Raw genomic sequence first — 144,179 nt, 5'->3', positions numbered from 1 at the left:
TTGAAAAGTATAAAATATAAAACCATTATTTTAAATTGTAATATTTTTTTTTTTTTTTTTATCAAATAGCCTAAATGCAAGCTTGAAGCGCATGAGACTTAATTAAAAATAAAATAAAAAAAATTATGTGTGTGCAGAAATTTAAAATTAATAGTCACCATTTCGGGTGTTGTTGTCAGCCTACACTTCACATAATAGGCCTGTTAGCCTGGGCTTCATTTAACAAACTATGATAGTTTCATAATGGTAAACGGTGTATCAATATAGACTAAATACATTACAAGTGACTTGAATACTTACCATTAATGCTACTTTTGGTGCTGGTTTTGAGCAGTGCTTTAGTCAATTAACATCCATTAGTTCAACGACGGAGATTGAGATTGCTTCAATGTAAATTCGTCTGTCCATGACATTTTCAGACGATTTATAAATGACCGGAAAAAAATACGCTCCACTTCACATTGTCCAATAAAGACGTTGTGCCAGATGACGATTGGTCGGTGTATTATACATGACAAACAGGCTTCAGTGAATTAAGTAATATTTTAAAATATGTGTTATGTGGATTTGAATCGACACACAACCTTTTATTATAAAAAAAAATAACAATTGTTTGGTTTATTTTTTTCCTGCCGTCGAGCCATAACGTTACTCACTAAAAAGAGGTTCGAGAGCATCGGTTCCCGAGCAGACTGTGGGATACGTTTACACTAGTGCATTTTCATTTTAAAACGTCTAACTTTTGCTACGGTTATGCTTGCCGTCCACACACTACTCCGGAGTTTCGCGGTCCTGGGCAATTTTTTCCAGCTCTTTCCAGGTGTGTCCTGTCTCTTTGGTGTCTGCCTCTAAGTCTCTTCTCCATGTGTTTTTAGGTCTCCCCCTTTTCCTTTTACCTTGTGTGCGCTTGTTCCATGGCGGATTGCTATTATAACGGCAGATTAACCGCCAGGAGCGGTTCACAGCTGAGGAGACCGACGTTCTCGTCAGGGCCGTAAAAGACAGAGAAGTGACATTGCATTAGCTTCGATTAAACAGGCGTATAATAATTTGGGTAAATGTGTAATCTAGATTTATGCCTATTTTTTCACATTTTCATGGACACAACAATGATTTCCCTCGTGTGTTAATATTTTTCCTTGTAATAATGTATGATTTGCAAAAATGAAAACTTCTGCTGTTTAGATTAGATCTATCAAAATATATGTGCGTTATTCAAACATAATGGTCAAGCACGCGCCCTTAAAATAGCATATGACTACCGCGCAACGCACCACTGTCTTTAGACTAAGTTTTTCCTGGTCAGTGGCGGAATTGTTTTCTAAAACTGCAAAATAGCACCAGTCTCACGTGTTGATCTAAACAATACTGTTGCCATGCATACTTGACCTGTAGTGCTGAACCGGAAATAAAGTGAATCAGTTCCTTCCCAGTGCAATGACTGTCGTGTATGTGATATGGTGTCAGATCAGAAGTAAGTCTGTCGTTAATTTAAAGGGGTCATGACATGAGAAACCAAATTTGACTTGATCTTTTGGTATATAAGAGGTCTTTGTACCATTAAAACGTCCTGCAAGTTTCATAGCTTGAGACTTCCTCCCCATTATAAACGAATCATTTATTTAATCAAGCTCTAAATACAGCTCGTTCTGGATCCATGGTCAGAAGTAACGTCACGGTACGAAGTGACGTACCAGCGTTTGCATATGACCGCCTCCAGCACAAGACAACTACGCTTTAAGCGCAAGACAACTACGCTCATTTCGAATCATTGTCGCGCCCCGCGCTGCGCGCCTCACAAGTGTTCAGTCGACGGACAGCGAGTGGGTCTGTGTCATAGACAGTATGGTCTGTGTACAGGGAAATTACGATGCCACGCAGATGTGCTGTTCCTGGCTGTGGACAAACAACATCTTTGAATACGCTGCGAAAGATCCAGTCGTCAGGGAAAAATGGATGCACTTTATTTTTTGCGGACGTCTCAGTCACGGCAGTGTTAGTTTAAGCGTTGACTGTTTTGAGACCAAATCCCAAAATGATGCTGGCTTTGCCAGAAAACTGTTGCTCAAAGATAAGTCCGTGCCGACTATTCTGGGTTCGACAACGATGACGCAAACTGTAAGTAATGTATTTAAAACTTTAAACTACTTTTTAAATACGCTGAATCCGCAAATGTTCTGGCTGGGGGCGTTAATAATTGATGCATAGGCACTGACGTTAGCCAATCATAACAGTGGGCGTTAACACTGAACTCTTAAAGGGGAAACACCCCCAAAACAGACTGTTTGAATCAGAGGATGAGAAACAGGGTGGGAAAAGGTCATAAATCACTACATTTTAAAAGTTTTTTGTAAAAAAAAACTATAGTAATACTATAATTGCACCTAAGGGAACATAATAATAAAATGAAAAAAAAACATATCATGACCCCTTTAATACACAAGGATTAGAACATTGAACAGCGGCTGGATATTTTACAATGGATATTCTACTAATGAGAGCAGTCTCCGTACTATGGTGCGGTCTATATCCTTACTGGAAATCCTTGCAGATATAATTTTCTTCTAAAAAGGAACATAGTTGTGAGGACACTGCTTTTTCTAATATTTTGACAAAAAGGGTAGATTTGAGATCAGCCTGTAATTGACTAATTCTCTAGGATCAAGTTGCGTTTTTTTAAGAGGTTTAATAATAGCCAGCTTATAGGTTTTTGGTACATATCCTAGTGACAAACAACAAGGACTTCCGTAACCCCCCCCTCTACGGAGCGTTACCAGACGCTCCAAGACGTAAAAACAACAAAACAAGAGTCCAGGTGGGGGGTGGAATGGTAGAGGATCAGGGGGTGGGATGGGGGGCCAGGTCGATGGAGGTGAACAGGAACAGGGGGAAACAGCTTAGCCGGCAGCCAGGGCAAAATAGACAGTCCATCGGGCGGCCAAGGCGTTGACCTCCCCTCGGGCGGCCAAGGCGTTGACCTCCCCTCGGGCGGCCAAGGCGTTGACCTCCCCTCGGGCGGCCAGGGCGAAGACAACAATCCATCGGGCGGCCAGGGCGGAGCAGGCTGTGCAGAGGAGTGGAGACGACAGTCCATCTGGCGGCCAGGGCAGAGACAACAGTCCATCTGGCGGCCAGGGCGGAGACGACAGTCCCTCAGGCGGCCAGGGCAGAGACGACAGTCCCTCTGGCGGCCAGGGCGGAGACGACAGTCCATCTGGCGGCCAGGGCGGAGACGACAGTCCATCTGGCGGCCAGGGCAGAGACGACAGTCCCTCGGGCGGCCAGGGCGGAGACTCCCCCTCGGGCGGCCAGGGAACAGACACGGGCACCGGCTCATGAACAGACACAGGCACCGGCTCAGGAACAGACACGGGCACCGGCTCAGGAACAGACACGGACACCGGCTTGGTGGCGGCCATCTTGTCCAGAGACACAGGCTCAGTGGACGTGATGTGAATAGTCTCTAGATCTGCAGATGTGCCCGGTCGCTGGGGTGGAGCGAGCTGCTCGAGGACGGCCTCCTGGACGACAGCGGACTGCTCCGGGACGGCCTCCAGGACGACAGCGGGCGGTTCGGAGAATGGGGGTCTTCCTTCTCCTCCGCCATTTCTGATGGTGAAGTGCAGGCTCTGGGCCGGACGGAAACCGTGGCGAACAGAGCTCTGGGCTGGGTGGAATCAGCGGCGGATGGAGCTGTGGACTGGACATCACCAGCCCAGGGTCGAAGAGGGGCCAGAGAGGAGAGCAAGAGCTCAGCAAGCAATGAAGTAGGCCCCGTCCGTAGCTTGCAATCCTAGGGTTCGGACTCTGCATATCCTGCCTGCAGACGAAGGCAGGGGCGCAGCCGACCCCCTGCAAAGTAAGGGAAGGGGCCATCTGGTGGTGGTGGGGTGGATGGAGGAGAGACATCTTGGTGTTATGTGGAGGATGGAGGGAACGACCCGTCTTGGTGGTGTTAGGGAAGATGAAGGGAAGGTCCCATCTTGGATGTGGTGGGGAGGGTGGAGGTGAATGGAGCGACAGCATTTGCGAACTCAGACGTGTGTAAGTACCAACCTTTTATACCAAAAGTATTAGGATATGATTGGATAGATAAGTTACGTAACAATTAGGTAATAAGTTACGTAACAATTGAGTCTTCCCGGCAGAACCAGTGGCGCCTCCAGAAATTTTTCATAGGGGTGGCCAGATGGGGCCACTTAAAATCTTGTTCACAAGCAGGTTAATACATACACACACTCCATTTCATCATCGCAAATAACACATATGACTCGACTGACAGAACTAGGAACTAACAGACACATGAAGTAAACTTGTGTGTAGTTTATAAAGTCCAACCTTGCACTTGAAAACAATCTAAACTCTGTTTTTATGACGCACCTCTTATTGATGCGACTTACCAGCAGCGAGAGATGTGAGACTCTGCTGGTGGTGACATAGCTCCGCCCGCAATATCACGCACACAAATGCGAGTGATGCAACAGCCAATGTCGAGTTTTCCCAATTAATGCATGAATTTAACAGCATTATTTAAACTCCGTTACACATATACATGCACCAGCTAACGACGTTAGCTAGGTAACTCTTGTCAAAACGTGTCAAAGACGCATCAAAAAGCTGTCTGCAGTCTGAGCGCGCAACAGCGGCATGTACGGAGGGGCGGGGGAGGGGCGGGCTACTGTGTGCGATCGAAGGTCTAGAGCGGCTTGCCTGCCTGGCTGTGCATTAGGGATGAAATGCATAACTGATGCTACTAAAATTTATACTGGCCAGTGGGGTGGCCAGTGGGGTGGCCAGTGGGGTGGCCAGGAGTCGGCCAAGGGTGGCCACGGCCACCCCTGGCCACCCCCTGGTGGCGCCACTGGGCAGAACTTGCGCTAGAGCTTCATTTCACAGAGTCCTTCTGTCACGATCCACACTCAAGGAGACAGGGAAGATCCAAGCGCAGTACTGCGCACAACAAAAAGGACTCCATAACAAACAAATTTCACGACATTTTAAGATGAAGATGAACTCTTTGACTCTCAACCACAAAAACCAACAGAATCAGACACTGCTGCTTTTTTTTATATGGCATGTTGATATGGTCTGTTGATTTGACAGTGAAGAACTGTCTGGCCAAAAGGACATGCTTGATCATCAGTTACTCTAACAAAAGTGACAAACATTTCCCATTTATCAGATTCCAATATCACTCTGTCACCTGATGCCCTTTTACATCCAGACTATCTGCACCTGCAGCTTTATGTCTCCTAAAGTAATTAAAAGTCAAGAAATCCTTTTCAATGGCACCCTAAGGCCCTGGGAATTTGCAGCCATATAATTGATTCCCATCTGAACGGCCACTTTCACTGACAGAGTGTTTTTGACTGAGAGCCAAATAAAACTCAAATAAATCTAGTAGCTGCAGAGTTCCCTTTCAAGCAGACCACCGTAAGCATGAGAGCAGAGTCTTAGAGTTTCTTAAATGACCGTCCAGCAGGAATACATTTATAATGAAGGACTAAAGAGGACTAGAGTCTCTCAGATGTTCTATTAACTACTTGATGTGCTTGTGTATATGTATGCCTAGACAGGGTTCTGTGTGTTTACATTATTATATCTGGGTAAATATTAGGTTTAATGTTTCATTTTAATAGTTAATTTATTTAGAAATAAATACATAAGCTACAAACGATAAGAAATTATTATTCTGTGTATTTTCTCTGCACTAGGACCTACTTTAGTGTCAAGTGAGCTGTAAGCTCTCAAGACAGAAATACTTTTAGAAAAAGAGAGAGGAGTGACTGACACAAAAGCTATGTTTACACCTGGTATTAGGATTCGCCCCTGTTAATCTAATCAGAAGTGGACACATCGCCGATTAAAGAAAGCATGACATTTTTTTTTATATGTTCCTTGAGGTTAACTTATAATGAACAAATTTACAGTGCTGGTCAGAATGATTTGCCCCCTTGGTAAATATAGCCTATAACCGCATACTTCCATATCTCCATCCTTCTATGTCACAGGAGGTTCCTGAGGTTGGCTTTCGGGGGTGAAGTGTACCATTATCAGGTTCTTCTGTTCGGCCTAGCTCTCTCTCCTTGCACATTCACCAAGTGCATGGATGCAGCTCTGGCCCCACTGAGGCTCCAGGGCATCCGTGTACTGAATTATATTGACGACTGGCTCATATTGGCTCAGTCTCGAAAAATGGCGGTTCGGCATAGAGATGTCGTCCTTGGTCATATTCAGAGCTTGGGGTTGAGACTCAACACGAAGCAAAGCGTGTTGGTGCCCGCTCAGAGAACTACGTTCCTGGGCGTGGTATGGGACTCGACTACGATGCGGGCACAAACGTCTCCTGCTCGGATCTAGTCATAATAAATTGCCTAGAGATGTTGGCTGTGTTCAGAGCTATGAGGAGCTTTCTCCCAGACATCAAAGGTTACCACGTCCTGATACGGTCAGACAATAGTGGTCGCTTATCTGAATCGACAGGGGGGATTCAGTTCGCGCATTCTTTCCAGACTGGCGATCCTCCAGTGGTCCCAGGGGAAACTGTTGTCTCTCAGAGCAATGTATGTCCCGGGGGTATAGAATCAGGGAGCAGACATCCTGTCGAGGCAGGGGCTGAGGTCCGGGAAATGGAGACTTCACCCAGAGGTGGTGAAGTCGATATGGGAGAGATTTGGCCCAGTGGAAGTGGACTTGTTCGCGTCTCGAGTGACGTCCCACTGTCCACTGTGGTTTTCTCTCACACATTCACCCCCACTGGGGTTGGATGCAATGGTACAGGTGTGCCCGAGGCTGTGCTTGTATGCATTTCCCCCGATCGCTCTGCTCCCAGGAGTTCTGGAGAGGGTCCATCGAGACAGAGTCAGTCTACTTCTAGTAGCCCCATTCTGGCCGGCCCGAGTATGGTTCTTAGACATAATAGCACTCCTGGCAGGTCCGCCATGGAAGATCCCTCTGAGGAGGAACCTACTGTCTCAGGCGGGAGGCACAATATTCCACTCTCGCCCGGAGCTATGGAAGCTATAGGTCCGCGGCCATAGTGGCCAAGCCGGGCTCTCACGGAGTGGCCACGAAGGCCGATCCGCCCTGGTCTCCTGAACTGCAAACTCTGCCCTGGCCTCCCGAACTGCAGTCTCAGCCCTGGCCACCCGATCTGCAGTCTCCGCCCTGGCCACCCGAACTGCAGTCTCCGCCCTGTCCGCCTGCACAGCCCTGGTCTCCCGAACTACGGTGCGAGGATGCACCTATCGGGAGGGGGGAGTACTGTCACGGTCACCAGCTAGTCACCACCTCCTCACTAAATTTCCCATCATACTCCCTGGCCCTCACCTGCATGCACTTCCCAATTACAGAGATCACCGTCACCTGTCACCAATCTTCACTGATCATCATCCAGCACTATATAACTCTTCTCTGTGCAGTTCACCATTGTCTGGTCCCGTCGTTCCCTCAAAGAACACTAACCTGACTACTTACCTGCACAACACCTACACGATACATACTACGATTTGTCTTCAGTCATCTGCCTCGATCTCCTTTTCTGAATCTGCAACAGATAAGACCTTTACTAATCCAGATATCCATCCTGAACACTTATTCATCAGTTACTCACCAGTCCTGCTTCCATAGTTGTGATCATATACTTCAGCAAATAAACCTGTTGATGACTTATTCTGTGTCAGAATCCTTCTGTTTCATGACATATATGGAGTGAGATGAAATTTATTTTCTGTGCTTTCTCTGTTGTGTCTCTCTGTTGGTCCTTTTGGCCTAAAGGGGTTTAGATATCATCTAAACCAGTCCACCGCCACTGTGGTCCCTGACATCCAGACTCCAGATAGTTCTCTGTTTGTTTTTATTTAATGTTGCTCTTGTCACAGATGTTGGTGGGTTTTTTCACATGGGGAAATAATCCCTGTGATGTTGCATCACATTTGAAGATGATTATGTAATGACATGCAATGTGATTTAGATATCTGATAACAAAAGTGATTGCCATTCCACTTTGTTCAAATCTGCTAAGAAAACACCATAATTTTCCATTGATTGTTCCTCTGATGCTAGTGGTGGACTTGGTGAAATGCATACCCACCATCTTTCAAGTGATTATTTGGCGGAAATCTTTAAAAACGGATTCTAAGAAAGATATTGTAAGGCTGAAGTTCGTGATAAGACAGAATACAATAATTTTACAAGAACAGACAGCATGCAATAACACGGTAAACTAACTAATTTGGAAAGAAAAAGCACAAGACAAAAGCCATGCCCAAAGCCAAGCCACTACTCTCCTCGCCCATCTATGATTGTTTATTTTATTTATTTCAACAGGGACAATGTGCAAAAAAAACCTTAATTAAAGATGCTTTGCACCAGATTTAGCTTGAGCTAGTTTCCATCTGTAGTCCCCGAGCAGGTGATTTACAATACAAAATATACAATATAAAATGTAATTAATCACTCAAATACAACTATTAATTCATTCATTCAACCGTTCCCCATTACAACCATCAGTCCAAGTAAATCATACCAAAATTACAACAATAAAACATCACTAAAAGTCATATTTACATACACTGTTATCTATGCTGACACAACTGGTTTTCCAATAGCACATTCCTTATATTGCGAGAAAAATCCTTCAGGTCTGAGGAAAGTTTCAGACTCTGTGGGAGTTTGTTCCATGAGACCCATCTCCCTATTCCCTCCCATTGTCTTAAACTCTTCACTGAAAGTTCACTAAGAATACATAAATGCCACAGATGATGTATCTTGTGAATTCATTGTTTGGTATCATTTCAAATGTCTCAGTGGGTTTGGTAAAATCTCAATTGTTTTCTTGGACCAAAAAATGGTAAAGTCTCAATTTCACTATGCACTATTCAAAAATTGTTATATCTAGTAGATTAAGTCGAGTCTGGTGTTACCGCAAATCTGTGTCCTGAATAGATCAAAATGAAGGCCATAAATGAATTGAGCATGTGGCACATCATCTGCACCTTTTCGGTTTCTGTACAGTATATAACTGCCGTAGCAAGTTGTATGAACGTGACTAAGAAAATGTAACTTTTTGTTATGAACAGCCATGTGGTGGTCGACTTAAAGGTATTAGTCAACCTTACATCCTCTGACTAAGATCAGACTGGCGTGTTTGTGACTGAGATCCCGACCGACTGGCCGGCCAACCGGCGTGACACTATGTCTGTCTTTGGGTCCCTAATAGACTAATGATTGAAGAGTAAGGGGATACTAGAATAATAGAATATCCAAATTAAAGCAAAACTTAATTTAAATTTTAAAATAATTTGATATTGGAGTCAGATTAAGGGCTAGAATTAAATTGAAATGACTAAATTAAGTGAACTTTACAGGAGCACAAATAAAATAACTACAGGTAGGCTATTATACCTTCTCCCATACCAGTGCATTTCTTTGTTGGGCCAATGCGTGGTCCTTACAATATACAGTAAAAACACAGAGAAATAAAAGAGATAAGATAGAGAGATAATGAGGAATTAACCATTGAATTGCCTCTTTCTAAAAAGCACTCATTTCCCAGTGCTTAATCTGGAAATCAGTGGATCTACAATTACCAGAGTTTACTCTGTGCTATAATTAGTTTACTTTGAAATTCTCTTTGCTGTTACTACTAAATGCATGACCAAGCTGGACAATCAGAGGAGATATTACACAACCTTTCAAATCAGAGGAAATTGGCATAATATTTTTTTTCACAATTAATATGAATATTAACAGAAACAATTATAAAACATTGTTGATTCTAAGTGTATAAACAAGTTGATGCTTCCCCTTTAAATTGACTTGTCTTTTTTTGAAGGACAATCACACAGGTTTTCTCTGTTATTTGGGCAACACCCTCCACACTGTCAGTCTCTGTGTTTGTTTTGGCTCCTGGGAGCTTCCTGTGTCCAATGTGTCTCAGGTTTGGAACAAGATCAAAAGTCTGTAAGTTCTGCCTTGAAACTGTGTTTGTCTCTTCTTAAAGTATTATAATGGAAAAAGTATCTTTCAAATACAATGGATGTTATGTGTTTAGCTTGAATCACTTCCAGTGAGCTTGACTTATACTGTGATCTTTTGACTTATACCGATACCACACTGCAAGGCCATAATAGTTTTTGTTAATGTTGGAAAGTGTTGTTAATAGATACATTTATATTTCATAAACATTCCTGACCAAGTGGACTTTCACTTATCGTTTTTTCTTGATTGTGTGCACTTACTTGAGACACACGTGTCATGCCTGACAGAAAATGTTTACAAAAACCTTGAGAAAATGCTGTTTATTATTTCTCATTTCCTCTTAAGTTGCACCTCAGTAAATGTTCTAAAAGCCAATGTCATGCACTCCTTGATACCAACTACATTTCAAAGCCATTCTTTTTCCACTTGTTCGATCTGTAATACAACTTGGGATAGTAAAACACGCTAAAACTGTACAGTACTGTGCTTGACAGGAGAGTTAAAACAGTGATGACATGTCCTTGACACTTAAGACATGTCAACAAGCCCTCATAGCAGACAAAACATTAAACATCTGTGCCGGAAGCATGCGTGCTATGTAGTGTTCAACAAACATATGCAGTTTTGTAGCTGCTGTCATGTGCAGCAGCAGCATAGCAGATCTATTCCGCCAAGACCAAATATATCAGCATTGTCATACCCATTACAGTGTTGTCATGGAAGAACTAAAGCAATAAATTCTCGACCTAAAGGTGCTGTATGTAACTTTTTCACTCTACTAAAGCATAAAAATACCATAATATGTTTGCAGATATTTAGGAAACATGCTAAGTTCACATACTCGTTTCTCTGAAAAACACTTCTACAGCCAGTTATTTTACTTTGAAATGTGCGTTTCCAGGCTGGAATGTTTGTTTTTGTTTTGGTCTGTGATACTATACAGGTTGGTAATTTTCATTGTCCATTGCGCTAGTTCCTGTTGCATGTACTCAAACTGGCAACCCGAGTGAGCGCCGTCGAGTCTGAGGAGCAGGTGCCGGGAGAAACGATGATCTCTGATATCTTGAATTCGACTGCAGTACCTATTTCGACCACTACTGTCATTTTTACATACTGCACCTTTCAAAATTTCTCATTCTTTGTGTTTTTAGATTGCGGTTAGCCCAATATCATAGCATACTGCTAAAGTCAGCCTGCTAGCCTATTAAACTCTATGCCATGGCAGTGATGTTCAACCTGGGTGCCTTCCAAAGGGGCCACAGGATGACTTAAAATGATTTAACTATAATTATAAAATATATATGTAAATGATTAATTAAAATACCACAACAAGCAGTGTTGTTGTCATGTTACAGCAGAAATACCAGGGTGAATATCTTAACCAATTTGGTCTACTGCAATTTATCAACGGTCTAAAAAACATATTTTGATTAGATAAAACAACATATTGCCATTACACAACCGATTTTTGTGTAAAAATCTTTTTGATCTTTAGAAAAAGCTACTGCTGGTGGTCCAAGGATCCAAGGAAGTGCAAGATTTTGTTAAAATACATGCAAGTTGTCTTCTAGAAGACATGCAAGTTAGATTCCCTGATATGATTGTAAAAAGATTTGGGTGTACAGTACATATAAAAGCGCTATATAAATGCCTCATTCATTCAATGAAGTTGTGACAGATTATTTAAAAAAAATTTTGGAATCGCATGTCACTGTAGGCATCTTTATTACAGTTTAATTTACAAAGTAAGTTGCAGTTCCTAATAAAGTTACTGGCCAACTGGTGAGTTTGATTTATTTGACAAAGCCATTTTTTCTTGCATTTGGTTCTTGGTAGACCATTCTTTTAAAATATGAAAGGGAAGATTGGAAGGTTGTTGGGGAGATCATTCCCCCATTCCCTTTTATAGCATAACATTCTGCTTAAAAGTTAATTTAATCCACTGTAGTGTACTTACGTATAATTAGGGAAGACTGAACAGACAGAAAGTTTGTTTTTTGTACAAGCTTGAGATATGTCAAAAAGGAGCACTTATGAGTGCCACTGTGTATCTCCTTTGGCTGAAGACACCAAATTCTATTTGGAACCGGATGGATTGAATGTATTAAAGTGATTTATGTCCAGACATTCTCAGGCAGATGTTTGCAATCTCTCAAAAATTATAATAAAGATTAGAACCCAAGGCTTTACTCTGTCAAAATCAGATATACTGATTCACAGTGACAGTGCATTGTTTTCCACAGAATATTATGTCAAACTGCAAGTTAAAAGTTTTTTATTTTTTTGCTACCTACTATCGGTCTTTGATAACTAAAATATGAGAAATGGACTTATGATCTTTTCTCCAAATAACTCTGAATGCTTCATTGTGTCTACAATGCTATTTATAGTCCAATGTTATGAGAGTCCAATTAGTTGTAGATTTTGGTTAAGTCCACAAAGTCTATACTCAGTGCCAGTCTCTCTTCATGTCTCCTTTTTAAGCCTCAGTTGGAGTCTATTTGATGACAAGTGTGCTTCTGTGCTGTTGTGTGTTATTAGGTTAGAAAAACAACTTTGATTGAGTTTGCTTCTCCATTAATGTAACGAAAACCCACCTTAAATGTTCACAACTTAATTTAGGCCTGTGTGTGCATGAACGTGTCTCAATTTTAAACATCAAGATATGACAAATCTATGTGTCTCTCTTTCTGCTGTCTCTTTCTATTATTGCTAAATTTGATCCTTTTTTCTACCAGTTTACAACTGCCAATTACTTACACACCAGGGAGTCCTTGAGATAGGAAAATTCCCACAGCAGTACAGGGTTTTTGATGTTATCAGTCGGAGCTTACATCTTTGTTGTGAAAAATCTGTCTTCTGTCTCTGCTTTTAACTTTCACTATCTCTTCTCTGCCTCTGCTCTGATCCCCTACACTCTCCAGGAACCACGGATTGCATCCTTACACGGAGAGAGTAATATTCTAATATTACTGCAGCTTTCTTTCAGCGGGTATTCAAACTTTGTGAGAGCAATTTTTTAAATATGCAAATGTATTACAACAAAAAAAACTTCTCCAAATGTGTCTACTGATATATAATTATATGTTATTGTTAACTAAAACTAAAATGAAAATCATAAAAAACGTTTTCATTACTTGAAATAAAATAAACGTTAGCTGGAAAAAAAAACCTTAATCTAATTTCAGCTATAAGACAACATTTCTCATTTTTGTTTAAGTTGAAGTACAAAAATGACTAAAATGTCTCAGGTTACATTTTGGGGAATGAGACGCTGTGTCATGGCTTTGATGCTATGGAACTCTTTCTGTCTAAATGAAGTTAATTTACACAAAATATAAATGTGGAATAAATAAAATATGTTTTTCTCCAAATATGTTTGCTAAAATTATTGGGTCCCCACCAAATTCTAATGAGTAAAAATCTAACTGAGGTGTAGTCTCATTCATATAGTATGTTTTTAATTTCACCTTAGTGATTAAGTAGTAAGTCACGACTTCCTGGTTCACTGAACTCTAAATATGATATGACACAAAGGCCACATTCATCTTTCCATCACTGAAAGAATACAGAATACAGTGACATGTGACAAAAGGTTGTTGAGCTGCACAAATCATTAAATGGCGATAAGAGAATTGTTTGGAATACTCATTTCCAATATCTGGGCAATAATTAATAAGAAGTTTAAATCCATTAGAGATGGTAACAATCTGCCTGAAAGAGGATGTGTGTCTATATAGGACCCACACACACTGAGGAGGATGGTTTGAGTTGTCTAACAAACTGTAAGGATCAACTAGAATTGCAGATGCTAGTTGGGTCTTGTTGGTCAGAAAGTCTCCAAAACTATTATCAAACCTCACCTAACCACAATTTTTTGGCAAGGTTGCATTAAAAAAAAGCCTTTGGTGACATTAAATAAAAACATCATGCACCTACAAAAAACATCAGAGGTAGACAGAAACATGGCAATGTAGAAAAGTACCTCATCCCTGCTGTTAATTATGTTGGTGGGTATTTAATGGTGTGGGGCTAATTGTCTTCCAAAGACCCCGGACAATGTGTTGGGGATGTATCATAAACTCAATCAAGTACCAGTAGATATTAAATGAACACCTGACTGACCCTATAAGCTTAAACTGGGCCATAGCTGGATCTTCTAGAAAGACATTAAACACTGAAAGAAAAGTTGTTCACTGGCCACAGAATGAAGGTTTTGCCATGGACATGGCAGACCACTGACCCTAACCCCATACGAAAACTCTGGGATTAGCTGAAGAAAAGAGTCCACAAGCATGGCCCTCTGAATCTGAAGGATCTGGAGAGAATCCTTCAGATTGGGTCCTGAATATTACTATCTATAAATATCTGGTAGCTATATATCTGGAACCTGCTCTGCCGAAGCACCTGTCTGCTTATCTGGATCCAACCCCTCTATCTGGCCCAAAAAAAAAGCGACTTACAAATGAGAACAATAGAAGCAGTTAAACTAACAGTAGGACAACAATATGCAAGTGCTATGACCCTTCTCAGTTTAATCTAACAGTACATGTAATAAAAAAATGTTTTGATATAGAATAAGAGAAAGTGTTAGTATTAATGGATCAAGTGCTGCCGAAAAAGATGCGTCTTCAGCCGTTTCTTGAAAATGGCTACGGACTCAGCAGCTCGGGTTGAGTTAGGCAGATCATTCCACCAGCAGGGAACAGTCATGGTAAAGGTCCGATAAAGAGATGTTGTGCCTCTTTGAGATGGCACCACAAGACGACGTTCACTAGCAGAGCTCTAGTTTCTGGATGGCACATAAGTCTGAAGTAATGAGTTTAGGTAAAAGGGAGCAGAGCCAGTGGTTGTTCTGTAGGCAAACATCAGTGACTTGAATTTGATGCGAGCAGCAACTGGTAACCAGTGCAAGTGTGTGAGGAGAGGAGTGACGTGTGCTCTCGTTAAAGACCACTATATGCAGCATTCTGGATCATTTGCAGAGGTTTGACAGAGCATGCTGGAAGACCTTGCCAGGAGAGCATCACAATAGTCCAGTCTGGATAGAACAAGCGCTTGGACAAGGAGTGTGTAGCATGCTCCAATAGGAAGAGTCTGATCCTCCTAATGTTGTACAAGGCAAATCTGCAGGACCGGGTAGTTCTAGCAATGTGGTCTGTGAAGTTCAATTGATCATCAATTACAACTCCTGACCTTGATGGAGTTATGGATGACAAACCTAGCTGAATGGTGAAGTTGTGATGAAGTGTTGGGTTGGGAGAGACCACAAGCAGCTCTGTCTTCGCAAGGTTTAGTTGAAGGTGGTGGTCCTTCATCCAGCCAGAAATGTCTGTCAGGCAGACTGAGATGCGAGCAGCTTCCGTCAGATCATCAGGCCTCCACCAATTCAACCTGTGAGCCAAAGTCGTGACCAAAGTCGTCATGCTGCCTCAGTAGCTATGGGACTTAAACCCGAGAAGAGGACCAAGCGGGATTGGAGCTGATGAATATTAAATATTGTACAATTCTGACAGCCAGCCCAATCGAGGACTGACCTAGCATGTTCCTCTACATTGCACACATCAGGGAGAGTCATATAGCGGGGACAAGGTGACACACAACTTAAATCTTGACCCTGACATGTTGACAAAAACTCCTTACTTATTTTTCACAAACAAACAAGACAAACGTACTATCTCCTTTATAGAACATTCTTAAACAATAAAAAAAAAACAATTCTTTAATATTATTATTATTTTATGATGTGCAAAATGCATATAAGGAAAATATAAAACCATACTGATGCACTTCCAGGGATGGCTGTCTGAAGTCACAAAAGTTATGGTGTTTGAGGGAGTAAACAGGAAACACAGTTGAACATCACCACCAATCTTTGTTCAAGAGAGCGGAACAGAATCATGGCAGAAAGGAATGGTTGGTAATTAAAAGCACCCTCAGTGGCCACACTCGCTATTACTGTAAATTCCTCAGTGCGCAGCGGCCACAGCATGTGCTGATCCAGTCAGAATGTTTTCTTCTAGCCAGCTGAAGACCCATCAGCCCTGCATTAGCTGCTCATTTTCAACAATCAGATATAATGCGAAGCCTCTCAAGCATATCTGAATCACTGAAATGAACCATACAATATTTATTAAAGTCTGAGCAGCATTTTATGTATCCTAAATAAATCGATTTTAAAGTGAATTTTTTAAATTTTATTTTTAGGATTTTTATTTAGGATTTTATTTAGGATTATTTAGAATTGTATTATTTTATTTATGCAGATTTTAATCCGAATAATATTAGTAGCCTAATTCTATTTAATAATACTAATTATAATAATTTAAAATCATCTTTATCATTTGTGTTAATGAAAATCAACCCCTGGCACATAGAAGTTAGTAATCTTTATTACTGAAAGCTGAAGTGATTCATACATATTTAGCTTTTTTCTTTCTTTCTTTTTTTAAATGCAGGCTTCATGGAAAAAGTAATAGTGCATCCATTGTTTTGAATTTCTACAGACAACAACATGGCTTATCTGGGAGCTGCAGTACTGCTACACATGCAACATGTTTGGCCCACCTTACTGGAAACTAAATGGAATATTAGCTTCTACCGGAAAACAAAATTCCATATCCCTCATGTTCGCCAAAATCAGTTATCTGCACTCAACCTTGCAAAGGTAACTGACTGATCCACCCCAGGACTTTGGGTCCATACTTTTACTTTCTGGCACAGCCTAACAAAAATAACCACTGGAATTATTTACTCTACTGAAGAAGACCATTGATTCCTGGCTTCCTCTGTTACACCCAAATAGTTCCCTTTAAGGGAGGAAATGCCCTACAGTGACCCTGTTTTCTAACTTTTAGAGATGCAGCTCTCTTACGCATTGGCAGATGTCATTCCATATAGGGAAAACCAAATGGTAATGTAAGTGGACACAGAACGTCTCGGTTACGGATGTAACCCTCGTTCCCTGAGTAGGGAACGGAGACGTTACGTCGAATGACGACGAAATTGGGTTCGCTTAGAAGCCTATCCTCTTTAAATGCCATGGGTCTGCTGAATTTGCATAGCGTAACTCCGCCCCACCTTGTGGGTATAAAGGAAGTGCAACATGCAGATATGTTTCTTCGCTGAAGGAGCCAAGGCTGAACTCAGGCTGTTCCAGCGGTACAGCGGAAGTGGCAGGAAGACTTAAAGTCTCCGTTCTCTACTCAGGGAACGAGGGTTACATCCGTAACCGAGACGTTCCCTTTCGTTGTCACTTCGAGTTACGCCGAATAACAACGAAATGGGGTTCCCAGTCCAATCACGCCACCTCGGCTGTCTTCCAGTGCCCTGCGTAAGTCTGACCTCCCTGTCGTGAGACTAGCATGGACGAAAAACTCCTACTTAACACAGGAATACCAAGGTACACTGGGAAGCACATCTCAGTGGAAATATGCAAAGGGGGGGGGGGGCTTAAGAATACACATATGACCCGGAGGGGGGTGCATACGGAGAACATTGGGGTGTACTGCCCGCAGGGTGGAATATTTCAACCCCAGGGGTGGCAGACTGACTTGCCAAGGGAAAGACACATGCTCGAGAGAGGCTTACAGTGGAAATACACACGTGGGGGTTGCCCAGAGGGGGGAACCATGCACATGGCGGCACCTAGCCAACGCGAAAGCTGCCAGAGGTTATAATTCTGGCGTTGACGTCAACAGCGCTGGAGGAACTCAGGGCTTATCAGGCTCACCTGAGGAGAATATCGCACGTATCCAGTCCGTGGAGTGGAATGGCGAGCAAGCGAAGACACCTGAGCGGGTCCTAGTACGGGCTTGTTGAAGCGAATACACGGGAGGACACTGGCTCCACTCGGAGATTATAGAATCTGGCGAATGTGTTGGGTGTCGCCCAGCCTGCAGCTCTGCAGATGTCTGTTAGCGAGGCGCCATGCGCTAGAGCCCAAGAGGAGGCCACACTCCGGGTGGAGTGGGCTGTCACACCAAGGGGGCACGGTCGACCTTGCTGCTGGTAAGCCAAAGCAATGGCGTCCACTATCCAGTGAGCGAACCTTTGCAAAGGGCTCAAAGGGAACACTCTGAAGGGCAGTTAGAACCACTGAGAGGTCCCAAGAGGGAATGAGAGGAACCTGATGACCAGGTCGTGCTTTCCCACGGACTTATCTTCGACAGCGTCGTGATGTGCGGCGAATGCGGCAACATACACTTTCAGGGTGGAGGGAGACAGCCTTCGCTCCAACCCATCTTGCAGTAAGGAAAGCACGACACTGATCGGGCATGATCTGGGGTCTTCTGAGTGAGAAGAGCACCAAGAGACGAAGAGGCTCCACTTCAACGCATAGGCATGTCGAGTGGACGATGCTCTAGCGGAAGTGATGGTAGCCACCACCGCTAGTGGTAGGGTACTCAAACCTGGGTGCCAAAGGGTGCCCCGTCCCTGAGAAAGGAGGTCCTTCCTCAGAGGAATTGACCAGGGAGGTGCTGTCGCGAGGAGTACAAGTTCGAAGAACCAGGTTCGGGTGGTCCAGTGCGGCGCAACCAATATGACCTGCTCCTCGTCCTCCCTGATCTTGCACAGGGTCTGTGCAAGAAGGCTCACCGGGAAACGCATACTTGCGGAGGCACCGCGGCCAGCTGTGCGCCAGAACGTCCGTGCCGAGCGTGCCCTTGGTCAGGGAGTAAAACTGGGCGCAGTGGGACGAGTCGTGGGAGGCAAACAGGTCTACCTGTGCGTCCCCGAACTGATCCCAAATCAGCTGAACCGCCTGGGGATGGAGTCTCTATTCTCCAGGAAGAGGCTGAAGCCGTGAGAGCTCGTCGGCTGCACAGTTCAGGTCTCCTGATGGTTCGCGCGAGCCAGCGGGACAGGTTGGGAAGCTCTAACCAGGCTCCCAAGGACTGTGCCAGCGGGGTCATGCGAACGACAGACGTCCCCCGGGGGTGCAGCGAAGCGGAATGACCGGCCCGGACGTGGGTGGCATAGTGGTGGGTGGCATAGCGGCCCATTAGCCGCGTCCTGGCAGAGGAGGCCAGGGAAGGACCAGCGTTCCACGGGGTTGTGCACTGGCAGGGGTCTGGCGACAGAGGGGGATGAGAGCGGCGAGGCCCGTGGGCGGCGCGCGCTGTCATCCCCTTCTGGGGGCTCAGAGATGGGGATGTCAGTTCTTTCTTTAACCACATTAGGGTGCTGCCCACCCATGGGTGAGCAGCGGGGAGTGGAGAACAAAAGATTCTCCCCCGGCCCTCTACCGGAGGAAGGAGTGGTCCTGCTACCATCTCCTGACAAGAACTGGTCGCCATCTCTGAGCAGCCCGTCTCAGGAGCGCTGCTTGGCCTGGCGTTTAGCGGGGCTGGAGAAGGCTGGGGCGCCTTCCTACGACTTCCTCCACGACGCGGCCCGGGTGAAGGCTGCTGCTGGGGCCGTGCGGAAGGGGCGGGAGTTTTGGGAGGGCGCCCTTGGCGGCGAGCAGGCTGAGGTGTCTGTGCCAACGGCTGGGTGGAGGCAGCAGTGGGCCGTCGGGGCAGAATGTGTTTGATGGCCTCAGTCTGCTTCTGGGCGGTTGAGAACTGTTGGGCGAAGTCCTCCGAAGAGGCCAGCCTGGGATATGGGGGCGTCGAGCAAACGAGTTCGCTCGGCGTCTCTCATATCGGCCAGGTTGAGCCATAGATGTCTCTCCTGGACCACATTAGTGGACATCACCTGGCCCAGAGAGCGTGCGGTCACTTTCGTCGCCCGGAGAGCGAGGTCAGTGGCGGCACGCAGCTCATTGAAGAGCCCTGGGTCAGTCCTGGGGCATGTCCCTGAGCATCTGGGCCTGGTAGACCTGCAGAGTGGCCATGGCATGCAAAGAGGCGGCCGCCTGCCCCGCAGCTCTATAGGTCTTCACCACCAGAGTAGACGAAAACCTACAGGCCTTGGAGGGGTGCTTAGGGTCACCACGGGAGGAAGCACTCTGAGGACCCAGTTGCATCGCACCCTCAGGTCACCCTGGCCACCAGCCGAAGTACCAGCTCTATTTTCACTAGAGGGGGTAGATCGGGGTGTGGATGAGGGGACTCTCACTCTTTCGAGATCTAAGATCACTCTTTCTAAGTGAACCCCATTTCGTCGTCAATCGACGTAACTCGAAGTGATAACGAAAGGGAACCTTATTTCACCAAGTGTAACATGTTCCTGGATCAACATTTTGGTTGATCCTAGAGCAACAATCCAATCAACCAATCAGATTTGAGGGACATGTTTACAGATTATGTCAAGTTTAGGCTTACAACCAGTGTTAGGTGCTTCCACATCGGTGTTATTCCGCTATCAGTTCCATTTGAAAGGGTTAGGGTTAAGTTTAGGGGTTCCCTCTGATATGGTTAGGATTACACTTTCAGACAGGAATGTTGTTTCAGAATATTATGTTGTTCCACCACTATATGATGGTAGAAATTAAGGAAAAAACTCACTTATCAGTAAAGTGAACCTAGAATATCATGCAGCATCTTATTTTTTAATTTTATTATTCAATTTAATAAACCTCAGTTTCTTGCAGTGTCAGATGCTCATACTCGATGCCATATTGATTACCCAATCAGAGGGTAGAGATTCTGAGTGCTGCATGTTAAGGTGGTCATTTGTTTAGTGGTGCTTAAATCGGAAATTTATTTACAGTCTTTGTGGGAAATTGGAATCTGTGTAATTAAAAATAATGAGAGGAATTATCGGGAGATGATTTACCACTATGGAACATTTCTTGTCAGCAGGGTTTTTCATTTGGGCTTTTGCTAAATGTTGAATTAATCTTCTTCGGACAACAACACACTCTCTGTCTCATTTGGCGGATTTAGGTCTTCTCTAGCTGTTGACAGAAAGTACAGATTTTATCAATGTGGTCACATGGATTAATCTTCAGCAATTGGATTACAAGGAGAGAACAAGGGCCTCAATATGAAGACAACCAAAAAACCTCTTTAATTGCATTACTGCTGCAGAGAGTCTGCAATTAGCTGGATGTCTGTTGAGAGCCGGCTTGACTTTTATTAGCTAAGCAAATCTGATGAAAGTTTGTGGTTTTGACCTTTTTGGTGCATTAAGCAAGAACACAGGGCAGACCACAGCAGATAAGATGAATGAGAGTGGTGCAGAGAAGAGAGAGAAATACATAAGCATAAGGAAAGAGGCAGGAGAAAGTGTTATCAGCACTGAATCTATCTGTATCAGGAGCGCGGAGAACAGAGTGCGGAAATTCAGAACAGAGCTCTCTCTCATCAGTGGAGGATACACAGACTGGAATAACTGAGTTTAGGAGGATGTCCAAAACACAAATAAAATAAAATATAATATATCCTGGAGCTGAATTCATATAATTTATCCTCAGTTTAAATAGTCTTATCCTGGGAAACACGAGACATTCTAAAGATCTGCGATTGGCTATAATCTCCACTATTAAAGTTTCTTTAAACAGCTTTATTCAATTCAAATGAATTATATCAGAAATTCATCAAATACATTTGTTTGCTGATTAGTCTTACCATTCATCTCCTTCAACCATCAGCATAATCTTAAAAAATGTACAGGGAAAGATGGGCTTTGTTTTATTTAGCAGAAATACTGAAAATGCAATTTAAACAATGAATTAAAATGCAAAAAGGCCTGATTGTGCTCATAGCAAACAAATTCAAAGTTTTTGTTAAAGCTGCAGTCCGGCACTTTTTGTATCATCATCATGTAAAATATCAAAAAAGACATTTTTGAAAAAAAACGTAACCAGCCAGTGTTCAAAACGATCTGCTTGCCTTACCTCGATTCAAAACGGTAAGCTTGTAATAATGATTTTAATTCCAGTGGTACTGGTGGATTTCCGCGGGAATTTCGAGCATGTCTTTGCGTCATTACGTCACTTCTGTACACATAGAGAAGGAGTCCCCGGCTAGCGTGTGTGGCTGATGGAGGTGGAGGTTTAGCTTAGCACTTGGTATGGCGGATCCCGAAAGTTTAAAGCGACAATCACCAGTGACAACTGGAGATTCACCAGTTGTAAAACCCAAAGACTTAAAAAATATATATTTTTCACGTTTTGACGTGATATAAGCAATCGTTAGATTTAATCAGCATGATAGCCTACTGCAATGCTTCCCCCCACCCCCCGAATTTGGTCAGAACAAAAGTGAATGTTACTTACTTGTTCAGATGACATTTTCCGATGAAAATTCTAATGTTGACACTTTCAAAAAGTATACTCTGAGATTGCTGATGACAGTAACGTTACAGTATCCACAGCGACGCGGCAGCCTCAATACATTGTGTTCATCCGCGCTGTTTCATGCCGATTTACTACCCACGCACAGTTAATAATTCCGCGAATAACTGCAATTGCAGATTTCTAACAGAGATGGCGACAAAGAGGAAAAACGACGGACTGCAGCTTTAACTAAGAGGATTTCATATAATTATTAAAGACAAATAATAAATAATAATGGGCCTAAATGTATTTAGCCCAAAAGTCAATAACCTTAAATGCGAATACAACTTTTCTCCAGCAATTGTTAACTAGAAATCACTTAAGGAATGTTAATCTTTTCTTTGCAATTACCACACACATTTTCAATTATTGCTCCACTTATGCAATTCTAACTCACACAGTTTAAACGATAAATCAGTGTAAGTCTTGCTACTGTTTGCCTAATGTGTTTTTGAAAATCTGTCTCGAAAAGCATGATACAGTAATCTGACTCCAGCGCCTCATTTATGCACACAGACACTCTGCAGGGGAGAGTTAACGCATTGGTGACCCATTACCTTTGCTTGTTGTGGACACATTTACTGTAGATGGAGAAATCTTCCTTGATTTGTGGCATTTCAGTACAATTTACAGTTCATTTGTATTAGTAATATGCTGGAGTTTCTACTTTAAACACATTCTCTCATGCACCACCGGAATCTCTCATGTTGGTTGTCATTGAGTTATCTTCATGTTTTTCTTTATGCAATGTTCTTCCTGTCTCTTCCATTCTGCATTCATCTCTCAGTTGGCGAAGCTTGTCATTTTCTCTCCTTCATTCATTATTTTCTGTCCCAAGATTAGACAAACTGAAGCAGAATAAAGCCTCTAATCTCCTTTCAGGCACTTAATTCCTGCTGTCTCCTGCTCATGTCTGTTTGTCTTTCAGACTAATTGGTGTCGCTCCCACTTTTTTTTCTTTATAAGCAAATCATTAAAACCTTGTAATTTCTCAATACAAGGTCAAGGGGACATTGTTTCATTTGTCCTGTAAGATTACATACTGTGTGCATGAGTGTCTGAGAAAAGAGAGAAAGAATCAGGACCCTTCAGGCATTCTAGAAACTCTGCTTACTAAAGCTCCCTAACATACATTTTGCACAGTGTATCCCAAATGTCATGGTGAAAATAGAAACCATGAAATGGAATTTTCTTTTAAAAATACTGAAATGACTGTCTGCATGTTTATTTCTGATCTCAAGGTTCAGATACAGTTTGTGGAGATTTTTTTTTTTTTTTTATGATGGAAAACCATGGAACCATGGAAAAAAATGGAACCGTTAATTTAACCTTTAGACAAAATCTAAAATAAATTTTGCAAATATGTTTTTTTAGCATCATACATCAGGCTTTTATGGCTCATATGATATAGGATAATATGGAGCTCATACTCGAGGAAAAAAACACTTTTTTATTTCGAAGCCCAAATGAAGCAAAAATATCCAATTTGGTGCAGTTGCTGATATTTTTATGGCAAAAAATTATGAGGACATTCTGATAGCTTGTAATGTAAATCAATGAGATCTTCAGCAGATTACTTGCAACATATATAAATGAGCAGAAAGCGGACACAGCTGCTAAAGCTGCTGAATTAGCTGATGATTATGTGTTAACAAGAGTTTTGAGTTTCGGAAAAGGGATGAATTTTTCGAAGAAAAAGGAGATCGTATGTCCAGAAATTCGTCTCTTATCTGTAATTACTGCCATGGTAGAGGGCACTGGAAAAGTGAGTGCCCTGTGCTTAAAGCCAAGAGTAAAGGGGGAAAGGCTCCTTGCGTCAAACCAGCTTGTGGCACCCGTGCTAAGTCCTGTTAATTCATTGTGTGAAGGATTTCCTAAACCGGGTAACCTTTTAGAAAATGGTGATTATGCGCGTTTTATCACCTATGGACATGTGTCGATGACTGGTATAGAGATAAAAATTGTCTGTGTGATGTCTTCTGATGAAATTAGAAATGTTGCTCATGGTTATTTTTTGCAGGATGGAATGTTGGTGAGAAAATGGAATCCTCATGGTAGAGATTTTGCTGGGGATCCTATCATGCAGGTGGTAGTTCCAGTGAAGTATCACTCACTGGTATTACAGATTTCCCATGATAAACTTGCAGGTCATTTAGGGGTAAAAAAAGACCTATTCCAGAATCATTCGTAAAAAAAATTGGCCAAAATTGAAGAAGGATGTGTCACAGTATATCAAGACCTGTCATACTTGTCAACTAACAGGCAAACCAAATCAGAAGATCAAACCTGCACCATTGTTTCCTTTTACTGCTGTCAGTCTGCCATTTGAGCACCTGATTGTTGATTGTGTAGGCCCACTGCCTCAAAGTCAGGTAGCATTTATTTGCTCACGGTGATGTGTACATCTACTCGGTACCCTGCAGCATATCCTCTCTGTACGATCACTGCCAAATCAGTGGTGAAAGCCTTGACTCATTTCCAGTTCATTTCCATTTTTGGCATTCCGAAGATTGTGCAAAGTGATCAAGGTTCTAATTTCACTTCTCATTTATTTTCTCAGGTCTTGAAACTGCTGCACATTAAGCACAATACAGCTAGTGCTTCTCATGCTCAAAGCCAGGGGGCTTTGGAGCATTTCCATCAGACGCAAGTCTTTACTGCATTCTTATTGTACAGAGATGGAAGGTGATTGGGAACAAGGATTGCCGTTGTTTATGTTATCAGCACGTGAGGTATGTCAGGAAAGTACTGGATTTAGTCCCAATGATTTGGTGTTTGGGCACACAGTTCGGGGACCACTGGCTGTACTCAGAGACCAGTGGGTTGAAAGTACACCACCAAAAAACTTGATAAATTATGTGAATGACTTTAAGCGTAGATTATATGAAGCAGGTAAGATGACAAAAGAACAATTGCATTCTTCGCAAAAGCGTATAAAGACAATTTTCGATCGACGAAATGAGGAACGGAAATTCATGCCTGGCGATCAGGTGTTGGCTCTATTATTGGAGGGCTCACCATTTCAAGCTCAGTTTACAGGTCCGTATGTGGTAGAAAAACAAGTTACTGACTTAAATTATCTGATTGCCACTCCAGAGAGAAGGAAGACCACCCAGTTGTGTCATGTTAATTTGTTGAAGCCCTATTATTGCCGTTCTCACAAGATGTCAGACGATGAGGTGAAATCTGCATTAGTAGTTGAGAGAATCTCGCTTATTTCTATGGGGGAGGGAATAGATGTGGGAGTTTCTTTTCCAGAGGATACAGTTCTGTTGGGACATCTAAAAAATTCAGAGACTCTTAAAAATTTGTATAAAATGTTGGCCCATTTGCCTGATGATAAATGTGGTGATTTGATTGATATTGTTAATCATCATGTTTCCTTATTTGGTGATGTACCTTCGCGTACACATTGGTTGGAGCACGATATTGATGTCGGGGATTCGGAGCCCATTCGCCAGAATTTTTACCGGGTGTCCCCAAATAAACTCCTGCATCTTAATGCTGAAGTTTGGTATATGCTGGATCATGAAATTGCACGACCTTCATTTTCCAGTTGGGCATCTCCCTGCTTGCTTGTAAATAAATCGGATGGTACTTATCGGTTTTGCACCGACTATCGTAAAATAAATAGAGTAACAAAACCAGACTCATTTCCACTGCCTCGTATTGAGGATTGTGTTGGTCGGGTTGGGTCGGCAAAATTTGTAAGCAAGTTCGATCTGCTTAAAGGCTATTGGCAAGTCCCATTGACCAAAAAAGCTCAAGAGATTTCCACTTTTATTACATCGGAGGGGTTATTCTCTTATAACGTTATTTATATAGTTTTGGCCTCAGAAATGCGCCTGCAACCTTTCAGCAACTTATGAATAGGGTTGTTTCTGGGTTAGAGGGAGTGGCCGTCTATCTAGACGATGTAGTAGTTTTTAGTGAGAGCAGCACTTGAAGCATATCGCAGACCTGTTCTCTCATTTTGAAGATGGTGGCCTGACCGTCAATCTGGCTAAATGCCAGTTTGCCAAGGCCACTGTGACTTACATAGGTAAGGTAGTTGGACAAGGTTCGGGCCAAGGTTGAGGCCATTGATCGATTTCCTTCTCCTAAGAAGGAGTTAATGCGTTTTTTGGGGCTAGTAGGTTACTACCCGGGGATTTTGCAGGAATTTTTCTACCGTGGTAGCCCCACTCACTGATCTGTTGAAAGCAAAAGCAGCTTTTGTTTGGACATCTGCCCGTCAGGACGCTTTTGAGGCAGCTAAATCACTGCTTACTTCCACTCCTGTGTTGGCAGCGCCTCGTTTTGATCGTGCTTTTCAGTTGTGTGTAGATGCTAGCAATGTGGGTGCTGGAGCAGGGTTGTTACAGGCTGATGAGGAAGGAATTTACTGTCCAGTTAGCTACTTCTCAAAAAAGTTTAACTCTTATCAGTTGAATTATGCTGTGGTTGAAAATGAGGCATTAGCTTTGATTTGGGCTTTGCATCACTTTGAAGTGTATGTGGGATCCGTGTCAGACCCATTGGTTGTGTATACGGACCACAACCCGCTTGCCTATTTACATTGTTTGCAGTGCCCAAACCAACGATTGACTCGTTGGTGTCTTTTCTTGCAATCATATGCACTTGACATCCGGCATATCAAGGGGATAGACAATGTGTAGCTCCTTATTCCTTGTAACTGATTGACTAATGGTTTGTTTTGCTCTACTTGTCTTTCTTAAATTGCTTCTACAGGGCCCATGGTTGCTGAGGATATTGGAGAGTAGGCCTATTACAGAGTGGTGGGTCTTTCCAGTTTTGGGAGTTATCGGGTGACGGGTTTCACAAATGTCCACCCTTTTTTCTATTTTACGATCCCAGTATGGGTCATATTGTGTGGGTTTGGTTGTCCTTTTGTCTCTTGTTTTGTAGGTTGGAGTTGGAGTGAGTGACGACATGATGTCTGATGGTTTACACCTGTGCTAGAGCTGATGCCGGCAAATTAAAGCAGCTCCTTTCAGTCGTGATGGCGCCCTCGTGCCATTTTGTCGTCGTCTTAGTTATTGTTTTATTCCCGTTTTGGTCTATTCTCTTACTTGAATAAATGTTATTCCTTTCTGCATGCCACTTAAACGTGCAATCTCCTTCTTTGTCGCGGCTTGCGAGCCGGCCGTGACAACATAAAATGCATAATATCTGAGTAATATGTCTTAGTAAGATTATATTTAAATTCTTAGTGTTATGATCAAAGCTCTGTTTGTAGCCTATTAGTTCATAAAAATACTTGGTTTAGTGTATGCATTGCATACAAACTAATTGTTCAAAACAGTTTAACTGACTGCGTTACACTGTTCAGTGGATATTACCACGGATCAGTCAATCCATCTGGCACTAACCTTCATTGAAGAGGAGAATCTTCCAGGTTATGAATTAGGCTACAGTGAAGGTTCAGGGGTATTGTGTGGCACACGCTCGGTCTCTGTCTAGCTGTGTTCAGCTTAGGCTACATCCGGCAAAAGACGGGTAAACAGAACACACACCAAAAAGCAGAATGCTATTGAGAGACAGAAAACAGCTCTGTAAGCCTCTGCTCAGCAGGACATAACACTGTTGTAGTCTCTCATCAATATAACCAAGGGCCACAAAAAGATGAGCACTGACAAGTGTGTGTGGTAAAAACATAACAACAACAGTTTGCTCCATTAAGAAGACAAGACACTTTTTTGTGTGTACTGGAAAGGACTTTATTGTTATAATGTGCATATTTTGACTTCTTCATATATATTTGTCACTCACAATCAAAAGGACAAGTTTGTAGTTGTAGTACACATTATTCTGTAAGCATCACTCAGAAATGCCAGAGCTGCTCCGTTTACATTCATGTGGCTATGTCACCCCCGGTTACACGGAATAATACATATCTGAATATTTATATCTTTACCGACATCACACAGCATGATATAACAGACACTTTGCTTAAAATGTTTTACATTCACATTTTATAAAGAATTTGATACATACAATATTAGATATATGACAAAAGAATATATTTGTATCTCTTTATATTTCATAATCCACATATGTTGCTTGCTTCCTACCAGAGATCATGTTTTCTGTCTTTTTTTTTTTTGTATGCAAAATTATCCTACAGAAATAAATAAAAAAACACAAACAAACATGACGGGAGTTCATTTTTGGCACTTAAAAATGTTAAAACATTGAAAACCTAAGAATCCTAATCTGGTATATATACTCGCACGCGGACACACACACACAACCCATAAAAGGCTTGACATGTTCAAAGGGACCACTTGATAATGGGACTGTACCACAAGAGCTCAATTAATAGAATTGTCAGTGTTAACAGATTTTCAATTAAACTTTTGTCAAATCAAACAAAATTCGAACTAAATTAGCTAAACCACTGCCAAGCGTATCCAAACACTAGTAAGCTTTACATGGTCAGCTGGACTTCAACAAGTCCTTAAGTTCAAAATATAATGTTCTATGTGTTTTTTGTTATGTTTCAAAAAAGTTATTGACATTCAATACGTTATCTAATTGGTCCTAATGATAATTGTTGCTCTAATCCAAGGCCATAATTAAAGCTTAAAATATAGATCCAAAAAAAGAAAAATCCCTTTTCCATTACATATAAATATAACAAAAAAAAGAGCTCTACTTGAGGCATATCATTGGATCTCAGTTTACTTAAAAACTACAATTATAAATTTCCCTTGGCATGAAGTTAATTGAGACTCTTTCTCAATGAGATGTTTTAGTGATAAAGAACGTCCCTGCACTCTCTTCATGAGGATGAGAGGCTTAATGACATTTAATGAAATTTATGGCTAGATAAGGCACTGACACAGTGGTGTATGTCTGCTTTGTGAGGTGTGTCGAAAAAGGAAAAGATGTGCTTGAGATAATTCTTGGTGGACCCTTGATGTAAGCCAGATGTTGCAAAATCAAACCATTCTTGGGAAACAAGGTAAAATGTGAGAAACTCACAGCTGCATGCTCACATATACTGTACTGTAGCAATGACTCAGAACGATCCAAGCCTGTTATATGGCGTGAAAGATTTCATGGAATATCAAGGAGGTTTCCTTTTCTCAGTGTGTCACTACAGTAAACCTTAAATCTGGGGTGTAAGTTAACCTGTCACCCCCATTTATTCCATATAAACAAACATTCAACTGCCCAGCCAAAGAGGATAATATAGCTTCAGTCTGTTTTACATTTTCACCAACATTGACCTATAACCATCACAGAAATGATTTATAAAAAGAAAAACATCTTAATATGTTCTGAAACGCAAAAATTAACTGTTTTGTAGGTTTTGAGGTCTTTTGAGAGGTGTTCGGAATAAAACATAAGGGTATGTTTAAAAAAAAAAAAAAAAAAAGTACAGGCACAACATTTATTTTGCCCAACAATATAAAAAAGCCAAGTCAACCACTGAACACAAATGGAGCAGACTGGACAGTAACTGTACTGGATGGGAAACGCACAAAGCCATGGCTTCATTCTGTCCTTTTCTCAGGTGACACTTCATTCAGTAAGAGACCTTTGCAGAAACTTTTTTCTCTCACACACACCATTTCTTCTCCAGCATTCAAGTAGCATTTGAGAGGGAACTCCCACCTGACCACTTCATCAGATGGATAACCAATGTCTGAGCTGGAAAAACAAGACATAAGGGACAATAGAAAGAAATTAAGGACGTTTGTTTTGCAAAAGGGCTAGGCTCTCTTTGCTAAATATTGGTAAACTGTTCATTCTAAATGGTACCTTTAGCATTGTGCCCAGGTCTTACCTTGAACTGTCTGACATTACCCTCAGCCACCAGGTGATGTTCATGTTCTGGAGTAATGCAGTACGCTATCCTCTGCAATGGAAGACATTCAAAGCACAAAGTGAACTAGCAGGCATAAACACACAGCGATAATGAACCACAAATCTAAACAAAAACTCAATTATCTGCTTCGAAACATATGGCAATGTGGCATTTTATTCTTCACGTGTTAGATGATCTCTGAAACCATTTAAGGTAGAAAGCCGCTTGTGGAAAATATGAGTGTGAAAGCACTGAGCCAGATGCCAGTAGCATGTTTGTGGCTTTGGGAAGTGACGCATTTACAGATGAAAATATCTCAAGAGTTCTAGGACTGCACAAAGTCATGAAGCAGATGTAAGTCAAGGACAGATTTATCGAGGACATTGAACACATGATGGGAATCAAACAAGGAATCTACTGGAGGCTCTGCTGGAAGTTTGTCTATCCAGGGTTCTTACTAGTGAGTGAAAATAAAGGGGTGTACTAATGTAAAACCTACTGTAATATGATTTGATGAGTTTGATAGCCAAGTTTGATACCCCATTTAGATGGCTAAGAAAACGTCTCGGGTTACGTATGTAACCCTTGTTCCCTGAGAAAGGGAACGAGACACTGCGTCGGTTACGACACTAGGGGAACGCCCTTCAGCGTAGCGCGTCTGAATTTATGAATGAAACCGAATCCAATCCTATTGGCGTTGCGTGATGACGTAGAGTGTGACGGCATAAGCGGATGTACACAAAAGCACGCCGGCACACAGGAATGTCAGCTTTTGCTATGAAGCAAGTGCTCCAGGCGGGGTGAGGTGTGGCGAACCGACGCAGTGTCTCGTTCCCTTTCTCAGGGAACAAGGGTTACATACGTAACCCGAGACGTTCCCTTTCGAGGGAACTCGAACTGCGTCGGTTACGACACTAGGGGAACGAGATACCCACTATACCACAACGAACCCCGCTCATTCTAGTGTGAAGCTGTCTTCAGGCACAACTTAGGACGAAAGCACTCGTGCACCGGGTGTAGAGGGAAGGTCCAGACTGTAAAACCTCATGAATGTGTGCGGAGTGGCCCAGCCAGCCGCCTCACATATGTCATGGATAGAAACCCCTGAAAGGAGGGCTCTAGAGGACGCCATGCCTCTGGTGGAGTGAGCCCTCACAGCCATAGGTGAAGGCAAATTGCGCACCTGATAGGCCAGGGAAATAGTCTGAACGATCCAGTTGCTGATGGTCTGTTTAGAGGCGGGAAGCCCCTTCTTGGGCGACCCAAAACACACCAGCAACTGGTCTGACTTCCGCCATGAGGAGGACCTCCGGATATAACACTGCAGTGCTCTGACAGGGCAGAGCAGATGAAGTCTCTCCTCATCCGCCGTCACGTGAGGTGGTGGATGAAATGCCTGCAGAACCATAGGCCGTGCCACATTAGATGGCACTTTGGGCAAATAGCCGGGCCTGGGATGTAAGATGGCCTTAACGTTGCCTGGAGCAAACTCCAAGCACCCATAGGAAATAGAGAGCGCCTGGAGATCTCCTACCCTCCTCAGAGAAGTAATGGCCAACAAAAAGACCACCTTAAATGAAAGGTTCTTGGCCTCAGCCGACTCCAGTGGTTCGAAGGGGGCCTCGGCCAGCCCTTCGAGAACCACTGCCAGGTCCCAAGAGGGAACCCTGGTGCGAGTCGCAGGTCTCATCCTCCAGGCTCCACGGAGGAAGCGTACGACCAGGTGATGCCTCCCCAGAGGACCATCACTCAGAGGAGCGTGGAAAGCCGCAATGGCAGCCACATAAACCTTGAGTGTGGACGGGGTAAGCCCGGCAGAAAAGCGGTCTTGGAGAAACTCCAGTACTGAAGCCACTGGGCAGTTAACTGGGTCCAAATCACGCTCTCTGCACCAAATGGAAAATACATTCCACTTAAGGCCGTATAACTTCCTCGTGGAGGGAGCTCTGGAAGTTAATATGGTTTCGACCACTCCAGCTGACAGGCCGGCTTCTAGGTACTGTGCCCCCTCAGGGGCCAGACCCACAGTTTCCACAGCTCGGGTCGAGGGTGGAGAACTAAGCCCTCTGCCTGGGACAGCAAGTCCCTCCTCAGAGGGATCTGCCATGGCGGGCCTGCCAGGAGTGAAATGATGTCCGAGAACCATACTCGGGCCGGCCAAAACGGGGCTACTAAGAGTAGACTGACTCCGTCTCGACGGACCCTTTCCAGAACTGCTGGGAGCAGAGCGATCGGGGGAAAAGCATACAGACGTAGCCTCGGCCACGTCTGTACTATGGCATCCAACCCCAGTGGGGCTGGGTGCGTGAGGGAGAACCACAGTGGACAGTGTGTCGTCTCTCGAGACGCAAACAAGTCCACTTCCACCGGGCCGAACCTCTCGCATATCAACTCCACCGTCTCGGGGTGGAGTCTCCATTCCCCGGGCCTCAGCCCCTGCCTCGACAGTACGTCTGCTCCCTGATTCTGGTCCCCCGGGACATACATCGCCCTGAGAGACGATAGTCTCCGCTGGGACCACAGGAGGATCTGATGTGCCAGTCTGCACAGAGGGCGCGACCTCAGACCCCCCTGGTGGTTCAAATAAGACACAACCGACGTGTTGTCGGTTCTCACAAGGACATGGCGACCATGGAGGTCTGGCAGGAAGCTCCTCAGAGCCCGGAACACCGCCAACATTTCTAGGCAATTTGTGTGCCAAGAGGAATGATGGTCCTGCCAGAGGCCTCTCGTAAAACGGCCGTCCATGACCGCGCCCCAGCCCGTGAGGGAGGCGTCTGTCGAAATAGATACTCGGCGACATAACGCTCCCAATTTGGGACCCTGGGACAGGAACCAAGGCTTCTTCCAAATTGACAGGGAACGAAGGCATCTGTGCGTAACCCTTATCAAGCGGAATGGGTTTCCCCTCGGGGAAAACCCCTTGGTTCTCAACCACCACTGTAAGGCTCTCATGTGTAGCAGGCCAGAAGGTATCACGCTGGACGCTGCTGCCATGAGACCCAACACTCTCTGAAAGTGTTTGACAGTGACGGCCTGGCCTAGCTTTATCCTGGACACTGTGGTCAGGATGGACTCGATCCGAGCAGGAGACAACTGAGCCTGCATCGTGACCGAGTCCCACACCACTCCCAGGAACGTTGTTCTCTGGGCTGGTGTCAACACGCTCTTTTTCGTGTTGAGTCTTAACCCCAGGCTCTGGATGCGGGCGAGGACGACATCTCGATGCCGAATCGCCAGCTCTCGCGACTGGGCCAATATCAACCAGTCGTCGATGTAATTTAGCACCCTGATGCCCTCGAGCCTCAGGGGTGCTAGAGCTGCATCCATACACTTGGTAAAAGTGCGAGGGGAGAGTGCTAGGCCGAACGGAAGAACCCGATATTGGTAAGCTTCGCCCCCGAAAGCAAACCTCAGGAACTTCCTGTGAGATGGAAGCATGGAGATGTGGAAGTAGGCGTCCTTTAGATCTATCGTGACAAACCAATCCTCGGATTGAATTTGACTCACGATGATGGGAATAGTGAGCATCTTGAACCTGAATCTCCTCAGAGACCGATTCAGATGCCTCAGATCTAAAATTGGACGCAACCCTCCATCCTTCTTTGGAACTATGAAGTACCGGCTGTAGAACCCGGACTCCCTGTCTGGTGGGGGAACACACTCTATGGCCCCTTTTTCCAGCAGCGAGTGAACTTCCTGTTCCAACACTAGACCCTGCTCTGGGTGCACTGAAGTCCAGACCACCCCGTTGAATTTTGGTGGGCGGACCCGGAACTGCAGTCTGTACCCAGTTCTTACAGTGCGCAGGACCCAAGGAGAAATGTTCGCGAGGTTTTGCCATGCCTCTGCAAAATTCACCAAGGGAACCAGCCCCTCGGGGCTGGTGTCCAGTGTTTTGTGCAGGTCTTTGACGGCCCCCTGAAGCGGAGAACCGGCAGGGGAGAACCGACAATGACCCACAGTGTGCGAACCTGAACACTGACTGACTGCAAGCCCTCGGGGCAGACAGACCAGTGTGTGCTCGCTGGGAGCTAGCGTGTCCCGAAGCGTCAGAGACGGCGGGATACTGACGCCAGCTTCCCGAGGGCCCAGCGAGAGAGGGGACCACAATCGCTCTCTCTCGGGGGGGGCGGCCCTTTGAGGTCTCGTAAGAGCTAGGACCTCTTTCCCTTAGCCTTCCTGGACTGAAGGACGGTCCTCAGATCCGCCCTCTCAGGTGGCTGCGGGTACGAGCGACGTCTAGAGTCCCAAGCTTTTTTAGGGGGAGCTCTAGAGGCGACACTCGCTTTCTGTGCCTGGCGATGAGAGGAACTGGTAGACGGCTGTGGCTGTTCTCTAGCAGCCGCCCTCCTGGACCTTGAACGGCGAGGGAGATATTGTTTAAAAGCTTCGCCCTGCTTTTTAACATCCTGAAACCTGTCAACCACGGCGTTAACGGCTTCTCCAAACAGACCCGAGGTTGAAACAGGCGCATCAAGGAGGAAGGTCCTGTCCTTCTCCTTAATGCCAGACAGGTTGAGCCACAGATGTCTCTCCGTGGTTACCAGAGCTGACATGGAGCGACCGATGGCACGGGCCGTCTCCTTGGTAACCCGGAGGGACAAATCTGTGGCCCTGCGAAGCTCCGCAATATCCTCAACCGAGGGACCTTCGCCTTGGTCCATGTCCCTCAACAGGTCGGCTTGGTACGCCTGCAAAATAGCCATCGTGTGCAGGCTCGCACCAGCCCGACCTGCCGCCATATACGCTCTGCCCACCAAAGCTGATGTGGTGCGGCAAGGCTTAGAAGGCAGCGCCGGTGTCTTCAGGGATGACGCAAGGTCGGGTGAAAGGTAGCTAGCTAGTGCTTCCTCAACCCGAGGCATCATCCCGTATCCCTTATCCCTAGCCCCCACGACATTACTGTAGTTTAAAATCGGGGGGTTAGACAGGCGCGCAGAAAATGGCCTGTTCCAAGATTTACACAACTCATTGTGTAAATCCGGGAAGAAAGGGAGAGACCGGCGTGAAGGTTGCGTGCGGGGCTGCAGGAAGCGCTCATCGAGCTTGCTTTTAGGACGCGCTTCCTGCCTTTCCTGTGGCCAAGAAATATCAAGCTTGGCCACAGCCCGTGTTAAAACCTCCACTAACTCACCATAGCTGGGTGCAGGCTGAACAGTACTGTGTCTTTCACTTAGATCCCCCTCCTCAACATTAATCACATCTAATTCCTCGGAATCAGAGAGGTGTAAAACTGCATCATCCCGAGCGGGAGAAGCCGCGAGGCGGGCTCCCGAGCGGGGAATAGGGGAACCTGAACTCTCAGACGAAGAGTGGGAAAGTGCCTCGGCAGTCCCACTGTCGTCTAAAAGATCTCTCTGCGATCCCCACGATGCGAGGCGCCGCATTGCCTCGGCAGATGCGGGACCCGTACTGCGGGGAGAACGCATTTGGCCATCCTCGGAAAACAAAGCCAACCGAGAACGCAGCACTCTCACTGACATCAACTCACAGTGAGCGCAAGCAGCCCCCTCGAGAGCTGCTTGAGCGTGCTGCCTTCCCAGACAAGACACACACAATTCGTGTGTATCCCCAGCCGTGAGAAAGCGTGGGCATGGGAACACACATTTAGAAAACTGTTCACTTGCCATGATGAGACGAAATATAGGATATATACTTTCTTTTCAAATGATTCGCTAGTTCAACACACACACAGAGCGCTTGCTGAATAGTAAAAAGCTGACATTCCTGTGTGCCGGCGTGCTTTTGTGTACATCCGCTTATGCCGTCACACTCTACGTCATCACGCAACGCCAATAGGATTGGATTCGGTTTCATTCATAAATTCAGACGCGCTACGCTGAAGGGCGTTCCCCTAGTGTCGTAACCGACGCAGTTCGAGTTCCCTCGAAAGGGAACATGAGTGTATGTGTTTGCTTACCTCTTTAAATGTGCCTGGCATACTAAGGAATTTGTAGATGGCGTAGATGGGTACAAACAGCATGGAGGACAAAGCTATGGACCAGCCCACAATATTGGACCAGTAAGGGAAAGTATAATCATCATATTTCAGGTCGCCAGAGGTAACAATGCTGGCGATCACCACAAACTGCACAGAAAATAGAAGTTAGGAAGTACAGAAACATTTAAAAGTAATTCACTATTCTGTACAAAAGAATCAGATTTGTCAGCATAAGAAAATAAATCAAGTAATTTTTTGGTTGAAACTATTTGATTGTATCAGCTGTAATTCAAGTCCAAATGAGGTGCCTGTTTTATCTGAACAATGACCAAAAATGTTCCCATCTAGCCTGTAAGAACTGCTTTGGTAGGTTAGGGTACATCCCAGAATGAACACGTCACCTCTACTCATATCAGAAAATATTACAGACATGCACCTAAGAAACGCCAAGTTTATGTAGTATTATTCGCTTTACTTGTGTAAAACCACATAATTGATGATACCACATAAAGTCCATTTTTAGGTTATCTGACAAAACTGGTTTAAAGTGTAATCTAACAGGGGGCAGAGATAGGAGATTATATCCCTAAAACTCACATCAGGTCTTATGGGTTTTTTTTTCACTCACCAATAAGAATGCTGGACTGACAAACTTCCAGCAGAGCCTCCAGTAGATCCCTGGTTTGAAGCCCATCATGCGTTCAATGTCCTCACTGAATCTGTCCACGCCTAAGAGGCAAAAACACAAAGAAATTAGCAGCATCTGGACATCATTTTAAGATAAAGGAACCCGGGAACTTTCTCTGAATTGTGGCTTCTCTTCTTACAATATCAATGATGATCTGAACTCTCCGTACTGTAATCTTAGACAGAACTGTGTTCAAAAGTTATGTAATGTAATTTAAAGGAGATATGAGAAGCGTTCGATGTCAGGAAGCAATGTTACGGAAGGCAGTGCAGATAATCTTGACATTTTTTAATCCTGAAGCTTTGAACTATTTGTACATGTTTGCTCTGGGGGGAGTTACTGATCTTTATATTTATGAAGTAGCCAAGGATCTTTCATGAGTTATTGTCAAAATAATATTACAGATAATGCATCTGAAAGTAAACAAACCATTTTAAAAATTCAAACATAGTAATACATTTCCTCCCATTCCTTGCATGGGTTGTCTGCCACAACTACTGTAGAACTATATGCTTTGGAATAATAATAATAATATACTGTATATATACACACATTGATGAGATAAATGCTTGTGTTTCTCAATCCTGCTGGAAGATGCAAAAACTACACTCATCTGGGGGCAGACTAGGGGTGGGCGATATGGCAAAAATATAATTTTCAGGAAAATCACGATTCACGATTTTATCACGATTTATGTTTATGTAAACTTCACTTCACTGTTTATGTAAGCCATCTGTGTATTTGACAGTTTAAGCGTAATAAGACGCAAAAGATAACTTAGTTTAGTACTCGCGCTGGTTGTCAGGCTTTTAGTGTGCACTTCGGGTGTGCACATGTCAGTATGCGAATAAAATGTTTAACCGGCAAGGCTTTAAAATACATGTAAATAATCAACTTTTGTGGTTGTGAATAACGGCAAAGAAAAATAATAGTGGATGTTTTTGTCTACATATATACAGCTACTTTTTAATACTCCTGAACAAGCCATCTAGCTAAACTGCCAAAATCTAAAATGGATGATGCTGAGGAATCCCTGGGAGTAAGACTGAGAAATAGATACAGGAAGGCTATAACACACAACACCAGTTTGCTGTAAAACAGACTGCAAACCACAATAATTTTACTAGATGTAAGAAATTATGTTATAAATTTGGGAAAACATAAATGAACATACAGATTACAGATTACATGGAAGGATCATCATTATATGGTTTATGCAACATCCATGTAAATGCGAATTAGTATGGGTCAGTAGTGGAAGATGGTCTATAAACATTAATGTATGTATGTATCTGCTCACCGTAGAACCAAGATACTCCAATGGCCTCAATGAGCACCCCAAATAGAATGGATGTCCCTGCAGCATACTTGTCCAACAAGGTCAACACATAGATCCCTCCCTGTCATGACCGAGATACAAGACAAATGCTGCTGAATAAAGGACTTTTATTGAATAATTCATCATCATATTGTCTGCATGTAATTTTGTAATGCAATTACATCATATACAAATATTTGCCTGCTCATGATGTAATAAAATGTATTCACAAAAACACTATGCTAATTTCTTATTTTGACTGTAAGCCAATGCATGTTGAAATCATCCAAAGTGTGGCTTCAATTGATGCAATCACATGGATGACATCACTGAATCTAAAGACAATGAATAAATAGTATGCAGTAAAAACAGCACACTATTTACACTCAAATGTACAATTTTGAAAATGTTATATTTATAATGCGACAAAAAACAAATATCAACAAGTGTATTTTCATATTGTGATACTGCCTAAACACTTGGCAATTGACTAAAGCAATCGTTAGACTCAAAATGAAATGACACAGACCCAACAGACTTACATTTGTGACGCACACAAGAGCTACTAGGAATGTCCCAAATGCTGTAGCAAACGTAAATATCTTTCTATTCCTCTTGAGGATTTTGAAGTCATCTGAGAGCCCAGTGATTACTGCTTCCATGCCACCCATCTAAACAGTACATTACATCAAATAAAAATAATATATTTTACTCTTAAAGATAGGCAAGATATTTTAAAGCAACATTTTTTAGTTGTATTATTATATGTCAATTCAATTGCATGTGAGATGGCGTGGCAAGTAAAAAGGTATTTAACAAAAATAACTCTTAGCATGCTCTTTACCATACAAATACAAAATCATCTGAACCTAGACAATAACAAGATTCATTTGTACTCACAGAGCTGTCAATTCCAAGAGTCAGAAGCATAATGAAAAAGACTATCGCAAAGAATGTAGATCCAGGTAGAGTTGAAATCGCTTCTGGATAGATAATAAACACCAGTCCAGCTCCTGCACACAGATATAAATAATTGAAACACAGATCAGCAGAAGGACACTGCACTACTCCCCCCAAAAAAGTTTGTTTAGGGTCACACTCTGGTTAACCCCAAAAGAAGAAGGAAAAGTACACAGTGTAAAACATAGAAACATGAAAAGATTGAGCAATGCATAAAAAAGACAGGACAGTGAAGATGTGGGAGTAACATACCATCAGTGGCCACATCCTTTATGTTGACACCATGCTGTTCAGCCATATACCCCAGTACTGAGAAGATGGCAAATCCTGAGAAGAAACTGGTTATGCAGTTTATTGTGCTGGTCAGAAGAGCATCCCTGCAACAAAGCAAAAAATTAAAGTTTACATTACATCTTAAGTCTCAAAACTGCTGAGAAGGATCTATGACAAACACTTAAAACCCACAGTGAGGCGATGCCCATTGTGGATCTCATTGTGAAGAAGCACATAAATCTGAGCAGCCATCTGCTTGCAACATTATGTCCTATTTTGAAATAACTGTAGATTTTGGGTCTTAGTAAAACATCTGTGCCCTGGAGAGCAAAAATCTGTTGGAACAGTGGAGCTCAGCTTTAGACATCGACATATTGGGATGTGAAATCAATACTGCTCACTGTAAGTCATTAACATTCTTCAGATGTATGCATTGACTAGGCATCAAAAGCATGATTTCAAGCAATTTAACACAAGCTAACCAAAGTGGGTACTGACTTTTACATGGACAAATTCATTATTAACTGACAAACTTACTTACAACACCCTTCTTCCATCCTTACCCAGACAATTATCACCTATTGTAATTGTAATTTCCACCTCTGCAATAAAAACTCTAAAATGAATTAGTCTTGTGATGTACTTGAGTATTATGAGGTTAAATCCTCAGTGCATAACCGATTGAGTGGTGAAACATCTTGACCTCTTGATAATCTTAACAGACTGTTATCCACAAAGCCTACAAGGTGATTGCCACCTGCTGGCCCCACCAACAACTTTTCAACAAGTTTTGTCTCTGGAAACAGTATGCTGGTTTTCCGTGAGAACTTCAACCCATAAGCAAGCAAAGCCAGAGCTTCACAGTCTCAGTGGACTACCATTGTTGGGCTGCAGTGTGAAATGGACATGGGCTAACAGATCAAGCAATAAATCAACATAAGCCTTTATGTAAGAATATTTTGCTTACATTGGAACCTTATTTTAGCGGCCACTAAGGAGGAATGTGGAAATTTATTTTTTAGAGAACTTACCACTTGTATCAAAGACTTGTCATACCTGTAGCAGTTATTGTCGAATTTATTGTAGCTAGCGAAGGCAATAAGGACTCCAAACCCAGCTCCTAGAGAATAGAAAATCTGAGTAGCTGCATCAATCCATACCTGCAGCAAACAAAAATGAGTGACAAAATGTCACTATGAGAAGTGTCTAATGTCGTTGTGACTATTTTTGTTTTGAGGTTCATGATATATATCTGTAATTAGTTCATCAAATAAGTTAAGCCCTATTGGCATGAACTTACTTGAGGGTTTTTAAGCTTCTTTAGGTCAATGTGGAGATATGCCCTAATTCCATTCATTGCACCAGGGAGCGTTATGCCTCGAATCAACAACACCAACAACACTATGTAGGGCATAGTAGCTGTAATATACACCACCTAAACACACACAAATAAAGCTTTGTCAATTTTTGCCCATTGATTTGAGATCAGTTTACAATGAAAAGTGCTATATAAATTGAAAATATTATTATTAAATAGAGAGAGAAAAGTATTAGACACATGACTGACAGGAACACACAAAATCAAACAGCTATATACTGCAATTATCATTTGAGAGTTTTTGCACCTTTCCAGAGGATTTGACTCCCTTCCACAGGCTGAAGTAGAGGATAAAGACGACCACAATAAGGCAGAGGCAGAGCTCCCAGCGAGGAAGACCCAGGTCATCGATGCCTTTACTCTCATGAATGTGCAGCACTCCGCGCCTGGAGGACGAGAAATGGTATGGAAAATGGAAAAGTACTGCCCTAATTTGATTTTACATATTTTAAATAAAAATAATATTTTGGAATACTATAACATTCTTTCAAGAGAAATGTAGTGTTGTTGTGTGCCTTGTTCAAATGCTCTCCAGTAGTAAAGGTGTCCTGGCCACAATCCTTTTGATTGTTTTCCTCATCAAATTATGTATAAATCTTATCAATGTATCTCCAACAAATAAAACATCCATTATTGTAACATTCTCTATTTCAAGACATGCTTCAATGGCGTAAAATTATGAATCTTCAAACAAAAATTGGTTTTGAAAATATACTGTACAGGTCCAATTGTGTAAGGAACAGGGGTGTGTGTGTATGTGTATGTGGGGTGTGTGTGTGTGGGGGGGGGGGGGGTGGCTCACTCAGTTACAAACTACTAAAATTCTGGGGTGATGTAGGAGTAGCTTGTTACTTGACATCACTGTTCTTATGATACTTGGAAAAGGGGGTTTTAAGTATCCCTGTTGAATGTATCAAATAAAGGGATGTTCTCCCAAGTCAATGTGTGATAAAACCTTGTCCTGATAACTGAATAACCTATAAAGAATCTACAACTACAAAGAATCTAGTCCACGTCAACTCTGTCTAGGGAACTATATCTTGTTTTTATAGCACATTCTTACACCCTTTTATGTGCTTTATGTTATGCTTAAGTTCACTCATGTTTTATGGCAGTTTCCTCAAGACGTCCTCTCTGTCCTTTCTGAACTTTTATTACTGTAAAGCCGCTTTGAAACAATCTACATTGTTAAAAGCGCTATATAAATGAAGATGACTGATGCTTATTTTATACTAACATCAACCTAATCTGCACAGCAGCTTTTATAGATTTGAAGAAAAACATGATTTAGCCAAATTATGAGACTTTCAATTAAATTCTATTTTAAAAATTGGCTCTCACTTGAGCAACAATGATATCTCTAATATGTAATATGAAAATGTGTAGCACTGGATCCAAATGCAGTGTCTGAAATTATATAATATAGAAGGAACAGAGAAACAGAATTAAGCTCATCAAACAATACACCCATGAGACCTGACAAAGAACACTGGAAACGCAAAGGTTTACAGTATATACTCAAGGGCTAATTGGTAACAAGACACAGTTAAGAACAATCAGGGAATAACAAGAGGAGAAACGAAACCAGGTAGAACTACAAACTAAAAGTCCACACAGCAAAAACACTCATACAACCAACCATTACAATTAATATAACCAGACTAGTACAAACACACGCATTTTCAGTCTGTCACACACTGTGTTGCGTCAATCGTTTCAAAAGTTTTTCCAGATCGTAAATTACCCATAGACCCCTTTTCCCCTCAGGTTCTAGCTCCCCAAGAGGGATGACCTATTTTTCAAAAAATGTTATGGCTGCATACATTTTTTTTTATATAAAAAATGAATATTATTGCTGGTTTCTAGAAAATATATCTGGATACACAACATAAAAAGTGTCTCTGTAGAATGTGATCTGAATGATTCCTTTGCTGCACTTCCCAGTGAGGTTCAAAGAGGAGAAACAGTACAGGCCATTGTTCTTATATTATAAACAAACCCTATAGCACTGCCAGAACATTTCTGTAGCTTTTCCTTCTGAAAAAGGTATCTTGTGGAGGAAAAATAAATTCTGCTCTGTTTGAATACACTTAGTTTATGATTTCCAACTTTAGTAGCCATGATACGAATGGAAGCAGACTTCATCCATCTCTATTTTACCTTTAAAACTAAACTGAAAACTCAGAATATTAGCCTTAGGACAGTTGTCAAGTGGCAAAGTTGTCTTTAAGAGCAACACTTTAAACTTTAAGTTTTAAACATGAGTGTGATGTCTACATAAACACATAATGTATGAAGCCATCAAGGCTGAGTTAATGAGGAAAAAGAAAGCCAGACAAACGCTCAAGGCACAAGAGAAAGGAGAGGGTCCAATCCCTCTCCACTCGTTCAAAAGTGTTTGAAGTTTCCAATTTGCGTCATCATTGCCAATAACATCACACTAGAATTTGTCAATCCGCCTGTCCTGCTACAGCTTGACCTTCAATCCACTCTCTGTGACATTTCATTTGACCCCTGGATCTTTAACATACTTACACCCTATACAAATCTCTTTGATTAGATCAGTTTTCACAAATCAGCTCACTCACATTTTATGCAAGATTATGCTATGCATTCTATGGATGGATTTTTTAACCAACCCTTTAGTAAATAATGTTCTAATGAAATCTATTAGAACATTGGAAAACATTGAAAAAGTTTCCCTTTCTCCAAAGAACCAATTACAGACACGCCAAGACTACAGGTTACTGTAGGTTACATTGCATTAGGGTGTTTCCAAGTCTTCTTTATTTTTTTTGGCTTGCTCACCAGGGGTATTAAGGCACTATTTTATGTAAAGCTGCTTCCTGAAAAAATGTTACACAACTAAAGCAGACAAGACTTGACTAGTGCAGCAGACTCCAGGTACACAGTAAAAAAAATGCCAGGAATTAAAGAGTATTATTTTACAATGAATTATTGCAGTCAAAAAATTAACAGTGAAATGAATGCATGCTGGGTCATTTTCTTACAAATTACTGTTAATCAACAGCAAAATGATGCTGACAATGACATCCCAGTAATTTACTCTTGCTTACTGTCAATTCACATTATAAAGTTGTCTTTAACCATGCCACTGTAAGAAATTATATTGTTTAGTACTGTAATTGTTTTGATGTCACCAAAACAGTGATTCGTGTTTCATTTGCTTGGGACCTTGTATATTCATATTCACATTTCTGATTTAGCCAAGTCAGAAGTGTGACAAATGAAAACATTTGTTAAAACAATGACAAGCTAGAATATAAAATAAGCTAATTGGCTGCTTTTAAGTTAGTCAAACTATACTATTATTATCAGCATAAGGATTTACCTATATCTAATTTCAAATTAATAATTGTTTGTAAATGGATATTTCACAATAGTAAAGCAGGTGCTGATATTTATTTTTGAAATGTGTGACATCATCATTTTTCTTCAAATCACCTAATGATGCACATACATAAATACTCGACATACAAAACACAACAATGTGACACTCAACAAATAGTAATAATAATAAAAAATATAAATTCTGAACATTACAAAATAAACTAACAACACAAACTGCTAAAAGTTAAACAAAAATAAGTTCAGCAGCACCAACAATAATCCAGAAACTACACAGCATAATCTATTCATGCCACACTGCTTGCTGTATACCTTCACAGTATATTCCATGTTGATAATTGCATTTAATAATTTACTTTCACAGTAATTCCACAATAAAAATGTTAAGTGCATAACAAAACATTGCATTTGACATTAGTGTAATTAACTTTTCAACATGCACAAGCAAAAATAAAAAATAAATCTCCATGGTCACCTTTTGTTCATTCTTTGACTTTGGACTTTCGGATGCACTTTTGTGCTGCCTTTTAAAGGATCCCATGATTTGTTATTTATAGCAAATGATAATGACAAATCATTGTGTTAGACTATGACAAAAGGCCACTGTCATAATTTATAGTACAAGAACACACAAACAGAAAAACCATCCTGAATAATCTTCCTAACTTCAAAAACAGACCACTTTTTTCATTTTGTGGCAGCAGATCTGGAGCTTCAAATCAGTCTGTGTGACAGCGGTTTGGTCAGACGCAGGACAGATGTGAACCTCCCCTAATTGAATAATTATATTAGATTGGTGAGTATCTTGGCAAGCGTTCCCTCTAGAGCTCTTCATTCATCTGATGTCCTGTCGTTGCCAAGCTAAATCCAAACACCTATGATTTCAACATATCCTCAGCTAAGCCAGAAAATGGCCACAGAAGAGATTTCTGATGGCATGTGGGGTCTCATCACAGCTTGCTTAACTCTGGAGCAAATTATATTTGTTTTCATAACAGGCAACAGAATGTCCTAAGATGTGCTTGTGCAACTGCACATTCGTTGTGGTTATGGACCCCTCGGGCTGACACGAGTTCAGGGCTGTTTATATATATTTTTAGATTTCCTTCCTTTTCATTTTGTAATTAATTAAATCAAGCATTGCAAATAAATAGCATTTTTGAGACAATAACCTTCATATCATATGTATAAGAGTTTTTACTGAAACACAACCCCATGGCATTTGTTTAAACTTCATGATTAAAAAATCAAACAAGCACATTATAATAAACCTATATTCTAAAAGTTCATTATTATGAGCTTGCTTATTTATATTTTATTGATTCTTATTTAAAGGCACAATAAGTATTTTACAAATCTCTGTCTTGGCTTTCCAAATGATATATGATTATATGTTTTCCTAAAAATCCACTATTTCTGTCTTCATGACATCAGTCGGGTGTTAAATCTGAGACTGTGTGTGATAAGACAGGATTTCAGTAATGACGGAATAATTAGATTTAGGACACCCGCTGTGTAAAACAATACAATGGAGAATAGCGGTTCATTATTCTCAACAAAAAGTGATTGACTCGAACATGTCAAGATCGGCAGAGACAGCATAGTGAAAGGATATGTGGGTGGCGCACAAGATGATGAAATTCGCTTTGTTGAGCTTGTCATATTTTGCTTTTGTCTGGTTGTCGGTTGTTTTAGAAAGATGTGTAGCACGAGGGTTTGTGTAAGACCAATGAATTTGACTGGGTTTTATCTGGGGCGTCCGGATTGATAGCTACTGGTTCAACAGCTTTTTCTGTGATTGGTTTGTAGCTATTCTGAGCAAAACACTGCTTAATCTAATATTTAGTGTATGGCACACCTGCTGAGCATGTGAGTCTGCTGCATGTGTGACGGTAATGAATATTCTCTAGTGCCCTGTGTGCTGTCCCATGATGGCAGGATTACTGGTGGCCGAAAACTATTATAATGGAGCGGCATGAGGGGGAAGAGCGGAGGAAATGACAGCTTTCCACATCCCCTCACATACAGAAGACAGCTGGGGAAATGACACTTCAAAGCTCTGCTGGGTGGGAAACCAGTCCAAAAGAGGGTAAGATCACAGGAGAGGGAGAAAGTGAAAAAAAAAAAAAAAAAAACAGCTAAACAGACTGAGAGGAAAATAAGTAGAAGAAACAAGGAAGAAACAAGTTGAGGGTTGGACGAATTACAATACATTATATACCGGTATTAAATATATATTTAGATTTAGATTTATATATATACATTTTATATAGATGTGAACATCCACACTATGAAGCAGTGTCATATCAGGGCAAATCAAATTTGTTATTCTTATCCAGGATAACTTCTGGAAAACATTATAGAATAGAAAAACGTTTAAAGCTAATTTAAAAGCTTTTTAATAATTTAAAATGAATACATGTTTGCTTTAGCTATAGTTTGTGTCTGTATTTGGAGCTGAAACATCTATATATCGGTTTATTATACTTTGAAAGATAATTGGTAACAATTTATTTTACAGTGTCTTTTACACATATTATATGTAGTTACTAATTACTATAAATTACATACAACTAACCTAAACTACACCCTAACCCTAAAGTATGTAGTTAATCATTATTACTTATTTATATGTATAATTACATCATAAAATAAAGTGTAACCTAGTTTTCACACTTAATGTACATCAGAGACAGTCTACAGTGATGTTAGACTCTTTAAGAATTTCTGAATATACAAACATGCGTCAGATTTAAGCAATAAACTGAAGGAATGAACACACAGTGACCCTCACTAGAATCTGATGACGAGTCTATGATTTTGTGCGAGTGATGTGAGTTCTTCATTGTTCCATGCATTCTTCTGGTTTCCCCTAACACGAGGAGCCAAATTTTCCCTTAGACACGGAAAAGGACTGCTTTTCTTTGAAGTGCAAGTGCCTGCCTTTCTTTCAGTCTACATCAAGAGTGTTATAACCCAGTACACGTCATAGATTGTAGACAGGAATTTCAGAGTTTCGAGAGCTGCATAAAAGTTTCAGTGATACTGACCTAATTTTGAGCACTTTTAGGCAAGAGTTTTCACATCCGATCAGACAATCATTGTGCCTGTGTTCTACTCATGAAATTGAACCCAGCAAAAGGGTTCAATATACAGTACCTGAATGATTTAAAGGGATGATTTACCCAAAAATGAAAATTCAGTCATCATTTGCTCACCCTCATATCGTTTTAAATCTATTTGACTTTTTTTCCTCTGCGGAATAACAAAAGAAGATATTATTGAGAACTTTGGTAACCAAACAGTTTGGGTGAAAATTGACATCCATTCTATAAATTATCAAAATCTCTTCTGTTATAAGAAACAAAGTCATACATGTTTGTAATGAGAGTGAGTACATGATGGCAATTTTCAATAATAGATGAACTTTCCTTTTTTTGAACTTTTTTTTAGATGAAAGATCTCATGAATGCTCAGTTCCCAGATTGTTTTTCCTTAAAGGCTTTCTAAGTTGAAAATAACTCTAAATGTGGCAACTGTCAGGATTCCACCTTCACATCACTCTCCATTACCTCCCAGATCATCACTGACTCCTCCCACTCCTTCAATCACCCGTTCACACTCCCCTGATTACTGATTCCCATCACCTGTGACTCATCACCAGTTCCCTTTATAACCCAGCATTCACCTCACCTCCGTTGTCTGATCTCGTCATTACTTGACCACAGACCCACCGTGAACACTCTCCTATGCTAACCCGCTACTTACCCGAGCTTACCTACATTCCTCCTCGGATCCCATCGTCTCGTCTCAGTCCAGTCATCAAGGCTCCTTCTCTTCAACTCCCTCTCCTGGATCCACACCTGAATACACATCACGGAATCAATCATTCAGCTAAGACTCTCCATATTTGCCATAGACTGTCTCACTTACCATTCCACTGTGTGTCCGCTACTGCATTGTTCAATAAAAGTGTGTTTACAACTTACGTCATCTCTCTCCGTGTTTCAAACCCTGACAGAAGATCAGACCAACAACATGCAATCGGATACACGAGACGCTGTTCCTCACCCAGTGCCCACCGCATCAGCGTCTGCTTCAACCAGTCCATCCCCGGATCCACTTCCGCATTCACCCGCTGCTTCGTTCACTGCCTCTTCCAGTCCCATGGCCAAACCAGCGCCTTACTCCGGCGAGGCGGAGGATTGCAGTGGGTTCCTCCTCCAGGTATCTTTATATTTCACTATGAATGAACAACAATTCCATAATGACGCCGCCCGCGTGGCTTTCATCATCTCGTTACTCACCGGTTCCGCCCTCCAGTGGGCTCAATCTCTTTGGAATTCCAATTCTCCGACCATTCGTGTATGCAAGGATTTTATTCAACACTTTAGGGATGTGTTTGGACAGTCCGTGGCTTCCCTCTCTATCCACGATCAGCTGTTCCATCTAAAACAAGGCCGTTCTTCGGTGACTGAATATTCCCTTCGATTCAGAATCCTCGCTGCTGCTAGTGGATGGAACGAACCCGCTTTAATTACTGCATATCGTCAAGGATTAACTCCGAAGATCCGTCAGCTGGTCGTGGTTTACGATGACGTCATGGGCATAGAAGCGCTCATTCAGAAAACTATCAGAGTCTCTCAACTACTAACTGCTTGTGACGTCAATATACCCACTGCACTTCCTCCGCCCCCGGCGTCCCAACCTGCTCATCTTACTCCTCCAGCACCTATTCCTATGGAAATTGATTCTTCTCGACTAACCCGTTCTGAACGACAACGAAGAATGCAAGCCCATCTCTGTCTATATTGTGCTTCTGACAAACATCTACTCAACAGCTGCCCCATTCGACCTCCGCGCCTTGCGGTAAGCTCAATCTACCATCCTCCTAGCGTCGAACATCTTATCAAGACTCAAGTCCATCTAATAACCCCTAAATTCTGTTTCCCAGTACAAGCCCTCATTGACTCCGGTTCCGCGGGAAACTTCATCTCCTCCCAATGTCTCCAGAAGATGAATCTGAACAAGAAACGACTTGAGTACGATCTCGCTATTCATACCATCCAAGGTAAACCGCTAGGAAGGGGTCGAATCCGTTACAGTTCTCCCATGTTAACTCTGCAGATTGGATGCTTACACACTGAGGAGATCTCTTTTATGGTGCTGGAGGAGTCTACAGCCGAAATCATCCTGGGACGCCCGTGGTTAATACAACATCAACCCCATCTCCACTGGAAGACCGGTGAAATCCTCCAATGGGGTTCGGACTGTCATTCTTCCTGTCTAACCACTATCACCAAGGTTACCCCTTCTCCGTCATCCGCTGAAATAGAGAGTCCTTCCTCAGAAGTTTCTTCGGATATTATCCCTCCATCCTCGTCTGATGTCTCAGAAGTGTCACTGCATTCCACTTCTGTGGAGAGCCCTGAGACTCAACGTCAGTATGAAATTCCAGTGGAGTACCGGGCGTTCCAGGACGTATTTAGTAAGGCGCTGGCCACCAAATTACCACCACATCGACCATGGGACTGCGCAATCGACTTGCTACCCGATCCAACTCTACCTAAGGGCCGTATCTATCCTTTGTCCATCCCGGAACAGAAGGCCATGGAGGAGTACGTAGAAGAGGCATTACAGCAAGAGTTCATCCGACCATCTATCTCCCCTGCCGCTTCGAGCTTCTTCTTCGTGGCCAAGAAGGACGGAGGCTTACGGCCGTGCATCGATTACCGTCAGCTTAACTCTCAGACAGTGAAGTTTCGGTATCCTCTTCCTCTGGTCCCGGCTGCTCTGGAACAGCTCCGAGGCGCCCAAATCTTCTCCAAGTTAGACCTTCGAAGCGCCTATAACCTCATCCGTATCCGCCACGGAGATGAATGGAAGACCGCCTTCGTGACTCCCTCCGGTCACTATGAATATCAGGTGATGCCCTTCGGACTGTCAAATGCTCCAGCAGTATTCCAGGGGTATATGAATGAGATCCTTCGCCCCTTCCTCAATCGCTTCGTGATCGTCTACATCGACGATATACTTATATACTCATCTTCCCAGGCTGAACATCATCATCATGTCGTTCAAGTGCTCCAGAAACTACGCGAGCATCAGCTTTTCCTCAAACTGGAGAAGTGTGAGTTTAACATCACTACTGTTCAATTCCTCGGTTATATCATCAGCCAAGATGGAATCCAGATGGACCAGAGGAAGGTGGAGACCATTCTAAACTGGCCCTTACCATCTACTGTAAAGGAACTCCAGCGCTTCCTAGGATTTGCCAACTTCTATCGACGTTTCATTCAAGATTACAGTCAACTCAGCTCTCCACTTACCACTGCTCTGAAGGGTCGGCCCAAGTCTCTGTCCTTATCACCTGCGGCTCTACAGGCCTTTCAGTCGCTCAAGGAAGCCTTCTCTTCTGCTCCAATACTCACTCACCCTAATCCTGATCTACCATTCATCGTGGAAGTCGATGCTTCATCCTCAGGAGTGGGGGCCGTTTTGTCTCAGCGGCAGGGGGATCTCTCCGTACTTCATCCATGTGCCTTCTTCTCCAAAAAGCTTGCCCCGGCGGAGTTAAACTACGATATCGGGAATCGTGAGCTACTGGCTATTAAGTTAGCCCTGGAGGAATGGAGACACTGGCTGGAGGGAGCTAACCATCCGTTTGAGGTCATCACGGATCATCGAAACCTGGAGTATCTACGAGAAGCTCGTAGACTAAATCCGAGACAAGCCCGTTGGGCCCTCTTCTTCACTCGATTCGACTTCAAGGTGTCATATCGTCCAGGCAGCAAGAATTGTAGAGCTGATGCTCTTTCCAGAATTCATCAAGTCCCTCACGAAGATAGTGAACCTGTGCCTATCCTCCCTCCAGCCTTATTTCTCAGTCCGATTGTGTGGGACATTGACAATCAGATCCACCAAGAAAACCGTCTCCATCCTGCTCCGCCGGGAGGTCCAGAAGGGAGTACCTTTGTACCGGAACATCTAAGAACTCCTCTTCTGGACTCAGCTCACTCCGTACCGGGCTCTGGACATCCGGGTAGCAAGCGTACCCTCTCGCTTCTCCGTCAACGGTACTGGTGGCCAACCATCTCCGAGGATGTAACAAGGTTCGTCAAGGGTTGTTCAGTCTGCGCCATTGTCAACACCCCGAGGAGACTGCCAGAGGGTAAATTGGTGCCCCTTCCGATTCCTCAGCGTCCTTGGTCCCATATCGGTATCGACTTCATGACCGACCTTCCTCCATCTGATGGTTTCACCACGGTACTTGTAGTCGTTGATCGTTTCTCTAAGGGCTGTAAATTAATCCCTCTACCAGGACTGCCGACTGCTCTGGAAACCGCCGAAGCTCTCTTCCAGGGAGTCTTTCGTAACTTCGGAATCCCGGAGGACATCGTCTCTGACAGAGGTCCCCAATTCATCTCCAGAGTTTGGCGTGCCTTCTTTCAGCTCCTCGGGGTCACTGTCAGTCTCTCTTCCGGATACCATCCTCAGACCAATGGCCAGACTGAGCGCAAGATCCAGGAAATCGGTCGCTTCCTAAGGACCTACTGCCACCAGTACCAGGACAGCTGGAACCGTTACCTTCCCTGGGCTGAGTATGCTCAAAACTCTCTCCGACAAAGCACCACTGGTCTTACTCCCTTCCAATGCATTCTCGGTTACCAACCTCCTCTGTTCCCCTGGTCTGGGGAGTTATCTGAGGTTCCAGCTGTCGACTTCTGGTTCCAGCAGAGCGAGGGGGTATGGGACTCAGCTCACGTTCATCTCCAACAGGCAATAAGGAGACACAAGACCCAGGCTGATCGTCGAAGACTACCAACTCCCTCTTATCAGCCTGGGCAGAAGGTGTGGTTGTCCACCAGGGACATTCGTCTCAAGTTGCCATGTCGTAAGCTGAGTCCTCGATTCTTTGGACCTTTCCCCATCGAGAGGCAGTTGAACGAGGTCACCTACAGACTTACACTCCCAAGGCAGTATCGCATCTCACCATCCTTCCATGTGTCATTGTTAAAACCGTACGTTGACCCTGTCCTTCCTCTTCCTTCAGATACACCTGCCATTGACGTACCTCCTCCTCCTCCGGTGCCTGTGGAGGATGAGCCCATCTATAGGATCCGTTCCATCTTGGACTCCAGGCGGCGAGGTCCCCGTCTCGAGTACCTCATTGACTGGGAGGATTACGGGCCGGAGGAACGTTCTTGGGTGCTGCGCGACGACGTAATGGATCCCACTCTCCTTTCCCAGTTTCACGAGGAACATCCCAATCGACCAGCACCCAGAGGTCGGGGTAGACCTCGCCGCCGACAGCATCCTTCACAGGCGTCAAGAGCCGCTTCGGGAGGGGGGGGTACTGTCAGGATTCCACCTTCACATCACTCTCCATTACCTCCCAGATCATCACTGACTCCTCCCACTCCTTCAATCACCCGTTCACACTCCCCTGATTACTGATTCCCATCACCTGTGACTCATCACCAGTTCCCTTTATAACCCAGCATTCACCTCACCTCCGTTGTCTGATCTCGTCATTACTTGACCACAGACCCACCGTGAACACTCTCCTATGCTAACCCGCTACTTACCCGAGCTTACCTACATTCCTCCTCGGATCCCATCGTCTCGTCTCAGTCCAGTCATCAAGGCTCCTTCTCTTCAACTCCCTCTCCTGGATCCACACCTGAATACACATCACGGAATCAATCATTCAGCTAAGACTCTCCATATTTGCCATAGACTGTCTCACTTACCATTCCACTGTGTGTCCGCTACTGCATTGTTCAATAAAAGTGTGTTTACAACTTACGTCATCTCTCTCCGTGTTTCAAACCCTGACAGCAATATTGCTGAATAAATGCAGACTGATTTTTTTCTTCTTTGCATTCCTCCGTGATCACTAAAGCACCAAACTTATCCAAATGGCTGCCCTCTGATGCATATGCATCTCATGTCTGAGAAAAAAAAAAAACAGTAGCTTCACTGTTCTAGAAGAAATTGTAACAACTGCTTTAAAATTTCCCTTCAGCAAGGATAACAATTCTCATCTAGCCACAAAATTAAATGCTAGCTGCTAGAATGGCTGGAAATCAGCCAGTCTTCTAATAGTAAATAGCAATGATACACCTCACTGGTTTAGTCTCTTTCATAGCTGACTCCTCATTCAACTACGTAGTAAAAGGGCCGGATTTATGCATTTTAGGCACATGACTATGTGGAGATATAATATATTTTTTATAATTATTTCACTCTAATGCTAAAACTCTATAAGACAACATCTAGATCATTTTAAATATCGGGCAGAAACCTTGTATCTCCATATTTCGTCATTTTTGTTGTTGCCTAAATCATTACTATTGGTCACATTTTACGTGATATAGTCTCGTAAATATAGTCTGTGTATTATGAAAATATTTAACCAATGAAAAGTATTAAAAAGAGCTTCACACTAAACCTTGTATCCCCTTGGATCCTCAAACTGTCCGTGAAACCTCATAACTCCACCCCGCCTCTATCGTGAATGAAGTGCTGCACGCAGTTTAAACTGTCTCTGCTTGTTTGCAATGCAAGGGTAAATAAAGAACTGATTCTTTGAATAAGTACCGGTACATAGTTTTCTTCACTAAAGAAACACTATATATATATATATTATATAAATGATTAAGTTGTCAGTTGATGAAAACGTAATGCGATGCACTTAATGCCTCAGGTGCTGCAGTTCATTCGCTGGTCAAAAACTTTAAAACTCTTTGAAACTTTGAAACATTTAAGCTTGATTTTGGTAAAAAAAATGTATAATATAATAACACATGCAAGTGTTTGACTAAATATAAAGCCACAACATCAACTTTGAATAGTGGCCAAAATGCATTTTGCCTATGTATGCCACAATATGAGGTAAATCAGGCCCTGACTAGCAGCGATGATTAATTACAGCCCAAAACCCTTCAACACGACCTGACAGAGACAGAGACAGAGGCACAGCACAGGTTTGAAATGTGTTTTTCATCTTTTCCTGTCCGATCTAAAATATATAAGAATGTTTTCATGATCTCACCAGACGGCCGCACACAACTGTGCAATGTGCATATGTGCCAAGCTTGTGCCAGCCCTGCAAAACATTACATGCTTAACGGAATGAAAGAATGGATAGAAAATAAATCCCAAAGATGTAATAGTTGAGTTATAGCTCCATTACAAGCTTTATCAGCAAGACTCCATAGGAAGCGGCAAGCAACTGGTACAACATGACAAATTGGAACAATGTCGGAAAACATCACAGATATTGTGAAGCATAAGGAAACACCTGACTAGTGAAAGAGGTATATCACTCATAACTGATTTTGATAGTGAAGATGTTTCATGTACTTGTTTTAAAGTGTTTGGAACACCTGACAAAATAAAATAAAAGAGTTTGTTTAATAAGCATGGTACTTGTACTTTTGAACAAATCTCAAGTTGACTGCTGTCGTTTAAATAGTGAGCCTATAAACTGTCTGCCTGAATTCTTTTAACTGACATTGCTTCACACCTAAAACTTTGTTTGCTTTCATGCTACTGTAAATAAGCTTGTGCAATAATACACAACTCAAATACAACTGCAAAGCTACAGAGAAAAATATTTTTGGACTCACTCGTAGAACTCTGCGGCCGGTGTGTTCTTGTACTTGGCATATGAGGTTCCATTACCCAAGAAGGTGCCATTGATGTGCTTTGGATCTGTGCAGTTGGGGCTGTTCCACGGGTTATCACAGCTTAGCCAGGGCAGCTCACTCGTCAATGAAGCAAATAAGTAATACAGAGACCAGGCTATGATGACGTTGTAGTAAAAGCCCACATACAATGCAATGACGATCACAGTGTAGCCCACGCCTGAGGAGGAAAGTCACAAATATTTTGTTATATGGGCAAAAGTTTTACTTTATCTGTTTCAGGCCTTCGTTTGCTTTAATACATTAAGTTGAAAGTGTGTGCATTGACTTCAAAGTCACATCAGAGCCACTGCATAACCTAGTTCACTGCCCCAACAAACACAGTTGTTGGCTTTTGTTGGATCAGTGAGTTAACCCGGTTTGTGTTCGCCAGGTCAGTGTGAAAATGAAACACCCAAAAAGCTATTTTAGAACATTTGTTTTGCCGTTGATTTGGTAGTGAACTAGCTATGTGTTGCAGCTCACAGTGTTTTGAGAACATGGTACATTTCATCTCAACATCTTTCGTTTACAAATTTTCAACGTACCTTTAAATACAGGGCATATCTTCCATACAGTGGCTGCTCCCTCTCTGTTATACTGGCCCAGGGCAAGTTCCATGTAAAACAGAGGCATCCCAGCAATAAACAGGAACAGAATGTATGGGATCAAAAAGGCACCTGGGGGACACATAGAAATTTACATTTGATCGCTGACAGAATTATACAGATGGCCAAAGAATAAAATGACAACTGAACATTTATAGAAATTTGTCATTGTAGCTGCTAATGTAGTGAATGGTCTATCTACAGTGGATATAAGAGACAGTTTGATATAATCAGTTCTTAACTCTGACTTTGCGTAGTTGGCATTATAATATATTCAGATGGGGGAAATGATTCATGGTGTAGCCATTACATTAGAGGTGAATTGTATCATATCACATGTTACCTTCCCATGAAACTGTCTGACCCCTGACCCATGATGTTTTCAAAATCAGAGATGTTAGCAATCTACCCTGCTCTATTTGTCTTTGCTGAAGCCAGTTTCAATATTATAGTTTTAATATTATAATTGGTGCTTTGTTTATCACGCACAAGGACATATTTTGTTTATTTTACTAAAAGGCCAGTGATTGTCATGATGCATTTAAATGAATACACTTTTGCAAAAGTCTCAAACCTTACCTGCATGCCTAAAGAGTGAGAAAATATATTTAGTTACTCATAAATTATAAAAGATAACAAAACTGTTAAACAATAGCCCACTAGTAGTTAATGAGTTTGCTGACACTGACATCTTGTTCCAGCAGTTGTTCAGAGAAACAAGTGTTTCATAATCTTGAATGATTTGAGTCATAATGATTGGAATAGATTGGCATCATGAAATTGGCATCATGAAAAAATACTTTTTTCAAGTATCATCGGTCAAAACCTCTTGTGCCTAGCAAGTTTATTTAACGTCAACAAACACTAAAAAGTTTTTTTTTTTTTTACATTCGTTTCACTTAAAAAATCTTACATTTACAGTAAAATGGCAGCTGTAGTTAACTTCACCTTAAAAATTCAGGTACAAGCGATATTTTGGATGTCTGCATATGTAACATTTATTAATGTGTCATTAAATTTTATTATGTTGATATACCAACCTAACAAGTTTAAAAGTATATGTATTGCTTTGTTAAATGTAAATACAGAAACTATATATAAAATATATTCTCCATAAATTATAGAGTAATTCATACTTTTTCTGAAAATGTAAAAACTTTAAAAAGAAAAATGTTAAATTTAAAAAAAAAAAAACATGTTAAGACTACAGTTAACAAATGGACAGATTAGACTAGCATTTTAATAGCATTTTTCATTTATTTTAAGATCCTCTTACTCATTCAGAACAGCAATAAATGTATTTAACTCAAATCTATTTCTGAAACACAGGATGTGTTTTAGAAACAGTTTGAGACACAGTGTGTCTGTTATACAAATATGCAATTCAAATGATTTTCAAAGGCAATGAGCTAAGATTTTGTAAGCTGCTCCACCCAATTGTAGTTTATTACGTATAACACATAGCCAGTATGTAAAAGCAAAGTAAAGGGTGATCCTCAAAATAAATAAATCTTACCTCCTCCATTTTTGTAACACAGGTAGGGGAACCTCCAGACATTGGCCAGGTCCACAGCAAAGCCAATGACAGAGAGTAGAAAGTCCAGTTTCTTGCCCCATGTCTCCCTTTCCACATCCTCACCGGAGCCGGGGGTGCAGACGTGGGAGCTCGGAGAGGCCACGACAGAGGAGTTCGTGTACTGGACCCCGTTCTGCTCCTTCACCAGAATCAGCTCCACTTCCCTTTTCTCCACGTTAAACTGTTTCAACGGGGCCACCGAGGACAGTTTGTGCTCAGGCAGAACTTGGATGTTCATCTTTGCGCCCTGGCGCTCTCGTGGCCCCGAGGATGTGGAGCAAGGGAGATGCGTGCCGCTCGCACTGACGATGATGATGCTGATGATGCTGCTGCTGTTGAGGATGATGATGATGAATAGGAAACGCTACAGCAGTTGTTCTCCAGGTGAGTTAGAGATTCTTGCCCAGCTTTCACCAGCTGAAAGAGAGATTAAAGTTCACTGTTACCGTAAGAAATCAAAGCATTCATGCACCATCAACACTGTTAGCGCGCAAAACGATTTACAATCAATGAATGTTCGAAAGCGTTGTGTCACGGTTAACGAAAAAAAGAAAACTTTACAGTGACAATAACTCGACATTTCCTGTTGGACGCACCACACTTCATGGAATAACTGTATGTCTGCATAATGTGTCGCTTGTGGAGTCTGGAATACTTAAGATGAGTCTGTACTTGTCAACATGAGGGGGTCCCTCCATGATCCGTCCCTCCTGCTTGATCCAGAAAATAAGAGACTGCTGCTTCTCATAGAAGTTTTTACTCTCCCCTCCCTTCCAGTTGAAGGCTATAAATTGCGATCATTTAAACAAACATCCAGTTTTTCCACACGTGATATTTTCTGTATGATCATCATCACCGTCGTCAAATTGTTAGTATTTTTGAAGCTTCCCCTCCACTCCGAATGCCACACTCATCTACAAACATGCGGTGCGCCACCGCTGGACTTAAAAAATAAGCACCTTGCGAGATTTTTTTCGTGTAGTCTTCAATAGGAGTTTGAAAACATATCCTCCAGGAATAGACTTTTGTCCACTGTATTGGACATTGTATTTTAGTGAATTTCTCTGACATCATGTGTCACAGTTGTTTTAAAGATAGCCTACCAAATGTTTGGAGGTCAGATGAATGGAAAATGTAGTCGTTATCGTTTAAATGACACATTTTCGAATTGTTTTTCATAAAGCAACATCTCAGGAAAATGTTATGGGGTTTCTAATCAAAATATGACTTTCTGTTACAAAACAGGGCATTGACAGGCATTGTAATCAGGCATTTTGGGAGACACAACAAGTGAATAGGGAAATAAATGAGGCTATATATCAATATGAAATATTAGATATTATTACGAAAATGTTGCCAATTATTACTCCTATTATTACACATCTTATTTTATTACATGTTGCCTCAAGAACACATCAATATGCAAATACAATGTATAGAGACATTGTATTGAATGGGACTTCCCATTTATGACCATTTTACCCAAATATTGCATATAAAGTGAAATTGTAAATCCATGAATTATGTTATATAACAGTGAAAATCTTTATACAAAGTTTATGGCATATTTAAAATATAATGTCATGAAAAAATACTAAATTCAAAAAACACTTTTTTTCTGGTTTTGCAGGAGGATATATGGCGATTAAAGCTTTGTTTATAATTTAAGAGGTTTTTATTAATGAAACCAAGAGCACAGTATAATATTTTTTAAAAGTTAGTAAAGAAATATAGAATTAGCATGCAAATCATACAATGACACCCCTAGCACCTTTACAGTACAATTAACATTCGACTTAAACTTTTACTAAAACACTTTTTTGTGGTATATAGGCTATAATAAATAATAGCCTAAATGACACAGGACTTAGGGGCCAATGCCATTCACAGAGAAAGCATTTCCATCCAATATTTTCCTAATACAAAAGGCAGGGTCTCGAGACAATTTTTAAGTTTAACCCCTTTTAATTTGGTACGGTTTAAAAACACGACACTCGTGCTCAAGACGCTTAAACAAAACAGTAAGATGCGACACACCGGTCAAAGAGTGAGGGAGTTTGAACATTGAACTTTGTTTGGCACAAGCTTCAAAGTGGAATATCACATTACTTTTGTGCCAACCTGGAAATGCCTCAAAATCAAGCATTATGTACTATACGTTGAGCCCCTGGTGATCTGCTCCATGTAAAATAAAACAGCTGTATGTTCTATGAATCAAATTTATGTGTGCATGCATGCCTTAAAACTATGTTCAGAAAATATTGCTCACTTCCCCCCATAGTTAGGTCAAATCCCTTTCTTAATTCACACCTGAGTAATTTGTCAAGAAGATATATATATAAAAAAAGAATTGCAAACTGTATTTGATCCATCTCCCATCACTACTACAGTTTTAGTCTGTTTTTATTCCACCCTTGAGTTGCCTGTTTCTTCTCTCTTCTTCTACATAGATTCAATTAGTTGTTTTCTAAGAAGCAGTAAAAGCATTGTGTTCCACATGTAATCTAATTCCACACCCGCTTTAGCCAAAGGCGACGATTTCTATTAGATATGGGCAATCAGTTCATCCCATTAAAGTCAATGAATGTCCCCTTAAAGCTCTCCAGCGTTTCTTTTATGAAACCTTTAGAGGCCTGTTTTTCTGCAGTTTTGTACATATTCTGGTTCAGATTAGATAATAAAAGTAAGAAACAGGGTTTTAGAGGCTAATTTATTTTTTCCTTAACACACATTCGTCTTCCAAAGGAGCTGGAACCTCTCATTTCTATTTCAGGATGTTGCCATACATGTGGAAAAAGGGTAATGCTAAAGAAGGTCACCTTTGGAGCAAAGCAACCTTTCCCTGAAGCATGATGGATATTTGCATAACATGCATCAATATTGCAATTAGTCTCCATTTGACAGGAGTAAGCACGGGTATTATCAGATATATGAGCCACTACTCTCAGGGCATCGTATAACAGGTCAATCATGTTATAAACACAATCCTTGACCTTTGACCTATCAGTCTCACATAGACTGTGAAACTTCAAACACAAATTGATACCACTGTTATCTATTGTTTAGAACCACTACATTTCTAGAATGAATTTTGTAAGCTTCCAGTTCTGGGTAAAATGTATGTACTGTAGATAAAACCCAAACCAATGGTTTCCAGTAGACACTCACAGCTCACAGTAAAATCTCACGTATTGCATTAGATAAGGACCTTGATGTCAAGCCATTAGTATTCTTGAATTCTCCTAATTATGCGGTTTCCAGTTCTGTGAGAGATCGATAAATGTGAGCATGTGTGTCATTCAGGTCAAGACTGATGAGATAGGATCAGTTTTGCCCTTTTTGTTTTCTAATGATTGTATTTCCATGTACTTTGGATATAATCTTGCATCAATAGACTTAACCTGCAGTGTTTTGCAAAGCATATTAACCATTAAACATATTAACATTCACATTAACTGAGAGAGAATAGTTTATCAAATGGAAAATATTGATCATGTCTAGAAGGTTTTAGTCATTTTGAAATGTAAAAGGAGTCAGTGGCATTCTAATCCTTACGAATCATGTAGCCAGATTAAAATTAAGGGTTGTTACAGTGTGTTAACAGATACATTAAGTCCATATTTTTAAATCCCATACCTTAGATTGTTATGCACGCCATTAATGCAGCCTTAGAGTTAGACAAATAATTCCTACATCACCAGGAAACCATCACTCCATCACCTAATGTTGGCTAAATCGACCCTGACTCAACATCCCTCTTATGTGTCTTTCAGCATGAGATCAATGTTGATCCTAATGTTGATGTACTGTACATTCCTTCTCATTACAGGTTACACAAGTTTATCAGCATCCAGACTTGCTGACAGTTGTTTGGAAACCAACTTTTCAGCATGACTCTTAAGTTATGAGTAATACTTTTTTCAGTAAGAGTTTCGGGCAGAATGAACAGTGAACCACAAAACCCAGCAGCATGCAGCTTTCGATTTAACTATTGATCTATATATACGTCACAACTGTGATTAATTGTACAAGTAAAGAACTTCCTTCTAACTCTCTCACAAAAATATTAATCAGCATATAAAAAAAAAAAAAAACTATCAACAATACAGTACGACAATATACAATAAAATACCAATATTACTGTTTTTAATCTATTTGTGATGAATGCAGCCATGGTGAAAATAAGAGACGTTTTAAACTTATTAACAAAATAATGACTCAGTGTTAACCAGTCACAAGGCATCTACGGGCACTACATTACATCATCGTTTTCTGAACAACACATGCAAAAAAAATGTTGTTCAACCAGCGGTTTGCGCAAGGATAATGCATGGTTTCTATGTGCACTCACTGAGAGGAACTTTAAGATGCGCCTTGTCAGGCCTGCTTTGTGGGGGTGGGGGGGGGAGAGAGAGAGAGAAAGAGAGAGAGAGAGAGAGAGAGAGAGAGAGAGAGAGAGAGAGAGAGAGAGAGAGAGAGAGAGAGAGAGAGAGAGATTAAAACGATAAAACACAATGATTTAAAGCCATATTCTGAAAAGGAAAATTGAAGTTAAGGTCTAGGGGGAGAGAAGAAAGGGGAAATTGAAGTATGCCTTCTAAGGGAAAATTATTTGCTGTATACATTGTCTACACATGCAATGGGAATGAAGGGATTGTGATTTGCAGCTATTTTTGCAACCCGTCAATGAGCAGTGTTGCCTGTCGGCACTGACCTTTTCAGGCGAGCCCCTGATCAGCCCCCTCATCTGTTCCAGCCAAAGCCCTAACAGCTAACTCTTGTTTGGTAAAACCCGATTACCTGGGTTGATTGTCCACAATTTGACTAGGCAGACTCACCTCAGGCTGAAATAAAAATGAATGCTGCAATATTGTGGGCAAAGCAAAGGAGAAAAGGAGAGCATGAGAGTGAGAGAGAAACAGAGAGAGTGAGAGAAAGAAACAGTAACAAAATTGTGACTTAATTGATTCCATGCAATCTCATCAATTGTGATTAAAATGAAATGCCCCCCTCATGTTTGAAAAGGTTAAAACAAATTGACGGTGGAAATCACAGCTGGTTATCACAGCGTGTGGAACAGCAGGACTTTAATGAAGTGAGTGCAATTCCATCCTTCATCCTGCTGTATCAGACAAGAGAGAGAAAGAGAGAGAACATTAGCTTCTCATAAGACATCATTGTCCCTGATCTTCCCTCTGATGATATTATATTGACAAAAGCACTCTGTAAGTCACTCGCCGAGTACGTTTACTGACTGACTTGGTTTTGATATACTGCAGCTCAGCACAACAGAGGTACATTATAGAAACCACTAAATGCTAAACTTTCTACTTTAACAATCTTCTTCATAATATTAAAAAAGGACTTATAATTCATCCTATGCTGATGAGAGGCATTGCAGATGTTATGTTTGATTTGCTGCATTTTTGCATTAGGGCGAACCAATGTACTCCATAAGACCCTATTCCAAAGGAAGGTCTGACGGACTTGCCACATACATGTGCCTGCAGTTCATGAGGTCACTCCTACATGTGTGTGATCCCTCCCCCCAAATAAAGTCACTTTCGATGAACGGGTCTGCTAAATGCATAAATTTAAATGTGGCTGTGTCCAAAAGCTGAAAAATGCTGCATCCACAGGCAGTTAGTTAGGAAGGATGTACAAATTCTATGATCATGTCACATTCTGTCCACTGAGATACCTTCATCTGTTCAATATTTGAAGGCAGAACAGATGTATTCTTCACTGCCTATGATATCCCACTTTCCAGTGCATTGAACTCCATGAAAGTTGAACTAAAAAATAAAATGGTGCCTGAAAGTTGTGGTTGGTGGTCACTTAGTTATCCGCAAAGCTCTCTGTTTTGTTGTGGATCATTAGACTGTTATTTGCTGCCTCAGAAGCCTGTTTGAAATTAATTTCATGTGGTACCTTCATGCTGAAACACTGCCTGTGAAGTCATTGCCCAATAGGGCAGAGAGGCAACAAGTCAGCAGCCTAAGCTTTCGGTGCAGCCAGGGTGTCTCACTTGTCATTTTGATGAACATTTTAAATGGCAAATAGACCGTTTATGGCAAGGGTGCTCCAGGGGGGCCACAGTCCTGCAGAGTTTAGTTCCAACCCGGCTCCAACACACATACCGGTAGTTCTCTCTGCAGGACTGTGCCTTCAAGGAACTGAGTTTAGTACCCCTGCTTATTGGCCACTATGCTCCCTAAATATGGGTTATGCGCAAAACAAAAGTGGTTGCATCGTTTCTGGTCCAGGTCTTTTGTATGTGCTTTGTTAAATATAGAGCTGTTTTACTCAATGTGTCTTTAAAGTAGCTTCTAAGGATGAACATTATCCGATATCCATAAAATTCTCATACAAATTTGGATATTAAAATGTCAACAATTAAAATAACTTGCTTGTTTAGCTGATTTCTTTAAATGTCCATAAATATTCAGTCAGTTCATAAGGCTGTTAACACTTTCTCCAACGAGTAGATGTGATGAAACCTGTTATCCTGTTTGTTCATGTGATGATGTTCAGCATAAAGCCAATACACACTTTCACTGAGCCTGCACGGATTCTGACTCCACATCGGACTTCCAACTGACAGTCAATGTGGCATTATTACGTCACCAAACCAATGTTTTTTTTATGCTAGTGTCTAAGATGAATTTCTGACCAGTAAATCTGAACAGACAATAAAGTCAAACAAACAAACAACTGTGAACTTAGACTGCAAGGGTGTATGCCGCTATTAGGAACAGGGTAGAGCACAAAAAGTGAAACATGATTTTTGACCTCAATGTAAAATTATATTTTATAAACACTTGTGACCATTTTTTTTTTGCACACATTTATCCCAAAAACTCATATCCACACTCTCATTGGCAAAAAAGCAGGACTACTGCACTATTATGGATGCACATTTACCTTGTTGTTCACTGAAGATTTGGATTGATTTCTTTAGGAACGGTTTGTGCAGACGATCTGCTTATATACTGGGAGTTGCTGTCACCTAGTGGATATTTTCAGTATAAAAAGTATTTGTTAATCAGCAGTTTTTTCTTCCACATCTTCTAATTCACAAGAGTGTACAACTCTTCAAACAAGTGTTCACGCACTCAAACATAAAAGGGACAACAAATGCTAGTTAAAATTCAAAGGATTTTTTTAATGGCAAAAAAGCTGACTTTGCTGTGTTAACAAAATCATAATTGCAACCTGCATTGCTAAATAAATACCACTGCAGTGGGATAATTTGGAACCAAGCCCTCTGGTGCGAGCTAGTGTGGGCGTGTTGTGTTGCCTGTTTGCTCACAAATTGGCCTATATTCAGTGGATGCAACAGAGTATTAGTCTGAACAAGCAGCAGGGACAAAACGCTAACTCAGCAACATTTCCCCTCAATGGGAATGCAAATAAAAACAAGATGCAAAGCAAAACCTTTGATTAAAACTCACTTTCTGTACCAAAGTCCCTGAACACAAAAACAAAACAAAAGAAAGTTTGTATTTGTATAAGAAACTCTTCTAAATATATTCATTCTAAAAATATATATTAATTTTCCATAAAGGGAGACCTGTGTATAAGTACATGATCTCCATGAATTTAATCAGAAAAGCACTTTTTACCTCAATTAGATTTAAGCAAATAATATTTTAGACTGAAAAACTGATGTGGGAGTACAAGTTTCATGTCTAAAAGCTAAGGGGTGTAGAATAAAAAAAATCAACCTTTTCCATCAGCTGCAACAGAATAAGAGTTTTAGCATGCTTATACAGTACATGTTAACATTGTTCTGAAAGCCTTTAAATAAATTATTGAATAGTTGATGAAATACTTGGTCGTGTAAACAGAAAACCAAATTGCTGATAGGGCATTTGCTTGTGTATAAAATCACTCCACCCGAGCTAAAGGCAAGAGCTCAAATGGTATGGCAGAGGAAAAACCTCATGGCTGCATGGTTCATATTATTCAACTGTGTCAATCATCTTTCTTGTCAGACGTACTGTCTTCTAGGTGGTCGTCATGAGAAGCCATACAGAGGTAAGGCAAAGTAGCGTCACAGTCTGGGTCCTCCCCCTGGTGACCCTGGTAACGCTGTAGCTCGATGTAGGTGGTGAAGAGTTTGGCATACTCCGGGTGTGTGAGAGCGAAGGTACGAAACTCGTCTGAGAGAGAAAACGAGATGGGAAAGTTACTACAAATGTGTTACTCATACGGAAAACAAACTAACTGAAGTAACTGATGGGCAGTAATTCAATTATGTAAATATGCCATGGTAAATAGCATATTTACATCAGGCGCTGCGTAAAAACAAGCCTTATTAATATTATTTTGGAAACTCAAGTAGGTTACTATCCAATATATGCAGCTGATGGCCTGAAATCAACTTCCTGCAAGTATTACAAAAATGACTCTAGTAGGCAACTAGTCATCGTTTGGATAAAAACATTCAACCTTGACTGATAGATTACACAAATAACCACAGGCCTTCACTTGAAAGTGTTCATGACTGCACACACAGATATGTTTCAAGGCGTTCACATACACAGCATGGAATCATGTGCTGCTGACTGTGATGCATTCATGTGCAGAAAAAAAGCCTGGGTCTCTGGGCGATGCTCTTTAATTACCTTAAATCACAGTGGGAACTTTTGTTGGACTATTAAACATGTATTGCAATATCACAGCATTTAGTAATTTGCTAGTTCTTGCTTGCTGAATGCATGAAACAAATACAATAAAGTCAAGGTTCACTTTAGACAAGTTGAAGAAAATATCTCTGTACGGAGATAAACCTTGGATTGGTATACTATAGTTAAAAGCAGCTTCATGGGAAAATATTACTCTAATAATGAAGTACTCATTGATCAGTTGTATTTAAAATGTTAACTGGAAGAATTATGCCTCAAATAAATTCAAAAAGTGTAATAAAGATGATGTTAATACAATGCAATTCAGAATTGAGCATTCAGCTTAACGCCCTAAACTGGCATCCAAAGTTAATGTTGCCAGTGTTAGGTCTGCGTGTGAAATTCAGTTCAGACTTACAAGCATAGATGTGGTTTCACAACTTTCAGAAAAACAAAATCAATCTCATCGCCTAATCTAATTCACCAAACAAGACGACCACTGTCAGTTCCTGTGATTTGAGTGTCTATGTACAGAATATGATTATAAAAATACTAAATGGCATGTTGAAAAACATTTCCCCACAGAATATATAACAAAAATTATTTAAAAAAAAGCTTTGACAGCCCACAGAACCCTTGGTTACGAGTGCAATTATAAATGGTGTGTTGCTTTGTTTGCTAAATTTCATAAAATTCATTTTTTTTTAAAAAAAAAAGAAGTATTCTCTGAATGACAGTCTTATCTCACTGTAGTAGTTGCTATACAGTTGGCATACAGACCATAAGTTATGTGTCCTGATCCATCTGCATCAATTTCTGTGAAGAGGCTGCTGACATCAAGATCACACACTCCAAGAGCAGAACGTATCAAACAGCTAAACTCATCTTGTGTGATACAGTTGTCCTCATCAATGTCAAACAGCTGCAAAAAAAGTTCACAGACACAACTAGACAATCTACCTCATTTTAAACATATACATGAACCAATTTTGACAACAAAGCACACAAGAGACACAAGATCCATACTGTATGCTCTAACTACATGACAAAAATATTTTTCAACAGTAGTGATTTTTGAAAGCCAACTTGAGGTGCTAACAACCACTGACATCAGTACTTTTATGGTTTCCCTCCATAACCACATCACAACATCTTCTTTAACACTTCTTTACAAGATTAAATCTTCAGTAGTTTGACAATTTATGGATGGCATTTGTCTTCTCATAATATCATCACTGCAATATGTAATATCATTACCTTAAAAGCAGTCTGAATGACTTCCTCATTATTAGCTGGTCGGCACAGAACTGTGACACCAATGACATACTCCCTGAAATCAATGGTGCCATCCCCATCCTACAAAGAGACAGAAAACATAATGCTTGAAATAGGCCACACTGCGAATAAAATAAAATGCCGTTTGATTCATCCAGTCCCAGAGATTTATATTGATTGTGGGCAGAAAAAAGCTGATTTTTTAAAGCAGATATCTGAGAGTATTTCATACATTCAACTTTTTTTTCTTTATCTTAGTGGGACTCCATATATCCATATCTTATTCCACATGGTTAGTTATAGACACACTCACCCTGTCAAACAGAGCGAAGAGCTCCTGTAGAGCTGGGCTGAGGGGTAGTTTGAGGAAGCTGGCAAACTCCTCAACTGTGATCCTCCCACCTTTGCAAGAACAGGCTATGTTGGCAAAACTCTCCAATTCCTTCTTCACATTGTCCCATTTTAATCTGAATTTAAACAGAAACAGAGATTTCAAGCTTGAAGTTGGCATGAAACAAAAGTTATGATAGTCTTTTCTTCCTCATTGTGATGTATATATCCAAGTGAAACGGCTTGAATGTGACTTGATTGGATGGTTGGATCGTTGTGGTTTGCTATTGCTGTGATCTCATTTGAGTGACAGGTTGTCGCACTCTCGCAGCAGTAAACACGTCGTCAGAGAAGAAAGACATGTCGTTGCAAGCGGGAGGGGGATTTATTATGATAAAAGATACTTGATATTTTGAATTATTTTAAATAAATACTGCAATATTCCTTTTAAAATAAGATCATGATTTCATGGTGACTTTAAACTACTATAATTATTTGTTTTTATTTGGTGCAATCATGTGGGCAATGAGTATCACAATATTTAATGATAACAAGGTTATGCACTTTTTAAAATATTTTTTTATAATAACAGTCATACTCCAATTTCCTGCTGATCTTGGTAAACTCCACGAGACCCGCCTCCATAGGCAGGGTCAGTTCTCCAGCTGCAATCATCAGACGGCAATCTTCATAAGTGTGGTCTGTGACCGGCAGGCCCAGAGATCTAGTAACAGAGTCCAAAATTGTGATACAATTATTAAGACTGAAATATTGTATTGTGCACACATTGTAAATGTCCACCAAATAGAATCTTATAAAGACATGGAAGAATAAATAGCAACATGACATGCTTACAACGCCATGACAGATCTCACTGACTGAGCAAACTTGATAGGACACTTTTTCTCCATCTCAGTGGGAACTTGAGGGGGCAGAAACTAAAACACAGACACAATAAATAGAATCGTACAAATAATTTGCAACTATGTATGATTTCTAAAGATTATCTATATGTGAGATTAAGTTAGTCATTTGTTTTAACATCACAGCTTCTTGATGCCCTTTTGACATGCGTACCGGTATACATCAAGCGTGCAAAAAGCAGATAATATTAGCATGAATTATGCAAATCTTTCTTACAAACCTCAACTTCCACTGTAGTATAGATATGACACAGTGTGAGCAGCAGTAGCCTGGCCCTAAAACAGGAACTGGTGGTGAGATTCAGCATTTCAGGAAGCATTGCTCTCTATATATACATACATGACTGTGTAAAAGGGTCTAAAGACCAAGCTTATCTAAGAAAGTGATCTACAAGACTGCACATGCAGATATGCAGAGGAAGATGACAATTTACTCAGACAGCATGCTCTCGTCCTTTTTATTTGATTATAAAATTTAGCTAGATTTTTCTTATCTTAAATGCCAATAAACCAACCTTTTTGGCTTACCAGTGTTTCTTGCAGCATTACAGTATGTACATTATCCTGGCGGTGATTGGAAAAGGCCCAATTGCAAAAGCATTTTGTCAGTTGTGTAAATGCTTTTTGTTTATGTTTAATATTACTTACGATTTTGGACCCTGCCATGTCCATGTGACTGTGTCCTGTAAGAGTAAAAAAAGACAGAATTTTAACTGTGGCCTTTTAACTGACAGGCCTTTAACCGCAGTGTGTAATTTTGCCAGGTGGCCTAATTCAAATGCATGCTATTTTATGGTCGATTTACGTCAGTCCTCTCTACTTGGCTATCATGGTTATTTATGGATTTGTATTTTACATAATAGTCTATTTATATTTTTTGTGATACTCCATTGTGTTTGTCAGATAAGTTTATCACCAGAAACTGTGGCATCATAAAATAATACAAGACTTCTGTAGAATTTATACTGACCAACTTATTTGGGTATCTGATAAGAACAGGCTGTACAGGGACCCCTGGGACAAAGGCACCTATGGAGGTAAAAAGAGTAGATAAGCACTTTTCATTCATCCTCCGTTCTTTTAGCTACATTCATACCTCCTAAAAACTGCTCAGTACCACTGTCCCACCTGTTTTCCTTATGGAGACATATATTTCTGAATGAAGTTAAATCCCTATCTGGCACTCCATTGATCACACCACACCCTACGTATCAGGTTACAGCTATTTGACTGGTTCTCAATTAGACAATTAATGATTATCAATGACGCAAACACTATCCAAGTGATATGACCTGAATGTAGAAAAAATATATAGGTCTTACATAATACAACAATAACTATCACTCTCTGAATGATCAGCTAAATGAATTAAGCCTAGTGCAAAAATATTTCGTTTTTGAAATATATTTAAATAAATGTCACTCAAAGGGATAAACTCTTAGTGGTGTGTGGATAGTACTCATAGACACAACTCTCACTTTCTTTTATGTGCTGCTGGTTTTGCTGGCCTCAGCAGACCTCATTCTAGTTTCTTTAGAACACCAAAACAAACCATCGCCATTGGAAACCCAGAATTCCATGAAAGTTTATCTTCCCCTTCACTTGTATACATTTGCATTAGGGAAATTAGTTATCTGATAACAGACAACAGAAAAAAATAATAATTTGACTGAGTTATGGACATTTGTTACAGTATAATGTACTGTATCTGTAACATCTTAACTGGATCTTAATATTTAATCTACATTATTATGTTGTCCAATATCATGATTAACATTTCTATATTACAAACAAATAAAAATAAACACAATCTGCTAACCTTGTTTGAAGGTAATGAGACATGATCTGTTTGTACATGTTCCTTCAGGAAAAACGAGCACCTAAAAAGAAAATAACACACGTATTATTTTCAGTGGTACCATAGCTACCATGGTGGCTCAATTTGGATGCAGATACTAAGATATTAAAGGAACACTTCACCCATTTGCATTAGACTTTGTATCTTTAGAAACCCAGTCACATTTTCGAATGGTCATGGTTTATTCCCTTATTTTCCCCTGAGATGGGAGAAATAAGGATTTAAGTGTTCCACTTCCTGCTTTTTATGACGCAAAAATCGTCAATTTGCGTCATAAAAAGCAGGAAGTCAAATTTCTTTGAATAAGGGTAAGACTACAAACACTAGCTCATCATTTATCCAGTAGAAGGCGCTGTTCCGCATGTTTTCAACCCGCCCATAGAGGGATCTCACTCACAGAATGTACATGTAGTGTCAGCCATTCTTTATTTAGAAGCTAAGCTAACAGTTTCTTATTCTGTGGAGAAAGCTGAGTAGTAGTGGTTACCATCCTCTTTTTCCCGGACATGTCCGGCCGTCGAGATCGTCCAAAATGTCCAGGATTCGGCTTTTGCTTTCTGCAGTCGCATTCATAGTTTACATGCACACCTTTGGTTTCAATCTAACTGAATTCATTCCGATTGGTGAATCTGAATGTAGTGTTTACATGAACGCTAAACAAGTGATCGTTTGATGTGCGTTTTAACATTGCTAGGAAAGTTCCCGCTCCTCCGTGAGAGATACGAGACCGGTGCGTCTCACAGGCGCCGGCGCCACTCATCAGTAATCACGCCACCGGGCTCGCATCGTTCTCCGCGGCCGTCAGTCTCGTTCCTGCTCGTCACAGTAAACATGAGGAATGGCGACTGAAGAACGCAAAAGCCGAATCCTGGACATTTTGGGCGACATCAAAATACTGGGCAGACTCACGGAGACTCACTAGTAGCATAGCCTTATTGTTTACTGCGATCTCTTACCGGTAGGCGTGGCCTCCTAGGGCAGCGAAGCAAGTGCATTCTGGGAGTTGTTGTCTTTCATCCCCATAAGCCAAAAATACATTTTCTGGCTTTTCTCAGTCTAGAAGGCTCCAAATTCAAAAATAATTTCACATTTCTTCTACATAAATGACCCATTTTAAATACACATTCATCTTTCCAGAGGTGAAGTATCCCTTTAACTAACATACTGTTTGAAATACACAGTTTGTTAGATAAAAAGAAGAATTCTCAATAATAAAATTGGTAAAACTAATTAAACATCCACAATGTTGAAACTGGACATTGTTTAGGAACGGGATACCCTGTATTCAAGCTGAGGAAGTAGGGGTCTAAGAGTAATTTCCTGATTTCAAAAGCTGGAACACACATTATTTGGCTTCAAGTTGTGAAATTCAAGTTTAAACGTTTTTTAAACTTGGTTTCATTTTTGACCATGTTAAAGTCACATACAATAAAATAGAATAGTGGAGGCACTCACCTGTGGCCAGTGTCCCCCTGACTTTGCTCTCCGCTCAATCTCAAGTATAGTGTTTCTACGAGAGTCTGGATCTTTGCGTGAAACAAGCACTGGCTGCACACAGCGCAAAAACCCTGGGGAACATAAAATAATATTAAAATAATAATACTAGCAATAATAATAACACGTGCAAAACTGACATCAATAATGGATATTTAACAACACGTTGGTGTTTTTTCTTTGGCTGAGAAATTCCACATTGAATAAGATAAGTAGCAGTGGTGATGACACATTTACGTCTGCTTCTATGATTTGTTTCTTTGTGCTGCTGACTGGGGTATTTGCCGTAATTCCAATACCAACACTGAAACTGTTCAACAATGTGAATATATTCAAATGCGAAAACGTTATCAATTATTTTTGGCATTGCATTTGCTTTTTGTGTTCCTTTTTGTATAGACCAATATTGATGTAAATAGCCACACTGCTTACTGCCAAAGATTGGTGCTTCCAGGGACTCAGAGCGGGATACAGTAGAAGGCAAACCAGCTTCAATACAGGCGATGGCATCAAAGAAAGAAGAGTGAGGGGCCACAACTAGAATGGGGGCCTCTGCACTGCTGGCCTTCTTCCCCTTCACCACCACCCTGAAACCCATCCCGAAGAAATACATCTGGCCTAGAAAGGTCATCACTTTTTTGTGCAAGAACCTGCTCACAAACACATATACAAGCACACCAAACATCAGGAATAATAGTGGGTAATGATGACTTTGATTAATCAAACATACTGACACATGCACACACACATAAGTACAAAAAGCTTGCTTAAACAGCTTTGACACGGTGTGCTCATCGGGTGTCAGATCAGCATGTTGTTGCATCATTTAAGGGAATAACCACATCCCTCCAACAGCCGTGCTGCCTCCTACGCTAAGACTTAATTAATCTGATCAGTGTGGTCAGTTCAAAATGAGCAATTTCTCAAGAAACCATGTGGTCTATTTGACAGAGAAGCATGAATTAAACAGAATGGAAGGCATCTGTAATGCACAACATATTTGTAACTCACACTTCTATTATTGATGCAGGGGAAGCAAACACACACAACAAAAGACTCCCATGCACACAAGACCTAGCAAGTCACTATTAGCTTACACATAACAGTTCCTTCTTAGCATGTAGCAAAATATACAAATCAGGAACTAAGACAAAATCAGTAAATTGTAAGAGGTGGTGTTTTCTGTAAGGTTAATGTTTAAGGTGCTGTGCTGTCAGGTTTAGTTAGAAAGCCAGAAGTGTTTTATAATGGTTTAAACAAGCTGTAACATAAAAAAGGTCTATTTTAATCTTGTGCTATAATGTAGGAGGTGGAGTATCTGTGTGTAACGTGGGTGTACAAGGAGTAGTACGTACCTTCTCCAGCCAGTCATGGGCTCCACCGCTCCAGACAGAGACTGTCTGAATGTTATCATGACAGAAACTGGCCACATGACCATTAGAACAAGAAGCAAGAAAATGGCACGGAGCGGCACAAGGATGATTCCTAGAAGAAAACACTACACGCAGACATAAGAGGAAAAATAAACACAATCACACAATAAATGTCAAAGAAATCTACACAATGCAAATTACTTTCAATGTTTCTATTCAAGGCATCGTCTTATGATTCAACCTCACAGATGTTTCTATGGGGACCTTTTAATACGGTGATGTAATCGGCTTGAGGGGGAAAAGGAATTCATGTATGAAACAAACTCTAAAATAACTTAAAATGCTAAATGAAAAAAAAAAAAAAAAAATCAAGACGTAACCTGAAATTATACTATTAGAATTCTACAGTACTACTGTTCTTGAAAAGTCTGGAATCACAAAATGAGCATGGTTAATTTATTTAATGCATAAATAGCCTACTGCTGCTAATTTCTGCTTCTAAACATAGATTGAAAAAAAGCATATTTGTCATAATTACAGCAGAAATACCAAAAATATCTTATCATAAAAGGGGGTGAGGTGCTTTGAATGTAGTGTTGGAAAACAAAGGGTCTTCAGGTCAAAAAGGTTGGGGACAACACTGACATAGCATGTAAACTAGTTGCTTTTAAAAACATCAGTGTCAGAGGTCTTGACCTTCTTGATTGTATTCAACAATTAAACCATACAATACCATACATTTTCACACATATTTTATATTAAAATGCATTGTAGTAAAACCATTTTTTATAAAATAATTTTAATGACTGTAAAACATCCATAAATGTAAATATACTCTCGTTTACAATACCACATTCTGTAGGCCTACTCGACTCTTGTTACTGCACGATATTCTCTCGTTACAAAAACTGTAACTGCTTCAAATTGTAACATTATTGTGACTCTTTCTACAGCACAGGGAATTGGCTATGTGTTATATATTTAACCAAACATTTCCCACACAAATTGTTGACAGCATTTGCCAGCCCTGGCTGTTCCCCAAGTTATTGCCAAATGCCAATGCCAAGACTTAAAAAAAAAGACACTTAAAATAAGAGAGCTCATCCAATACGTAGCTTAGAAGGAAACATATTAAGCAAATCAAGTAAGTTGTTGACACATTAAAAGGATGAAGAGCTGCTGAATAACCTCAGTGAAGAATAATATTGACAGACAATAAATGGAGAGCATAGACTCACTTTGATTGTATCGGCTTTAGTTAACTTAAGGTCGTGCACGAATGGGTTGATGACGGCGGGCAGCAGCAGGGAACGCTGTCTGGGCAGCGCGAACACTCTCTGCGCAGACATCTTCACTCATCAGTCATCACAGCAGATGTGAACCTCTGAACGTACGACGCGCTTCTTCCTCGTTTTCACACGCGCGCGCCACTTTATAACACTCGAGCCCTAGAGGATGTGTTTCACAATCAGATGAGATCATAACTAACGGCAAGTTTGTTCCAGAGTTTGGAGTAAGAGCAGAGTATGTGCGAGCACTAGCTGACTCAAAATATGCATAATATCCACTCCTAAATGCTGTCATCATAGTAGGTTTAGAGACAACCCCCACCTCTTATGGACATAATCCTATTTAGACCTGTAGCCACTAGGGCTAAAGGTGCGTAAGTCCCCTCGCTGTTTTTCTCTACAGGTTAACCGTTTGAACAAGTGAACCGTTAGACTCTTTTTATCGGACAGGACGTCCTAATAAATCATTGTGAGGGAGTGTAAAGAGCTGAGAAACATTTTATCTGACCATATTTCAGCGAATTCGTGTGTCCAGCAGTATTTCTTCCGGCGGTCTAGAATCTGAATCAGTGAAGCTCGACTCGAGAAGGAATCACTCGTTTGAGTCGATTCTTGTCGTTCTGTGTAGTGAACAGTTCGGACATGCACTGAATCGTTTGAAGCGGTTCTTCACTTAGCACAACAGTAACAGGGTAGGCCTATTTGAGAACCAAAATGACGTAAACTGAAGTAGCCTACATAATTACCTACAATCCATTGAAAACAAAACGGCATTCTATTTTTTTTTAGTTCAACCCGTGCAGCTTTAAAATATTTTCCAACCAAAAAAAGTATTAAAACGCTAACAAAAAAAAGCATTTAAGAACTAAAGAATTACAATTACTATGTTTTACGCAAGGATATTACTAAATACATGGCACATAAACATACAGAGATAAAGATGCGCTTATTATACAAAGGAACTGCTAGATGTCGCTGTTTGTCTAGTTATGTGACATCCGAGTAATTTTGTAAAATAGGAGTAGCCTACGGTACTAATGTGTGATGTGATGTGAACCATATTGTTTTCTGGTGTGAATCACTAGCATAATCACTAGGATGCAGTAAAATGCTTTCCAAAAACTAATGTTAAAATCGAAAAGTTGAATGATAAATTCCATTTAAAGGATAATTCATATTTATTTTGAGACAGTGACAAATTTAAGTGCACAAAGCATATATAAAATAATACAAAATAAACCATTACAAATATAAACAGATTGCATACGTCAATTCAAAAACTACAAAAAAATAAAGAGTACAAATGATTATTAATCTGTATTCTCATGATACACGCTTGACATGAGTCCATCATGCAACAAACCCTATACAGTCTTCAGGCAACCCGTGCCGTGAATCTCCCTGTACCATGAGGGGGGGGGGGGGGAATCAAGACTAACAAAAAAATGATGTGCTTTGACAGTTGTTTGGTCTCTGCTTGTACACAATTATCATGTATAAAATGTATCCTTTTATTAAAGCAAGAATTTTTATTGGATAGTATTTACTACAAAATAAAACATGAATTAATTCCTTAATCTTTGCATATCAGTACTAGCAAAATATTACATTTGTGCTTTTTACATACTGCCTGGATGGATTTATTCTGTGCAATGTTTTTTTTTTAAAGGAGGTACATCTAACTGACACAACTGCCACATTTACATGTAAATGGGAAATGTCAGAAGTCCTCTGATGATATACATGTAGGTTATATTAAGGGATAGGAGCTGCATTAAACCCTTTCATGATTAAAAAATAAACAAGAAATATCACACGTTATGACAAAACAGCAAAAATTGCTGTCTTGTTTGCCTATGTCTGGCATGCAGAAATGGTCCAGGCAGTGAAGCTTACCAGGCCTCTCTGGTTAGCTAAGGATGGGTTATAATCAAAGAGGCTCGGACTAACCAAGAGGGGCAGTATGGTAAATTTGAGTGCTGTTGTTTGGCATGATAACGCTGGCCTTGTTTATCTAGTGATGAAGGTCATCCCAGAGTGCCAGGGGCTGGATGTTGTGCATCAGTTCAGCAGCGTAGCCAGTCCTTTTTGACCTCCCCAACTTTGACAATTTTCAGAGAGCTGTCATCCATTTTGAGATAGTGGGAGTCTTTGAAGAAGTAGCTGTGACCTGAAAACATTTAATAAGTGTAAATGCCAAATGAAAAATGAACAGTTAAAAGTTAAATGCAAATTTACTAATTTCTCTACAATAAAAACAAAAAACAAATAAACAAACCGTTCAAAGGTTTGGGGCTTGTCATATTTTTAAAAGATCTATCTTATGCTCGTCAAGGCTGCATTTATTTGATCAAAATACAGTAAAACTGTAATATTGTAAAATATTACCAGTTAAAATAACTGTTTCTATTTTAATATAATCTAAAAAATGTATTAATTCCTGTGGTTGCAAAGCTGAATTTTCAGCAGCATATTATCCAGTCTTCAGTATCACATGATCATTTGGAAATCATTATAATATGCTGATTTACTGCTTCTTAATATTTTTGTGGAATCCATGATACATTATTTGTTCAGGATTTGTTGATGACTAGAAATGTCAGCATTTTTTAAAAATAGATTTAGCCTTAGATTTGTTTTTGTTTTTTTACAACGTATAAGACTTTACTGTCACATTTGACCATGAACTTTAATGTGTCCTTGCTGAACAAAAGTACACATTTCTTAAATAATAGAAATTCTTAGTGACTTAGTGATAAAAAAGCATAAGACATTATAACTGATGTAAATGAAATTGTGTCTATTTAATACAGCTTGGTTAACCAATGGCTCTATCCAAGTGATCCATGTAGCCTAACTGTAAAATTTCGGAGTGTGTGGTCTAATTCACAACCTAGAGAAGTTGTTTTTGCTTAACTCAGCTCCAAACAGCCTAATTACGAACACACACACAGAGGAACCTTTCAGACACCACATACCAGCTTTATGAAGTACATGTGTTTCTGTGTATACCTGTATGAGTGTAAATGTGTGTTAGTAACAGCGGAGGATATAGTTGGGTGGTTGAAAAAGCATAAGTAAATTCCAGTAAATCTAAACGAAACCAGAGCACCTTACGTAAAACCGTTATAAATTCTTTACCCCTCTCTTTTTAAAGATTTTCTCTCATTTAGAGTTTGTATGTGCTTTTCAGACAGTGGCTGTTACTGGAAAAAACTCCTAATCTTGAGCAGGGGGCAACCATATATCTGTTTTTGTTGTTGTTGAAGGCCTAATGCCAGCAGTAATTAGGTTGGAGTTAACTGCCAAGAATTCTCTACCACACACACACACACACACACACACACACACACACACACACACACACACACACACACACACACACACACACACACACACACACACACACACACACACACACACACACACACACACACACACACACACACACACACACAGCAAAAGGCTAACAGAATGTGGGTAAGGGAGAGGAAAGGATTGAGATGAAAGGTTAATTCAGGTTAGAGGTTACATTTTATTCTCTGCAGAGGAATACCACAGACAAAGCTGGGTCTGAAACCAAGCCATTTTTAATCTCTTACCATCACTAACAAGGCTGAAGGCGGCATCTATGTCATCGGGAACAGCACTCCAAGAATCTGCTATAAGTTTAGGGAAACCTGGATCCATCTTTTTCTTGGCTTCATTGTACCTGAGAAGTCATGGAAAAAAAGTGAGCATCTAGACTAGGTGTGGGGGCGATATGGCAAAAATATATCACATTTCTTTACCCAGGAAAATCAAGATTTTATCACAATTATTTTTCATGTTTGTGGCGAGCAGGACGAGATCGAGGGACGTGAGAGAGCGGCGCGAGACCGGTGGTGTGATTACTGATGAGCGACACCTGCGCGACGCACCGGTCTCGTATCTCTCACAGAGGAGTGGAAGCATAAAAGGAGGAGCGACGACAGTGAAGATCGAGAGAGGAACAGGCCTGATTTTATGTTATGTTTTGTTTCTGTAGCCAGCAGTATTCCGCGAGGGGCTGCTGGCTTATACTTTCATTTTGTATTTGTATATTTTATTTATTAAAATACTTGAATGTCCGCCGGTTCCTGCCTCCTTCTTCCCATAACAACATACCTTGTTACAATGTTGGTTTTACTATTTTGCAAGTGACTGAGCATTACAGCCAAACTAATTTCCCTATTTTAAAAACAAAGCCTTACAAGGTAACAAAATATAAAATAAAGAAGAATGGAAGACATTTAGGCCAAAGTGACGAAGATAAAAATCTTTGTCATTATCTTTGTTGTTAAAAAATAAGAACACAGATACACATTACATATATTGCCGGGGCTTGACATTAACTTTTTTTGCTCACCAGCCACTGTGGCTAATGGTTTTCCAAAGTTACTAGCCATTTTCACTGGACACATACTGTAGATACTATGGAGGAAAACTGCCATATAGATATTTTTTATATTATCTAATAATTCTGCTGCCACTTTAATACCTGACGCATGGATCCATTATTCTGTTACACATGCATTTTACGGTTTACGTTCACTTAAAATACTCGCCAAGACTGGTATTTTGATATTATTTTTTTGTGTATTTGACTGTTAAAGCACAATAAGCTCTGAAAAAGAACTCAATTGACCCTTCGCTAAGCCCCGCCCTCCTTAGTTACTGTTGTTACGCCTGACAAGCTTTGGCATCTAGCACGTCTATTGCAGTATGTATGCACCGGTGTCAGTCAATCCCAAGGAGATAATTAGTCATTTTTGGCGAATAGCTGAAATATCTGCGAGAGCAAGACAAAATGGACTGCAGTATGCATTCGAAGGATATATCCACGACATAATATGCAACCGATTAGAGAATAATTTAATCAGATTGGGGTAAATTTACTCAGGGGTAGGCCGTCGATTAACAAAATGCTTAGCGAAGGGTCAATTTAGTACTGAAAGGCGACCCTATGTGTTCACACTTTGGGTGGGAGTGCAAAATCTGCAGGAATTAGTAAAATTATGCGCAGGTGTTAATGTCTAATGGAACTCTACTGGAGCAAGAATGGCACACGTATCCATTCCATAGGAGGGGAATGGCACAGCAGGCTGACACTTCGAACAGGGCTTACAGTGTAACTGGCTTCTATGCGAAGGGAGCACACGGGAAGCAACCGGCTCGACACGTATGCTATAGAATCTAGCGAATGTGTTTGGTGTCGTTCAGCCCACAGCTCTACAAACATCTGTCAGCGAGGCACACTGTGCCAATGCCCAGGAAGCAGCTACACTCCGAGTGGAGTGGGCTCACAACCCAGGGGGCATGGTGCATCTTGGGAATGACACGACAAGATGATGGCATCCACTATCCAGTGGTCCAACCTCTGCTTGAAGACAGCCTTTCCCTTCTGCTTGTCTCCGTAACAGACATTGAGTTGGTCTGAGGTTCAGAGGCTTTGTGTTCTGTCCACAAATAACCCCAAGGAGTGGACGAGACAGAGAAAGCCAGGGCTGGGTCTGCCTCCTCCGTAAAGGCACCTGGTCCCGAAAGGGAGTGGTAAGAACTAGGGCTGGGTATTGACACAAATTTCACAATTCAATTAGATTTTGATTCACAAACTTGCAATTCGATTCGCAGTAAAAAAATTGCTGTTTTACTGATGTCATTCCACGGTTGAAACACTAATTGAGCAATTCCATGTGACATGATACGGATACGACAAGTTGTATCTTTTAACACACTTTCAGATCCTCATTCATGTTTATTTTGCGCTGTAACTGGTATTATTAAGGTAGAAAATAAGATTACGTGCGCTCCGTGCTGCTGTTTCTCTTGAGCTGAGCTACGCCAGAGCGGTCTCACGCCACAGCGCCAAAACGGTAATTACGTTTTTGAATTTCATACGAAAATGGACGTATTTTACAAAGGTTATTGCGATTTATACAAAAAGATTATTGCAATTTATTGGATGGGATGCACGCTACAATGTTCCATTCATTCATCAACTGAAAACAGGATGACTAATCGATTCTGGGAATTTAAGAATCGATATCAGTTCGTAAAAATGAGAATCAATTAAAATCAATTTTACCCAACTAGCCCTAGTAGGAACCTTGGACACATGTCCAGGCGGGGTCTCAGGATAATGTGAGAGTTTAGCCGGCCCGAAACCCAGGCACGATTCGTCGACTGAAAATGCGTGCATGTCCCCTATCCTCTTAGGCCAAGCAAGCAGGAGAACTGTTTTTAAAGACAGGACTTTTAACTCAGCTGCCTGCAGGGCTCAAAGGGAGGTCTCTGCAGTGCGGTCAGCACCAGAGATAAGTCCCAAGAGGGTATAGGGGGCACAAGGCAGATTCAGTCTCCTCGCTCCCCTCAGGAACCTAACGATCAAGTCGTGCTTTCCCACAGATTTCCCATACACTGCATCATGATGTGCGTCAAAAAGAGGCAACATACACTTTGAGGGTGGAGGGAGACAGCCCTCGCTCCAACCCACCTTGCAGGAAAGAAAGCACGGAAGTGACCGAACACCTTCGGGGGTCATGCATGCATGAGCATGCCTCATAGAGGGTGCTCTCGCAGAAGTGATAGTGTCAATAACTTTTTGTTTGTTTGAGGTAGATTACCTAGAACCTCCGCGTCCCGTCCATTTGGGACCAGACATGGAGTTTTCCAGAGGTCTGGACGTGGGTGCCAACGGTGCCCCGTCCCTGAGAGAGGGTGTCCTCCCTCAGAGGAATGGGCCAAGGAGGGGCTGTCGAAAAGAGCATTAATTCGAGGAACTAGGTCCGGTTGGGCCAATAAGGGGCAACTAGCAATACCTGCTCCTCTTCCTCTCTGACTTTGCACAGTGTCTGTGCAAGAAGGCTCATTGGGGGAAACGCATACTTGCAGAGGCCCTGGGGCCAGCTGTGTGCCATTGCCTTCATGCCGAGGGTCTCCTCGAACAGGGAGTAAAACAACAGGCAATGGGACGAGTCCAGAGAGGCAAACAGATCTATCAGTGCGGCCTTGAAGTGGTCCCAGACCAGCTGGACCACCTGGGGATGGAGTCTTCACTCTCCCTGGGCCACAGGCTGTCGCGAGGGCTCATCGGTGGCACGATTGAGCAGGCCGGGAATAAAAGTGGCATGAAGCGACCTCAGAACCTTCTGACTCCATAGGAGGTGGTGGCGGGTTAGTTGCGACATGCGAGGGAAGCGTAGCGCAATGGTCAAAGTGTTGTCCTTAAGGACCAGTAGATGCTTGCCAAGCAGTGGCATTTTGAGGTGTCTCAAAGCAAGGTGTACTGCTAGCAACTCGAGGCAGTTGATGTGCCAAGGAGTTGGGGGCCCGTCCAGATTCCTGTTACTGCATGCCCGTTATATGTGGCCCCCCAGCCGGTGTTGGCCTGGAGGAACGAAGGTCTGATCATGGGCTGAGGGCTTGGCAGCAGGCCAAGGTGATTATCACATGGAGCGTGCCGCTCTGCCACGGCCACCTCGGGACTCGGCCGTGAAGCCAGTGCTGAAGCGATCTCGTATGGAGCAAGCCGAGTGGCGTTACTGCGGCTGCCATATGCCCCAGGAGCCTCTGAAAAATTTTCAGTAGACCACTGTTCTGCTCTTGACAGTATTCAAGCAGTTCAGCACCAACCGTACACTTTGATCTGTGAGGCGTGATCGACTGTTGGACCGAGTCCAGCTTCATACCGAGAAAATAGAGTTTGCTCTTTTCTCAGTTGACCTGAAGACTCAACTGACTGTGGAGCAGTAAGTCTCTGCGTTTACAAAACTGCTCTCGAAACTGTGCTAGTATCAGGCCAGTCGAGATTGTTGAGGACACGAACACCTTGCTCTCTCATGGAAGCAGTGGCCGCTTCCGCGAGCTTCATAAAGACGCAGGGTGACAGGGCCAGCCCGAAGGGTAGGACACTGTACTGATATGCACAACCCTCGAACGCAAGTCACAGGTATGGCCTGTGTTGCGGAGGATGGAGACATGCAAGTACGGGTCCTTCAGGTCGATCGCTGTGAACCAATCTCGGGGACGGATGCGTTTCTGCGTTAGCAACTTGAACAGAAGCTTGTGAAGGGCCCGATTCAAGAATCGCAGGTCCAAGATTGTCTGTAACCCACCTCCTTTCTCTTGTTTACAATAAAGTATGGGCTGTAAAAGCTAGTATGATCGGTTTGGGAAACACTCTCAGGCTTCAACGAACTGGGCCAGAAGGACCAGAGACATACCCTAGGTGGGGCAGCAAGGTGGAGGACAGGGAACCAGCTCGGAAGGCCCGGGGGTGGCCCGAAGCAGGGTCTGAGTGTGCTGTGCAACACTTACCTGTCTCCACGGGTCGGCAGGGGGGTGTGTGAGAAGGCATTTGACCGGGTCCTCGAACCGCTGCCGGCTGGCGATACAAGAGGGGGCTGAGGGGTGCAAGGCTTTTCAGGGTCGCACACTGCCAGTCTAGCCCTCTTGGTACCCATTTGCTCTTTCTTTGAAAATGCAGGTACCGCTGGAAAGCCAGTGGGGGAACACAAAGACAAACAAAACAGAGATTCTCCATCCGCCCTTTCCCCGGGGGTAGGGAGTGGTTTGGTGACTATCTCCCGAAGAGCTCCTTCCTCCATCCCTGGGTGGCCCGTCTTCAGTTACGCTTGCACTGGCGCTTGCCACCTGGCTTGGCAGCGCCTGAAGCGGGCTGGGCGGCCCATCTGCGGCTGGCTCCACGCTGAGGCCTAGGTATAGGCTGCTGCGGTGGGCCAGCGGGAGCGGAGGCGGCGGCAGGCGTACACCCTTGGCGACGAGCAGGGGGAGGATCTGCCACCGGCGGACAGGTGGAGGCAGCAGCAGGCCGCCAGGGCAGGATGTGCCGGATAGCCTCCGTCTGCTTCTGGGCGGCAGAGAACTGTTTAGCAAAGTTCTCCACTGTATCGCCGAATAGCCCAACCTGAGATATGGGGGAGTCCAGGAACCGAACCTTGTCCGCATCCATCATGTCGGCCAGGTTGAGCCAGAGATGGCGCTCCTGGACCACTAAGGTGGACATCGCCAGACCGATCGTGCAAGCTGCAACCTTCGTGCCCCATAGGGCGAGGTCAATTGCGGTGCAGAGCTCACCCATGAGCTCACAATTCGATTTTTTTATTTGTTTTTTCTTTATTTGAAAGGGGACAGTGTACATTAATCAACATAAAAATGTAAATGTACCCGAGTTAGCTCAAAAGTGCTAATTTTCATCGGTAGTCCCCCAGCCAGGTGTAAAAAAGGCAGCCTTAAAAGTAATCACAAGTATAAAATCACAAGATAAAATTACATACAACACATTGTGGTTAATAAATAAATACAATTCATGTAAAATAATTATATAGTGTTTAAATGCACACAGAAAACATTAGTGCCCACAAGTTTGACTCTCTACAAGCCATTTTTTTTGCATTCTTTTTGAATGAAAAGAATGACAAAGACTCTCTAATGGTTTCCGGGACTGTATTCCATTGCTGAACTGCTCTAACGGAGAAGACAGCCTGACCAAAAGCTGTTTTTTTTCCGGGGGATGATGCAGTCTTCCCTCATTGCCCCTCTGGTTACCCTAACCTCACTGGATCTAAAATTTATAAAGTCACATAGAGGAGGAGGTGCTAAACCATGTCTGATTTTATAAATTAAACAGATATTTTTGAATTTAATGAGATTATCCCAGGTAAGTAACTGATATTTCCTCAGAATACTACAGTGGTGGTAGTGGTATGTTTTTTTATCCAGTATTTTTAATGCTTGTTTGTACAAGTTGTTTCTAATGGTTTTATTGTTGTAGAGTGGGTGTTGGACCAGCTTATTAAACAATATGTTATGTGGGATAAAATCATGGAAAAGAAATATAATTTAGCAGCTTCTGTTGAAAGGAAGTCTCTAATTAATCTGAAGTTTGCTAAACTGAACTTAATCCTATTACTAACTTTTTTATGTGAGTTTTGAAGTTGAGGTTTGAGTCTATATGTAATCCTAAATATTTATATTCTGTGACGACCTGTAATCTTTTGGGTTTTATATGTACAGTATATTGTTTTTTGAAAAGAACATGGTAACTGTTTTAGATATGTTCAATTGCAGACAGGATTGCTCAAGCCAGATTGAGATCAATGATATGGCCTCTGTTAGTTTTGAGGCAACTTCCTCTGTGGATTTTACATAGACCAAGACAACTGTGTCATCTGCATACATCAGAGTGTCACAGATCTTACACAAAGATGGTAAATCGTTAATGTATAAACTGAAAAGAATTGGACCTATAATTGAACCCTGTGGAACACCAGTTGATAATAGTAAGGGGGTAGAATTAAATCTGGGCTGTCCTCGTTCATATCCATGAGTGCCTGGGCCAGGTGGACCTGGAAAAGCACCATGTCATGCAAAGAGGAAGCGGCTTGTCCACAGGATTTGCAAGCCTTGCCCGTAAGAATGAACAAGAACTTACAGGCCGTAGAGGGGAGACAAGGATCCTCCTTCCATGAAGTAGCGGTCGTCCGGACACAGTTACATCGCGACAGACTTCTCCACTGGAGGGATAGCCTCATAACCCTTCACCGCTCCCCCGTCAAGGGCAGTGAGGAGTGAGGAACTACTTAGGCGGTTTCTGGCAGAGAAAGGTGCCATCCATTCCCTAGTGAGCTCCTCATGCACTTCAGGGAAGAAAGGCACTGGGGCGGCGGGCTACAAACCTGTCCAGCCCGCCCAGAGAAACCAATCATCCAACCAAGACGGTTTGGGACACGGTGGAGGATTCCACACGAGCTCAACCGCCTCGGCGGCCCTTTCTTGATCTGGATCCATCTCTGGATCTGGCTTGGGCAACGCTGCTCTCCCAGAGGGAGGCAGCACAGCCGAGTCGTCAGCTCACCCTCCGATGCTGCGACAGACATCCTGTCCTCTGGAGAGGCCCCGAATGAAACAGATGGTCGGTCCACTGCAGAGAGACCAGTGTGCTCAGCAGGGAACTCCACCGGCTGCGGTGCGAACGAGGAGTGAGGGAAACTGTTTAGAAAAGTTCTCCACTGTGTCGCCGAATAGCCCAACCTGAGATATGGGGGAGTCCAGGAACCGAACCTTGTCCACATCCATCATGTCGGCCAGGTTGAGCCAGAGATGGCGCTCCTGGACCACTGAGGTGGACATCGCCAGACCGATCGTGCAAGCTGCAACCTTCGTGCCCCAGAGGGCGAGGTCAATTGCGGTGTAGAGCTCACCCATGAGCTCACAATTCGATTTTTTTATTTGATTTTTCTTTATTTGAAAGGGGACAGCGTACATTAATCAACATTAAAACAACGTAAATGTACCCGAGTTAGCTCAAAAGTGCTAATTTTCATCGGTAGTCCCCCAGCCAGGTGTAAAAAAGGCAGCCTTAAAAGTAATTACAAGTATAAAATCACAAGATAAAATTACATACAACACATTGAGGTTAATAAATAAATACAATTCATGTAAAATAATTATATAGTGTTTAAATGCACACAGAAAGCATTAGTGCCCACAAGTTTGACTCTCTACAAGCCATTTTTTGCATTCTTTTTGAATGAAAAGAATGACAAAGACTCTCTAATGGTTTCCGGCACTGTATTCCATTGCTGAACTGCTCTAACGGAGAAGACAGCCTGACCAAAAGCTGTTTTTTTCCGGGGGATGATGCAGTCTTCCCTCATTGCCCCTCTGGTTACCCTAACCTCACTGGATCTAAAATGTATTAAGTCACATAGAGGAGGAGGTGCTAAACCATGTCTGATTTTATAAATTAAACAGATATTTTTTAATTTAATGAGATTATCCCAGGTAAGTAACTGATATTTCCTCAGAATACTACAGTGGTGGTAGTGGTATGGTTTTTTATCCAGTATTTTTAATGCTTGTTTGTACAAGTTGTTTCTAATGGTTTTATTGTTGTAGAGTGGGTATTGGACCAGCTTATTAAACAATATGTTATGTGGGATAAAATCATGGAAAAGAAATATAATTTAGCAGCTTCTGTTGAAAGGAAGTCTCTAATTAATCTGAAGTTTGCTAAACTGAACTTAATCCTATTACTAACTTTTTTTATGTGAGTTTTGAAGTTGAGGTTTGAGTCTATATGTAATCCTAAATATTTATATTCTGTGACGACCTGTAATCTTTCTCCAGATATTAAAATTTCGGGTTTTATATGTACAGTATATTGTTTTTTGAAAAGAACATGGTAACTGTTTTAGATATGTTCAATTGCAGACAGGATTGCTCAAGCCAGATTGAGATCAATGACATGGCCTCTGTTAGTTTTGAGGCAACTTCCTCTTTGGATTTTACATAGACCAAGACAACTGTGTCATCTGCATACATCAGAGTGTCACAGTTCTTACACAAAGATGGTAAATCGTTAATGTATAAACTGAAAAGAATTGGACCTATAATTGAACCCTGTGGAACACCAGTTGATAATAGTAAGGGGGTACAATTAAATCTGGGCTGTCCTCGTCCATATCCATGAGTGCCTGGGCCAGGTGGACCTGGAGAAGCACCATGTCATGCAAAGAGGAAGCGGCTTGCCCACAGGATTTGCAAGCCTTGCCCGTAAGAATGAACGAGAACTTACAGGCCGTAGAGGGGAGACAAGGATCCTCCTTCCATGAAGTAGCGGTCGCCGGACACAGTTACATCGCGACAGACTTCTCCACTGGAGGGATAGCCTCATAACCCTTCACCGCTCCCCCGTCAAGGGCAGTGAGGAGTGAGGAACTACTTAGGCGGTTTCTGGCAGAGAAAGGTGCCATCCATTCCCTAGGGAGCTCCTCATGCACTTCAGGGAAGAAAGGCACTGGGGCGGTGGGCTACGAACCTGTCCAGCCCGCCCAGAGAAACCAATCATCCAACCAAGACGGTTTGGGACACGGTGGAGGATTCCACATGAGCTCAACCGCCTCTGCGGCCCTTTCTTGATCTGGATCCATCTCTGGATCTGGCTTGGGCAACGCTGCTCTCCCAGAGGGAGGCAGCACAGCCGAGTCGTCAGCTCACCCTCCGATGCTGCGACAGACATCCTGTCCTCTGGAGAGGCCCCGAATGAAACAGCTGGTCGGTCCACTGCAGAGGGACCAGTGTGCTCAGCAGGGAACTCCACCGGCTGCGGTGCGAACGAGGAGTGAGGGACCCACAAGATTTATCGGCCGGGGAACCCCTCACTGTAATCCTCAGATCACCCAACCCACACGGCACTTTAGCTTTCTTCTGGGAAGTTGGCCCAGAAGAAACACTAGAGCGGGGCATGGGAACGGGGACTCCTCATTCGCGGACAAAGGTGAGTCTCGATCTCAACACCGCGATGGTCATGTTCCCGCTGTGGGAACATGACTCATCCACAAAAGCTGCTTCAGCGTGCTGTAAGCCCAAACACGTGATGCAACCATTGTGACCGTCAGAGGGGGACAGGGCACGACCGCATCCAGAAACACACGGATGGAGTGGCATCTTGAAAAAGACGCAAACGCACCCGTGTTGCTCTTTCAGGAAATGGGACCCTTCACCAGTGCCGGAGCACACAGGGGAATGATCGCGGCAACACTGACAAGAGATGGTGCAGCCTATAACAATGAAGCACTCACTTCTTTGCCCTCTAACCAACTGTCAACAAACACACAGAAATGGTGCTGTTAAAACAGCAGTTGAGAGCTTAGAAACTCGGAATCACCGCTGCACTCGTGCTGTAGAACCACCAGCACTGGGAGAGTCTTCCAGAAGAACAGCGACACACTTGCTCGTTGAAAACTGCAACCCTATTCAGAGACATCAACACCGATCGGCTCCGAAGCGAAAGACAACTGGTGCGTGTATCCACTTTTGTATTTATACCCACACTGCGTGGCAGAGCGTGAGATCCAAATCTCGCACGCCAATGTGCATTGGCTTGTTTTAACAATACTCAAAGATGACAGGCTCCCTAAGGCTTCGACTACGTCGAACGTGACCGAACTGAAAGGGAACTCCCTGCTTCTACTATAGGTTCTTAAAGAACAAGTGTATTTTGGTCATTAATCACAGTGAACACATACTTTATTAAGCCCACATATTTTGAGAAATATTTAAAAAAGGATTACCTCCAGAACTTGTTGCCAGCAAATAAGTAAGTCTTCTTGCTCTTGTGGAATGAGTAGGCAGCATCAATCCTATGCAAATCTGAAGGAAGACCCATACTGGAGATCTTCTTGGGATAGTCTCTCTCCAGAGTACTGCCAGAATATACCCACATCTCATCATCTAGAGAAACAATTAAAATATTTTAATGAAAAAACAATGACAAATAATGAAAAATTATTCACCAATAAAAAAGAAAAATCGATGTATTTTTTAAATAAAAACATACAGTAAAAAAATTATATTATGAAATATTATTACAATTTGAAATAACTTGTTTTCTATTTTAATATATTTTAAAATATTATTAATTCTTTTGATGTCAAGTCAAACATTTTCAGCATCATTACACCAGTCTTCAATATCACATGATCCTTCAGAAATCATTTTAATATACTGATTTGATGCTCAAGAAACATTTTAAATTATTATCATTGTTGAAAATAGTTGTGATGTATTTTTGTGGTAACCATAATTTTTTTTTAAGGATTCTTTAATGAAGAAAAAGTTCAAAAGAATAGCATTTATTTGAAATAAACTTTTTGGTAACATTATGAATGTCTTCACTGTCACGTTTAATCAATTTAATGCAGCCTTGCTGAATAAATGTTTTAAACCCTTCAAAACCTGTGCCCATTGGAATGGACATCACATGTTGTTTTGGTTTAAACCAATAATGACATGCATGACTAACCGACTAGACAAGAGGAACAGTAAGTTTTTTCTTTTTCTTTCTTAGCTTATAAACTTATTTTTTGGTCACATTAACTTATGTGTTATACTATTAATATTATTATTATAATCTTAATAGTATCAAGTGATAATATTCAAAGTTAATTTTAAACATCTTTCAGAGTTGTATAACACAATAAAATGTATATTGCAATGGACATCAGGTCTTGAAAGATATCACCACGAACCTTAAAACGTAAAAAAAAAAAAAAACAGTTTGGGAAGTTTGTGCAAGCAGTTCAGAGCTAAATTACAGAGCTACAAATTCTAATGTTAACGTAGTAATGATTTACAATTTGGGAGCACTAATATGCATTATTATATATTCTCTGTTAGAGTGTCCTGAACTGGATATGTCAAGTCTGTTTTTAGTTTGGTTTCACATTCATGTTTCCATCCCTGCGTCCCAATGTTCATACTATCCATCCTAAATAGTATGTGAGATTAAAATGAATGTGTCCCAAAGCATAGTATGTTGAAAAGAGTATGTCCCCGGATTGCCTACTGTTTCCGGTAGATTTTCGAAGGGTGGATCCGTGCACACTATTATGGCTAATATTGCCCACAACCCCTTGTGCTTTGGAGGACGATTCTGTTCAGAACTACAAGTACAAGAAAAAATACCATTTTCACCAGAACAAGTTATTTAACCATCCAAATGATAAATGATTTCTAAACAAATAGTTGAAATAGTTGCCAAGTTCCCCTTTAATGTTATCCGTGTTACATTTCATCTGCAACAACAATGTGAACTTTTATAAAGATCTGTTTGGCTAGAGTTCATCTTATCATAAATAATGTTTATTTGTTATCTTACAGTTGAGTATTCATTTGTGATGACTTTTTATTCAGTTATTGATACTTTGTGAGGTAATTTGTGTACAGATATATTGTATTCATACAGTATTCCTTTATTTATATATTCTACAGAGCACAACACAACTGGATAACATCACGTAACTTTCCCTACCATCCTGATATTGTAAATGGATGTCACTTACTGCCTGACAAGTGCTATTAAAGATAAGTTTGAAGAGGATATACTTCTCTCGTGCCTGATTCTCTTCCCAGGATCACAGTCCATAATTTACTTAACTTTAAATTAACAAAGGTTGCTAGAGGTGCTACTCTGCAACATATGTAATTAAACCACAATCCATCTCCAACATATAGTGCCTGCCAATATACAGAGAGTGTGATTATACAGAAATGTGGATTAAATACATATAAATGTCAGTGAATGTTAGATTTGGAAAGTTCTGTGCTAACTTGAATCTGTAAAAATGTTTTCTGTGACCTGTTATGGATCTTCTTGGTATCTCTGTTTGTGTGTTTTTGTATTCGCCACCATTAATTTGCCCTGCTGGTTGTCATAAATATAGCGGACAAGTCTTAAAGTCACATGACTGTAGTTGCGTCCCCTGGTTCTTTTATTCTGCCCTAAGAAAACAAGTGTGCATGTTCTGCATTACCTGCAAAGAAGACAGTCTTCTCCTCCAGAGGATTCTCGTAAGCTGCATCAATCTTCTCTGGAAGTTCACTCCAGAATGTAGCCACCAGCATGGGGCCTGTCGGCTTCCTTCTGACATCAGCCGACCTGAAGAGGAATCTGTAACAGGAGAGTTTAGAGTTAGACAAAGAAGAGAAAGAAAAAGAAAATGGCAACACTATATTTGTGCACATAAAAAAAGGTAAAAGGCAAATGAGGGAGAAAAGGGAGAAGAGATGAGAACGTGATAAGAAAGTAAGATGGAAAGAAGAGCCAGCGCCACACTCTAGCTACAATGAGGTGATTCACTGAGCAGATGTTTCTTATTATGGTTGAAGAGTGAGTTAAGAGGCAGTTGGACATGTCCAAACTTGCCTGCTGCCCCAGAATAAACCACAAAAACAATACCAACCAACCCAGAACTCTTTCCACTGACCTATTTTTCAAAAGGCCAAACATTTCAGCCCCAGAGGAGAAGACAGAGAACTCAGGACTCAGTGACTACAGCTCACTAGAGTGAAGTGAAGCTTCTGTGAGAAGCACACAGACTCGGTCTGGCAGCAATTATTTTACAGTATGTTACACTTATGTAACTTTTGGCCCTCTAGCAGTTAAAAAACAAAATGCATTTTGCGGAAGAACTTTGTTTTGGTTGTGCTTCTGCTCTGTGTGACTGCGAAATAAAATATCTATCCTACAGCTAATAAAACATTCATAATTAGTTTTAAAAGAGTTTAGATGTAAAGGATCTCACGCTGACTAGCTGAATACATTACAGTAGCTATACCCATTAATTGACACGATACTTCCTTGAAAATAAATTACAGCAGAGCTCTATAACAACCATAATGAAATGACCCTTCACAATAGATAATGCTTTACAATGAATTCTGTTAGAGACCTATATATAGCAATTTACTGTATCTGCTCGATTAAATACCTTCCTCACTTGTGCATCGCTTTTATATAACAAATCCCTCAGTTCTCGCCATCTCCGAAAAGCCAATGCCACGCAATTGTTTTTTGCTAGTTTCAGTCCAACGCAGTTATCATTTTCACGTCCTGCGCCATGTTGTTTAAAGGGCACCTATTATGACATTTAAAATGTTCCTAATGTTGTTTAGGGAGTCCCAAACAACAGTTTTACGTGCATGCAATGTCAAAAAACACTTTTGTTGTCGTATAATATGCATTTATTTTTACCTGATTTGCTCACCGACTCCCAAATGATTCGTTCAACGACACGTTTTTCCAAACCCCTCCTCTGCGCGACGCTAATCTGCGTTGATTGGTCAGATGACCCAGCAGTGTTTACATAGATAATACTTATTGTTTAACACGGAGTACAATGATGCTTTTATCAATTAAATTGTGTTATAATAATGATTATAGTCCACTGCTTTGTAGTTTGTAGTAAAAAACTAAAAATAAGATAAAGAATTTAATGTTATGTTAGCGAGGATAGCCCAGAGTATATTGTAAAAGCACAATCAGTCTTTGTTTGCATTAGCCCGATGCATAAACATAACGTTTTTACAAAAAAAAAAAAAATGCAGCTACGTTACTACGAGGTATTATTCTATTATTTAAGACAACTCCGAAAACAACGACAAACACTTCACATATCTCAATACAATTGTCATTGAAGACCTAGAAGCTAAACGGTGCTTACACAACAAACAGAATAATAATTAAGCATGCTACATAAAATATAAAAGCAAAAATTATTAATAACACTTGTTGTGATACGGAGGAGGAAGCTGATGCAAATACACTTGGAACTGAACCTTCCTTCAATATCAGTCGGCTCGCGAATCCAAGTTTGATTGCATTTAAAAAGCAATCGTCTTCAAAATGGCGCGAACAAAGCACAAGGCTCTGACTATTCTGTGGTATAGTTGTATATATGAATTGTAGCCACTTAGTCTTCAAATGCTCCTCCTTGGGCAGATGACTGCACTTCAGAACACAGCGTCTCGTCTGTTTTCCAGTTTTCCCTGGCCTTGGAGCGCAATAAGTGGGCGTATCGTATTCAAATAACTTGACAAGTTGACGTCATCTAGTCAGAGAAAAAGCTTCGGTCTTCTAACGATTCATAAAAATGACTCCGAGTCGACTCTTACTTTTGAAAGACAATACTTTATATACGGTGCACTTTCATATTTCAAACTTTGCAGGATGTTTTTGTTCACTTGGATCTATGTTAAACACTACATGAAAGGTAAATTTAAAAATTCCATAATAGGTCCCCTTTAAATAGCAAATGCATTTGCGCACATTTGTTCACCCATGTGTGCTGGTGAAAACGAGGTGTGTTTAGACGCATTGTTGGCGCGTTGCTATTTTGAGGCAACTGAAATAGACTGCATCACTGACCAACATAAACTTTTAGACCATGCGCGCCGACCATTTTTCCTGTCGTTAAACTACTGTAGCAAAAGTGGATTCAGACTTTAAACCATAGACCATGCTTAGATCGTTAAAACATACCCCATAGTGTAACTTTAAGATCACAGCACTAGGTTAGAGTTAAATTGTAATCAAACATTTTGCCCCAAAGCTTCACTTCTTCAGCTGTGAATCCCTCCCTTCTCTGTCTATGCAGTTAAACATTTTAACAGAACACTCTTGTAGTTAAAACACTAGTTGAGTTCAGCTCTTGTTTAAATCTGTCCTATGAACGAAACAATTCGAGACGAAAAATTCATTTTACCAAATCCCTCAGATGTGGCTCATAAATCTGAGCCAAAGATTAGATAAAATAAAAGACTTTCTGGTGCAGCTGAATAAACAAAACATTAGTGAACTTTTTGGGGGTGCGCTCTCTGGCCATACTCTCTTCTCTCTTTTCCTCCCTCTTTTTCTGTTGAATGGCTTAAACAGCTGTCACATTTATCCAGCTGGGTGAATATCTGAGATCTCAAGTCATCTTGCCCACATAGTAAAGTGAGACTTTCAGCTCCAGGGATCCTCAGATTCACAGAATTACGCTGTAATTTGATCATAACTCTATGATAATGACATTTCCACTGCTGAACAGTTTGAGTCCTAGCTTGCACAGACATATTCATCAGTGAAAATATGAGAGAGGTTCAGATATTTTGGGAAAATTGATTTTTAGGTGATTTTTTACTCCCATAGGCAGGAACCACCAGAAATCCCAAAATACAATATTATATCAATTATTTGGAATTGTGCATTTTACTATGAATGATACTTTTACTTTTTTAATAGCATTTAACATTTTTTAAATATAAATCCAGAAGAATTAAAATTAAAATAATAATTGATATTACAATAAACTCTAACATTTAGATAGGCTACTATTTATTTAAAATAAAAACACAAACAAATAACCAAAATACTTTTGGATAAAATCCTTTGGTAAAAATTAATAAATGTAAACATTGTAAACCCTAATCTCTAATTACTGCCTTAGAAAGAAAAAGGACTGTAAAGATAACGGTTTGTATATAGTGTATTACTGTATATTATACATGTTGTTTTATGTAAAGAAGATACATAAAAGGTTATTTAATGAATTACAATAATCAAATGAAACTGCTTTATTTTGATTTATGGAATGAACATGATGATCTGGATTATTTGGATTAGTTTTTCAGGATCTTGCTTAGAGGCAATAAGAGCCCACTGAGTTCTATACAGACATGCACTCATACCCATACTATGTGTGTGTGGTCCTGTGATCTCTGTGAATGCACAGCAGGCAGCTTTAAAACTGGAGGTGTGCGAAGGATAGTGGGTGGCTCTTTTTCGTTCCAGAGGTCCAGATCCATGAGCATGTTAGTGAAAATCTTTGACAGGACTCTTTATATTCTCCATATATTTGCTTTGGACACCCCTCCAACATGTTATAATGTATGATGCTTACCTCTAAATATCTGAGAAGTACGTGTAGAGAATGAATCTAAAGAAAAACGATTAAAATGAAGTCTGTACATATGTCTGTAGTTGGCAATTTTGAAATGGTCATGATCGTGTAATACATTAAAGCAGTCAGCAATTTTAGGATATGATGATATGGTAGGACCCATGATATGGTTATGTTTGTGCTAAGGTATTTTGATTTTGGGATGTGGGATCAGATCTGTGGACTTTCCCTTTTCTATCCAGTCTCACCACCACCACACTTACTTTTTTTGAATTCTGAACTAACAATGTGGCTAAAGCATCAGCATGATTATTCTCCTGTTTAAATCGTCATCCTGTTATTACAACCACTATAAAGACATTTCTCCTATCCATAATGATTATAAAAAGATATGCTGAAGTATTTTTTAATAGGCAGATAAACTGGGTCATGAAGTTTTCTCCAGATGGACAGGGGGCCATTTCCTGTGCATGCAAGTAAAAAGATTTTGAAACCACTGAAAACAGATGAATTGACCATTCCTTGCCAAATGAAATGCTCAAATGAAATAACTGCTACCCACAGTGTGCCTGGTATTTGCTGCTGTGAATCATGATGTTCTCTTTGACCGGTCAAATTATTACATAGATGTTTTGTGGACAAAAAGCCAAAAGCAAGCAGTATTGTGATCCTGTCTGAATATTCCAAAATGTGCTTTCCTTGTTATTTTCTATTATTAGGTTAATGTGAAAATTCTATTCAAGAGTCTCTTTGAAGTGGGTGGCCTTAATGAATTACCTGTCCTTAAAGAAGAAGATCTCTCCTCTGATCTGGGCTACAGCATCAAATATGATGTTTTCATTACATACATCCATTGGCGTGACCGGTGGGATGTGAGGGGGCAATGGTTTGTCTGTTGGCTCACCTGTACAAAGAGAAGTGTTAAGATGAATAAAGAAGTCAAAGATAAGCTTTCAAATTCGATTATAACTATCACAAAGAAAGAAAATGTATTATGAACATTATGAAAGTAATAAAATACATTAAACAAATTATTAGTTGCAGCTGATCATATGATTATCATCTTGGACAATTGACACTCACCATAGAGCTCCTGGATGCCTTTAACGTCATCATCAGACAAACTTAAGGTTTTGGTGAATGTGTAGATAGGAGCCATGAGAGCTCCAGGGTCCTCAGAGTGCTCCAAACCGAGGGCATGCCCAAACTCATGGGCCGCCACCAGGAATAGACTGTAGCCTGAGAAAAAAAAAAGAGAGATTTATTAATCTGGCCATAAAAAGTATTGCATCACAACATGACTCAGTAAGCCATAGAGTGACTGGGTATGAGAGCAAGTTTTTCTTTGTGCCATCAAAAGAACAGAATATTTGTGGCGAGCTAGACATTATATAAACAATGACACACAAGGATAAAAAATATCTCAATGCCACCTTGGTCAGGACAGAAACCCCACTTGCGGTCGTCATCAAAGCTTTTGGTCACGGCGCACCACATCTTCCCATCACTGCGTCCCGACGTGGTGCAGGAGTCGTATGTGTTGCCCAGAAATTTAAAGGGGAAGACACAGGGTGCACCTTCTGAATTTCCTCCGACTGTTGACATTGCTGTATAATTAAAATAAATACAAAATGGAGGGTTTTAAAAGTCTGATTCACAATTTATTTGAAGCATTCTAAACATTTAAAAAGAGCCAGAGTTTGTCACAGCTCTTGATTAGAACTAACTAACTAACTAACTAACTAACTAACTAACTAACTAAATGAATGAAAATGAAATAACAACAGAGCTGAACAACAACAACTGAGATAATAAGAGAGGCAAAATATGCATAGATAACTGTTTCAGTTAAGTATGTACTGTATCTGTTTTTCAAATATGATGTCACAAGCTATAACACAAGCTGCAACTAGTGGTAAACCCATGTATTAGATCATGGCTTTTGAACCTAAAGAAAAACTACAGGACTGGAGCTTAGAGAAGCATTAGGGAGGAGTCCGTCTCAATTACACAGACTCAACAGTCTGAATCGCACTGACTTAACAGACTCAAAATGAAGGTCACACTAGTTTCATGGCATAAACAGAGCTGTGTTTTGTTAAAGTTCAGCTAAAATATGGGACTGTGGTCCAACGCTCCAATTTAAAGTGATGGTTTGCATCACACTGGACTTGTTTTTCTGACTCTTTTATTCAGCGCACACACTCATACACAAATATTAAGAGAGGGCTGCATTCCCAGGGAATTACAACCAGATGAAGATTTCTGTGCTTCTGGCTTGCTTATGCCAGATCAGTAACACAATGGAAAATATCCCGTAATAAGAAGAGAAACGTTTAGTCTTCTGGAAACTAAAGAGACTGACCTTAAAAACCAAATACATAAACCAATACACCACTGATTTGAAGTCTCTGGAATATCATTGTGTGTCCAGTCGGATAAATGGTGAAACATCCGGAGCAACATCTAAACATCTGTTGTTTTACATCTAGTGCTGGGTATCGATTCAAATTTCAAGAATCGATTCGATTCCGATTCTCAAGATCTTGAATCGATTATCATTATTCGATTCGATCCGATCTGATCCGATCTTATATTTTTAAAATCAATAGTTTTAACTGTTCATGAACAATCAAGTGTTTGTATTAAATAACATTCACAAACATACATTAATGTTGTAAAAATGTATTGTTCACTCAATGTATTGATGTTAGATAAGGCATTAATGTTAATGAATGGTGTCTTAATGTAGTGTTACCAACTAAACAGGAGATAAAACGTGTTTTATTTGATTTAATTGACTGTCCTTTTATTTAATCCAAAACTGCGTTCATATTTAGAAGGCCTTTTAAACTAGATACAACGAACCGCACACGATACCACTTTAGGGGCCGTTCACATATCGCGTTTTATGCGCGTGCAAATTCAGTGAGAAGCACTTCAATGCATCTCAACAGGTCATGTGACAAAAACAAGCCTGTTACGGCCTTTCCGTAACAACATGGAAAGCTCGGCCGAACAGCTGATCATAGCTGTACAGGGCGGCTTTTTATTTCTCATCTCAATGAATATATCTAGTAGTAAAGCTAATGCAAGGGCTAGAAATCAATTAATTATTTGATGATACTTCCTCGTCATCATGGAGAGCGCAGTTTGCACGAGTTTGCACCGCTTTGTCCTCTCAACAAGCGCGTGCTTTCCCTTTGCGTCTGTCGTTGCTATGCAACCATGAACAGAGGCGCGCCTGGAAAACGAATTTGCACGCGCAAAAAACGCGCTGTGAACGATTCATTCCTCCTTTCTTGTCAACAAGTGGATTCAGAGAAACCGCATTAGCAGCGCCGCCGGTCGCCGTGTCTCAGTGTGTTTATGGGGAAAATGTAGGCCTGTTATTAAATCGATCCTCTGAGTTACGGATCGATCTTTAGAAATTAATATGAAAATCGATTTAGAATTGGTGAATCGATTTTTTCAACACAGCACTATTTACATCAGTGTTTTTCCTTGCCACTGTCCCATTTGGCTTGCTTACTGTGAGGTTTGTAAGGCACTATTCTTTGTAAATCTGTTTGGAAGAGTATCCATTACGAAATTGAATTGTACTTTACATATTTAATTGAACAGAAACAAACAACCTGACTAGAACATATGACATGGGCAACTATAAATCTTCACACGTATACAGTGTCAGCTACTTTAATGACATAACATACACTACTGGTCAGTAAGATTTTCTAAATGTTTTTGAACCAAGTTTGCATTTATTTGACCATCCATACAGTAAAAACAGTAACATTTTGAAATATTATTGCAATTTAAAATAACCATTTTATTTTAATGCAATAAAATGTTATTTATTTCTGTGATGAAAAAGTATCTTAGTTAAGTTAATCTCTCTCTCTCTCTCTCTCTCTCTCTCTCACGCTCATATATATATATATAAAAATACATACATACAGACCCTCAAACTTTTGAACGGTAGAGTAAGTTAGATTTATTCTTGTTTTTCAAAGTAAAGAAAATTAAAGGTGCTCTAAGCGAATATTGCTCAGGATTTAGAAGCGTATAGACTGACCTGTTTCAGGACAGAATCCATAAGTCTTGTCAAGGTCATAATTTTCAGTGGTGGCACACCAACGGTACCCATCATCCCTGCCTGAGGTGGTGCAACTATCATATTTATCTCCCTGGAAAGTGAAGGGGAACTTACAAGGTGCTCCATCTGCATTTCCACTCAATGTGAACAAGACTGCAACACAGGAAGGAACACAATACTCAAGGAGTCAGTGATTGAGACATACAGTCATGAATATGTGTCATTTCTGCCCAAAATTATATCTGAGCAGTAACTGCCTGAACTTTGCATCACTTTCGATGGGAACAGTCTCAAATTTTACTGTAACGTAAAACTTAGTACAAAAGGTACTCACGCTCATGAGGACAGAAGCCATACTTTCCATCTTCGTCAAAGTTGTATGTGGTAGAGCACCAAAGGAACCCATCATCTCGACCCTGAGAGGTGCAACTGGTGTACTCTTTTTCCATGAACAAGAATGGAAACTTACAAAACTCCCCCTCAGCATTACCGTATTTCACCTTTACCACTACATCAAGAGGGAGAGAGGAAAGAGCTCATTATCATTATGACATTTGATTAACACATTTAGTAATTTTCTTTCAATTGAGATACCTTGTCCTTCTCCTAATGTCCATAGCTCATCATCATCAAAGTGAGAATCTCCTCCAATACCAGGCCCAGGGGCGAAGGCGTGAGCCAGCAGACCATCCTTCCCATCAAATGGATAACCATCACCATGTTCTACAAAAAATTCAACACATTTAAAAGGTTAGTTCACCTCCCACACACCACACAAAAAGATTTGAATTGAATTTGAATTGAATCTGTTCATCATATACAGTGATCGTGTCTCTTCTGACAATTTGGACTAAACTGCTCAATTCATATGGATTAGTTTTACAATCTATTTATGAACATTTTGAAGTGTCAAAGTGGTAGTTGCCTAAACTGTCAGTGGAGGGACAGACATCTGTTTCGAAGTACGGGTTTGGAACAACATGAGGGTTGATGACAGAGTAAATGATGACAGAATTTCCATTTTGGGTAAACTAACCCTTTAACTCAAATATCGGTTTAAATCCAATAGACCAGGGTTAGTAATAAGGGTCTCAAGTTGTTTAATTTTCTTGAGATTTTGTTCACAATTTGTCATATACAGCCTGCTCAGAAAACATTTACATTGTGACAATTTTCATACTGCTGGTCTTTTTTAGTAATTGCCTTGAGCAGCATTTCCAAAGACCACAATGTAAATCAATCTCTGTTCTAAGAAGCTTTATACTAAAGATTTTCCAGAGTGACTGTGGTTAGTATGTGACTTAGTATTTAAAAAATTTAACAGCTTTCAATCCTGTGTAATTAAGGAGAAAATTCCCACCACAGTAGTTTAGAAACTTTTATACAGAAGCTTTCTGGAATACCATTTCGGCCAAAGTTAATCATGATGTCAGCTTCTCCATCCATGATCCTGGTGAAGTTCAGAGGTGTGACATCACTCCAGACTTTAAATGCACGATAGAAAGCATCATCAATTGTGTCCTCATCCAGATCAGGAGTGTGCCCTAAAATCCTGTAGAAGAAGAAAACAATATTGTCTATTATATATTTTCTAGAAATATATATATATATATATTTAATAATCTATTATGTACATGTATGTAATATTTTAATATCTCCAAGTTATTAATTTACGGAACTAATAATCATATTATTATTATAGTAGGTCTGAAGGTACTGCATTTGCCTTTTGTCCTCAGAGTGGCTCGAGAATGCATCAGGTTATAAGAGCAGATAGAAACTCTCAGAAGTTATGTCATGTTCCACAATGGCATTGTTAAACTCAAGAAAGTATTATATGCAGTAAATTTTGGTTGCACGGAGAGAAATGTTTCCTACGCTTATTTTTTCCCCCATTATAAAATAGACAAAATTGGTCTGCCGCCAACTCTTTCTTCATCACAAAGAAACATGAGGATGCTGAGGAGCCAGCTCAATCCAATAATCATCAAGCTATTACGGATCACTCACACACAGCGATCAGAGGACAGCTGGTTACACTGATCACCCGCTGGTTAGCAGCATGGTCTGGTTTCTCTCTTAAGGAGAAAGCTCCAATTCAAGCCAAAACCAGGACTCTCAAATCCAAACCTGTTCTGGCATGACAAGGCAGCTTGAAATGGTCCCTACAGAAAAATGGAGCAACATCAAACAAATCTGGCAAGTGCAAAAAAACGCTCTGAAAAAGGCTCTACCTACTAAAAATCAGTAGGACAGTCTTCAAAGCTCTCCGATAGTACCAGAACAGCATGGGGCGAAACACAGTTATGCTGACCACCCTGGAAGACACTGGCACTGACAGAAAGCCGTTTAAATTGTACAATGACAACAAGGAATCTTCCACGCAGCCTTCATAAAAAATAAAAAATAAATAAAATAAAAATCAACAAAAGCACAAGGCAGAACTCTTGCCATAGTTTGGCAGCCTAGGTTGAATATTTAAATAAACTTCATGAAACAATTAACGTTCTTTGGAGGTGCACACTTATCAAAGCAACTAGCAAATGCTAACTGTGTTCGTGGCGATTATCTCAAACATATGCAGTACTAAAATTATGTTATTTTCTAGTGCCAAACCACGGCGCAATCTACAAGGACACTACAGCAACTGGAAAAATAGTGCAGCTATGGACCTTGGTCAGAGTAGGCCTTGTTTCATTTTACATGAATGAAAAGGAAGCTGTATGAGATAGAAGTACAGTATGTTCAGCTGATGAAACACTGAAAATATGTTCTTCCAAAAAATTCCAGTGGACTTAAAAAACAACAACAAAAAAAAAAAAAACATGGAAACCATGAGATATGAAATGTAGATGTGACCTTAATACAGCACAACATGTTGAACACTGACATACTTAAGGGAACATCCAGAGTTTTGAAACTGAAAACCAACTGTAACAGAGTCAGAGTTCATTACAGTGTTTACAAGTAGGTTGTAAGTAAGTTGTAACGCTTCACATAGTGTATAGAAACCATTAAGCAATGATGTAATTTCTGTGATGCCATTTTTATTACAATTATTATTTACATTAATTGTGTTGCTTAATATTAATTATTGCTTATAGTAAACCTAGCCTCTAAATAAATGTTTCTAACAGATATTTAGATTTAGTATTTTGAGCCTTAGTCACCATCTTTAAATTAGCAAAGCTGATGCTGGCAGAAAATCTAAATCTGAACCCTTTCTTCTATAAATCTGCATACGGGGCAGGTAAAACAACATAGCTGTGGTCATGACTCATTCGACAGAAACACTGTCAGGACATGTAGGCCAGTAACTATCCTCAAGATCCCAACTCAGTCCTTCTTTTTGTACAATGAACCGTTGACCACTTGTATTATTTCTGATTACTGGCCAATTCCTTCATTGATAGCAAGTGATCAAGCAAAGGCCAAACTTTTCTCGCATTTCCTGTAGTCAGCTCAACTTTATAACCAAATAAATTTAGATTTGTTGTTCCAACCACAAAAGCCCCCGCTGGGAACATTCTTAAAAAAGATATGCTGATTTTGCTCCCTGTATTTTTTACTGGCTTCCTGACTCAAAAAACAAGATTCCTTACTGTACAAAAATGGTTTCTTTTTAAAATATTTTTAGTAAGCACTCTCACGCGGACTTTCAAGCTAATAATAACTGGTCTTGAAAGAATTGTGATAAAACAAATTTAAAAAAGGTTAGAGTGAGAGTGGGGAGCAGTGGGCATTCACTCAGCACTGTTGGAAGTAAACACACCTGTAAGTAACGTTTTTCTGTCCCCACTTGGGCTTCCTGTGAAAGAAATTGTAATTGGCCACATCAGGAACTCCACATCGTGGTTTCTTCATGATCTCTACTGTCTTCTGATCAATATCCCCTGTCTCTGGTAAAGCAAAAAACTTCTGCATCTTCTTCAGTGTGTCCTTCAACACCATCAGATTACACCTGTCTTTTGGGCAGCCATAGAACTTATTTAAGTAGTGCTGTGAAAAGGTTTAAGGAGGGTACAAAGAGAGAGAGAGAGAGAGAGAGAGAGAGAGAGAGAGAGAGAGAGAGAGAGAGAGAGAGAGAGAGAGAATTTAACTTTTACCACATTTCACATTTTCCAACTACCATGTCAACCTATGTTCTTCTTGTGTTTTAAATAATTTTCCACATATTCCAACAGTAAATAATGCTAAAACTTAAATGCTGCACAAATACTTAAAATAATAAAATTGTGTTAATATTAGGAAAGTTCTAAGGGAAAATTACACAGAAAATATTAATATCATCTTTCAATTGTAAATCTCTTACGTTTCTTTTGATAAGGAAAATAATTTTAGGCCTGTCCGTAACAAATAATAAACTTCAGCTACTGCTAACAAAATTCTAACTCATTTAATTCTTGCAGTGAAGCAAAAGTACACTCACCAGGGCCACTTCTTTGTCTGTGTGAGAAGTTTCATCTCCTGGGAACTTTATGATGGGTGAGGGCGCAGCAAAAGTTTGCAGGGAAGCAAGAAACTGCACGAGGAAAACTTTAAGGACAACATGCCTACAGCTGAAAAACTTAAAGCTCGTCATTTTGGTCCGGTTCCTCTGTCCTTTTGTTGAAAATAAGGTGGCGAACAGGACTTTACGACGTGTTCTCCAAGCTCCAAGTTTCTCCGACTGAACTGCAAATTTTCTTTCTTTTCCTCAGCGACACATCCTGCTTTCGTGGTCAGTGGAATAGGTTCTGCTTGCACACGCACTTTTCTGATGCTGGGGCTTGAGCTGGGACTGCGCAGCCTCCAGATCCAAGAATTTGGGAGAGCAGTGAAATAGGAGACGTCAGCGAGAAGGAGCGAGCAGAGAGATGTGTGTGTGTGTGTGTGTGCGCGCACCGTGGAAACACTCACAGAGAGGCTTGTAGTTGAAGATTTAGGTTTAAGTTTGTTTGACCATTTGGTTTTAAACACTTGAAATACACCGTTTACATTTTAACCTTATTTAAAATGTTATTCTCAAGAGACTGTAAACTTACCGTTCTTATTTAGGCTACATATTAGAGGTCACGTTGGACGAATAGTCGCACGCACGCGAATATGGGCACGCGACATGTTTTAATAACAAAAGTTTAGTTTATTTAATAATAATAATAAACTATTTAATGATAATTTTTTTGCAATTTTTACCCTCTGTAAGAGTATTTTATATTTATAGGAATTAAGATAAATATGTGCAATAAACATTATCTGAAAAATAAAACATATATATATATATATATATATATATATATATATATATATATATATATAAATAATAATAATAATAATAAAATTATAAAAAATAAAACATAATAAAATTATTAATAATAATAAAAACACACCACAGATTCACATTTAAAAATGAAAAAGAGACGGACTGGGACAATAACAAGATGGATTTTTTTTCTTTTTTTTTCAGATAATCGTTATTGCACATATATTGTGATAATTGTGTGTTAATTCCTAAATATAAAACAATTAGGCTTGTTCGAGTTGAACCGGCGCTGCACAGACAGATCGCTGAATGACATCAATAAAGTACCGCGAGAGCGAGAGAGCTCCATGCCCTTGAATCGCTCTTTCGCGGTACTTTGATGTCATAAACTCTATGGTCATAAACCGTGACAAAAGAACGAAGGACTCAGAACTAATCATTTCGGTTTCCGGACCGGTACTGCAGTGCATTCAAATGCATATAGCTGTGTCACACGACACGACACAGGTCAGACAGTGCTGACGAGTCGACTGAACGTCTCGAAGTTCGAACCCGAAGACACGAGAGGCGGGGAACAGACGTGATAAATTTGAAGTTGAACGTTTCGGATCAGGAGGTGAGGTGAACTAACAGACTGCAATAGCCTGAACTTAAAGGGCCCCTATTATGATATTTTAGTTTCCTAATGTTGTTTTGGAGTCTCCTACAACAAGTTTACATGTATCAAATGTAAACAAAAACTGTTTAATTTTCTCATAATATAATTGCACATCATATTTTCAATGATCCTCAAACGACTCGCTAAATGAATTTCTCTCTAAATCCCTCCTTTCCGCAAGCTACTCTGCTCTGATTGGCCAGACAGCTCAGTCTGTTGTGATTGGTTTACAGTACAGCACGCGTCGAAAACAAAAACTCCCATTGCCATAACAACGTCAGCTCTGCGCCTACACCGTAAACTAAACACAGTATGAACAATGACGATTTTGACCTATGATTTTGACCATATAAATCAGAGCGCGAGTCCGATGATGAAACACTAGATTAGAAGAACTTATTCAACCCAAACCTCCATCGCAAGGACGACTCGAGCAGGACGTTTCAGTGATTCACTACTCAGTTTGAGGTAACTTACATTATGAGATGTTGCATTCATTGCGATTCAAAATAATCGGTTGATGGACATGCACTTGTTAATGCTGATGGTGACATTTTACTTGCATTAATGTATTTAGTATGTTTCTAATATATTGGGGTGAACATGTGGAAACTGCAATGTATGTTAGCCAAGCTCTAGCGTGAATGACTGATGTAACATAAACATTGGTAAAATGTACTCGGTTACTTGCGCAGTAAAAGTAACCGTTTCAATAAAATGATTTATTACAATTTATAAAGCCTACTTTTAAAGGCTATGTTGCAGGTTAGAGTACCCAGTGAGCCAATGTATAGAAAAATAATGTAGGAACTATATTTAAATATGAACATATACTTATAAAACGCTATTTAGGCTTCTGGAGTCGTTTTTGTGAGAAAATTTTACTTCCGCGTTTGAAAACCGCCAAACCGGAAGTGACGTAACATGAGGCAGAGCGGTCAAAGTAAACAATAGGAAAGCAATGGATCGCAATGACAGATCGGACGCTGAGGAAATTCTAGCCTAAATGTTTACTCGTATGATGGACCTCAGCCATATAATTATGTGCCTAATATGAAGCCAAGAGAGTAGACAGGCCAGGATTAGACTGAACAACGGTCAGAGGAGACACATAGAGAGCCTAAGTCCCTCCCCTTCCGGTCGACCACCATGGGACCTTATTTCGGAAAAATATTGTATGGTAGTCAATGGCGAGAGACAACAAATATTTTGATCTCGTTTGAATTGTGCCCTGAATTACACATATGATGTTTGTCAATTTAAAAGATACATTTTAAAGTCAAGAAAGTCGCAGTTTGATGTAAAACTGTTGAGGTATAAGACTGTGAAAATACGTAATTACAAAGACTACAAACCCAGAAGGCGCACATGCGACGTCATACCTTTTCTCTCAATGAATGAAGCTAACTTTACTGAAGCTAACGTCTGTCATTTTTTCTATAGTCTTACATTATAATCCTAACGTTACGCCGTCATGCCTGACTCGTGTTTTGAGCCAGAATACACACATACGAGCAACGGATCTTGTGACGTAGGCTACATAGTGCGAGACGAGAGATGTAGTTCATCGAGCGATTTTCACATACAACTAAACGTTACTCTTCTGTTTTATGACAAACTGCGACTTTCTTGACTTTCATATTTACCTTTTAAATTGACAAACATCATATGTGTAGTTCAGGGGACAGTTCAGACGGAATAAAAAGATAAGTTATCTCTCGCCATTGACTTCCATACATATTTTTTCCGAAATAAGGTCCCATGAGCCGGAAGCGGAGGGGCGGGACTTAGGCTCTCTATTGAGCTGTGGTGTGAGGAGAACAGGGCAGGGGTCTCGATGAGAGAACAGTGTTACTAGCTTATAGATGTATTCACGTTAGCCGACGATATGTATAACACTATGCTCAGATCACAATACTGTACAGATTATTATCATGTATCAGGCAAAAGTAAAGCTATTATTTAGACCCTTACCTGCATGTGTTGTGTATGTCAGCCATTAGGAGACAGTTTCAAGAGGAAGAGGGACTTTATAAAGGCTTTGAATGGCCCCATTTGGTGACAATGAATACAAAAATAATCACAACTGTCTTACTGTATAAAAACTTTATATGTAGAAACAGCCAACACAAACATTAAAATTCGGAGTACAGATTGGAAATGAACTTAATATATTATATTTAGGCTATAATAAGTGTCGGCTGCAGACTAATAACAAACACATAAATGCATTAGCTACATTACAAGTTTATGTAGGATATGTTAATTAAATTAAGACAAGGCACATTAAGACAGGTAGGCTACATGTAGCCTATGCATTTTGTAAAACAGAAGTACAATAAATGATCTCTGACGGATCCGTGACCGTCATGTTTCCCGCCCGCGGCCGAAACACAATCTGACGGCGGACCGGGCGACCCGATGAAGGAGCCGGGACAGTGTGCACATATCGCCGTCATCATATAACTCCATGTCGCCGAGATTAAACACAAGATTTTGACGCGTATCCGAGAGTGGAGCGGAGTGTGAGCGCGCACTGCATGGCACGGACGCGCGGGCGCGAACACTTATCAACAGTGAAACAATTTAAAATACTCTATCATTTCTGGTCATACAGAAAATAATAATACATTATTCGCAACTACTTTTATTTGTGTAAACTCGCAATAACAAGAAAGCGTTGTGCTTTTGTCAAATAAAATAAAACAATCAAGCGCGCTTTCATGATCTCCGTGAACTGGAGCACGAGAACTGAAACTAAATATGTAGGCTAAAGCTTGAAATGTCCACTTCAAAACGAACAAATTCGAATCGAAAACTAATACCTTCTGATTATGTAATGCGTATGAAAGGTGCATTTCTCTCTAAAAGCGCACCCGCTTAACAGCGGAGATGGAGATATGTTTTTAACCAACACTGATTTAGAAAACAATAGTTTATTAATGAACAATTAAAATGCCTCGTTATTTTTTCAGACACATTTATTATCATTAGCCTATAAATCACCTTTCTGTAGGCTGTGGTTCCAGAGACATATGGCTCTTCTCATTCAGTACTGCGGGAATAATATCATTTCCAGGTTCTAATTTTGTCTCAGAAAAATAAATCAACAACAACAAAATCCATATTAATTTGTGAATATTTTAAATGTTTAATTAAGGGGCAACAAGTAGCCTAATAAACAAAAATTTGTCAATATTATTTTTTTTGCGCAGCATTTGGTGTAGCTAGCCTACAGTTCAAATTAAAATTTTGCCTTTTAAAAATACAACAACCGTTTTTGTTTTGTAATTACGGGTTAAAAATATTTTTGTTCTATCTGTTTTGTAATTTAGTAAACTTTATAGATTTCAACCATATTATTCCTTCTTGAGTCTTTTTAACAAGAATTTAGATTAATGTATGAATTGAATAGTGATTGTGTGACCTATGATGAGGGAACAACCAGTGATACCCTTGGTAGTACCATCAAATGATATAGCCTATAGCGATGTCATCAGGATACACATACAGCGGTAGGCAGTGGCCCACCTTACCGGGTGACCACGTCGTGGTTCACCAGAATTTATAGTTTACCCACCTCTTTTTTTACCACTACACCTCTGACCACGACGATGATTAATTGAAATACAATAACCACCGAAAACACACTGAATCACGACCGCTCCAACTGAATACCAACCTACTCTGCACTGAGCGAACGCACAACGCAGAGCCCGGCGGCAAACTCATGTGACGTAATATGACGCGATGGTGAAAAAAAAACGGTTTTTCAACACGGTCAAGGAAACGGCCACGTTTTCTACTAAATTTGTGCCCTTATGTCTTGGAAAACGATTTTAAATCCTGCATTTACTTTTCATATGGTATTTTCATACAAGGTTATAAATTTATTTTGAAGAAAAAAAACCCCTGCAAGATGGCCTTTAAGCCTACGCCGCTGTTCTAGAATGGTTTTAACCAGCTTGAATCCCAGTGCAGGAGCAGTAACGTTAGGTTACCAGAAACGTAAGTGGTAGCTGATTGCTGTGGTGACTCGTGACTAGCACCAGAGCCCGTCTACGGAGAGCCTGTTCACTCCCTATTAAGTCCTATTGTACCGAATTTTTGGTTGTAGTTCCACCAGAGTTCCACTGGGGGCGATCGCCCGAGTGCAAAATGAATGGGAGTCTATGGAGCTAGACTAGATTTGTCTCTTTCACCTGATTGCCGTTGAGAAATCTCAGATTTGATTGTAGGTTTGGCAAGTTCAACATGGGTTATAGGTCGAAAATTTAATGAACGAGTACTTGTGTCCTTTCGATTTCTCACAGGTTGAGTTGTTGTTGCCCATAACACGCTAGCATTCTGCTAACGAACGCTGATTGGTCAGTGAATGACTGGTTACGACCAGAGATACCGCTTGATGGCATCATGGCATCCGAAGCGGGAACAGAATGTATTCTAGCAGAAACTCTTCTAGCACGTGTGTTTACCTGTGTCGGCTGTGCTGGCGATGCCTCGAGAGAAAAGAAAGTGCAGAGCGCGAAAACACCAAAGTGACTGAAGGATTGCCGTAAAGCAGTATCTCTGGTCGTATGATGTGTATGACGTCATTGACATTTTGAAAGACTTTTTAAAGCAAATAAGTGACTCTAAAAAATCTAACACCCAGCAATAAGCAATTTCTTTGCATCTCCTTTCGAATACAACATTCAAATTACTAGACAAAAAATTATATCTTGAGAAAAGTGGATTTTGAGGGGTAGGCTATAGCTCCATAGACCACCATTCATTCTGCACTCGTCCTGTGAGCGCCCTCATATGGAATCAGAGTGGAACTGCAACCAGTCAGAAGCCGGAAGTGTAGTGAGAGTGAACCTTCTCCCCTTATTAGACATTCTCTGCTAGCACTGAACATGCACTTTTGCCGGTACAACTAAACTTTTTCATTAACTTCAGTAGGCTGTACTAGGCTACAACAAGGGAATTGTAATTGGTTGCTTTTTCTGCATAGAGCCGATCTCTGTTGATGTGTCTTAATTGTTTCATCGATGGTTTGTTGGTAACGTTAAAGGGTGAGAGACCTTGCGAGCCACATGATTTTTGCCAAAGAGCCAGATGTGGCTCGGGAGCCGAATACAGATCTTCTTCTTCTATAACAGAATGTCTTATCAGTATATAGACAACAACAGAACACTTTTTCGGCATGATTTGCCGAAGGATTTGCACTCGTTTGTCTTCCGCTTCGTGTTGCTTAATGGCTGGCGCTTGTTTGTTTTACCCTTCGCCGCATTGCTATGCGCGCGCAGTGCATTATGGGAGTAAAAGTCCCGGATGTCCGACCTTGAGAATGTATTTCGTATGTTTCTATTGGGGTGAACATGTGGAAACTATGCAATGTAACGTTATGTTAGCCAAGCTCTAGCGTGAATGACTGATGTAACATAAACATTGGTAAAACACATATTGCTCCATGCTTAATCTTTCCTCAAAGTAGTGAGAATAGCTAATTGTTATCTCAGTAAAAATTATCCGAACTTTCCACTACACACGGCTTGTTCGACTTTAACCGGCGCTGCACAGACCGATCGGTTTATGACAGATTAGAGAGAAGACGACTCCTTTTGAAACGCTCTCGTGGTACTTTGATGTCATAAACCGATCGGTCTGTTGAACAACCCAGATAGCATACGTACGTCTGCAAGATGTCTGTTAAAGATCACTTCATCTGGAAAGCGTCTGCTGTTTACTAACATCTGATAGTGATAGACATCTTTAAGATGTCAGTTTAACATGCATTCTAAATCATTACATCTTAAAGACATCTTCTAAACTTCTATTTGACATCTGACAGGAAACATCCTATAGACGCATTGCAGATGAGCAAACACTCTCCAGATGTAAACACGCACACACATCAAATAGACGTCTTCGTGATGTACAGACACCGGCACAGATGTGCTATCCGCCGTGTGTTATCTGGGAAGCCTGAGCAAGAGTTAGCTATTTACGATGACATGCAGACACGATCATCGTGCATGTGACAAAATTGAGTGGTGACGACACAGGAGGGACTACCAATGGGAATACAGAAAGTTATTTACCGCTACTATTGGCTATGGGGAGGCTGCAGACCTGGAGCCAGTATACGGCCCAGGCAGTTTTCACTCTTCTTTAGCTGTTTTTTTGATCCTCCTGTCAAAATGCTCCCGCTCACTGATAAAACTATTTTAATTAACACAATTAAAAAGGACATCCATGGTGAATTTGAACTTGTCACTGTGGGTGTGCTGTCCAGAATTGATGTCAGGTGAGTGTGGATTGCATACATTTGCTCCTGATCTTCAATGTGTAACGGCACAGGCACTGGTGGAACACTTGGAAAAAGTGTCAAGCCACTTTGAGTTCTTTTGGCCACTGATGATGGACTGTGCAGAGAAAATTTAAAATGACATTAAAAATATGTCCATGTATGTCTTCGTAAGTCGCTTATTTACTAGACAAGTTATTGGTTTGGAATAGTTTTAAAAAAGAGATCGGTGTGTAGTATACAAGTTTAGAGTAAAGCAAACACACACCTTTATGAGATGCAAGTTAAAGAAAACTTGGTAAAGACAGAGTTAAGTGCACATACATTTTAGTCAAGATCAGTAAGCTAAGAAAAATGTATATTAAAATAGATAATTAGATGATCTCATTTAAACAACTAAAACCAAAATCTACATTCAAACCATATGGGGCCAATGTTTTTAATGTGATTTTTATCATGTATGACATCAGAAATAATAAAAATATTTGAATATGCAGTTCAACTCTTTACTTAGAGAGAGAGAGATTTACTGGCCTGCATGCATACACTACAGGTGAAACGAATTTGAATATCGTGCAAAAGTTCATTTATTTCAGTAATTCAACTTAAAATGTGAAACTAATATGATATAGACTCATTACATGCAAATTGAGATATTTCAAGCCTTTATTTGTTATAATTTTGATGATTATGGCTTACAGCTTATGAAAACCCCAAATTCAAAATTAGAATAGGCTATTGTGAAAAGGTTTTCATAGCAGTAAGCCATAATAATCACAAGTTTCACCTGTGTATGCCTATTATAAATGTGTCCATTGTGTGTTTACACCATAGACTGTAAAAAAACTACAGTAAAATATCTACTGTAATGTTGCCCTAGAAACCATATGGAGTATGTTTTAATGCAAGGAGGAGTAAACAGGGTCTTACCAGAAGAGGCCATCTCACACAAGCTAAAGACAGACAACAAAAGAAAATTAAAAAGAAAATGAATTTTGAAAGTGAGTAGAGAAGACTAGGGGGAGCTAAACCTACACGTGGTTAGCTAAGTTTGAGACAGACAGAAAATTAACCTGTCCTGACCGTCAAGTACTTTTTTTGTCTCTCTAAATAAATTATAGACATGACATATAGAAATTAATTGATATTTACCCAAATCGTTTATAAATAATAAATGTCGCATCATTGCTAAAAAACAACAACTTTACCAACCAGAATATTTAAAGGTATAGCGGAGGATCTTTCCTAATTTTAGAAAAGACCCGCCCTCTCCTATTTTTTAAAAAAATGCACATGCGCAACACATATTTGCTCCCGAGAGGGAACGCCTACTAGCAGTGATTTTAAATGGATTTCTCCAAATAGCATGACAAACTTTACCTGTCTAGTAGAATCTTCGCGACTGCGGCATCAGTGGGAAGCCCAACCTGTGCTTTTAGCGCACGCCAGCGTGTGAACGGCCTTACGTAAACATATCACCAGAATGATTGACACTTAGGTGGACCAATAGTATAGGCTACCCACCCGGAAAAAGAAAATCCTCCGCTATACCTTTAAAATACCTCAATTCGTGTTGCCAACTGTACAGCCTCCCCCTACTGGGCGCATTAGGAACAACAGGGGCGTAAAACTGCCTGGGCCGTTTAAGTGCCTGGGCTGTATATCTACTGGCTCCAGGTCTGCAGCCTCCCCCTACTCACTATTGGAAACAGTAGGAAACCGCGGCAGCTAGGAACAAACAGTACAACGACCTCCAGTGATTAAATTGCTGTAAATCCATTCATACAAAGCAAAATCAAAATGGCTTAGTCTACTAGTTTCAGTTAATGCGTTTGCCATCACTGTTGAATAGTTTATTTTTTCTGTCAGGTGCTAAAACTAAACAGCATGTAAAAGGCTACACTCAGGCTACATTCACACTGTCGGTCCAAATCCGATTATTTGTGTATCCGATTGGAATCTGATCAAACATTATTGGCGTCCACACTGTGTATCACAATTGTTCAGATCCGATTTGTGTGTTCACGCCACTCTTTCATTTTCCAGAATATCTGTGTGACGAAGGCACTACAGTTTGATGTTATGATGATTATGATGTCTTTCTGGCCAAAATCAAACAGTCTTGGTTTAATTCCACAGTAGCTGGGGTCTCTCAAGATCTTGTTACTGTAGTTCACTGGAGAAAGATAAGAAACAAACTACCAGTATCTCCAGTCCAATTCAAGCATAAAAGCATTGTCCATGTCCAATCCCGGTGTGTCCGTGCCCGTGTCCATATCTGTGCTTGTGCCGATGTCCGTGCCGGTGTGTCCGTGCTGGTGTCCATGTCTGTGCCGGTGTGTCCGTGTCCGTGCTGGTGTGTTCGTGCAGGTGTCCATGCCGGTGTGTCCGTATATGTGTCCATCTCCGTGCCAGTGTCCAAGCCCGTGTGTCCGTGTATGTGTCCATGTCTGTGCCGGTGTCCATGCCCGTGTGTCCGTCTATGTGTCCATGTCTGTGCCGGTGTCCATGCCGTGTGTCCGTCTATGTGTCCATGTCTGTGCCAGTGTCCATGCCCGTGTGTCCGTGTATGTGTCCATGTCCGTGCCGGTGTCCATGTTGATGTGTCCGTGCCGGTGTCCGTGGCTGTGTCCGTGCCTGTGTCCATACCGGTATCTGTGCCGGTGTCTTCGTGTCTGTGCTGGTGTCTCCGTGCCGGTGTCCATGTCCGTGCCGGTGTCCATGTCCGTGCCGTGTCGGTGTGTTCGTGCCCGTGTCCATGTCCGGCGTGCTGGTGTGTCCATGCCGGTGTGTCCGTTTCCGTGCCGGTGTTTTGACACCCTGCATTATTAGACTCTCTTATTTAACATGTTCTGCAGCACGTTTGAGCTTCCGCAGTGCTCAAACCAATGAGGTTTGTTCTCGTGCATCAAGAAAGTACGGTTGAGCTTCTGATTTAGTTTGCTGGCATGTTACATTAGCATGTGAATAAAAGCCTAAATTCAATCTGGTCATCATATAAAGTGATTGAGTCTTTTCAGAAAATCTGGACTAAAGTGCTCAATTCATATGGATTAGGTCGGTGTGTCCGTGCCAGTGTCCATGTCCATGCCGGTTTGCCGGTGTGTGCCGGTGTGTCGGTTGAGCTTTTGATTTTGTTTACTGGTCAATGTTTATATGTGAATAAAAGCCTAAATTCAATCTGGTCAAGCGATTGAGTCTCTTCAGAAAATCTGGACTAAACTGCTCATATGGTTTAGTTTTACGATCTCTTTGTGAACTTTTTGAATCGTCAAAATAAATAATAGTTGTGTAGACCTTCAATGGAGGAACAGAAATCTCTGATTTCTTTAAAAATACCTTCATGTGTGTTCTGAAGATGAACAAAAGTCTTAGGGGTTTGGATCTAGGCCTACATAAGAGAGTGAATAAAAGATGACAGAATTTTCATTTTTGTGTGAACTTATCCTTAAATTGACTTCTGTTTTTATGTTCATGTAGGGTAAGATGTGTCAGTGGGTGTGGCCGCCTTAATCCAGCACATCTTTTATATTTTTTTGTAAACTGAAACTTTAATGTAGTAGTCTTGTGTACTTCATATTCTTATTGGTTGATCGTCTTGATTTTTCACAGATGTTTCTTGTTAGTCATTAGTCCTTGTGTATAAATAGCTCTCAGGTTTCCATTGTATCTTGTCTAGTTTTGTTTGTGTAACCGCTGTTGGTGAGTCTCATGTAACCAAGTCAAATTCATGTTTTTTGTCGTTGCCGGCCTTGTCGGTGTCCATGTCCATGTCCGTGCCAGTGTCCGTGTTGGTGCCGGTATCCATGTTTGTGCCGGTATCCATGTTTGTGTTGGTGTCGGTACCGGTATCCATGTCTGTGCCAGTGTCCGTGTTGGTGCCGGTATCCATGTCCGTGCCAGTGTCCATGTCTGTGTCGGGGTGCCGGTGTCTGTGTCCTTGCCGGTGCTGTTGTAACCATGCCGGTGTTGGTGTCCTTGCCGCTGTCTGTGTTGGTGTCCGTTCCAGTGTGTCTGTGCCCGTATGGGTGCCAGATTTTCATGCCGTTAAGGGTTTGCGATATCACGATTTTTGATGGTGGATGAATAAAATGTCTGCACGATCTGCTTTTGAAGAAATATCGTAGTATCATGCTACAGCGTATTCTATCAGTTGCAGTTCTGGCGCCTCCGTCCCAACATACTGTACAATGCGACGTACACATGTTAAAGCAGAGATTGAATTACACTCACGGGATACTGCAATTCACAAAAGTTCATTATTTTCATGTGCTTTAAAGCCTTGCAGGTTAAACGTTTAATTTGCGTGTTGATGCACTTTTCTGAGTGCAGACACCTGTAGTGCACACATGCACTTGAAAGCCTGTAAAACAGCGCCTGGTTACTGGACAAAGTTATCTTCCGAGTCTTATTGGGTTAATATTGTAAAATACACACAAGGTTTACATGAACACATTTGGTTACGTCTAAAGTGAAAGCAAACATTTGTGAGAAAAACAAGTGCGTGTAATGCATATTCGATGCGTTCCGGTCTTAAAGTGACAGTAGCCTAATAGTAAGTAATGCTGCCGCTTGTCCTTAAATGGATGGTTTAACCAAAAATTCTGTCCACATTTACTCACTCTAATGTTGTTCCAAACCTTAATTAATTGCTTTCTTGTGCTGAACACAAAAGATGATATTTTGAAGAATGTGGCTAACCAAACAGTTGCTGGTCCCCATTGACTTCTAGGAAAATATACACAGAAGTCACTGGGGACCAGCAACTGTTTGGTTAGCCACATTCTTCAAAATAACTTTTATTTTCAACAGAAGAAACAAACTTATTTGGGTTTGAAACAACTTGAGAGAGTAAATGATGACAATTTTCATTTTTGGGGGAACAATCCCTTTAATGTTAATAAAACAACAAAAAACAAAGAGAACTTACTGCTCTGTAGCTTTAATAAGTATCAATGTTTAATTTATACAGTAAAGTCTGTGTAATGTTTTATCTTGATATTTGTTCATTTAATTTCTTTCTTGAATGCTTCTGTTAAATAAACCTACTGTAGCTGAAAAAATAAAGCACTGTTTATTTCATTTGTAAATTGTATGTTGTGTATAGGCCTATGTCATATTTGTTCTTTTCTTTTAATAACAAATAAAATAATGACAATTATTTTTTACCTTCACCACTTTAGCCTGAATGTCTGCCATTCTTTTTTTAATTGTGTTACCTTGTAAGGCTTTGTTTTTAAAATAGGGACATTGGTTTCCATGTAATTCTCAGTTACTTGCAAAATAATAAAAACAACATGATCATTTTCAGGAAAAAATCGTGATATGATATTTGTGGCCATATCGCCCACCCCTACTTCAATGTCATGATTTTGCCAGTCTAATGACTCAAAGAAAAGGAAAGGTCTTCCCTCTAGTGGTGTAGTCATAAAAATACATGATGAATTTAAAAGCTTCACACCTTTCTAAAATGGCCTATATTTTGCTACTTCATTTGTTCATATTTTAAGATTTTATTTATTTGTAAGATTGATGTTAAAATATATTCCATCTCGTCTGTTGTTTTTGTCTGCTCTGCTGTACTAAACAAATGTGGGCCTGAATCTCTCTCACAGTTGACTTTCATTTAATTTAAACATTTAATCTAATTTTCCTGATCCCATTTTTAACCTTCACTAGTATAGTTAAAAATTCAAGATCTTAATGACAAATGTTTAATATTAAGTTATTTATTTTTTTTAAACTACGTTTTTCAGCCCAACACTAGCAGAATGTTTTAATAGCAGGCTTATGCCCTCTCTTAATTGCTGCTAACGCAGTTGACAATCTTTTTTCTCTGTGACCTTTAAGACTATTTAAAAGAGCTGTAATTTTGAGCTGGTTTTTGCAAGTTGTTGTGTATAGAAACCTACAGTGTAGTGTGTCTGATACTGCAGCGCACTAATTTGCACAGCATTCATAGTAAGAAACTTTCAAGTGCAATTTATGGATGACCACAAACTGAGTAAATAATGGTAATCTTACGATATTTACATTGGTTTCTATATTTCCAAATAGAGGTGTGAGGGTAAAAATGTGGCAGCTTCATATTAAAATATCTTTGTGGATATTTTGTTTTGATATTGTGATTATGATGAGACGGATAAGAAATCCATTGTAAATACAGCAGATTAAAATATATTAGCATCTATCTGCATGTTTGAAATGAATAAACCTTAGTGAGTGTGCCCTCTGGTGGTAGACATAAGTCTACACATAATTTGATGCGTCCTCAGTGGGGTATATTGAGCTTCAGTAGGCCTGCAGTTCGCCCCTGGATTTCTTCTAACTCCTCTTGACGTCTCTCTTTTCCTCCAGTGGAGGGATTAAAGTCGACAGTATATTGATGTGGGCTCTTTAGAGGAGAAAGCTGGAAGACTTAACATTGAAATCGAACAGGCTGAACGTTCTCAAAAAGGATTTCTACTGCATATCTCACCTGTCAATTCTCCTTGCACTGAGAGGAGTTAATTTTTTGATCAGAGAGTGTTTGCAGATGGAAAGAGAGAGTGTTGCTCATTGGGCTGCGATGTGCGAGTGTTCATCTCATTTCATGCTCAGGACCGTAAACAGAAAGAAAAGCATTTTTTCGCTTGTCTCGTTCTCCCTTCCTTTCTCTCTGTCTTCTGGCTGTGCCTACACGTTTGGCCTGTATTAGTGAATGGGTGTCCTGTTCACTCAGGGCTTTGAATGCATCTGTGCTTATTAATGCACAACAGGCATAGGGAGACTGAGATGATAAACTTTGATTTGTATGCAAATTGTTTCTTTTGTTCTGCATGTGTTGGCTGCCAGAGATCTTTTACTTATAGCTTGTTCTCTCCTTTTCTGTCTCTCTCTCTGATGCTCTCCAACCCCCCCAAACACGCTTTCTCCACCAGAATGCAAATGCACAACTGATTCATCTGTTGGTTGATAAAACATTTAATCAACATCCCTGGCAGAGTTTAAAACTAAATAGGCTACATTCGTAAGATGACTCTGTAGGAGTAGTAAAATCCTTTGACAAAGTGAAAACATCATATTTCACTCTGTCTGGCAGTTCTCTCTAGTTAGTTCCTCTGGGCCAGTCAGTGTGTCTGTTCCAGGGCCATCTCGCTCTCTCTTCCTCTCACATTCTCCATGTTGTCACTAGTGTAAGGGGAATGCAACATGAGGCTGGTGACTGTCCTCTTCCCCTCTTTCTCTCACATCCAGCTGGCCCTTGCTTCTCCTCTTGAACCACCAGTGTGATTCTGGACCCCAGAAGTCCCAGCTGCTTGAATCAGGCCAGTCAACAGGCCCAGTTGATGTTTGGGTACAGCAGGGTGTTGGGGATTCATGTGGGTCATGTCAGAAGATCTGTCAACACATCAGTCCATTTGGGACATGTTCTGACTGTGTTTATTTGTGCCACTGAGCTGTGACCTGTCCCTGCTACATTGGACACTTATGGTCCTGTTCCAATTTGGATGCAAAAGTGTACAAGTGCTCACAACAGAGTGAATTAATTTTTCGATGAAGGGCAAGTGTACAAGTCTGACATATAAAGTGAGTTTCAGGGCACTTCACTCACAAAGCGTGTCAACTTGGAGAGGTTTTTTTCCACTAGAACACTTCCTCAATTCAATGGGACAGAGGCGGCCTAATTGCATTAGCCTTTTCTCAAACGTTTTTGATGGCAAGGCTCCCCATTATTCAAAGACAGCTTTTCATACCTTTCTCATTTTGTGATTAACTAGATTAAAAATATTTGTACACACAATTTTTGTTTAATGTTCTGTTTTGTTGGAATTTAGAATGGTTTCTGTTATGTCGTGGCCCGTGGGTGTAGAAGTCTTTTTGCTATAGTTACATTAGCACAAGAAGTTTGAGTTAATGGTAAGTTTATTAGGGTATGTTTGATATATAAAAATGGAAAAGCTTTGTCAAAATGATTCGCGAGAACGACCAAAAACTCTGTATTATATATGCCAGGCCAGTAGTTGGCGATGTCACTTTTTAAAGAAACACTAAGACTGTACGTGCCTATAGACCTTGTTCACAGCACTTGTTCCATCTTTGATTTTTAACAGGAATGAAAGTGAGGATGTGAGGGATAGACATGCATCTCTTCAGTGGGTTGTACAGTTATTTAATACGTTTTTGGATTGTTCTGCTTACGAAACACTGCAAAAAAAAAATTATTTCCAAGGATTGCCAGTAGACAAAAAACTCCAGACAAGTTGAGCTGTGGAAAATCATAAGTGATAGGAGCTTTACAGCTTTCTATAGCAGAGACCATTGGAAAAACGGTAAATCTATCCTTCACAGCCTCGCTTACAGTACATACATATCATGGGGCTGCTCTGAACAAGGTCTATACTGAACATGTAATACGCATGATGTCACCGTTTTTGAGAGACGATAACGGTATTGTTTTCAAAGACTTGCACTTTCAGCTTGCGTTTTCAGACCCCCACAAGTCTAAATGAAGGGCCAAAACGCATACAAAGTTTTCAATGGGGTCAGGCCTAGGCCCTCAGCAAACTTCTATGGGGGTCTCAAGATGATTTACCGTAACATAAGACAAAAAAATCTAAAACGGCTAAAAATCAATAGGCCTTTATTTAATATTTTAATACCCCTTCTTAAAGGATTCACACATTTTTGGAAAATCTATGAGGTAGAAACGTTTCTAGACTTGGAAAAGTAAAAAACACTATGGACATTTTTATGATTTTCTAGCTGTGCCAAGCTCTTAAATATTTTTTTTGGGTCACTGTAAAACCCAACGAGTTATGATAATTTGCATTGAAGAAACTGACTGCCTAATCCATTTAAGTTTAGAAACTAGTATAAATAAATGTTGAATTAACTAAGTTCATATGAATTCTCTAAAAAAGAATATTGCTTAATAGGGGCCGTTTACACACCGTTTTCAACATTTGACATTTTAATGAAACTCTTTCAGTACATATTTTATGTGGCATTTATATGTCTTTATACAGAATTTGGAGCAAGAAAGAGCCACCTCAGAGCAGCCTAAACTTGTCTGTGTGAAATATGATTTTTTGTTAAGATAATAGGTTGCCTATAAGGACTCAGGCTTGTTTTGTTAAGTAGGCTATAGGCTACCTTTGTCAAGCTAATTTCGTGAAGTAGCCTACATGCCGCTACATTTACATGACACATATTATAGCGCAGTGACGGAAATACTAGGATGAATTATTGATCATAAACCCATTATCTCTAGCATAATTTATTCATTAGCGCATTAACAAGACTCAAATGCTTCAGAATGATTGTTTCTCTATTGTTGTTGCTATTTTACTCAAAAGCAAATTCTGAAAGCATGATGATTCCATGGGCTTTTGTTTGATTGGCGTTTTGTACATGAAAAGGCCCCAGAACAGCATTTGTTGTAATATTTTGATTTACCACTTTTTTTCCGCAATCTTGTAAACACTGATGGAATAACGCGTTCCATAATGACGAAGTGGGCGCGCAAGTGTCTCCTGTGGCATCTCTCCGTCTCAATAATAGGTCAACAGCTGTATTTAAAAAATTAATCACATTTCTTGGCAGTCGCAAAGGTTAGCACGTCGCTTTTGGAGATGCAGCCGGAGCTCTGATCGGTGGAAACTCTCGGTGGAGATGAGCGGTCTCGGAGCTGCCTTTGATGAGACGAGCATGTAAATGATTTGTGTCTTTATAGAACCCGTGAGCGCGCTCGGCGGGCGCGTGGAAACAAGTTCAATTGATTGCTTTGCTTTGAGTTTGCAGAGAATGCATTTGCTCGGAACACACAACGTGCACACATAGCTACATATCCATCACAGAGCAATCAGACCGGAAATGACATTTAGATATAGGCACACATTTTCATAGCCTACTGGTTGCGAATGGTGCTGTGAATGAGTTTACCGTCCCAAATCATCTATAGGCCTGTTTACCTGTCTACACTGTTTACCCTTTACCAGCCTCATACGAATTCGGAATGGCAAAATTAAAAGATATCAAGAAGTTTGTGAACATTCAGGTAAAATATTCATGGGTAGGCTTGAATTGCTTTTAATTACTTTTACTTTTAGTTACTAATATTCACATACTGTTTTTCATGACAGAGGCTGAAAGAGTGACTCCTGTTCATATTCATTTATTATCAAATCATATACTGTAAAGATTCATTGTTTAGGCTAAAGCAAAAACTATTATGTTGTAGATAACAGTTTTGAGAAAGGCAATCAAATGTGTCCCCCTAAGTTACAATAGTTGACCTAAAATAGATGCAAGTGTTCAAATTTCCATTTTGAAATGAATTTTAACAAAAGTGTTCAAATTCTTTTGATTTTCTCTTTAATCTAGATAAAAAAGACAGTTCAGTAGTGACAATTCAACATAGATGTCCTGAAAATCAATTTAGGCCCTATAGTCTCAATATATTCTGTCCGAATGCAATGATAATAATAATTCATTACATTTATATAGCGCTTTTTCTGAGACCTCAAAGCGCTTTACATAGAAGGGGGGGAATCTCCTCAACCACCACTAATGTGCAGCATCCACTTGGATGATGCGACGGCAGCCATATTGCGCCAGAACGCCCACCACACACCAGCTTACTGGTGGAGAGGAGACCGTGATGAAGCCAATCAGTTTATGGGGATGATGAGGAGGCCATGATGGACAGACCACTGGGCATATTTTGGCCAGGATGCCAGGGACACACCCCAACTCTTTTTCGAAGAACATCCTGGAATTTCTAATGACCACAGAGAGTCAGGACCTCGGTTTAACGTCTCATCCGAAGGACGGCGCTCTTTTGGCAGTATAGTGTCCCTGTCACTACACTGGGGTGTTAGGACCCACAAAGACCACAGGGTGAGCGCCCCCTGCTGGCCTCACTAACACCTCTACCAGCAGCAACCTGGATTTCCCAGGAGTCACCCATCCAGGTACTAACCAGGCTCAGCCCTGCTTAGCTTCAGTGGGCAACCGGTCTTGGGCTACAGGGTGATACAGCTGTTGACATGCTACCTGTCAACATGATATGTTGACAGGTAGGACATCATATGCATTTCCATTCTTCCGCGCACCCTGCTTGGAGTTTCTCCTGAACCAGAACAACGCGCTTATGCTGCGTTCATGCCATGTTGTAACCTTAATTACGAGATGGCAACCTGTGACGTTCTACCTAGAGGAGCTGTTCACGTCCTCAGACTCGGATTCATGCATGTTTATGTCAACAATGCTGAAATGAACCTGCAGCAGTCAGGTGGTACGAGCTCTGTACGTTTTTTTTTTACGTTCATTATTATTATAATGTTATGTGCTTTGAGACCATACAATGTGCTTTAATTTAACACCATCTCTCGTGACACTTTGCAGAATCTTCTGATTATGCACACAGAAGATTCTGCAAAGTGTCACAAGAGTGTTTTGAAGAAGGTGTAGCTTTGGAGATGCTCTGAAGGAAGGGTGGGATCTCATGCTTTTAAAGCTAGCTTGCTATTGCTAGCCACTCCAAAATTGCCTTCCAGTATTTATTATAAATATTTGACATTTATTTATTTTTGCATCTGAATGTGTTGACTTTATATATATATTAATATTAAATTAATAGAATATAATTCCATGATACCAACTTTTATATTTTCATTTTTATATTTAGTTTTTTTTTAAATCCTAGGAATCAGGAATCAGTGAAATATAATAGTTATAAGAGTTAGAGCATTGTTAGAAAGCTCTTTGTGTTACCAGGGATGGATGTGCTCCAGTGCTCAGAAAGCTTTCTCCAAGCATACTGAAGGTGTGTATCTCTCGGCAGGGACTCTATGGTTGTACTTGGCAATGACTACATTAATATCTACCTGACATTAATACCTACCTGGTGGTAAAGTATTCACAAATTAACTGTCTGTGTGTTTTTTTATGTGTGATAGTTTGCAGCACATTTATCTCTCATACAGATTAAAATGTCCTACGGTATTTTTGCTTAGTCCTGCTGTCCTTGATTGAGTGCTGTTGTAATGTGTTCAGGTAAGCACAGTTAATCAGCTTTGGCTGTGTGCTTTCAGTAGGAGCTGAATTTTATTTGATATGATTTGTATCTGTCACGCAGAAGACCTTGGCTTACACCAAAGAGCAGATTTCATAAATGTATGGATTTGACTGCATATGGATTTAAATTAGTGGTTGACCGTTTTTTTTTTTTTTTTTTGATGGCCGATATCTTAGAGAGCAGGGTGACCGATATAATTTATATTTATTTTAATTTATTACATTTGAAATAAATATGAAAAAATGTAAAATGCTTATGCAATTGATTCTGCAATCCTATTACATAATGTTTTTTTACAAATAAAGTCATTGTTTACAAATATATGAATAAAAAGGAAGTAAACACTGTAAGGGCACTCGGAGATTTGTTTAAATAATATGAACGTTGACTGTAAATGTGAAAGTAGACTAAAGCCTATTGCCTGAACTAATCAAAAGCAAACGCTATATTTTTTGTACCTACCGTTTACATTATTTGTTTAACAGTTCTATCTAAAAACATTAGATATTTGACTGTTAAACAGAGACCGTGAATTTTAAACTAATGAAGACGGATAATGTGCTTTTTGCATACCGGTTACTTTCTTTGTTGAACAGTTTTATCTTAAAACATATGACAGTTAAACAGACCATGAAGTTTAAATGAAGACGGATAATGTGAGCATTCTCAGTGCTGCCCGTCAAAATAAAAGTCCCGCTTGTTACACATCGGCCAATGAGAAAAACGTAGCCGATTAAAAAAAAAAAAAAAAAATTAGAATATCGTCCAATATATTGGTCGACCGCTAATTTAAATCCTTTTATTTATTTATTTATTTTACACACCTACTGTAAATCAGTAACCATTTACTTCTCACTAAATTATGACAGGATTAAACACAAAATTGCTTGTTCATACTGTCACTTAAGTTCCGTTACAGTGTTTTCAGAATTACCCTGCTTGTAAGCTGCTTATAAGAACGAGGCTATATGTCTTTGTGCATAACTCACATACAATGGGAAAGAGCCACCAAGTAAGCGGTAGAGATTGTACAATATATATATTTTTTTACCTAAGCTTTAGAACTCATACAGTACAAAAAATAGACATATGGTGTGTTCAAGTCATCTCGTAAAGATCATATAAGTTGAATGCACATGAACACCACCACAATGTCGTAAATACAAGTGGGAAGCTTGGGGTTTTCTTTACGAGTTGGGGGCGTGTCGGTGAGAAACATGGCAGAATACGAAAATACTTAAAGGTGTTTAGCAGTGAAATTGTCAGGCTTTTCTATTTACAGCAAAATAAGCTAATTGCCTGTCCTGCACAGAATTTGATGGCATTATAATATAACAATATGTAACGATAACATTTTGCAACGTGGCTTCATAAATTAATTAAAAACATAAAAAAGCAAAGCACACCTGATGCACATTTTTTTATTCTTAATTTTCTAGAACAATAGTTGATGAACCTTAGGCTACGTCTACATTAATCCGGAGACATTTGAAAACGGCGTATTCGTTTATAAACGCTCTCTGTCCACACAAGCGGTTTCAGGCATTTTCGGGCGTTTCAGTGTGGATGAGAAACTTTAGAAAAATGCCTGAAACCGCTAAATTCACCTTTACTGCGCATGCGTAAAACCCCACAAAAGATCACTGAGATGATACAGATTGAAAAATAAATAATACAATTATCGCGCAATTCTTCTAACAGGATAATTTTATTTAGCAAAATATCTTACCATTCACTGATGCGTCCAGGTCGCACTCAGTCACCATATGTTTGGTCTAAAACGTAACTGCTCTCCTGTATGCCGCAGGACAGCAAATGTGAGTACATTTTCTGTCATTTTTGCAGTACTTGGATATGAAGAGTGTGAAAAGTAACATTTTAGCAACCGTGTAAAAGTGAATAGCACATAACAGGCACAATACCGGTAAACATGAATATCTTTTGGTACGACATGGATCACATGACTAAACTTACGTCATCGGTTTCAAATACCTCTGGCTTCACAGTCCACACTACAACGCGAAAACGGCACTTTCAAATTTATCCGCTTTGGAGAGCGTATTCCAAAAGCTACATTTTCGTTGATTTAAAACGCCATCTCAGTGTGGACGGAAGGCCAAAACGGAGAGAAAAATAATATTATACAGTAGGCTACGTTTATACGTGGACGGCTATTTTCATAAACGGACATTTCACCCCTCTCCGTTTTCAAAAATAACATCGTGCACACCTGTTAGTTTTTAGAAAAGTGTTAGTTTACACAAACCCGTGTATATGCCGTCTAGTGCATGCCAAACCTGTAGGTGGCAGTGTAACGAGAAGCTCAAGCCCACGTTAGCCAATCAATCAGAATCCAGAAAATAGTCACATACTGTGATGTCGGCTGCCTAAAACAAAATTGTTCTCAGTTTACATGCAAACAAAGTTTTCCAAAATCTCCACTCTGGCCGGAGTTTTTAGAAAGGATCGTTTTCAGAGGCGAATTCTCCGTTTGCGTGTAAACGAAGGGAACAAACGAAGGGTAATATCTCCGTTTTTCAAAATAACTATGTATGTGTAAACAGGGCCTTAGTGTGGACATGGCCTTAATTGCTGTATGTTTGTGTAATTAATCAAGAGAAAGTACACTGCCATCTTACTCCGACGAAAGTGAATTGAAAGCCGTAAACAGGACTTCCCACTCGTAAATGCAAACTTGAACGCAAATATTTGGATTTGTAAGAACTACAGAAATATGCTACCTACATTTGATTTCACACGGAAAAATGATAGAAAGAATGAACAGAAACATGGCCTAGCGAAATTTATTTTACGTATTTGAGTTCTAACAGTTGATTTTTGAGTTCTAACAGTTGAAAACCCTGTGTGTTTTTCTCCATGTAACATGTTGGTCTCTGGTTGGCAAGTCAAAAGTCATCGAATGAGAGTGCTGCCATAGCGACAATCTAAATACATATTCATTTCTGTTTCCTGGAAGTTTCTTATTTTTTTCACTTTATTAGGCAGATTTTTTGTAATAGGACTGGATTAAGTTCTTGTTCCATATTTAGCCCAAAGTAGTTTAGGGGCTTTATGTTACAGAACAGACAGAGTCAGTCACGCTTGTGGTTTTCTCATGAATATGTAGACTGAAAACAGCAACGTAGCGTCTGTGTTGCTGCATAAAACTAGCACCTCTGTTGTGATGTGTGCATGTGTGTAGGGAGTTAGGATGTTGATTATACGGGTGCAGACGTCTTGCCTCCCCTCATTCCTGTTGCCTGTGATCTAAATGGCCTCCTCTCTTTTTGTAAGCACTACCTGGCACGCCATCTCTCTCCTTTCCTTTCCTTCTCTCTTGAATTCTCTGTCTCTCTCACTTACTCATACCCTTCTCTACCCTCTCCTCTCTTTTCAGGATATTGAGAGGGACCTTTGTCAGGAAGTAGAGGCCCAAGGGGTGTTGGGGCGGTAGAGAGACACAAAGAAAGACTAGAGGATCACCTTTCAGAATGTAGGTAAAACAGATGCACTTTTGACTTTTCGGACCGCAGGTATCAAAGACCTTTGGGTGAAAGAGTGCTGATGGAGTGGCTTTGTAATGAGTGTAATGAGAGGTATTTTATTGTGACTTTGATGGTGTTTATATGAACATGAAATGTTTAAGGTCAGTGCCTTTAAGAACCTTAAGTATAAATTATAATTTATGTGAGATGATCAGCGATTGCTTTAAGTCATTTTTTTTTAAACCAAATTAAAAAAGGATATTCGGTTTAGTTTTATACATATAACATTAATGATGGGTAGATAAAAACAAGATAAGTTAAAGGTACAATATGCAATATTTTCTGCCGCTAGAGGGCGCTACATTCCAAACAACAACAACAGCGTAGCTTGATGACGATGTGAAGGAGCGTGGAATGATGGGAACTGTCGTTTTTAACTCCACCGTGGATGTAAATCAGTCAGACGGGAATCGAAAAATCATGTTCATGGATGAGGTAAAGTTCTATTTTTATAACTGTTGTGTTTAATGACATGCTTTTATTACATTAAAATGAATTAACCGCAAGAAAAGTAAGGTTTAATACTAAATTGGTTATTATGTTACTGTATTTGTCGAATTCATTGTTTTGGTAACGCTGCGCAGTTTTACGTGTTCTAAACAATTGTTGTAAAAGTACATTCGAACATACTCACATCATTTGCCAAAAGACTGATTCATCTTTATGTATAACACATGCTATATTTATTTACATGGCCATAAACACCAGACGTGATGAACAATGTCAATAAACTAAACACAAGCCTAAAGCAATAATACTTTCCTTACATAAACATAACTATTACCGAATGCTACATTTGTACATTTGGAATATATAAAATTGACCCGTACGTTTATGGGACTTGTCTTTGTCGACAGAACCAGCTGCAATCAGTAAAGAATAATTGTGTTCCATAACAACTGCGCGAAACAAGCTAACGTTTGTTGCTTGATAGACGCTACAACTACAACTTCCGCATTTGTCCAGGACTCCACGCAGTACGAGCAGAAATCGAGGGTAACGCGGATATGACGCCATTGACTGGCGACACCCAGCTTACCCCTGCTCACACGCCCCGTTTCCTTGGTTAAAATCACAATTTTCTCACGTTTTAAAAATAGTTGGAAACAAAATATATAACACTGGCCTTGTGATTTTGGGATATTTTAATGCACAAATATTACATATTGTACCTTTAATACAAAGTAATTATTATAAAATAGACAATATTTTAATCATTTGACTTGAGTCATTATAAGACAATATAAAAGGCAATTATTTAATTAAAAAAATAACATGTCTTTATACACTCACTGGCCACTTTATAGGTACACGTTCAACTGCTCGTTGACACAAGTGTCTAATCAGCCAATCACATGGCAGAACCTCAATGCATTTAGGCATATAGACAAGGGCTGTCCAAAAGCTTAACCCTTGAGCATCAATTAAAAAAAGTTACACATATAGGTCCATATTGGACAAAAATGTCCATGTCAAAAAACTGTCATACAAATTTGAAGCTTGGGAGCACTTGGGACTTAAGTTTAGTCTAGTTTTAAAGAAGACCCTGGCAGATAATTGTTGAAGTAAAAAAAAAAGTTATATAGGTTTAAGTTTATGAAAATTATTTTATATAAAATGTATATTTTATGAAACATGTTAGAACTCTAAAACTGCTAAGAAAATCAAAGCCATCAATCTAAAGTTGTGTTCCAAATTTGAGGTTGATATCTAAATGAATGAGCTTTCAGTAAGATTTTGTTTGGGCACAGTACCACATTTTCCCCATTGGATGCCAGCAAAACTCCACTGGTGCACTCAGTGGTTGGATTTTAGAGGGGATTTGGGGGATTTACATTTTTCTCTCTCAAATATTACAAGCACACACATATTTTTTTTTTGTTACACACATACAATGACACATAATTTATCCAATTGGCTCTTTCTTTAATATGCAGATGCAGAAATCGGGAATAAAGCCAGAATTTGCTTTATAGACCAAACCTGAAAAAATGGCACCATCTGGTAAAACAATAGTAAAAATGAATGGGGGTGAAATAGTAAAATTCCAATTAAAAACACACCTGTGCCAAAATGTATGCTGTTGGCATTAACACAGGCAAAATTATACAAAAATACAAAACTTAAAAATACAAAAATGTCCATACGGATGCACAAGGGTTAAAAATGCTGCCTTCGATGGATGGCAGTTCAAGACCTTTGTCCAAGGTAGGAAGCCATCAAGGCACGTTCAAATGTTAGCTTCACTTCCTGTCTCCTGAGTTACCTTCATCTGATTGATTTTTGAATGCAGCATAGATGTATTCTTCGCTGATTTTGATATCCCACAATGTGCTTTCCATTCTGTGACACTTGAGCTCAAAAGTAAGATGGAAGTTGCAGTTGGTGATCAGTTTGTGTGCAAATGTGTCTTTGATCAACTTTCTTTTGACTTCTGATGTCATTTTTTTGTGAGAAATAACTATTGTAGTTATGAAATATTTGCTTCGTTATCACCAAAGCTCGATATATTTTGGTGTAGATTATTAAACCGTTATACTGCCTCAGAAGTCTGTCCAAAATCAGATTTGTGAGGTACCTCGATGCGCAAACCCTGCCTACAAAGTAATTTCCTGAAAAGGCAGCAAGGCAACAAGTCAGCTGCCTAAGTTTTTGGAAGCAGTGATGGTCAAGGTGATCTGCTGAAGTTCAAACTGAGCATTAGAATGGGGGAAGAAATGTGATTTAAGTGGTTGGTCTGAATATTTAAGTAACTGCTGATTTACTGGGATTTTCACGCAAAACCATCTCTAGGGTTTACAGAGAACATATTCAGTGAGCTGCAGTTCTGTGGGTGAAAATGCCTTGTTGATGTCAGAGGAGAATGGTCAGACTGGTTTGAGCTGATACAAAGGCAACAGTCCTGCTGACATGTCCATCCCTTTATGACCACAGTGACCATCATCTGAAAGCTAATTCCAGCAGGATAACACGCCATGTCACAAAGCTCAATTAATCTCAAACTGGCTTGTTGAACATGACAATGAGTTCACTATAATCACATGGGCTCCACAGTCACCAGATCTCAATCCAATAGAGCACCTTTGGGATGTGGTGGAACAGGAGATTCGCATCATGGATGTGCAGCCGACAAATCTGCTGCAACTGTGTGATGCTGTCTTGCCAATATGGACCAACATCTCTGAAAAATGTTTCCAGTATTTTGTTGAATCTATGGATAAATTCATTAAGGAAAAAGTATGTCCAACTGGTACTAGTAAAGTGTACCTAAAAAGTGGCTGTTGAGTGTAATATCCCACTTTTTAGGTACACCATACTAGTATCAGTTGGGACATATTTGTTTCTCACACAATATATATGGGTCATTATACATGACGGTATGTACTGTAGCTGCCTTTATATTTTATGAAGGGGGGCTCCTCCCTTGGGGATCATCATATTTTTGGGTCCTTGGCTTTACAAAGTTTGAAAACGGCTCCCATAAGCAATTTCGTGTTCTCTATAGGTGCTCCATTGAGAAGGTACTTCAATAAATCACTGTTCTCAGTGATTCTCCACTGATAAGACACAGTAAGCAATACCAGTAGATCAGTGTCACTGCAGCGTCTTTATATCAGTAAAGTAAAAGGAGATTGGTACTTCAACTGTAATCTTCCATTAGAAGTAGAATAAAGACCCAAATTGAAAAAGACCCCTGTTATGGGCTTTGTAGGGTGTCTCCGGCATTAAAGGTGTGTGTGTTTGTGTGTTGAATAAATAAATGTTGTGTTCTGAGCTGTCAGATGTTTGTGTGGCAGCTGCACAAAGATCTGACAGCCTATGAATCAAAAGCAGCCCTGCACCAGCAGCCATTAATATGCAAACAGAGAAGACGGCTTAAGTTTAATTTATATAATATTCCCCAAAGAATCATTATTATTCTAGGGATCTTGCCAGCAACATTTGGCCTATAAAGAAATTAACTTTGTCTCCTTGTTAAGTACACCAATGCATCAAGCTATAATCTCTGCAATAGATGAATCATATTTCATATTATACAAGACGAATGTATTCATATTTCATATTTTTCTAATTTTTCCTGTCTGACCATCTGTATGTATTAAGTCTCAGTAAGATTAATCTCTTGATCCTATTGGAGTAGGAGGCAGGTGTTTTTCCTAATACATCTATGAGTAAATAAGGCCTAGTATCAGGACATAATCCCCTGCATTATTTTTATATCTCACACCAATGTCACAATTTCTATTGTGTGTGCCTGTGTATGTGAACGGTGGGGGTAGCATATGCCCAGACATTTCTTAAGAGCAGCATGTGAATATCAGTGGTGTATGAAATTGCTTGGAATGTCTTCGGATCATAGTGCTAAATCATTTAAAAGCTCCTTCCCCTTGAAACGGTATCCGTCTTGACAGGAAAGTATGCATACATCTATGTGTGCATGTGTAAGAAATGGGGAAACTGGAGGTGTGTTTAAAGAGAGAATGCAAGGGTCAATGCAATTGTGACCTCTATCTATTGCTGCATTACCAGGTCCATTGTGATTATCAAATCAGCTTCTCATTCATAACATAAACTGATCGAGCATCAGCATAAGTCTGACCTCAGTCAAATCTGTTAAAGTCTGGTCTCTTGTTTGGTGGCTTGTGCGTATACTAATAATATAGCCTAGTATGCATTCTCATTGCAGTGCGCATCTCTCACAGATAGAAACATCTCTTCGGAGGCACTTTAGGCATACTGATTGGGATGGCCATTTGCAATATGAAAATGAATTCCTAAGCCCTTCAGTTGCCTCCATCTGGGACTGATCTTAGGTCAGCCCCCACACGGCTCACGCACGCTGCGTAATTCATCCCTCCGTATTATCTCAATAATGATAAATTCGTTGCCTTATGAGTAGAGATGTATCCGCTGATGGGGCTTTGGCTGTTATTTAGGAAGGGGTTTGGATCACTTTTGCCCTCTAATCCCACGGATAATGAGGGGGGCTGTCACCATCACAGAATTGTATTGTAATTGTTAGGAGCAATTTACGGTACATGTAAGAAATATAACTGATTATGTTGTGCAATCTTTTTGCATTGTTTTTAGGTCTGTCCAGGGAGGCAGTAATCAATATTTGGTAACACACACACACACACACACACACACACACACACACACACACACACACACACACACACACACACACACACACACACACACACACACACACACACACACACACACACACACACACTATCAATTACACTTACAATTTTATAATAATATACTGTATAATTCTTGCCAAATTAGACATTCTCATCTTTTTCTGTTTAATAATTAACAAACGCACATGAAATTACATTTATTTATATATCAAATTTAAAAACAACACATGTTGGCCAGAGTGATTTAATTATACCAGGATCTAACACATTCATACAACCTAAAAAACCACAAGACCAAATACAAAACAAATACAAAAGTCAATGTAAATTTAACACAATCAAATGCAAGTGAGAATAAATGGGTCTTTAAGTGAGATTTAAAAAATAGGGAGAGGTGCATTATCTAATATGGACAATGCACAATGACTTTATTTTGAATGTAGAATTGCATTAAAATCCTTTTGGAATTTTTATAATATCTATTAAGGTTATCAAACCTCTTTAGGGACAGTCTTTCTTAGCTTGTGTGCGTGTTTAAGTTTAGATCTGGCCTGTCAGGCTAATTGATGACTACTGGGTGCATTTCGGAAGCCAAGGGCACGGAAACTCCTCGGGAAAGTCCCTGTTGCGTGTCTCTTGGGCCTCTCATTGAACATTGAAAGACTGGCAGGGACACTTCAACCCTGCATGAAGTGGCTGGGTTACACCCACCCTCCTTCCTTCCTCCCAGCATGCATGTGGCCTCCTTACCAGCAACAAGGTTAACATTTTGTGTCTGGGGAGTGGCAGTGCCTGCTTTCTGTCTGTCTTGATACATGCTTGAATCCTATGTTTGTGTCTTTGTTTCTTTCTATCGCCTCTATCGTTTGGAAATCGGAGTAAAGACCGTAATCTAGTTTTCTTTTTGTTCCTTGTAATACGTTTTTAATTATGAGCCTTTGGGGCCTTAATTTTCATACAGACTTCATGGTAAAGTGTTTGTTCAAACATATACAAGCGCACACACTTTTGCACGAATCGTGACTCCCGGCTGGCATTCATTAGGGCTTGTAATTGATTGCACATGGCGGCTGAATATGTGATATGTGTATGTTCCCTCACACGAAAGGTGTAGAGGGGAATTGCCTGGTCGTAGCATTGTTAGCCGTCTCCTGGGGGGACAGATTTCCTGTGCTTGCTTTGCACGCGTGGCATGCTGTTGGCCAAAGCGACGGGCCAGTGGTGAGGGAAATGCCACATGCCAGAAGATTTAATCAAGGCTGACAGTTAAGGCATGTAAGAAATGGGCACCATCTAAGAGAATAAGAGAAAACTGTCGCTTGCTATCTAACCATACTTTTTCATAACTATAAAAGGAAGAAAAAAAGAAGAAAAAAAAAGTAGAAAAGATTTAAAAAAAGCAAGAACAATGGTTTTTCAGAGAGAGGCTTAACTGCTCATACTGGACATGTGTATGCAATTACACCATGATGTACACAAACTCTTTGTTGTCTGTGAGATGACGGATGACTTCAAGTAATCGCCACATCTGAAATTTGATCATCTAGAGTTCTTTTGAAACCACATCTACGGTAATATGTATGTCAAGTGACTAAAGATATCATCAATTTCACAGACGTTTTTGGTGAAGTCATATTAGATATTAATGTAATGGCTCTATAGAAAATCTTTATTAATAAACCAAGACATGTCAATAATAGCAAACCTGCAAAATAATAGACATTTTTTTTTGTTAAGAAACTGAGAAATAGTTTAATATTAACCTTTGTAATTTAAAAAGACACAATTTAAGAATTCTTTCACACAACTTCCATAATGTCATTGCCATAACAGTTCATTATTGTGTCCTAAAGCTTTTGTAAAAAAAAAAAACAGCATAAGAAACATATTCAAATTATTATTCATATAATCATTCATAATCATATTATTATTATTATTATTACTACGTTATTTTCTTGTCTGTATAGTAGTGATGCTACTAAGGCTAAATATAGTTTATTCTAGTGTTCCAGTGTTCGCCGGTACTTTAAAATTCCTGCTTGTCAAATTCCAGAGTGTTATTTATAAACAACTATTTCTTTCATGATGTCACCGTATTCCAAAATCTTTTTCACTTGTTCACAAGCATCACTAAAACAGTGTTATGAATAGTATTTGCTTTTTTTGTGACTTAAAACACTGTTTATATGTGGATGAGATGCCACAGTGCAAATAAATAGATTGTATTGTGGATGGGGCCTAAATTATACTGTGAATGTGGGATGATAAATGTTTGCACAAACTCAAGAAATAATATTAAACCCAAATGAATATGAAAATGAAACCCGTGGATGTCTGTGTGTGTGGTGTGATCTCGATACCCTAGGTGAGAATAAGTTTTCAGAACCTGTAACCTCTCTTCCCCTGCCAGTAATCTCCTCAGAACCCTGTAATCCTGGGCGCATGCAGATGCCGCGACGGGAATATTGCTGTTCATATTCTTAATCTGCTCTCAAATGCCTTTCTGTTCCCCTGACGAAGCGCCCCTGCTCGCCTTGTTCTGTGGGGAATTAAGTGTACTTCACAGGATTCATGCAGAGGTAGATATTCTGGTCGTGATGGAGCTTTAAGGAACACCCGTGCTCACGCGAGGTCTCCAATGGTGCATTTCTCATAAACAGAGCAAGTGAAAGTGTGGAGGTATAGAGGAGAGAAAGACAAGGAGGAAACTGAAAGCACTGGCATGATGAGTGCCTGCATTTGAAATCTAAGGAGGAGTAAAGCTGGTTTAAGTTGGCCCGGTTAATCTGTGTGCCCGTTTCATGTGACAGAGAGAGACAAGCCTGCACACCTCATTGAGAGGCTGAATATTATGCATTAAAGGCTTCAGGAGACAGGTAGACGGATAGAAAGATTGAAGCAGGCAACATGCAGGGCCTCATATCACGACACAGCCTATAGAGCTTTGAGTCTGTTTGAGGACCTTTCCTTTAATCACCCTAATGATTCTCATGACATATTATAATATCATGCACGTTAAAATGTTAACAACATGTGTTATAATAACCTGTCTGATTCATATTCTTAGTATGGATTATTTGTTTCTGAAAGCTTGTGAAAATGCTTTAAATTCGTATAAGTTCGTATAATCTCATAAAGCTCTTTTAGCCTTGTTTGCCTTGCTGTACGTGCAGGCAGATTGTTACAGATCTATAGTAGTATAAATGGTACATTATATATTCTAATCAAATATAAAAAATACCACATTATTTATATTATGATAGATCAATACAGGACATTGAAGTTGTTTTGTAAATGTTCTCAACCAAAAAGAGATGGTTTCTTTTCTTCTCTTTATTTTCTCTTATTCTCTTTTTATGGATTGTGTGTGTGTGTGTGTGTGTGTGTTGTGTGTTGTGTGTGTGTGTGTGTGTAAAATGTGGCACTTGGATTGACACCCGAATGACAGATACCAGTGAAACTCACTCTCGCTTCAGACACCTGAGATTATTCTCAGGGAGCTGAAGCAGTAAACAAAACATTGTCAATGGCTGCACTCGTGGATTGCCGTCCTCTATTTTTTTTTTTTTTTTTTTTTTTTTTGCCATTTCTGCCCCACCCCCTGTTATTCAATAAAACATGGACGAAGGCTAAAATGTAGTGAAGAGAATATATATATTTTTTTTTTTTGTTTGCTGTTTCTTGAAGAAACACTTCCTCAATTATAAATGTATTGAGAGGAGCCTGTTCAACTCACTGAGCGGAACTAGGGGGCGATGGTGTGTGATGGAAATTCATTCTTTTGAAACGACATGCTGTACATTTGCATCTGATTCCTCTGTCTGAAAGTGTGTGTTTGTGTTAATTCTTCATCCCCCCCCAAAAGCATCCCATGTCACAATCCTCAGCCCTGCAGAGTTAGTGAACAGTGAATGGAATACGGTTGGTTTGGTTCGCATGTATGTTTTATGTTTATATTGGACGAGTTTTTTCCACTCACGGCTTCGAGCCACACTTCTGTGCATCCACTTAATTTTCTCCGTCCCAATTTCAACGCCTCCCATGGAAAATGCTGATTAGTCTTTTACTTTCTATCCCCTTCTTCAGGTCACCTTGTAAGGAGGGTCGTCTGGCGGTTGGGTGCGTGGAGGGGGAGGCAGCCAAGTGCCACACACACACTCCTTAAGACTTATGAGTGCATCATAACCTTGACCAAGACAATCTGTTCAACGACACTTAGCGAAGATTCCTCATGATGTGCCTCAGAGCCGCTGGGACTCGGCTCTTCTGTTCTTTCTGTGCGCTATCAGCTCAGCGCCAGATCGCCGCCCTTACCGTTCAACGGCCATTACTCCATTTGCAAGATAAATCTGGACTGCCGTGTCAAATCAATCACAACTGTCATTTCATCCACTCAGACCACAGCACTAAATTGAAGCCTTTTTTGCCCATATGCATTCCAAATAGTCATCAATTCTCCTCGGTACATTCATTGTTTGCTTTGACAGCTGCAGGCAGGTAACGAATGATAGGTAGTTTAATTTTGAGGCAGCGTGGGTCAGCTTGGACGCTAGGCGGCAGTTGTTTGCGTCCTTTTTCTGTACTGCAATTGTACGTCTCATGTTGTGTGCACTCCATCTTCCCCTTCTTGCTGAGAGGGAACTCTATTATATCACATTTTCCCTTTTTTTTTGCATGGCTGTCGTACATGTGTCGACATTGTCTGTTAGCAAGTGTCTGAAATGTATATCTGGGTAAATATTTGTGTCACCAAGGACGTTGGTAAGAACAAACAAGTGTTCCTGTAGGCCTTTGGTGAGGGACCCTACAGGCTTACAGCATGTCTACAGTGTGAATACAGCATGAAAACAGTCGTTCTGTTCTCAGGCCACGGTTCTGATCCCTGTCCTCCTCCTTGTTAGTCTGTAATAAACATGGCTTGTCCACTAAAAGATGACATGGAAAGGAAGATTTAGTCAGCAGCTGCGGGCTTTATTTTTTTATTATTTGAATGTGTTATTTCTTTTTGACATTGGATTAGGGATGTTAGTTTAAATAACATGTCTTTTCAGCCGATTGGGGTCACCGTGGACTGCGTGCCAGACGTCATTTTTGGGATGTTGGAGAAAATTCCACAAATGTTGGCGATTGGTAGTCAAAAAGATTTTTTCCTTCTATCAAACATATTGTAAACAGCAGATAGCACAACATGTTTTGTAAACACATCCTGACACTGGAAGATAATCCTCACCCATGTGACTCATTTACAAGTGCTGTTGGTTTAGCTAATGCAAAAACAAGGATCACTTTACTTTCGCTGCCAGATTTTTGCCTCTCTCACTCTCTTTTTGACTCACCTTGCCAAATGTGCTATTGTGTTCTGCAGAGATGAGAAATGAGGGGCTTTCTGTGCTGCTGATACCTGTTATTTGATATCACAGCCTTGCAACAATTCATCCTAATGTGCTGTTTAAAGGATTTGTTGGCTCATAATGCACTGATATTAGTTTAAAATATTGCTACTTTGCAAAGCAGCGCAGATGGACCGGGCTGATGCAGCAGGCGTGAGGGAACGGGCTGAAACTCTCAGATATGAGATGTATTAAATGCACGAGTGATTCTGATGCATTTTACTGTAATTGATTCTTTTCAATGGTGTCTTCTCACTTTTCACCACCTCGCTCGCTTGCTCTGCCGAACTCTCTCTCTTTCCCTCCCTCTCTCTATATCACTCGCACATTCTCTCTCGAGCATTTTTAAGAAGCACTGGAGTGTAACTGTTTAATATTATACATTTGCCTATTTCTTTAGGTCTTGACTCCTAATGGCTAGTTAAAATGAACGTTTTGTAATCATTTACTCCTGCTGTCATTCCAAACCTGTATAACATTCTTTCTTCTATAAAATACAAATGTTTAAAAATGTCATTTTGTATTTTTGTCTATGAAAGAACAGTCAGTGAGGTCCAGTGTTGGTTTGATTTGTATTTTACAGTAGAAAGAAAGTTATTGTTTGGAATGACATGAGGGTGAGTAAATAATTAGAGCATTTTCATTAACTAGCAGATTTAATATGAGCAGATTTATTGTATATCATGTGAATGATCTGGACAAATATTATAAACAAAATAATCATTAGTGTAAGTGTAATAAGAGGAAGTTCTCCATCAGTCAATGCTCCTTAAATTTTCCATCCCCTTACCAAAATACAGTAATATTTCATTTGTATCAGGGTTTTCGCTCACCAGCTCATTGTTGTTGTTAATTCTTCCAAGTTGTGATTTTTTTTCAGTGTCAGCGCCAGGGCAGAAGTGGGTGTTGTCTGTATAGTGTAACAATGTGAAATGCAAAAAAAATATCCAGAGCCATTACCTACATGCACTGTATTCGTAAACAAGGCAAGTTATTTTAGAAATGAGGTAATTAAGCAGTTTCAAAATGAACCCAGCCCCCGCTCTGAGCGCTGTCATTTGCATGCCTTTGAATATACTGCTTGTCTCTAAGGGGGTTTCCTGCTGATGAGATTCTCAACGCCATGCCGTCTTTGTTTTAAACACCGCAAATAAGCAAACAAAAGCATCCTGAATGCCAGACTGCTCTTTCTTTCTTTCTTTCTCTCTCTTACACTTTCTCTTTGTGAAATACCTACAGCCCCGATCCTGCCTAAAAAGGAAGTTTCCCTGGCCAGAAAAAAGAAAAGCACTCATAAACTTGCTCACGGTGATTAGAAAATAAGAGACAGAGGAAAAACAAGAGAAGTTGAGTCACAGATCTTTTCTTTTGGTCTTAATTAAAAAGACCATACATCAGCGAGGCAGTGCCTCTATTCATCCAGCTGATTGGGGACATGACAAATGAATGAGGGAATAAACAGGGTGTCAGCAGAGAGAGGGAGAGATTGATGACTTTTGGTCTGAAGAGAATGGAGAGGTACAGTTAACCCTGGCTCTGGGCCAAGGCCTGTAGTCTCCTTTCTTCTCACCTCACCCTTCTGGCCTAACTCAAGCCGACACACCCTGCCCCGGCTCCTGACCCTGCCTCCACTTCTATTTATTAGGAAATCAACACCCTTAAAGGGAGACGCACACATACCTTCATCACTATGCATCGCTGTACCTCCGACCGCTGCCTCGTTTAGCAAATGGGCGAGCAAATAATAATATGACCGCTCACAAGGTATTTTAAAGATTGATTTAATGAATGTTTTTGGACCTCTGCTGGATGTAATGCTCAGAGCGCAGATGAATGAGTGCAAGAGAATGTGTAGCACTTGTTGAGAAGATGTAATTATGAATTAGACACGGTGAAAACAGCTGCCGTATTTGAAGAGAGTCGATTAAAGGCCGAAAGCGCACAATGCTCCGTTAAATTCAACCCGGCTCCTTTCAGTAGAGCCGGCCTGGCTAATGGGTTCATTCAAGTGTTTCACTGCGATTGAAAGAACCAGTGAGTGAGAAAGATAGAGAGAAAAGGAGGTGGAAAGATTGTGAGATCATTGTGAATTACAAACTATTAAAGGCCACAAAGGAGATATCATTTAAGATAGCTCTTTTTTTCTCTCTCTCTCTCTGAAAACTGGGTTCAAACTGGATGCAGGGCTGAATGGTGTTGCGTAGATAAATAGTTCATCTTTCTTTGTAATTTTACAAAGATTAATGTGGTTCTCCTCATCACCTTTCATTTATTCATTTATCCACCCACTATTCAAGCAGACGTTGGCTTTCATTAGAAAATAGATAAATAAATTAATAAAAGACCGAATTGGTTTTTCAATTACTGGAGTCGAGCCGCACGCTGGCTAAACAAAGATATTCAGGCAAGAACCAACCAGACAAGCGGAGATTATACATTACCTTAGTATGTGATTTAATAACTCACATTTTCTTTTATTGTTTTTCTATTTTCATTCTACTCCTTTCCGGAGCTTAGGCGCGCACTGACTGTTTAATAGTCAGAGAAAGATGCGTTTCTTTCCACAGTCAGTGTTAACAAAGACGTCCAGAATGAGGTCGGTGTGCTAGCTGCAATACAGAGAATCCTCAATCAGAAGACTTGAAATTGGATTCATAGTTCACTTCATGGAAAGCAGCAGAAAATATTAAATCATTTTCTTTATTGGATTAAATTAATTATGGAGAGACTGCATATTAGATATAGGCTAAAAGAGCTTTTAATGTGCTCAATAAGAGCCTTCAGCCTTTCTTGGAATAGGCATAAATCTATCTCTGCTGCTTATTACATTCTGTTTCCTTCCACTGCCTGCCTTTATTTAAAGTATTAGTCATTTTTTCAACACAATAAATGCCCTTCAAATTCCTAATCTAGCTTCCGCTGTTCTCCAAACACAGACATATATAAGCAGGCAAATGTGCACACACACACACGCACATTTTTCTTTGTTTACGTGTTGGGCTTTAAACTGAAGGTACAGTATGGGTGGTCACACTTGTCACTGACCATTCTTCGTGTTAAATTGATGTTTCTTATCTATTTTTTTAGCAAATCAGTTTCTTTTTTGTTTGCACTGACCATATCATCTTTTGATGTTGGACTTTATGAAGCTTGAAGTGAAAATCTCATACTTGGGGATTTGTCAATGATGTCATCGCAATTTGGTTGCTGAGATATGATTGATGAGCATAACAATCTGTGCAGGTAATTAAAATGCCAGTCACACTTAACCAGCAAGAAGAAAAGGGGAAAGAAGGATTTGAGCTGAAACAACGTCCATCCAAAGGGATTGACTTTTTCAAAGTGAATCTCACTTTCAGAGACACCTTGTGTAGATGTGTGTTATAAAGGAAGAGAGGGGGAAAGCAGTCTTTAGTTTCGGTATCATCCTGTCTGATGTCATAGTATTAAACTCTCAGAACGCACATTCTAGAGATGCAATTAAAAGAATGAATGTTTGGTTTTGGCCCTCGGCAGCAGTAAGTTTTAACCTTGCAGACAGTGAACACAGAAAACATTTGTTGAAACAAAGGAGAGTGTGAAGAAGATACACTGACTAATTGATTCTCATTCTTTATTACACTGTAGTCAAAGTTACATGCGCGCGCACACACACTTACACACATGGAGACACACACAATCACTATGGAAGTCAGATTAAGGTACAAAATAAGGGCATTGATATAAATCTGTCATTTGGATATTCCCCATGGTGCTTTGCTTCTTAGTGCAACTAAATAACCTCTAAGCCCTCTGAGGTTAAGACCTAAACATGTTTAAGTTTTTGAGGCAATCAAGGCTTATTTTCGAAATTTTTCCTTCTGGAGAAGCAAATTCGAGAGGACATCTGTTCCGTTATGAATTTCACATAAATCTTAAGCTTTCCAATGCTTCAAATGAGGCTTCATTCAAGCCAAATGAATGAAACATGATGGTAAACCCCTCACGCGCTGGAGGTTGTCATGCAATATTGAGTTGCGTATAATCACTGTGTAATCTGTCTGTGTGCCAGGGGAGGGTGGAGCGAAATCCCCTTATACAACAATATCACGCCAAGATCACAAACTCTTTCTACTCTCTTTGGTAATGAAAAGCTGCGAGATTCTTGAATGTCAAGCCATTGCTCTATATGAAGACAGAATTGAAAGTTTGATGTTTGGAGCACAGTTACTCCATTTAGATGTTGTGATCATAATGTTTGTTTGTGGTTTTGTTTAAAGCGACTTTGCACATTTGTCTCCCATTCTGACATCTGTAAAATTTTCATTGATGTGACTGGTGACATTTTGAAGTATGTATCACTGTTTTGAGTGTTGGACAGGCTGCGTATTCATTTGTTTCAGGCATGTATTAAATATGTTTCTGGTGGTTTTACTCACTGGAGTAGCACTGTAGAACAATATCCTGTTAAATTTATAATAAAAAACTGGCAGTTGTAGTTGCCAAAAGAAAAATTGGTGACAATGTTTTAGATATTACAGAATGGCATACAGCCTGTATATTTAACAACTTATCACTGTCTATTTAATTCAGTGCATGATATAATGTTAATATAAATAACAAAGATCTGCTTTTTAACTTAAAATGTATTTATAACCACCATTATTATACAGGTGGTGTAGAAAACCATTTTCAGATTTCAAAACATTTACCATGATTTTAAACCATTTACAATTTACATTTACAAGGTAACTGTAGCATTTTTAGTATTTTTCTGTAAAGAATTACAATCTTTTTTTTGTACTGTATGTATGTTGGCTTTGTTACAATTTAATATCAAAATCCCAGCAGCTAAGATTAGGTACAGGCCTGTTTTCTGACAAGGGTATTAGTTCCGACATCTATTTAAAGATGTTTCAAGAAGCCTTTCTGTACTTTGAGTGCTGCATTTCGTGTGTTGGTGGAATGTGTATCAAATACAAAGACTATGAAATAGTTAATGTCATCAGGTCATATTGTATCACCCTAAAGGTGTGGGTGGGGGAAATTAACAAAATGGATTTATTTGTATCATCTGTTTTAACTTTAAAAACAATTTAATCAAAACAGTTTAAAGAAAAAGGGTGACACTTGTGACTTTACAGTAAGTTTCAATTTGTTTTAAGAGACAATATGTAATTTTTTTTCGCTGCTAGGGGTCGCTAACCTCTTACAATAACAAAGGCGTAGGTTGATGACGCAAAATTTCCTGCGGAATTATGGAACTTGTCGCCAAGCCGATGGATCTAATAATGTTTATGGATAAGTGAATACATTGATGTTTTTATCATGACTGTAGTATGAAGCAGGGCACGATTGCTAATAAGAGAGATATCAGCAGCGCCACATGCGAGTCCCGCGAGCCTCACGTATATAAAGGAATAAGGACATTTAATTCTACCGAACTACCCACAAGTGCAGAATTACTACTCTCACAGGTCAGTTTATTAGACAAATGAAACTTGTGAGATAACGCAGCGCTGTTTCACTTGGTCTACACTATCACACTAAACTGCATTTGAGTGTGGTGAAATGTATAATGTTATTCTATGTGTTAGTTTGTTGGCTGTATGAGACTATAGCAGTAAGCTAGATCAACATTAAAATAACATACAGATCTATGGAAGTAAAATAATGCCAAATGTTTTTGAAATAAAGACTGTTGAATTGCACTACTTGAAAAAAATATGCATTGCATTAACCATGCTTGCATTTTAATGCATTGTATTTTTAGGGCTTGCATTTTTATGGGCTGAAATTCAACATGGTTGTATATTTAAGCTGTGAATATTTAAAATCAAAACACATTTTCATTAATAAAAATTCAACAATCCATATTCACCTTTCATATTTCACTTCCAAAATATTCAAACGGTTTAAAAATGCAACCTATAATATTCAACGGGCAATTTTCGGTCCATTTTATTTCACTTTACAAATTCGCTTTCACAAATTCAGTGGTTCAAATTCGACAGTAAATTCAACATTGATATCCAGGAACTGCAGGAAAAGCAGTAGATTACCGAGCATAATCTCCATCTGCTGTTAATCAACCTCACCAGCAGGGGGTGCAAGCGCGAGTTGTTGACGAAGACCAGAGCAACAGTTAGAGCAAGCCATTCATTCATAAAAAACTGATTTATAGAAATGTACATTTATTTGTGATTATTATGAGGGCTGTTTTTATGTTTAATTCAGTGTCTTCACGGTCTCTGTGTAGCCTACATGCATATTTCTCTACCGTGAACGAGATTATAATGTTATTCCCCCGATGCTGATGTACAGAACAAATGTTACATTTGAGGTAGACATATAGCCTATTTCTCTTGGTTGTTTAGTTGCCTAAACTTTATATTGCGGCGATGTGCTGCAGTACTGGGGTTTCCCTCAATAATTCAGGATTGCTGGACTAAAATCTACTGCTTTTCCTGCAGTTCCTGGATGTCAATGTTGAATTTACTGTCGAATTTGAACCACTAAATTAGTGAAAGCGAATTTGTTAAGTGAAATAAAATGGACCGAACATTGCCCGTTGAATATTATAGGTTGTATTTTTAAACAGTTTGACTATTTTGGAAGTGAAATATGAAAGGTGAATATGGATTATTGAATTTTTATTGTTGAATTTCAGCCCATAAAAATACAAGCCCTAAAAATGCAATGCATTAAAATACAAGCATGGTTAATTCAATGCATGTTTTTTTCAAGTAGTGCAATTCAACAGGCTTTTTATTTCAAAAACATTTGGCATTATTTTACTTCCATACAGATCTAACATTTCATCATGTTGAACTATATAACATTGATTAGTTTTATGTATTTGCTCACCTGTTTAATAAAGTACATGCAATAGCTCTGTCAAGTCGAAGTTAGTCACGGACGTGGGGCTCTCGGCATCTCGAAAACGCCACGCTGATATTGATCCTCATTTTAGTTCTCCTTTTTTCCCAAAGTCTGCTTGCCATGGTCCATAATGTTTGAAGGAAACAACAACAGCGTATAGCTAAACATTACGCACTAGACAGTTGTCCACGTCTGTCGCCATGGTTACTATGGCAGTATTACAAGCGGAAACCAGGAGTAACACAGATATTATGTCAGTGACAGGCGACAAGTGAACAGGGATTCCGGGACGGCCAATTATTTAAAATGATATAAAAATTATAAAAATCTTTGGGAACTTGTGGGATTTTGTAAGTACACAACTGCAGGAAATATATCACACTGCAAGTGATTTTTGGATATTGTATTACAAAATACTTACATATTGTACACATTAAGCTAACAATGAACAATAATTATTTTTTTTATTATTAATTTAGGTTAAATGTTATACGTATATATATAAATATATATTAGTATTTGATGTATGTTTGTTCATAATATACAGTATAATTGTTCATTTTTAAATGTTAAAACGTAGAAATATGTGGAAATTAACATTAGGCTACATCATTTAA

General features: G+C 40.3%; 3 protein-coding genes and 1 long non-coding RNA gene across 7 annotated transcripts; 1 reads left to right on the top strand and 3 right to left on the bottom strand.

Moving 5' to 3' along the window:
- Nucleotides 1-27,907: 27,907 nt before the first annotated feature.
- Nucleotides 27,908-57,066, bottom strand: slc6a2 (solute carrier family 6 member 2; the record flags this gene model as incomplete). Its single annotated transcript, XM_079586310.1, has 14 exons — nucleotides 27,908-29,866; nucleotides 30,003-30,074; nucleotides 35,947-36,114; nucleotides 36,596-36,696; nucleotides 37,956-38,055; nucleotides 38,516-38,644; nucleotides 38,874-38,986; nucleotides 39,186-39,310; nucleotides 40,263-40,366; nucleotides 40,507-40,641; nucleotides 40,832-40,970; nucleotides 54,588-54,825; nucleotides 55,193-55,324; nucleotides 56,769-57,066. 14 exons carry the CDS (start codon nucleotides 57,064-57,066, stop codon nucleotides 29,843-29,845), a joined length of 1,878 nt encoding a protein of 625 aa, XP_079442436.1. The 3' UTR covers nucleotides 27,908-29,842.
- Nucleotides 57,067-63,972: 6,906 nt separating this feature from the next.
- On the bottom strand, nucleotides 63,973-74,675 carry lpcat2 (lysophosphatidylcholine acyltransferase 2). Of its 3 annotated transcripts, none has more exons than XM_079586291.1 (15): nucleotides 74,323-74,589; nucleotides 73,950-74,159; nucleotides 72,694-72,836; nucleotides 71,771-71,988; nucleotides 71,300-71,412; nucleotides 69,806-69,866; nucleotides 68,957-69,015; nucleotides 68,635-68,669; nucleotides 68,208-68,262; nucleotides 67,919-68,001; nucleotides 67,662-67,787; nucleotides 67,047-67,200; nucleotides 66,716-66,814; nucleotides 66,239-66,380; nucleotides 63,973-64,993 (listed from the first exon to the last, which is right to left on the bottom strand). In XM_079586291.1, the coding sequence occupies exons 2-15, from the start codon at nucleotides 74,058-74,060 to the stop codon at nucleotides 64,806-64,808; spliced, it is 1,587 nt and encodes a 528-aa protein (XP_079442417.1). In that variant the 5' UTR covers nucleotides 74,061-74,159; nucleotides 74,323-74,589; the 3' UTR covers nucleotides 63,973-64,805. The 3 variants fall into 3 exon arrangements, with proteins under 3 accessions (XP_079442417.1, XP_079442418.1, XP_079442419.1); XM_079586292.1 differs by having other exon boundaries at nucleotides 74,509-74,589; XM_079586293.1 differs by lacking the exon at nucleotides 73,950-74,159 and having other exon boundaries at nucleotides 74,509-74,675.
- Nucleotides 74,676-75,159: 484 nt separating this feature from the next.
- Nucleotides 75,160-103,463, bottom strand: mmp2 (matrix metallopeptidase 2). 2 transcript variants are annotated; one of them, XM_079586255.1, is made up of 14 exons: nucleotides 103,388-103,463; nucleotides 102,793-103,152; nucleotides 102,136-102,362; nucleotides 99,767-99,915; nucleotides 98,958-99,086; nucleotides 98,698-98,871; nucleotides 98,343-98,516; nucleotides 95,701-95,874; nucleotides 95,351-95,506; nucleotides 95,045-95,171; nucleotides 90,359-90,495; nucleotides 88,118-88,277; nucleotides 77,603-77,712; nucleotides 75,160-76,170 (listed from the first exon to the last, which is right to left on the bottom strand). In XM_079586255.1, exons 2-14 carry the CDS (start codon nucleotides 102,943-102,945, stop codon nucleotides 76,067-76,069), a joined length of 1,974 nt encoding a protein of 657 aa, XP_079442381.1. In that variant the 5' UTR covers nucleotides 102,946-103,152; nucleotides 103,388-103,463; the 3' UTR covers nucleotides 75,160-76,066. The 2 variants fall into 2 exon arrangements, with proteins under 2 accessions (XP_079442381.1, XP_079442380.1); XM_079586254.1 differs by lacking the exon at nucleotides 103,388-103,463 and having other exon boundaries at nucleotides 102,793-103,178.
- Nucleotides 103,464-104,563: 1,100 nt separating this feature from the next.
- On the top strand, nucleotides 104,564-137,207 carry LOC306994690. Its single transcript, XR_013796720.1, has 3 exons — nucleotides 104,564-104,731; nucleotides 126,014-126,109; nucleotides 135,398-137,207. It is a non-coding gene; the product is annotated as an uncharacterized lncRNA (long non-coding RNA).
- Nucleotides 137,208-144,179: the final 6,972 nt, after the last annotated feature.

Source organism: Phoxinus phoxinus, assembly GCF_949152265.1.
Source record: "Phoxinus phoxinus genome assembly, chromosome: 2".
NCBI classification, from domain to species: Eukaryota; Metazoa; Chordata; class Actinopteri; order Cypriniformes; family Leuciscidae; genus Phoxinus; species Phoxinus phoxinus.
The sequence above is the reverse complement of the archived record's forward strand: the minus strand, read 5'-3'. Positions and strand labels throughout refer to the sequence as shown.

Bases quoted from the DNA above. Each gene is read 5' to 3' on its own strand.
- lpcat2 (XM_079586291.1), bottom strand. From the start codon at position 74,060: ATGTCTGCGCAGAGAGTGTTCGCGCTGCCCAGACAGCGTTCCCTGCTG. The intron at 71,413-71,770 runs GTAAGCAGTGTG...TATGTTCCCCAG, and splicing joins GGAAGCACCAATCTTTGGCA to GGTTTTTGCGCTGTGTGCAG. The intron at 69,867-71,299 runs GTGAGTGCCTCC...TTTTCTTTTTAG, and splicing joins CAGGGGGACACTGGCCACAG to GTGCTCGTTTTTCCTGAAGG.
- mmp2 (XM_079586255.1), bottom strand. From the start codon at position 102,945: ATGACGAGCTTTAAGTTTTTCAGCTGTAGGCATGTTGTCCTTAAAGTT. The intron at 99,916-102,135 runs GTGTGTTTACTT...CTTCTTCTACAG, and splicing joins CAGAAAAACGTTACTTACAG to GATTTTAGGGCACACTCCTG. The intron at 99,087-99,766 runs GTATTCCAGAAA...AATTTTTTGTAG, and splicing joins GATTAACTTTGGCCGAAATG to AACATGGTGATGGTTATCCA.